The sequence below is a fragment of the Salvia hispanica genome, chromosome 1, assembly GCF_023119035.1.
Source record: "Salvia hispanica cultivar TCC Black 2014 chromosome 1, UniMelb_Shisp_WGS_1.0, whole genome shotgun sequence".
In the NCBI taxonomy this organism is placed as follows: Eukaryota; Viridiplantae; Streptophyta; class Magnoliopsida; order Lamiales; family Lamiaceae; genus Salvia; species Salvia hispanica.
Genome location: NC_062965.1, coordinates 9,707,959 through 9,852,137, shown reverse-complemented (window position 1 = coordinate 9,852,137; position 144,179 = coordinate 9,707,959). Strand labels below are relative to the sequence as shown.

At 34.9% G+C, this 144,179-nt stretch overlaps 12 protein-coding genes and 1 long non-coding RNA gene across 19 annotated transcripts in view; 5 read left to right on the top strand and 8 right to left on the bottom strand.

Moving 5' to 3' along the window:
* Window positions 1-148, bottom strand: part of LOC125218433 — a 1,398-nt gene extending 1,250 nt beyond the window's left edge. Inside the window, exon 1 of the mRNA XM_048120104.1 lies at window positions 1-148. This exon is cut by the window's left edge and continues 367 nt beyond it. Coding sequence (XP_047976061.1) covers window positions 1-98 — 98 coding nt within the window. The 5' untranslated portion in view covers window positions 99-148.
* A 6,081-nt stretch (window positions 149-6,229) lies between these two features.
* On the top strand, window positions 6,230-9,295 carry LOC125202713 (cytochrome P450 724B1). The gene is made up of 9 exons (XM_048101159.1): window positions 6,230-6,393; window positions 6,477-6,801; window positions 6,885-7,037; window positions 7,308-7,553; window positions 7,771-7,857; window positions 8,280-8,358; window positions 8,612-8,718; window positions 8,823-8,941; window positions 9,043-9,295. Exons 1-9 carry the CDS (start codon window positions 6,299-6,301, stop codon window positions 9,131-9,133), a joined length of 1,302 nt encoding a protein of 433 aa, XP_047957116.1. The 5' UTR covers window positions 6,230-6,298; the 3' UTR covers window positions 9,134-9,295.
* Window positions 9,296-10,735: 1,440 nt separating this feature from the next.
* Window positions 10,736-14,203, top strand: LOC125210592 (ras-related protein RABB1b). Its single transcript, XM_048110130.1, has 6 exons — window positions 10,736-10,904; window positions 10,989-11,128; window positions 11,387-11,469; window positions 13,047-13,251; window positions 13,354-13,422; window positions 13,871-14,203. Exons 1-6 carry the CDS (start codon window positions 10,859-10,861, stop codon window positions 13,961-13,963), a joined length of 636 nt encoding a protein of 211 aa, XP_047966087.1. The 5' UTR covers window positions 10,736-10,858; the 3' UTR covers window positions 13,964-14,203.
* A 5,077-nt stretch (window positions 14,204-19,280) lies between these two features.
* Window positions 19,281-22,778, bottom strand: LOC125207519 (SAGA-associated factor 29 homolog A-like). 2 transcript variants are annotated; one of them, XM_048106903.1, is made up of 9 exons: window positions 22,502-22,778; window positions 21,664-21,757; window positions 21,317-21,393; window positions 20,975-21,084; window positions 20,731-20,816; window positions 20,563-20,616; window positions 19,795-19,945; window positions 19,676-19,689; window positions 19,281-19,576 (listed from the first exon to the last, which is right to left on the bottom strand). In XM_048106903.1, exons 1-9 carry the CDS (start codon window positions 22,617-22,619, stop codon window positions 19,474-19,476), a joined length of 807 nt encoding a protein of 268 aa, XP_047962860.1. In that variant the 5' UTR covers window positions 22,620-22,778; the 3' UTR covers window positions 19,281-19,473. The 2 variants fall into 2 exon arrangements, with proteins under 2 accessions (XP_047962860.1, XP_047962868.1); XM_048106911.1 differs by having other exon boundaries at window positions 20,975-21,081.
* Window positions 22,779-32,828: 10,050 nt separating this feature from the next.
* Window positions 32,829-36,551, top strand: LOC125200638. 2 transcript variants are annotated; one of them, XM_048098329.1, is made up of 15 exons: window positions 32,851-32,938; window positions 33,307-33,411; window positions 33,502-33,616; window positions 33,745-33,891; window positions 34,343-34,447; window positions 34,718-34,801; window positions 34,877-34,992; window positions 35,112-35,213; window positions 35,296-35,409; window positions 35,500-35,556; window positions 35,658-35,724; window positions 35,791-35,844; window positions 35,931-36,005; window positions 36,082-36,117; window positions 36,201-36,551. In XM_048098329.1, the coding sequence occupies exons 2-15, from the start codon at window positions 33,377-33,379 to the stop codon at window positions 36,315-36,317; spliced, it is 1,224 nt and encodes a 407-aa protein (XP_047954286.1). In that variant the 5' UTR covers window positions 32,851-32,938; window positions 33,307-33,376; the 3' UTR covers window positions 36,318-36,551. The 2 variants fall into 2 exon arrangements, with proteins under 2 accessions (XP_047954285.1, XP_047954286.1); XM_048098328.1 differs by having other exon boundaries at window positions 32,829-32,938; window positions 35,658-35,844.
* A 522-nt stretch (window positions 36,552-37,073) lies between these two features.
* LOC125200637 lies at window positions 37,074-41,113 on the bottom strand. Its single transcript, XM_048098327.1, has 9 exons — window positions 40,171-41,113; window positions 39,001-39,056; window positions 38,849-38,931; window positions 38,698-38,776; window positions 38,231-38,341; window positions 37,886-37,995; window positions 37,690-37,773; window positions 37,517-37,554; window positions 37,074-37,285 (listed from the first exon to the last, which is right to left on the bottom strand). Exons 1-9 carry the CDS (start codon window positions 41,078-41,080, stop codon window positions 37,215-37,217), a joined length of 1,542 nt encoding a protein of 513 aa, XP_047954284.1. The 5' UTR covers window positions 41,081-41,113; the 3' UTR covers window positions 37,074-37,214.
* Window positions 41,114-70,598: 29,485 nt separating this feature from the next.
* Window positions 70,599-72,945, top strand: LOC125214413 (beta-1,4-mannosyl-glycoprotein 4-beta-N-acetylglucosaminyltransferase-like). Of its 3 annotated transcripts, none has more exons than XR_007175113.1 (2): window positions 70,599-71,026; window positions 71,272-71,568. XR_007175113.1 is itself a non-coding variant. In XM_048115433.1 (2 exons), exons 1-2 carry the CDS (start codon window positions 70,882-70,884, stop codon window positions 72,682-72,684), a joined length of 1,188 nt encoding a protein of 395 aa, XP_047971390.1. In that variant the 5' UTR covers window positions 70,612-70,881; the 3' UTR covers window positions 72,685-72,945. The 3 variants fall into 3 exon arrangements, 2 of the variants coding, with proteins under 2 accessions (XP_047971390.1, XP_047971398.1); XM_048115433.1 differs by lacking the exon at window positions 71,272-71,568 and adding an exon at window positions 71,593-72,945 and having other exon boundaries at window positions 70,612-70,977; XM_048115441.1 differs by lacking the exon at window positions 71,272-71,568 and adding an exon at window positions 71,593-72,945 and having other exon boundaries at window positions 70,615-71,026.
* A 9,416-nt stretch (window positions 72,946-82,361) lies between these two features.
* LOC125201817 (serine/threonine-protein kinase STY13-like) lies at window positions 82,362-86,191 on the bottom strand. Its single transcript, XM_048100074.1, has 6 exons — window positions 85,698-86,191; window positions 85,422-85,554; window positions 85,076-85,271; window positions 84,171-84,295; window positions 83,561-83,719; window positions 82,362-82,905 (listed from the first exon to the last, which is right to left on the bottom strand). The coding sequence occupies exons 1-6, from the start codon at window positions 85,826-85,828 to the stop codon at window positions 82,591-82,593; spliced, it is 1,059 nt and encodes a 352-aa protein (XP_047956031.1). The 5' UTR covers window positions 85,829-86,191; the 3' UTR covers window positions 82,362-82,590.
* Window positions 86,192-96,063: 9,872 nt separating this feature from the next.
* Window positions 96,064-98,496, bottom strand: LOC125186702 (putative glucose-6-phosphate 1-epimerase). The gene is made up of 8 exons (XM_048083132.1): window positions 98,234-98,496; window positions 97,966-98,093; window positions 97,586-97,660; window positions 97,319-97,375; window positions 97,080-97,237; window positions 96,852-96,983; window positions 96,537-96,639; window positions 96,064-96,075 (listed from the first exon to the last, which is right to left on the bottom strand). Exons 2-8 carry the CDS (start codon window positions 98,086-98,088, stop codon window positions 96,064-96,066), a joined length of 660 nt encoding a protein of 219 aa, XP_047939089.1. The 5' UTR covers window positions 98,089-98,093; window positions 98,234-98,496.
* A 12,683-nt stretch (window positions 98,497-111,179) lies between these two features.
* On the bottom strand, window positions 111,180-112,418 carry LOC125202017. Its single transcript, XM_048100328.1, has 3 exons — window positions 112,278-112,418; window positions 112,087-112,194; window positions 111,180-111,432 (listed from the first exon to the last, which is right to left on the bottom strand). The coding sequence occupies exons 1-3, from the start codon at window positions 112,320-112,322 to the stop codon at window positions 111,253-111,255; spliced, it is 333 nt and encodes a 110-aa protein (XP_047956285.1). The 5' UTR covers window positions 112,323-112,418; the 3' UTR covers window positions 111,180-111,252.
* Window positions 112,419-113,615: 1,197 nt separating this feature from the next.
* On the bottom strand, window positions 113,616-114,849 carry LOC125202328. Its single transcript, XR_007173079.1, has 3 exons — window positions 114,811-114,849; window positions 114,354-114,419; window positions 113,616-113,881 (listed from the first exon to the last, which is right to left on the bottom strand). It is a non-coding gene; the product is annotated as an uncharacterized LOC125202328 (long non-coding RNA).
* Window positions 114,850-119,792: 4,943 nt separating this feature from the next.
* On the bottom strand, window positions 119,793-125,986 carry LOC125202327 (ABC transporter B family member 26, chloroplastic-like). 3 transcript variants are annotated; one of them, XM_048100703.1, is made up of 19 exons: window positions 125,848-125,986; window positions 125,328-125,772; window positions 124,960-125,087; window positions 124,828-124,870; window positions 124,695-124,739; window positions 124,473-124,595; window positions 124,276-124,379; window positions 123,675-123,729; window positions 123,517-123,587; window positions 123,306-123,408; window positions 122,962-123,172; window positions 122,755-122,828; window positions 122,605-122,661; window positions 122,440-122,514; window positions 121,957-122,031; window positions 121,597-121,881; window positions 121,451-121,515; window positions 121,308-121,368; window positions 119,793-120,006 (listed from the first exon to the last, which is right to left on the bottom strand). In XM_048100703.1, the coding sequence occupies exons 1-19, from the start codon at window positions 125,886-125,888 to the stop codon at window positions 119,920-119,922; spliced, it is 2,148 nt and encodes a 715-aa protein (XP_047956660.1). In that variant the 5' UTR covers window positions 125,889-125,986; the 3' UTR covers window positions 119,793-119,919. The 3 variants fall into 3 exon arrangements, 2 of the variants coding, with proteins under 2 accessions (XP_047956660.1, XP_047956661.1); XM_048100704.1 differs by lacking the exon at window positions 125,848-125,986 and having other exon boundaries at window positions 119,901-120,006; window positions 125,030-125,087; window positions 125,328-125,508; XR_007173078.1 differs by lacking the exon at window positions 119,793-120,006 and having other exon boundaries at window positions 121,317-121,368; window positions 121,451-121,537.
* A 14,565-nt stretch (window positions 125,987-140,551) lies between these two features.
* LOC125217427 lies at window positions 140,552-141,281 on the top strand. The gene has a single exon (XM_048119015.1). It carries the CDS (start codon window positions 140,646-140,648, stop codon window positions 141,096-141,098), a length of 453 nt encoding a protein of 150 aa, XP_047974972.1. The 5' UTR covers window positions 140,552-140,645; the 3' UTR covers window positions 141,099-141,281.
* The last annotated feature ends 2,898 nt before the right edge of the window (window positions 141,282-144,179 follow it).

Here is a 144,179-nt window from a genome sequence, read left to right as displayed (position 1 = left end):
AGGACGACGCGCTTAATTTCGCCGGGGGGGTTGAGAACACTCGAGATTCTCGGAAGGGGGTGTGATGAAAAGTGCCATTTTTGGGGAATCGATAGCATGGTTGGACTTGTTGTTCACCAATCAATTAGATAATTTGTGTTTTATTTGTTTGAATTTGTGATTCAAATAAAACTACGATGCTTTTTTTTATATTTAGATAATCGGATTTTTGAAAATCTTATAATATAAGACGTTTATCAATGTATTTTTGTAGAGTTGCATTTGTTATACATTAACATCTCTGCGAACAAGATTTCGAGATCTAACCTTATCCAGCTCTTACTCCGGCTAAAAGTTTTGGTGGCCTACGTGTTATAAATGAGTGTAGTAAGTTTCTTAAATTGATAGTATTACACTAGTTAAATGCACTAACATCAATAAATTATTTGCGGAAAACCGGTAAAATTACAAAATTTATCCATATTATATCATTATTTTGATATTTTTCGCAATTGTCATACGCCAAATATGTTTGATGTAGCCAGTGGAAAATCTTATATTGTCTGTACGTTTGGCCATTGAAACGACATTGTATATTGAGATACAAACCTCACCTATACATACTGGTTTGTGAAACTTTCATATCATATTTTGTTGATATAATTAAAGCTTACTCCTTTGAGAATGTATCTATTTCCATTGTCGAACAGTTACTTGTTTTAGTGTTCACATTAATTCATGCCAGGGTATGCATATTCTATTTTGTGTGGTTAGATTTGTTGAGCCAATGCGAGTTGTTCTCCTAAGGAAAGTTATATACATTTGCTATGGTTGCTTGGACTAAGAGTATTGTTAAAGGAGGTGTTTCACTTCTCACACTTTCTTTCCTCTTCTTTCCCTTCCATCATCTCCTTTTATATCCAATTTTTGTGATTGGATCAACATATATGTTGTTATGAATTACAAGAGGCAAGTACTTGGAAAAATAAAACATGAGTTTAATAATGAAAAATCACATCAAATATATCCTCATGTCATGCCCTACAATACCGAACGTAACATCGAAACCGAGTATATATATAACACTTAAAACATGCATCATTTGTGATGAGAAAATTAACTAAAAAAAACTCAGTGCAATTTGATTCACACTGGGTTTCCTTCATTTTGTTAAAATCTGATTTCTTATTTCTAACTGAAAACTTAGAACAATTAATACTAGTAGAGCTTCTCTCCGACTAGGAAAACATTGTAGCAATACTTGATAAACAAATGTAATTTGGTACGTATGTGTCTTGCTCTGATTCCATTGGATGTTCATTGTTCTTCATGCATTAAACTTTGTTGCTTAAACTATTTTTTTTTTTTTTACTACAGGTGTACCGAATTCGCCTTTGGCGAAATCCGACTAATCCTAATCGACTGGCTCTCCGGATCAAAGCTGAAAGTCTCCCAGCGGGTGGCGGGGTTTGGGTCACCACGGCTCCGCACTATCATCTGTGCTACAACCCGTTTGTTGCTGCTTTAACTATTTAATTGCATGAACAATAATATATCTTGAATTTGACTTAGCACGAGAAATGCCCAAACTTTAGTATACTATGAAGACAACCCTAGCTAGTTTGCAATTTTAGAATACCAATTGAACAATTTATAAGCATCTCTAGATTTCAATTTTGGACAACAAATTGCACATTTAATAACAAAACTCAATCTCGAATTTTACATTGCACCAATATTTACCAAATCAATTATATTACGAGACGTTGGATTGACCTCTCTTCGGACATGCAAATTCGCATCAAATGGACCCAAGAAACACAACATTCAAAGATCGCCAACCAATATTTTGCCGACAAATCTAATCCACATGCCACTATTATTTACTCTACACAATTAAATATGATAAAATAGTAAGTTTAGTTTTAACTTAAAGCTAAAATATTTTAACTTAAAACTTACTTTCGCACTATATAATACACCGAGCCACTTTACTATAAATTAATGATCATGGTAAGAAATACTCTACTTTATATATTCTGGACTTTGGTAGTGTTACAGAATTCGAACTTCTAAATATTACGAGAACAAATAAAGTTAAACTCTTGAGCTATATAGATTTAGGGTAGTGATAAAATGCAAACTTATATATTGTACAAACTCAAAACTCCTCAACAAAGCTTCAACACAGTTTCAATACAATATCAACTCAGTGTAAAATTTCAAAATTTTAATGTCAACACAATATCAACACAACATCAATCATTGACTACCGTTGAAATTCTGTTGACATTTTTCTGTTGATGCTTTTTTGTGATCTGTTGACATTTTTCAATGGTCCAAATCATAGTTTTGAATTTGTACAATATTTAGAGTTTTCATTTGATTACATCCCTGTAGATTTATGATATACTATGTATCTCTATACTAGACAAATGTAATTATTAGATTTTAATATAATGAATATAATGATAATATATATTTTAATTATTAATCTCATATTCTCCTAAAAATATTGTTATCATGATATCTCACTCTCATCTACCTATTGTTATACTTGAGAATTAATGCGAGAATATTGCAGTAGTGCTGGCAAGTAAAATAATCTAACATCTTATTATATCAACACTATAATTTTAATTCCAATCTGATTTAAGTATTATGGGGAACTCTAATTTTAATTCCAATCAGATTTAAGTTGTAACAGTATAAACTTCTATCATAGTATCAAAGTGGGATGTCTAGAAATTTTAATAGACCACACTGAACCAATAATATATTTGAACTGAAACTGATAAAATGTCGACCGGCTCAATAATCTAGTATGTCTAGGCTTCAATTTGGACCAATTCAATGGAGGGTTGAGTCCAATGTGATCAGAAAAAGTTCACCCACAAGGTTCATCTTAAAAAAGTTAAGAGAGGCAGCGATATACTATGTTGTTTCAATTTGACTAGTTCAATTAATGGTTGGTAGATATACTATGTTAGCTTTCATTTGAGCTTGTTCAATAGAGGGTTGATAGCACTGAATCGGAAAAAATGTCTACTCCAAGATTCACCTCAAAAATTTTCATATACTATCCACTTGTCAAAACATTTGATTTTTGCCCTTATTAGATTCAAACATCTACATTAGATTCAAGAATCAATTCATAAATTCACCATAAATTTTACAATTGAATGGCTGAAAATAATTTTATATCCTCAAAAATAATTCTCATTTGAATCATTATACATAGATATGTGTGTGTCGTCATTATTCATCTCTCTGAAAAAAAGATGATGGTACTATTTACTAGTATAAAAATTACTCATAAACAACAAGTCAAATGAATCTAATGAATACCTAAAAACCCTTATGATGTCCAATCTTGATATTAGCACATATATTCTGATCCATATACATCTTGAATGATTGAGATTTATATGTGACCTATATATTAAATCGTGTCGGAATAAATTAAAATCTCCATGCACAAATATATTAAATTTGATTGTGGTCCAAAAAAGGGGGGGCCAAAAAAGAAAATAATGATTGTGAGAATTAAATGTGAGTGATATCCAGCTCAATGGATTTTTGTAAATAGGGAAAATTTGTAGTAATTGATTAAATTTGGGGCCCCAAAGCCAATACTCGTGCAACCGTGCACACGCTTAACGCTTTCTCTATAATACACACAATAGAAAAGTTTTTCTGCACCTTTTCTCTTTTGCTTTCTTGCCTTTCCTTGCCTCTCTTCTTGTCTAAATTCAACACTATAAGTGTGTGTATGTGTGCTTTATTTTATTTTATTTTAATAAAATTTGAATTAGATAGTCAAATTAATCAAATTTGCATATTTAGAGGAGATGAAGTTGATTGATTCCAAGATAAATATTTGATCTTTAAGTATATTATTTTATTCTTGCATAATCAATGTTTAAAAGATTTTAATGTGAACCCTTCTCACACAAAACTCTTTAAACAACAAAACTATATAATGAAATCAAGTTTGATTATTCATAAGAAACATACAAATTCACATGTTAAGCATCCGAATCATATACTATTATATATAGATCACAAGAAACTTGTTTGCTCGATAATTATCTTTCTCTATCTTCCATTTTAATCCAGTGTATATTTAATCAATCATTAACAGTTTATTAATGATGATCAATTTCACCATGATGAAAGGGACTCGAGTAGTTCATGTACAAACACCATTATTTTGGAGGTGAAAAGCCAAAATAGTTGCAAATTAAGGATTGAAACCAACCATGGCGGTCGGTTTTTCACTAAAAACATCAACATCATTCATAAAAGCATAGAAAAACTTTCAAACTTTTGCATGATCTTATGTTTTAAAAAGTTGTGGATTTAGACTCAAATTTCTTGATATTGGCTACCCTTTAGGGGACTTGGTGTCCTTATATATTAACGCACCTTAATTATTTAATAATATATGCAGAAATATGATTAATTGCTGACTATCATGACTCAGCGATCGTCGCCCACCATGGACAGATGCCGAAATTGTACCCCATGTTTTGACCAATACCCACATTGGGCGTAAATTGTATCGTCGAAGCTCAGTCGTTTAAAAATCATCGAAGAATTACATCTTTCCCCATTGCGGTTCATCGACTAAATAATCCTCCACGAGCCTTATCACATCAACTTCTCGTTTCCGGGGCACGTATCTCTGCGGTCGGGCTTTTGGAGCCTAAGGAGGCTGCATATAATATTAATTGGTTGATTGAATTGATAAAAAAAAATGTGATTCACACTCTCAATGTCCAACATGTTATCGTATGTCTCATATTTTGAATTCATAATAGCTAGATATAATTGAGAGCGAAACAACGTAGAAATAAAGAAGATTGAGAGAAAATTATAATGAAGAACGAATATATAAAAGGTGTGAAATTGAAGTGTGTGAATAAGATATTTTTAGAAGAGGTAATAAAAAGGCAAAAAATTCGGACTTAGACTATTGTCCTCAAAAAATGAAAATTAAATAAATAGAAATTTAATTTTAACAGGGTGGATGCCCTGAGGTTTATATTTCTTGAGTTATTTATGTTATCTTGTACTATCCCCTCAGCCCTGTCTGCATAAGGTACTGTTCAAATCGAAAATATGTTAATTTCACAGGAGAATGAGTATATTTTAAATGAGTTTTTTTACTGAACTTCAAAACATAATTATATATATCTATAAGGACATAAAAGAAAATATTAGATTGGGACTGACTGCCTAAAAGCATTAAATTAATTATGTTCAACGATTACTATTTACTCTCTCCACCCTATAAAAGGTGCCTCACTTTCCTTTCTAATATCAATAAAGATATCACATTTCCACTTTTTAAAAAGTTACCTCTCATAATAATATAAATATTATATTTTCTTTTTCCATCTAACACACAAAATAAAACTTTCTAAAATCTCATATCGTCCCACAAGTGTGACATCTTTTGTGGGACGGAGGGAGTAGTATTTACAGTTTGATTTTTGTTTTAGTTTTTCAACGAATTCTGATTAGATTTAATTAATCATTTATGTAGTTTTTAAAGTGAAACCTAATCTAAACAGGAATATAATCCAGTTACCTGATTTTCTATCCTAAGATTAACAATTTTTTTGTCACAAAATCTCTAAATTAATTTATTACTACTTTTGTTCTCATGTCTAAAATCTAGAATCTAGATACCATATTATTTAACATTTTAAAAAAATAGTGCATATATATGATTAGAAAAACATATTGTGGCCACATGAACGGGTGCTGCATAATTAATTATGCATTTATTAAACAGAAAATGACTATCTGTCAATTATCACATTACATTATTATTCCTTCGAATTTATTAGTGGATATTATAGGCTACATAGGGCCACATTCGAGCCCCAATAGTAACGCTATATATTTCTAACTTAATAATAGTATAGCACTTACCATTTGGTAGCATTATAGATAAGTAATACTCGTGCTACTATATAATAAATGGAATTAATAATAAAATCTAGTTAATTAATTCCACGTGGGAAATCTTGTAATTTGATGATATGTACCATAATACTGTGGTAATTAAACAAGTATAATGTGAGAGATATGTTATTTAATTGCCATGAATTGTTTTTTTTTTACTTAAAGCAGTAAAAGAAAACTGAAAAGTATATATATAGTTGATATTAGAGATTAGAGTTGCAGAATAAAAATGGTTGCATTTTTGGGTGTGATTTTGAGTGTGTTTATAGGAATCGTGTTTTTATGTAAGGTTTTTGGCTTCTCCATTTTCAAAGAGAAACCCTCTGGCTTACCAAATGGAAGCATGGGGCATTTCCCTTTCCTTGGTGAAACTCTTGCTTATCTCAAACCTCATCATTCTAACTCTCTTGGCTTCTTCTTGCAAGATCATTGCTCTAGGTAAATATTTCTCTCTCGATAATATCAAACTGATGTGCAGTCGACTGTCCTAACAGTGTTTGTGTCTGATCATTCGAGTATAGGTATGGGAATGTGTTCAAGTCGCATCTATTTGGGTGTCCAACGGTGGTGTCGTGTGACATCGAGCTAAACACGTTTATCCTGCAAAACGAAGAAACGCTATTCCGAAGCAGCTACCCGAAGCCAGTTCACGACATCCTCGGGAAGCTGTCGATGATGCTGGTCTCCGGGGACCTCCACAAGAGGCTAAGGAGCGTCGCGCTTAGCTTCATCAACGCCTCTAAGTCGAGCCCCGAGTTTCTATCCTACGTCGATACACTCTCCCTCTCCTTCATCCACTCTTGGAGAGACACCACCCGGCTTGAGTTCTTTAAAGAAGCCAAAAAGGTACTATGTATGTATTGACTTCTTTTTTTTTTTATAAATGTCTGTGATTTTATTTTTTAACAATTTTGTTCATCTCTGTTCAGCTAACTTTTTATCTCATGTTAAAAAATCTAATGAGCATTGAGCCTGATGATCCCTTAGCTGAAAATATACTTGAAGAATTCCTCACTTTCATGAAAGGCTTTGTTTCTCTTCCGGTTTACATCCCCGGGAATGCTTATTCAAAGGCTGTCAAGGTAAATCTCGTATTTTATTTCATCAGTATTGTAAGAATATATTATAAATAAAATATCTCGAGGAGGGAGGGGTTTAATTGAGCCCAAACTCGACTTTACTAGAGATCTATAAATGTCAATCTAATTTGAAACCAAAAATAACTATAAAAACATGATTTGATCTGAAAGGACCGAAACTAAAAAGATTAACCTGATTGGCATCCCTAGTTAAAAATACTATTGGCCGTAAAATATATTTATTAATTATGATTTAATTATTTTGGGGCGCAGGCGAGGAGAAGGATCTTATCGACTTTGAAAGATGCCATAAAAAATAGAGAGAAAATAATGGGAAATGGATCAAATGTGAAAGGGGATTTTCTAGATGAATTACTGCAAAAGGATTGCTTAAATGATGAAGAAAAAGTGAGCGTTTTGTTGGACCTTTTGTTTGCTGGTTATGAAACAACCTCAGGGCTTATGGCCCTCGTTGTCTACTTTCTAGCCCAGGCCCCATCTGCCCTTGAAAAGCTTCGGGTACGTTAAGTTGAGCGTGCGTGTTCGGTTATTTTTATAAATTTTATGTCGTGTCTCCATCTCGTACTTTACTTAAGCGATGTGCACTTATGGTGCAATGGAATAAGAGATCCGTGTTCCAGTCTCGTATTTTATTTGTTAGAGTAAATTATTGTATTTTAGCCTTGTGATAAAATGTACTCAAATGTTTTTTTTTTTTTTTAATATTGTAACTCAGGAAGAACACCAATCCCTAAGGGAAAGGAAGAAGGAAGGAGAGCCTTTGAATTGGGAAGACTACAAGAAAATGGAGTTTACTTCTCATGTGCGTGTGTTACAATTAAATTAATTTAATTTAATTAAACGAGTTATGTAGATAAAATTCTATGCATATATCATGTGAGTTAAGGTTTCAAGTAAATGAAATTATTTAAACTAGTATGCATGTTCCTTGTTTTCATCAGAAAAATTATTACTCCCATATATATGCAATCTCAAGCAACAACAAAAATTATTCCTATTTGTAACTTAAGATGGTAAGTTAGATTAGTTGGTTGGAAAACAATAGCATCTAATTAGGAAATGAATAATTGAAACTCAATTTCAATTCAATTATGATATAATAAAAGTATTACATGAATACTCCATCCTAATATAAGAGACCAAAGTGCTTCAATTCTTAAAAGTGAATCAGAATTGGTAGACAATTTGTTTTTTTCAGTAAAAATTTAATCTGTATAACAACAGGTGATTAGTGAAGCTCTGCGTTGTGGAAATCTAGTGAAGTTTGTGCATAGGAAAGCTCTGAAGGATGTACACTTCAAAGGTATATTCTTCTATATATATTATGAGTAAAAGATTATTACCCCTCCATCCTAAAATAATTAGATCCTTTAATTTTTTGACAAAAAAATTATTTTATTTCTTACTTTATTTTATTCTTTTGTATTATTTTATTTCCTTTTTATTTTAATATTTAAACATCAATTTTTTAAATTTAAAAATGCATCAACTAACTTAGGATGGAGGAAGTAATACGTTTTGTAGGTTACATTAATATAATGAATTTGATGTTGCAGAATACACAATTCCAGCAGGGTGGCAAGTCCTCCCCATTATTTTAGCTACACATTTGGATCCCAACCTCCACAAAAGTCCATTGGAGTTTAACCCCTGGAGATGGACTGTATGTATTCATTCCTATATTAGTTTATTTTTATAGGAGTATTATATTTTTCTTTATCTCTGAATTAATTTATTAATGAAGTATTATATTATAAAAATTGGTAGGACCCAGCCACCAACAGAAAAGTCACCCCTTTTGGTGGTGGAGTGAGAATTTGTCCAGGTGCTGAAATTGGTAAATTGGAGACTGCATTTTTCCTTCACCATTTTGTTCTTAATTTCAGGTATAGCCTTATTCTGAATTACACTTCAACTCTTCCAAATATCAAAATCAAGCCTATCACTTACATAAAATATTGACTAATTTATTCTAAATTTTTGCAAGGTGGAAAACTAAAGAAGAAGATGGTCCTATGTCATGCCCTTACTTGGATTTCAAAGGAGGCTTAGTTCTACAAATAGAGCAAATAAACTAGATGCCACAAGCAAACATAGGAATTGTGGTGATCAATACAAGTATATATATTGTCATAGATACATACATATACAACAACTAGATCGATCTACAAGCAATATTTCGACCTCCGCTAGCCATTATTTATAACTTCAACATATATTCTGTTAATATTTATCATAAAAATTTTAGAATGAGTCAATGCAATATACCGTACTAAAATTGTCATATTGTACATTGTACTGAAAATTCTATGAGTAAAATTCATATTACTTTTTTCTCACCGAAAGTTTTGGTACATTGGGGTATGACCAATTTCAATATTGCTATTATACTGTCTTCTTGGTATACCCCCAAAATTCGTTAGATGTTTTATGGCATATTAGATTTCGATATGGCATAACGCAATATTGTTATACAATTATATAATTATTATAAATTTTTATTTAATATATTGATGGGTTAACTGAAAAAGGTCCCCGTTAAGAAACATAATATAAAACGTACAACATATTTACAATTTTTTTATTTTAAACTAAATTAAATTGAGAATAAATAAAGAAATTAAGAGATGAATAAAAAATGAAGTACTACATAATAAGAAAGACGAGAAAATGGAAGAAGAGGGAAGAATGATGAGAGAAATATTAAACAGTAATGCTAAAATATCCCTAAAATTTTAAAAAGTGAAGAAGGAAAAAAACGTTACCTCTTGTGATATACTCCATCTGTCCCATTATAAATGAAACATTTTCCTTTTTAGGTCGTCCCATTAAAAATAAAACGTTTCTTAAAATAGAAATAATTTTATCTCTACTTTTTCATCTCTCTTACTTTACTCTCTCTTCTTTAACTCACAAAACAACACTATATAAAATTCTGTGCCGAAAAGCAAACGTTTCATATTTATTGGAACAGAGGGAGTATTTGTTTGCAGGTACTGGAAATGTGTAAACCTCATTTTCAATCATTTTTGTACTTTCTATACTTAAATTTATAAAAAGAATTATATTAAAAAGAATTTTTATATATTTGAATGTAGTTAATATAAATAAAAATAGACTCGTACTCTTTCCATCCTTTAAAAAATAACAACTAATTTTATCTTAGTTTGTCCTTTGAAATTAAGCACTTTTCAATTTGGGAATCATTTTAGCTAAGGTGTTACTCATTATCCACTAATAATAATTTAATACTACATTATTCTCATAAAAATAGAGACTTTTGTCATTTTAGTTTGTCATATAAAAATAGCTTCTTCCTAGTTTTGGTTTTGTGTTTCTCACTAATAAGGTGAACGGCATTCTTCATTAATCATATTAAAATTATTTTATTTCTATCTCTCATACACTATTTATTATGCATTAGATCTTGTGTTGTTCTAAATATCTAGTTTTATGTGACGAATGAAATCCTTTTTTTATTCTTTTATCTTTCTATAATTTAATTAATTATGCACTTAAATTTGTACTAGTATTATTTTAAAAGTTGTTATTTTTAAAGGATGCATCTCATTTGATATGCTAGAAAAAATAATGCTTTAATATTAAAAAATAAAATTTAATCGGGTATAACGGAGATAATCTAGTGAAAGGATATTCTATAATCTCCAAATGCATACACATACACCAAAGCACACGGCTACACAAAAAAGCATCATTGTTCACGCAATCAACAGAAACCAGAGAAGCTAAGGAAAAACAAAAAAGAACCTCCACAGTCGCTCAACGTGGTCGTTTCGAGAAGAATGTCGTACGACTACCTCTTCAAGTACATCATCATCGGCGACACAGGTAGCTCAATCCATCATCTGCTTCCGTTTCCCCCTTAAACCCCAGCTCAATTTTGATTTTAATCATCGCGCTTCGCATCTGTAGGTGTGGGCAAATCGTGTTTGCTTCTGCAGTTCACGGATAAGAGGTTCCAGCCGGTGCATGATCTCACAATCGGAGTTGAATTCGGTGCTCGGATGGTTACCATCGACGGCCGCCCAATTAAGCTTCAGATTTGGGACACTGTAACTTCTCCCTACTTTTCTGATTCAGTTTCGTTTTTATTTGTGTAATGGACATTTGATTAAATTTATATTGTATGGAATCCGAGAGGGTTAAATAACAGGTTCATGCTTGATTTTTGTGATAATTGGTAATTTTGTTGAAATGCAGTACTAATTTAGGGGTTGGATATATAGATGTCTGTGTTTATGATTTTGCGACTCTGGAAATTGCGAAATGGCGTTAGGCTTTCTTACCTGCAAATTTATGTCTTTGTTCAGGCCGGTCAAGAATCGTTCAGGTCGATCACTAGATCGTATTACAGAGGGGCAGCTGGTGCGCTTTTGGTTTACGACATCACCAGGTAGAGGAATACCATCATATTCTCCTGTACTTAGTTAATTGTATGTTATGCTTTTGTATCTTGTTTTAGCATTATAGTACAATGTCCAATCTCATTGGTGCTTTGGAGTTGAATTATATGAGTGCAGTAAGGTTAGGATTTTTTAATCTTTGACTGCACGCTCAACTGCACCAATGTTGTTAAAATACAAAGATATTGCACTGTTGGCACTCGGAATGATACCAAATTCTCTTTCGAACTCCGACAAAGCAATGGCTTTCTTTGCAGCTTAGATGTAGCAATATACTCCGTCGAATCTGCAGTTACACTTTGTTTGGAACTATTCCAACTTACTTCTCCACCATAGAGTTTGGAAGCTAGCATTAGTATTCCTAGTAATTGATAGCTTTGACTCTCCACCATAGATTCTTTACACTTTCTAAGGTACTTAAGATTAGTTTTGCCAATTTTTTAATATTCCTCACCAGGATTTTGCTGAAATTTGTCATGCTAAGCACATAAGCATTTGTCGTAGTACATGTCAGGCCATATTGCAGTTCAAATTTGCTTATCTGGATCACTCGCTAGATCATATGCATTTTGTTCTATGTTCTCAACATTTTAGTTTGTACACATGCTCAGGTCATTGCCAATACTGTTAACATTCTTTACTTGGCCTCAATGGCGGACACAGAAGGCACAACGTAGGGGCTTAAGCCCCTACCCAATTTAATTTTTTTTATTTTCCCATTTCTAAAATTAACAAAATTTTCAAAAACTGAGTTAAGCCCTTACTGAAACAATACTGATATAGAATAAATTGTTAGATGGAAGAAGACACAGGGCTGAAATTACAGAGAAAGAATTATAACAATGCTGCCCTGCCATGGTGTTACATTTAAGGAATAAGATGATGAAAACTAATTTAAATGTTATAAAGTCATTTTATGAATTGCACGCTTTTACAAGTGAAGCAACAATTGTTGCCCTGTTTCGAACTTACTCTATTTATGTTTACACTTTTGTTTCTTTAGAAATTAGGGAAACTGTTAGCACTGTTAAAAAGTAAAATAACGCTTATTACATATTTTTTTCCTCTTGGTTAAATATGTGTTGATCATTATATATGCAATTTTATAATTATGATTACATTTGTTTATTTTGTATGTATAATATATACTCCTATGTACCTTTTCCGTAAGTAAAGCGTTCTTTTGGGCATAAGATTAAGAAAAATAATGTTTAATTGTGTTGTTTTGTATTTTGCTAAAAACGAAATTACTCATAGTCAGAAGACCTAAAAGGAATACGACTCACTTATAATGGGATAGAGAAAGTATATATTTTGACAATAAAAAAATATAGTGAAGCCCCTACGAGATGAATCGGGAGTTACATTGAAATTCTTCTTTTATTGAAAGTAAATGATATGCAATGCAATAATTTCATTCATTCTTGAAATTCAATCTTCTATAGAGTTGAAGTATGAAACTGACGAATGTATATTTGAGGCTGGACTATGCTCTAGCCATATTTACCATTTCCTTTCACATATAATGCATTCAAATAGTTCAGCATGCTGATACAAACTATTTTAGGAGGGAGACTTTTAATCACCTCGCAAGCTGGCTTGAAGATGCTAAGCAGCATGCAAATCCAAATATGACAATCATACTTGTAGGAAATAAAAGTGATCTTTCTCAAAGGAGAGCAGTAAGCAAAGAGGAAGGAGAACAGTTTGCAAAAGAAAATGGACTTCTGTTCTTGGAGGCATCTGCAAGAACAGCACAAAATGTAGAGGAGGTAGTTCAAAACCCAAAAGGAACAACCCTTTTATGTTATGTTACTTCCGCATTATGATAGTAATTTTGGTTTCCATTTACTTCTATTGTAATTTCTGTATAGGCTTTCACTAACACGGCCACCAAGATACTTCAGAAGATCCAGGAAGGTGTTTTTGACGTGTCTAACGAGGTTAGTCACTGATTCAATGATTGCTCGTTGTGTGATTTTTTTTTCATATTAGATCATCTTAAATAGGAAGGTGGTATATGAATCAGTACTGTGTGTGAATTCTCATCTGATGCTCGTGGCTAAGAATTTGACATGCATACCAAGGGATATTTGTAGTCTTCTTGATTTAGTTTAATACTCCCTCCGTTCCTTGTTAATAGAGGCATTTCTTTTCGGCACGGAGTTTAAGAATAGTGTGTTAAATGGATGGTGAAAAAAGTAAGAGAGAGTAAAGTAAGAGAGATGAAGAGAGAATAAAGTAAAAAGGAGAATTACTTTTTGCCAAAAATAGAAATGACTCAATTTACTTGGAACTTTCCAAAATAGAAAAATGACTCTATTAACATGGAACGGAGGGAGTAGCTTAATAGCAAAACTAACAAAAGGATATGCATTGGCAAAATTTCAGTCGTCGGGTATCAAAATTGGGTACGGGCGCACCCAAGGTGCAACAGGTGGAAGAGATGGAGCTGTAGCGCAACGAGGTGGATGCTGCAACTGATTTTGGACATAATTGTAATTGTGGATTAGACTATTGTGCCTCTGTAATAGGCTATGCAGAATTTCTGTGTCACGAATCAAGAAATATTAGTAGAACTGTACAGTCAGCCACGTAAATGAACTCCAATGAAACCCAGCTGATGCATTCTCCAAAAGCTAACTATTAAAATCATATATATGTTGCTTCCATTAATATTGTATTTTGTAATATATCATTGTCAATATGAATGTGTTTGTTTAATTGAGGCGGCGTTTAAGGAAATATATTAACACTTTCCTCTTAGAATGTATACAATCATATGCGAAGCCAGTTTTGTGGCAATGGGGTCTGATTTTTTTATTTCAAATATTAATCTCTATTATTAGACTAATCCACACATGTACAATCATTTAACAGTTGGTCTCGTATATTCTCTCCGTCCTAAGATAGTTGAGTCTTTTCACTTGTTTTGGAAAAATGAAATAAATAGTTAAAATCGAGAGAGAGTAATGTAAGAAAGAGAATAATGTAAGAAAGAGAGTAATGTAGGTGCAAGAAAGAAACGATTCAACTATCTTGGGACGAAAGGAGTACTATTGTGTAGAGTACTTGTAATGAACTTCATTGTAGAAATGTTTCTTAAATAAGACTATTTTTTATGGTCGGAGGAAGTACTATGATTTTATAGGTGCTTTTAATAGGACATGGTACATAAAGTTATAGTGTGCACGCTAATGAACATGCTAATGGAAGGTAGCAACCAACACCCTTGCATTTCACCTCCAATGTATGTATCACTTTCTTATTTACTTAGGCCATCCACAAGGGGCAGAGGATAGCCCGGATGATGCATCCTCCGCCCCTTCATCCGCCACCATAGCCTCGCGGACGATGGCTTCTCCATCATCCGCGCCCGATGCATCCTCCGCGGTATCACCCGCCCCATTGTGGGCGACGCGGACGATGCGACGCGTTTTTGTTTTTTATCTTTTTCTATTTTCACACACTATATATACATCCCATTTTTCACTCCATTATCATTCCATCCACTCATCCACGCTCTCTAAATATTTCAAACAAAATGAATCCTAAAGATTACCCAAGTCCGAATAGTCCGATGTTCGATGGTAGTGGTGCACGGTGGCCGGGTACAGAACCCAATGAATACCAACACCCAGTACGATCCCAATTTCAGCACGGACTCGTACGGGCTGTCAGACATGGAGCCTTCTCCCACCCGCGCACCCGCCCTACCCCACGGCCGCTCCTCCGCCGCCGCCACCTCAGGCTCCGCCACCAAGAAGAAGCGGACCAAGGCAAGAGTCCAGAAGTTTTCGCTTCCGGCGGTGAATGAAGAGTTCGCCCCGCGGAGGACGAACTACCAGAAGAATCCACCGTCCTGATGAGGTGTTGGATTGATATTTCAGAGGATCCAGTGTTCGTCAACAACCAGAAGATATGTGCGTATTGGGAGCGCATCGCTGAAAAATACAACGAGGCCAAGCCGCCGACCGCCTACAAGCGCCAAAGGGAATAGCTCTGCAAGCACTGGGAACAAATAAAGAAGCAGGTCAATTTGTTCGCGGTGGAGTACGAGAAGTGCATGAGGGAGCAGGGCAGCGGCGAGAGTCTGACGGATGTGCGCAACAAAGCGGTTGCGTCGTACATGTCATTGTACGACGATTTCAAGCACTTCCAGTCCTAACTCCTCTTGAAGGAGAAGTAGAAGTTCGTTGGAGGTATGCTGCCCCAATCGGCGACGGCGAAGAAGAGGGCGAAGCACACCTTCGCCGGTGATTATAGGAGCAGCGACAGCGGCGCAACTCCAATGGACCTCAACCATCCGGTGTACAAGGATGAGAGTTCTGGCACACTGATGTCCTTCCGGCGTCCCGCTGGCATCAAGGCTTCTAAGGGCAAGGGCAAGGGCAAGGCGAAGGCGACATCCTCACAGGCCGCGCTACCTGCCCCGACCCCAACCCCGACCCTGGGCGCGACCACGGCCCCGACTTCGGCTGCTGGACATGCCTACACGAAGTTGGTGGCCTCCGCCGACTTTAGGACGTTATTGGACACGCACAACGCCCTCAGGAAGACGGACGACCCGACTCAAGTCGCATACCTTCAGGATATGATCGAGCACCTCTACCGCAAGTTGGGAATGCTTTAGACTAGCCTCTTTATCTGTAGTGCACTTGTTTAGATTTGCCTTAATTGTGGTGTTTTTATTTATTTATTCTGCTTGATATATTTGCAAACATAAATTAAATACAAAATAGAAGTAAAAACTATAGGGCGGATTATAGGGCGGGCTATAGTTCGTCCCATTGTATGTGGAATGATAGGAGGATAGAATGATGATGTGGCAGAGCATAGGGTAGGATTTAGGGCGGGCTATCCTCCGCCCCACTGTGGATGCCCTTACAAAAGTTTGAAGTTGTTAAGGCAAAACACAAACTCCATAAATAAAACTTATTTTTTCGTAGAGAGTGATAAGAAAAATAAATTTATTATAATTGAAAATTAGTACAATTTAATTATAAAATCAATTTATATAACAATGTTACGTATGATTATATACATTGTTAGAGTTAGGTAAATATTTTAATACTTTAAATAGCTAATTATTTTTTTATGAAATTATATAAATATGTGAATTAATTTTTAAGAAATTATCAAACTAGTTCAATGTTCGAATTTCTAAGGAATAGTTTGATACTCTCTCTGTCTCATAATAGATGTCACTAGAGATGTCAATTGAGTCAGCCTTAAGGGTTTCGGGCAACCCTCCTCGGGCTGAGTTAATCAGGAGGCTAATCGTATTGTGGTTTTATTAGATTATTAATATTCAACCCTAATCCAAAATGTTCGGGCTTCGGACTAGTCCAGGAGCTAAATCAGACTGCTACCAATAAAATTAACATGTGGTCAATCCAATACATAATGATGAAGATTAATCATATTTATAGGATGTAAAATATTAATTATGATAATTCTGAATACATGTTTAAACTCAAACATAATTAAATACTAATTTTAAATTGTATAGATAATATAAAATTAAAGTATTTTGAAAAATTTAAAAGCAATACAATATTTTTTATTTAATATGAAAATTTTAATTTAATTATCGGTTATTATATTGATAAAAATCTAAATATTAAGTATAAAATTGAATGTTTATTTATAGTTGTTTATATTATATATAAATAATTGGTGAAATGTTGAATGTGTATCAAATACGAAGACAAAATAGACAATATTTGTACCTAGGTCGAACCCACTTGGCCCGCCCATCAGGTTTCCGTTATGCCCCACTCGGGTTACGGGCTGATCGTGTTGAAAATTTCTGACCCTAACCCTCTAAATTATCAGGCAATTCGGGCTAGCCCACGGGTTGCGAGTTGCACTAACATCCCTAGATTGCGTGTTAAGGGCGTGTTTGAACTATATTTTTATATATTGATGTGAGAGAAAACTTAAAAAAAAGGAAATGTAACATTTATTTGAGACAAACTAAAAAGAAAGTATGACATTTACCTTGAGACAGATGAAGCACTATTAAATACCATCATTGCTAACTAATAAATGTACATTTTGTAAGAAATTATAAATTACTCATAAGTCTAGGAATAGTTTGATAATACCATCATTGTTAACTAATACTCCCTCCGTTCCCGAAGAGTATGAACTATTTCCTTTTTCGTCGGCCCTGAAAAGTATGAACTTTCCAATTTTGAAAAGTCAAACAAATTATTGCTACTACACATCATTTATTTACAACTTATACCACTACAATAATGTAGACTCCACTCTCCACTAATATTATTTACACTTTCTCTCTCTCACTTTTTCTCTTATTTATTAAAATCCGTGCCAAATCCATTGTTCATATTCTTTGGGGACAAATGGAGTATTCCTTTCTCCACATAAAATAATCTCATTGGCATAGACATGCATAGAAATATCTTGGACTCTGGGGCCTTAACCCCTAATAAACATGTTTTTTTTTTCCTTTCGAAAATTTAGAAAAATTTATATCAAATTTATGTAAATTTTTTATATAACATCTCCTATCAATGAGCTAAATTATATTACTCCCTTCGTCCCACTTAAGATGACACGTTTTCCTTTCTAGTTTGTCTCAACTAAGATGATACATTTCCTTTTTTGGAAACTTTCTTTCTCCAGTTAATACATCCAACCACTATTTTTTACTTATATTAAAATATTCATCTTTCTTTCTCTCTCTATTTTAATACTTACACCTACTTTTTCTCTCTTTAGTTAAACACTTTAACCAACAACTTCTAAAATCTCGTGCCGGTTAAAAAATATGTCATCTTAGCCGGGACAGAGGGAGTACAGAGTTGTAGTTTAAATAAACCTTTTTTAATAAAATAGCCCCATATGCTTTCTGTGTCCGCCTAGAAAAGGGAAAGATAAAAAGTGATTATAAATTGAGAGTAACTTTTCATTTTTAGTATTCCTCCGTCCTAAGATATCACAAGATTTTAGGAAGTATTTGTTTTATGTTTTAAATGGATGTAGAAAGTATATTTTATACATTAATTTTTATAATTTAAAAATTAATGTGACAAAGAACTTTTTCCAATGAATGATAATGTGACATTTTTTGTTGGACAAACTAAAAAGACAAATGTGACATTTGGGACAAAATGAGTATGAGACTAATTTTAGTGGACTAATAAAAATAGAAAGAGAAGATAACTTTTTTTTGAATAGGGAACGTAATCTTTTATTGAATGGTTGGTTCATGTACTTTTTACTCCCTCCGTCCCATTGAAGATGATCCACTTTTCCTTTTTTGGATTGTACCAATCAAGATGACTCATTACTAAAATTGGATACACTTTTTATCTTTTTTTTTTCCTCTCTCTTACTTTATTCTCTACACTTAACACAAAATAAAACTACATAAAATCTCATACCACTTAAAGAAATGTATCATCTTCCTTGGACGGAGGGAGTACAACTTTTGATTCACTTCTAGTCAATATCGTCAAAATGTGTTGTCATTATGACTGGTGTAGGTCATTCCTCCACCCTTCTCCCTCCATCTTGTCATTATGAGCAGGAGCATTTAATCACAGCTGGACCGTTCAACAGCTAAGAAGACAGTTAGAAAATTAGTTGTTACGTTCAATCGAGGCAGTTAGCTACCGAACTATCACTCCATCAAATACATATTCCGATCATCTCTACTGTACCTGTGAGTTCATCGTCGAATCGCCACCACTATTCCGGTGAACCTGATGACAACTTCGCATCATAAACGAACTTTCTAGACAAAATTCATCAATGCATTGGCACAATATAACTGCAAAATAAATTGCATTACTCTACCAATACTACAGTGTGATTATCCTGTTTTAAGTTAAGGTTAGTTTCTACTAGGATAATAGATACATTAGGCGCAACGCCTCTCTCTCTTTCTCTCACACACGTAGACACACTCACACTCACTCAACCTAAGAAAACACCACTTTACAATGATAATTAGCATATAATCACTGACGAAATCCATCTGGAAGGGCGACAACCCTGTAGAATGGCACCAACCGTTTTGGTAAATTTCCATCCTCTTCATCATCGTCAAATTCCACTACATAACTGTAAAGAGCCAAGAAACATAGTTTCGTGGTTCAGAATCTGAAGTCATCTGAAGAAGAGGGTAATGTGAGGGAAAATAAGAGGTGCAGAACTACTTACTCGTCGATTTTCCTCTATAAAATTGAGATTTTCACGAGCATTGCAGTTTGGATGAGAAAAATGGTGGTTAGTTCACTCTGTTTTATAGGTAAATGTGATCAATAAGCACCAACAAATACCTTACGGGTCTGGCATACAGTTGCTTTATATAGCGCTGTGGTCTCTGGATACACAGCTAAAACATGCCTACCAGTAGGAAAGTCAGGGATGTTCGACAGATCGCTCCGTTTTGGGAAAGGTATGATATGAGACATAGGCAGCTTGTATTTTCTGAGAGCAGAAAACAGATATTGTTAGATGCCACAGAGTTATATAGTAAATGTCCCATAACTCAATAACAAGATTCAATCAGTAATTTCATTGCTAAACAAAGACGATTTTGACTTAATCTGTGAATAAATTTCTTAGAAAGGACACAAACGCAGAGGGAAATTTAGCCTGCACAACCTAAAAACAACCTTTAAACCATAACAGCTACGAACAATTTACACTTCTCATTTTATATTAAAATGCTGTTTGTTGCTAGGTTAAACTGCTATAGTAGCATATAACGCGTACACACAATTTTAATACTATACTAGCACTAAACTGTACTCTAATTATTGTTGAGAAACTTATTAAGTGGTCAAATTACAATGTAAATTAAGTTATCTGTCTTTACAGAAATTGCCCAAAAGAAGTTGCACCTCATTTCAAGAGTATTATTTTTCATGTCAAAATGAACAGCAATCCTTGAGCCAATTTAACTCTAATACTAAGAAGAAAAATCTAAAATAAAAACAAAAAAAAGTAGTAACAGTCTTGTACAGGACTAAAATATACAAGTATTATGCAGAAACATACAAATTGTCAAGTAGAGTACACTATAAAATTAGGAAGGCATTTACCTCTGCACAGTACTCTCTTCATCTTCACCGGGGTCCTCGTCCAGCACCTCAAATCTACATAAATTAAATTAAATTAATGTACTTTCTCGAAAATGCCAAACTTCGTTTGATCCCAGTAAATAAAAAGCAGAGCTTGCTCATTAGAGTTGTGAGGAGCTGGAAACCTACTCTCTTGTTTCCTTGTCAAAATGGATTACTTTCACCACAAACCACTCATCCTTTCCGGAATTCTCTTGAGTGATCCTGGCTGCCACCTAAATCATTTGGAGGTAAGAATTCAAAAGGCATTAGCAAGTCCATGCCACAGTAAGAATCACATGCAAATAGCAAGAGGGCAATAATCCTCCAAAAAGTATGAGGGACCGGAAATTTGATAAGGAAACGGTATTGAAAATCTACGCTGGGCACATACTTGTTCACCCTTCAAACTCGCCAACGACTCCAGATGACTTCTCATTGAAGGAGATAGCCTCGGGACTTCTGAATCAGCCTTTACCCTCTTCTTTTTCTGCTCACTGCCTTCTGTGATACATGAAGTTCTTAAGTAATATTGATGGACAATAGAATACAAATATGAAATGTGACTAGAAACTTATCAAATGTTTCCCATGTTCTCTCTATTACTCATGTTTATTTCTTCTACCAATTGAAAAAAGTCTATAATATGCCTAGCTTCCGCAGTCTAAAATCTTGAATGACAAAGATGCATTAATAGTTACTCCCATTGAAGATTAATTTTTGGAAGGGTACAAACCTATCCGTCTGCGATGTTGTCCTTGGGTTCCAGAAGGCATTAATGCATCCAGTTGTCCCAACAATTGACTGGAAATACTGCAGGAACAATGATAAAGGAGAGCTGAGAAATCTAGAATTTTAAGATAAGCGGTTATTTATCAGTAGTGACATTGAAAAAGTCATTAAACATGGATTGTTTTGTCTATGAGTGTGCAGGGAAGGGGGATATTAGAGGTAGTAGCAGTGGAATATTTATACAAGATGAAGTTACTAACTTAAGAAGCATCTTTGACTTTAACACCTTATGTTCATAAGAAAACTGAAACAACAAACTCAGAAAATAAGAACATCATTGTTAAAACGTACCTCACTTCACTCTCTGACAGCTCTTTGGCTTGCATATATAACATCTTAAGCTTTGATAGTGAAGAATCACCCGGCTTTTCAACCACCTCCGGTGCTGCTTGCATAAACAAAAGGTAAGTATGATCAACAAATGCCAAGTCACTGGATGATCTAATAATCAAGTACTAGTACATATTTAAGATCATATAACTCACGACGACATAGAACATAATAATGATTTACACCAACATGTACAAGCTTTAACATAATCACTCATTCTTTCCTTAAACACGCATCACTCCCGACATGTAGAAGGGAATTTTAGTCCACAACAAGAAATATCAAATCATTCGACTAATATACCACTATTCACACAATATTAATTAAGTAATCATTTTCAGATTTTCCAAGATAAAAAACAACCCGAGCTCTCAATCCCGGTCAAACCTCGTCTGAACTCAACTCATAGCCTTGTCATATCAAGCTCCCCCTCAAATATGGAAGCTCAATTTGAGCTAACCCGATAATTAAACAAAGCACAAATAACATTCCAAGCCTGAGCTCATTATCAATCAGCTTATTCAAACCAATCCCTAAACACAAATTTTCCAACTCAGCGTAATTCTAAGCTAAAATTCACGCCTGTAACCGAAACAACAAACAATACATACTTAAAATCATCATTAACTCGCAATTTCCACGCTTAATTGTGGCAACCGTAATATCCAATTAAAGACAAGTGAGTAAAAAAGGTAACTCGCAATTCTGATCAAAATTTAACGGTCCAATCGAGAAACACAAAAAACAAATTATCAATAAATGCAAATAATAAAAAAAATCAAAGCTCCAAACGACTCACAGGAAATCAGCTTCTTATGCATCTTGTTGATCTCGAGAAGCACCTCCTCCTGCTCTTTCCTCAACCGATCGAGCTCCTTCGAGTTGTCAAGGATTCCGGCAATGTCCGGCGACGACATCGTTCTGAGCCGACTCGGAAATCGCGCAAACTCAGCAGCTTCCACGGATTTCGGAGGAAAGCAAGCAATCCGAAGAATTTCAGCTCCGCGTTTTCATCTGCTCGAGAAATTCAGGTGTTTTTTCTTTTAATTTTTTCTTTTTTGAAAATAAATTAATTAATTAATTTATGACAATTGTGAATTTTAGAGATTTTTTGGGGTGTGTTTTGGTTTTCGAAATCAAATTTAGGGGTCAAACATAGAATTTTATAACGCCCTGCCACGTGGCACCTCGCTTGACGTTGACTCCTGAGATGATCTAATTGAATCTACTATTGTTCGGACTTTTTTATAGTATTAAATTTATCCAAATAAATTGTAGTAATTCGGATAAAAGAGTTACAAAATCATTGTTACGGTACAATCTTGAAATAGGATATTTTTATTAAAAAATTTCCTGTCTAATGCCAACATTGATAGTATTTAGTTATAAATTACAATTAAAGATATTAATGATTCCGTGGAATCATTAATTTTTGGCAGTTGAATATTTAATAAACTACTATATGAGTAGTTGAACACTGCGTAATATTACCGGTGATAAAAATATATGATTGACACATCATCATTTTGGGATGCTTAATAAGAATGTTAATTATACATATATTATACACCATTGACATTTGAGTTCACAATTTCAGACAATAATTTCATTTTGTTGATACAGTACCAATTTTGAAATAATAAGAAATAGAGATATAAAGAGTAGGTTCTAATTTCTAATAATATAAATTTATTGATACGATCCAAGGGGAGGAGCACATCTCGTTGAAGATGCAAGTGGACCCATGACAAGAGCCAAGGCAAGGTGCCTCCAAGGTGGGGTCTCCAATCTCGTCCAGAGGTTGTTGCATGAAGAGTCGTCAAAGCCCGGTGTCGAGCTTGCTGCGAAGACCACACTTTCAACCGCTCAAAGGGGCGCAGTGGGTTCGCCTGATCGGGCGAATTGGAGCTCTGCCCGACCGGGTGCTGGAGCACATACAACATGTTTTCACCCGGTCGGGCAAAACAAGGCTATCAAACGCCTGATCGGACGATTGGGAGTATGTCTAGCGGATTCAAGAGAGTTCGCCCGGGGCGGGAAATTTCACGTTGTCCGAACGCGCAACCGGTCGTTTTATCCGTTCCTTAATTTTATAGGTTTTTTGGGCCATTTTCTCTTGGGAATGAAGCCCTACTATAAATACTCTTTTGCATCATTTTGATAGAATCTTGTGAGACTTGTTTCCTCTCTTGAAGAGAGTTTTTATCCAATCCCTAGTTTTCTAGGTTGCTTGATCATCAACTGATCTAATCAAGTATGATCAAGTATAGGTATGCAACTATGCATCAAGGGTTTGTGAATTTCTTTGAGTAGTAGAGTCACTAGTTGAATCTACTATGTTGAAAATTGCTTAGAGTATTTTCTCCATCAATGGATTTAGTTAATATCAAATTCACATTCTTTAATCTCTTGTTTCCCATCAAATCATTTTGGATCGAGTTTTTGAAGGCTAGATCCACACTATCTTTTTATTGCGTTTGTGTTTTCTGTTCAATTGCAAGATCAAACATCCTCAAAGGGTATAAATCTTGGGTTGATGGATCACAATCTACATGGATCCTTATCATTGTTATCAGAGCCTATTACCCACTAGGTGCTTGATCTATCGTGCCTTTGAATTTTTTGTTCTTTTTCTTTTAGCCTTTGTGTTCTCTTTGTGCTAGTCTATATTTGATTGCTGATCAGATCGGTCTATTTTTTTGGATGAAACGGTCTTGTGTGGCCTCATCCAGGTCGCTCACCCCAATCTTACTCATCAAGGAGAGAAGCTCATAATAATAGTCCATCAGGCTCATTGATCCTTGCCTTAGGTCTTGAAGTTCTTTGCTTGGATTGCTCATGTAACGACTCAACTTGTTCACGGCACAAACAATATCAGGTCGAGTGCAATTAGTAAGATACATAATGCACCCTATGACCCATGCATAGTCTTCTTGTGCAACGGGCTCGCCTTGGCTTTTGCTCAAGTGAACGTTGAGCTATATAGGTGTATTAGTTGGCCCACTATCATAACCATTGAATCTCTTTAGCACTTTCTCAACATAATGAGATTGTGTCAAGTGAATTCTTCAGATGTTCTTACGATTTTTATTCCAAGAATTATATCGGCTAGACTCATATCCATCATATCAAAGTTTCTCTTTATCATGGTTTTCGTTCGTGTCTTTAATCAATTGTGTGTTAGTACCCTTGATTAACATATCATCAATGTAAGGACACACTATAACGTGCATTATCAGTGTTCTTAATATACTTTATCCACTAACAATACTTTATTTACTTTTTCTATCTACCTCTCTCTTACTTTACTAATTTTGCGTTAAAACATGTGCCGAACTCAAAGTGCATATTCTTTGGGGACGAATGGAGTATAATTTTATAAATTAAAATAAATTGCAATTTTGCTTCGAATTTGTTATTAACAAATATGCATACGATGTATTTATTAAATAAATGAACTAAACTATAATTTATATTTTCACTCTCTCACCAATAATTAATTATTTTCTTATCATCATCATCATCATCATCATCATCATCATCATCATCATCATCATCATCATCATCATCATCATCATCATCATCATCATCATCATCATCATCATCATATCATCATCATCATCATCATCATCATCATCATCATCATCATCATCATCTTTTTTGTGACGTTGATTTATGTTAATTTATTCTCATTGAAATTTTAATTTGATAGTACGTTTAAAACAAAAGATGTAATGTGCTGGATTATTTCTCTATTTTAACTAAATTTATTGTAATTTGTTATATATCTAGGGTTTTGATCTATGAAAACTAGATTTAAATACAGAATCGCAGAACAATGTCATACGTAGAGCATTTTTAGGTCATAGTTAGTCTATTTTTGGGTCATGCTAACAAAGCATGACCTAAAATTATCTTAATATGACATTAAACACAAATCCTATAATATGACCTAAAATTGCTTAATTATGACCTTTCATGTTTTTGGTTAATTATTGACCATTAGATCATCTAATCCTAGGGCCAAGATTTGGGCTGCATTTCTTGATTTAAGTACGTACTTGTTTTGATCATCTTCTTATATGTCTATATAGAGGAGTGATCAAGGTCTAACTAATTTTAAGTGTATAACTAGCGAATAAATCTTAGCCACACATCTTGTTACTCCAATTTAATATTAAAGGTTAAACAAATTTTCAGATTTTTGTTAAAAATAATAGCCCAAGGGCATTTTTGGAATGGTATATCAACATCTCAAACTCAAGCGCCGATTTCTCCCAAATTCAAAGTGCATGTTCTATATGGCAAATATGCTCTACAATGAAGAAAATAGCTAACATAATATTAAATTTAATTGAAACGATGAGTTTATATTGAACAAAAGACACATATTATAAACCCTAGCCATACAAATGATCAGAACGTTTAAACAATCTTTTTTCCACATCTATCTCCATGTTTTTCACATTCTCGATAATGTTTTATGTTGTCCCAAGTTTATTCAATGACTCATGGTTTGTTTCCGACACTTTAAACGTAATTCTTGTTTAGCCTTTGGGAGTTTTTCCCCTTTTTCTTTTAAAAAACATTTCCAATCTTGTTCCCCTCCCATAGGTCAATCTCATATACTTACTCTAAAGGGCTATTACTTCCCGAAATAAAAACACAAAAAATTTTAAGATATAATCGATACTTCACTTTAAGTATAAACCAATCAAGCAAAAGGGAAAACACTTCACTCTTAACATTTTTGTCACTTTAAGCTCTATACACTTAACCATAGAATACTTACCTATGCATTTTTCTTCACTTGAAAAAATAGTGCACTATAAGCAAAGGGTCACAAACATTACTCTAACCATAATACTTTTTTCCTTTACGTTTACTCCCCAAAATGTAAAAATTCCCATTGAAAAGGGTCACAAAACTTCACTCTAACTGGAATAATTATGCACGTTTTACTTCATTGAGATGAAAAAATATTGCAAAAAAACAAGGATCACAAAACCATCTAACCCTGGAATACTTCTCTAAACGATTTTTCCGGGGGGTGAAAAAAAAGTGATAAAGCATGGATCACAAATACTTACTCTAACCATGGGAAAATTACTTTAAGCTCGTTTTACTTCCCCAGATGAAAATTCGAGCACTATAAGCATGCATCACAAATACATCACTTTAACCATGGAATACTTCACTTAAGATGTTTTACTTCATTGAGATGAAAAAATAGATCATATGCAGATCCAAAAAACCCTTTACTCTAACCATAAAAAATTTTTCTATGCCATTTTACTTCACCGGGAAGAAAAAAAAATTTTTGATCATAAATACTTCACTTAACCACGGAATTTTTACTTTAAGCTCGTTTTCCACTAATATAAAATACAGAAATATAAGCATGCATCACAAACACTTCCTCTAACCTGGGAAAACTTTACCTAAGCCGTTTTTCTTCACCCAGATAAAAAAAAGATACTATAAGCATGCATCACAAAATTCACTCTAACCTAGAATATTTTCCCCCCGGGCACATTATTCTTCCCAAAAATAAAAAATAGTGCCAAAAGTTGGAAAAAACACTTCACTTAAGCATTAAATATTTCAATATATGCATAATATACATCATTATATCAAAATATATTCATATATCCTTAATTTACTTCACAAGAGTTTATCATACTTCACTAAAATGACAACACAATACACCAACTATAGAAACAGATTATACTTCACTATATTTCCCCTTTATTCACTATATGAAAAAAAACTTCCCGAAATGACAAACGACGTTTTTGTGATCTGTTGACATTTTTCAATGGTCCAAATCATAGTTTTGAGTTTGTACAATATTTAGAGTTTTCATTTGATCACATCCCTATATATATATATATATATATATATATATATATATATATATATACACATATAGGGTTGCGTTAGTGTGCTAACTAATTTACAGTTGTAACTAATAACTTTCAATATTGTGCATTAAAATTGTCAACACAAAGACATAATTATATCAATACAACATGTAAATTTAAAATGTCAACACAAAGACATAAGTTTATCAGCACAAGAAGATTGATAAATTTATGTCTTTGTGTTGATGTTTTTAACATACAAAATTGATATTAGTTACTCCCTCCGTCCCAGAGAAGTTGGCACACTTTCCTTTTTAGTTTGTCCCACAAAAGATGTCACATTTCCCTTTTTGGAAAAAGTTCTCTCTCACATGAATATAAAAATTATATTTTCTCTCTCCATTTAACACACAAAACAAAACCTCCTAAAATCCGGTGCCATTTTCAAAGTATGCCAACTTCTCTGGGACGGAGGGAGTATTAGTTATTACCATAACTTAGTATTTGATCGCACACCTATATATATATATATATATATAGGGGTGCATTAAAATGTTTCTTGTGACACCACGCTAGACTGCAGGTATTATATATGCTAGACTGCAATAGTATAAATGCTAGACAACAATCTACAACAATCTATAGATTGCGGTCTAGCGTATTGGATATTGCAGGTCGCGTCACCTTGCAACCTAGAGTATTGGAAGTTGCAGTCCGCGTAAATTTACCCTTGCGAATTTTTTATGATTGCCACATGGCAGCTGATTATTCGTCCACGTGTACAAATGATTGGCTAGGAATGGTGGAATGGTGTTATTTTAAGATGAGTTGTCATTTTAACACATCCCTATATATATATATATATATATATATATATATACTTGAAGTTGTTTCTCTTTGTTTTTAGACTGCGTGCACAGAAAGGAATAACAAGTTTCCTAGGTCCAGCGAATCCACTAGATCACATGGTCTAGGAACTCACGGATCGTTGGAAGATCTCGGTCGTCGGACACACAAATATCGCTTCAAAACCCTCAACCATGCATACTCAAATTAGCACGGGGAAGTAGGGATCGATCCCACAGAGATGAATGCGCAATAAAAAGGTTCAAGGACTCGGGACTATTTTTGGGTTGGCTGCTGCCACGCAATTTGGGTTGAGGAAATTAAACTAGACTTGGTGTTGAAATCCGCTATGCTAACAACTAGATCTAGGCAGAACAGAAATCATGCATATAAACTGGAACGAGCGGTACAATCACTAGATCTAAGAAACTATTTCCTAAATTACCTAGACCTGGGAAAACATCTGACGGTGGGGACCATTTGCTGAAAAGGTAAAGTACGGATGAAAAGCCTGGAAAACAACTAACTAAAGTACTAACTAACAGCGACATCATCTTCTCCAACAATTTGCATAAAAATTTTAGTAGAAACAGAGATGGAACGTGGATCGAAAACGAAGCAGACTGAATTTAAAGCAATTAAACGAAGAACAATTAAAACTACGGCTGATCTACGGCTACTAGACGAAGTAAAATTAAAAGAGAGCAGAAAGTTCGAAATCCATGCACAACTTGATTCCCCTGTTCAGATCCAACTTCGGATGCTAAATCCACTCCGGATCCAAGCATCCGAAACAAACTCCGACCAAAAGTATATCCATAGCTACAGATTCGCCAAACAACCACCGATCAACAACAACAACACAGATCCACAACCTATTTCCCAGATCAAGCACAGAAACATCCAAACAGAGAATAACATTCAACTGCCGAAATAAAACCTCAAACAAAAACACAGAATCAACGTAAATCAACACAAGATAAACACCATCATGACATAAACTAAATGCATAGATAATCGGTAAGTAGCCAGCAACCAAATCGACTTCCCAAACGATGAAGTTCGACGAAATAAAAGTGCAAAAACTGAATGTAAACTGATTGTATCTTCGCCCTCCGTGAGGACGGTGTTACCACTAACTCTCTCCGAAGATGAAACCCCTAGAAACCCTTAACTACCCCAGAATTCCCATTTTTCCCAAGTGTGTGTGAGTGTGTGAGCTGAGAGCAAAAATCATGTATTTGGTGTGTGCTGCATGCTCCTCTATATATAGGCATAGAAGTGGGTCCAGCGAGGTATGAATAGTCTTTGTTGCCCTCAGCTTTTGACTCCCTTCGTCTAGCCATTTTTCTCTTCAACTTTGCTCACTTTCCTTCACTTTCCTTCGCTAGTCCCTTGCCTCCAGCTCTTCCCTGGATCTAGCGATTCCTTCACACACCCGGCTTAAAAATTGCGTTAGACCCAAGTAAAATAAAGTGTTTTTCACCACATAACCGATGCATGAAATTAGCCTTATCAATACTCAATATAGTTTTTGTTAAAATGACAACACCTTTTAAAGTAACACCATACCACCATTCATAGCCAATCATTTGTACATGTGGACGAGTAATCAGCTGCCATGTGGCAATCACAAAAAATGCTCAAGGGTAAATTTTCGCGGGCTGCAATATCCAATACATTAGACTGCAATTTTTCCCGTCTGCAATATCCAATACGCTAGACTGCAATCTATAGATTGCGCAGTGTAGCGTTTATACTATTGCAGTCCTAGCACTTATAATATTGCAGTCAAGCGTGGTGTCACAGTTGTCACTTTAAGAGGTGTTGTCATTCTAACGCACCTCTACTCTATATATTTATTTATTTATTTATTTTCGTAATATTTGAATTCTTATTGGAATATTAATTAATATAAAGCAAATTAAATAATATATGGTGTTAAACTGATATATAAATAATTAAATACACTCCAACACTTGCATGTGTTGGAGTTTGAGTACTCTTGCATAGTGGAAGACTTGTACCAAACAAATAAATCAGACATACAATCTATTTGACAGATTATGGGATCAATCAATTCACACGTTAACACAAAATTGCATGTTAGAACGCAAATCCTAAAACATGAATACTACGGTTTAGAGTTACCGATTTGATTCTCCATAGATTCCTCGATTGCTTGCGCCTTCACCACGATGATCTTTAATACTAGACCACAAATCTTCTAACTCGTTCCCGAACTGTATTCCGAAATTAGTGTGGGCTGATCTTATCCGAACACTAGGACTCAAATAAAGAAGACTTTAAAAATCTCATGGAGGAGAGCTGAAATTTTCGTCCCCTTCTCCAATTAGAGAGGGACGAAATTTCCTATAAAGAAAATAATGATCATTTGTTTCTCCTTTATTCTCCTATTTATATTAAGTTCATATTTGAGCCCAGTTAGGGATATATGGAGGTTTGGATGTGGCCTCACCCAATTAGTTTTACTAATTAAACTGAACCCACAATTTAATACTCCATCTGTTCCATAGTAATGGAGGCAAAACTTTTCGGCACGGAGATTAAAAAAAATTGTGTTAGGTGAATTAAGTAAAGAGATAATAAAGTGGAAAATGAAAAAGGTAGAGAGATGAAGATAGAAAAAAGTAAGAGAGAGTAAAGTAGATGTGGAAAAATGTGTTGACTTTTACTAAAAAGGGAAATGACTCTATTACTATGGAACGGACGGAAATGGAAAATCGCCCCTATTACTATGGAACGGGGGGAGTACAAACTTATATTGGAATATCATTATCAGCCAATATGGTAATAATACTGCACTGCCCATCCAAATCCGAAATTACAAGTAATCCGGGTTTCAATTTATTTAAATGTGTATTTCTCGCGCTTAAGATACAAATGTCCATTAATTAATTGAAGTCTGCTATGGACTGAACTCACTTTAAATTGAGTATCCCTTTTTCTCCCTTTCCTGCTAGGATTGGAAATCCTGTATTTTACATATCCGTTTTGTCTGGTTCAATAATACTGCTTATCCTAGCGAGTTTTACGGACCTACTGGACCACGAAATCCTATTTTTTTAGAACGAGTTGAAGGCGTAGGTATTATTGGTGGAGAAGAAGCTTAATATCTTATTAATTCCAAAAGTGACACTTATTTATTATTCATGGAATAATTAAATTCGAACTAGCCAGTTTTCAGAATAATAAAACCTTGTTCGAGCTCCTCTTGAGGACATTATCAAATGAGACTCACCCCGCGCACGATTCAATATAATAGCGATCCTTGCACCGCAAGATATTAATCACTACTACCCAATATATCATGATTATTGGGATAAGAAAAACCCGCACCATATGATAAGTCAAAGTAGTGCATAATCAATACCGTATGCTCAATGCTAACGTATGTAGATTAAGAAATAGTTATTTATCAAGACCTAGTCTTTTAGAAGATAGCATAAAGACACGTCTTGCTGTTAGATTCATTCAATGCTATACCATACCAACGTCATCTTATTTAAATAAGACTCAGAAATAATCGGACTGACATTGCAACCTTTCGCGATAGGTAGCCAAAGCCTATTTAGGTTGTGAAATTCTTCTTTTTCTTTTGCAAAGCATTGCATAGAACCGACTGTAGTTTTCTTAAAATGGACGGCGCCCACAACCAGTCTACTAAGCAAAAGACTTAGGCTTTGTTTGCTTCTTATGCATTTAAATGTTTATAAAACATCTTATAAATGCACAAGCAAACACAATGTAATAATATATTGATTCTATTCATGCGAACTGTTACTGAATCGAATTAAAAGTGAATTGTAGAGTTTTTCGTATACAAATAAGATTCTATTCACGCGAATTTGCTCGAAATATACCAAACCAGCATGTTCTTATATAAAGAAAGTTCGTCATTGTAAAAAGCCAACGTTTCACTTGAACCGCAACAATTCTAAACTTTGTGCAAAATAAATTCCAAATAAAACACAGTTCTTTATATTCTAAATATAGTAGGAGTATTTTGTTTGTTTACTTGAAAAATTAAATTCCAAATAGAACATACTACCTTCGTCTATAAAAAATAATATCAATCGTAAATAACATTTAATTTAATTTAATTTAATGAAATAATGGCATATTGTTATTACCTAAAATGAGATCCACTCATTAAAGAGCGATATTTAACATAATAAATAGAAGTTAATTTTAATCGAAAACAAAAACTATTTTTAGCAGAACAACAACAAAAAAATAAAAAATAATTACATCCCTCGCTAGTATAAATATGCGAAGAATTTAATAACGAGGGCCAACAAGCTATTCTCGTTTCTCCGAAACCACAGTTTTGATTATTCAAAATCAAAACTCATAAATCAAAATAATTGCAGTGGTTTTTTTTTTTTTTTTTTTTTTTTTTTTTTGTTTTTGCTAATTTCTTCTAATTCGTTTGCTAATAACAGTCCCATCATTGTGATTCTGCCATTTCTCTGCCTTTTTGTAGCTCAATTTACTTGAATAAGGTGACACCCGAATGCCCTGCATTTCAGTTTCACGAATTATTGAATCATAATTCTACATTTTTCCGTTTGAAGATTGCTCCTTTTGTTTTATTTTGTGCCTCATCTTTTCTAAATATTCCTGGAAGCATGCATTTTGTGCCAACGAGATATTTGTGCATCTTGCAAATGAGTCATAATCTTAAATTTCTGTATATATATTAGGATGTTTTGTGTAATGTGATTCAATTATGATGATGGGCTGTTAAGAAATTATTATGTTGGTTGTCAATGATGATTGATTCTTGGCCATTTTAATGTTGGAGAGAAACAAAAGGAGAAGAAATTTCTGTGGTGTTGCTATTCTGAAAACGGATTCTTTGATTTTGAAGGAATAGAATCCTACGCTATATAGTGCGGTATGTGAAATTTAGATCATCTTCTACAGAGATTGTGAGCAGAATGGGTAACCCTGTACGGAGAGCCATGGTTTCTAGGTAATTTTTAAGTTCAAGAATCATTCATTCGAGCAAAAAGTTGCTCGAATCGTTGGGGCAGATGTTGAAACAATTCCTTGGTTTTTGCAGTGGCTGGCATTTGAGAAGAACAAATGAAACAATGAGGCTAATCATAACCACTTTTGTGGGGATTATATTTGGCTTTGTTTTAGGTGTTTCTTTTCCCACACTTTCATTGACTAAGGTAGGAAGATTTGGATTTCACTCTTCTCAACGCCTTTACTAGTTTGCTTCCTACTCGATTTCTTGGTAGTCTGTGTTTGAATTTCGGTGAGAGACTTATGGAGATTGTTTGGGCTGTGTCCTTTGTAGGTTAACTTATCATCAAACATATTTCCTTCTGTTGATCTCACTTACATAGAGGACAAGTACTCGGGTCTCTCGACTCAAGCACTTTTAAATGTATGGTCGGCTCTTAAAGGAAGGAGAGGCTTCTCGCGCAAATACAACAACACTAAGGTAAGTAGTTTCATGAAATTTGCTGTAAACCATAGCTTGACGCTCGTTGCATATCCCGATCACAGAGGTTTAGCAAGCGTAAGGTGGTGGATGCAGTTTCTAATTATGAATTCTGCTGAAACATCTCTGATTTTTAGGATAATGCCCTCTGTTTCTGGATTAAGTTATGTGGTTGATATGAACTATTTGAATAATTCATGTTACATGAGTGCTGTTAACTCTGAGGATTCATATGAGCTCTTGTTTTCAACGCAATTAGAGATCTTCCAGGCGAGTTGACCCAATGTTGAATCAAACTCTTCATATATTTCTGATATGAGTTCTATGATCATCTCCGCCTAGTGAAAAATCAGACATAATTGCGTATTCCTCTTAATAGTTAGAGAACTTCTGGTGACTCCAACAAATTCCAATTATCTTCATTTTCTTAGTTGTGGATGATTTTACACAGATCTGGGTTCCAAACAATCCTCGAGGTGCAGAGAGACTACCACCTGGCATTCTCGTTGCTGACTCTGACTTGTACACTCGTAGATTGTGGGGTGCTCCTGGCGAGGTGTGTGTTCTTCCCCTAAACTTCATATTGCAATCATTTCTATAAATTTCAAGTCCTTGAGAGTCACGTTCCACCTTTTTACCCTCCAAAACTAAATAGCAGTTACAAAGCTTAGATGAGAGGTCTCGATACTTATAACTTGTTGAATTGGAATAAAATCTTTTTAAAGGTGCAGAGTTCTATAATATCGGTCCTTGCTTAGTATTGATGGCAAACACATGTACATCTGAATTATGTGTTGTTATCTGATAATGAGGCTTGACACTGCAGGACCTAATTGTTAAGCCAAGATATCTCATGACCTTTACTGTTGGTTACGACCAGAAAGACAACATCAATGCTGCAGTAAAGAAGGTAAACTGGAAGCCATCCCGTTTCCTCTCTGCTAAACAGGTGTTTTTTATGTTAATTCCTGACAATGCTGTGCAGTTGACAGAGAACTTCCAAGTTCTGTTGTTTCACTATGATGGCCGGCCAAGCGAATGGGATGAATTCGAGTGGTCTAAAAGGGCTATACACGTGAGTGTGAGGAAGCAAACTAAATGGTAAGTTATAAAGCAATTCCTTCATTTATTTGGTGGCATAATTTTTGGTTCATGTGCAAAACCAAAACTAAGTAGAAGTTTGTGTGTATTTCGATGCAATTACTAAACTATCTTTCTAGGTGGTACGCGAAGAGATTCTTACATCCTGACATTGTGGCCCCGTACGACTATATCTTCATCTGGGACGAAGATCTTGGAGTTGAGAACTTCAACCCCGAGGAGTGAGTAGAAAATGGGTCGCTTCGACTCTCATTTTGTGAAACTTGGACAAAGTTATATGCTAAAACTATCCCTCCATGTCAGATACATAAAGCTAGTGAGGAAGCATGGGCTAGATATTTCACAGCCTGGTTTATCCCCCGACAGTGGTATGACGTGGGAGATGACGAGAAGGCGAGAAGACACCGAAGTCCATAAGTAGGCATAAATAAAAGTTTTGCCTAATAATCTGCTGCCTAATGAGTATCGAGTTTCTTCAATCCAAAATTCGCTACTTATTTCATACAGGGAAGCGGAGGAAAGACCAGGCTGGTGCACGGACCCTCATCAGCCACCCTGTGCAGCGTATGTAGATGAGACGAGAATTTTGTTTAAAGATCCGTTTTTTACTGTATGATCTCACATAGTTCAAATGTTCTACATATCCGAGATATTTTTGTATGCAGTTTTGTCGAGATCATGGCCCCTGTTTTCTCCCGGAATGCATGGCGCTGCGTGTGGCATATGATCCAGGTATTTCTCGCGTCGCCCACATTCGTCCCTCCCAACTTATTACGATTTGAACTTACAATGCTGCAGAATGACTTGGTCCATGGATGGGGCCTTGATTTTGCTCTTAGAAAATGTGTAGAGGTCAGCTATCATCAGTTTCTATAGCATGTAACAACATATTTGCTCGATTTATCTCTCCCCTAAATCTCTCTCTGTTTGTAAAACAGCCTGCTCATGAGAAAATAGGAGTAGTGGATGCTCAGTGGATAGTGCATCAAACTGTTCCTTCACTTGGGAATCAGGTAAATATGCTAAATCTCGTCCAATGGTAGGGTCCGTCTTACTCTTCAACAACTCAAAAACACGAGTTTTCTGCAGGGTCAAGAGGAGGAAGGCAAGGCGCCATGGGAGGGGGTAAGAAACCACCTAAAATATAAAATGTTTGTGTGTATTGGAACAGAAAAGTTGAAAAACGTGTTATTGTTTTCTCGACTTAGGTGAGGGAGAGGTGTAAAAACGAGTGGACTATGTTTCAAGATCGGTGGATTGAAGCTGAGAAAGTATATTTTGAGGCCATGGGTATCGATCCTCCTAACTCCACGATTCGTTATTAGGTCGTTGTGGTTTTTTTAATTTTTAATTTTTAATTTTTTAATTTTTTTATTTTTTTATTTCGCGGTCGTTGTGGTTCATTGTAGGCTGTAGCTTAGGTATATATATTGACCTTCATCTTCTACTCTCTACTGTATTTCGCCCTTTTTTGGAGATGTAGGAGATATTGGTTCATGTACAAGAATCTCAGTTGTAACCGAGTTCATACAGTGAGCTCTAACATCGCCTCCTTATAATTTCCATGGCTTCATTTAGTAGTATTTATTCAAAATTTACTTACTACTACTAAACAATATGGAGGAACAAAATTGACATCAACTTAAATCCCAACATATTATAATTCTTGTAATCGTAAAATTGTTATGGACAAAACATTCTCATAATCCGCAATAAAATTATTAACAAGCAAAATGCTAGAAACAATTATTTTTTGGTACGCCCTCTGTCTTTCAAAATAAAATTTATTTCTCTCTTTTTCTATTTTGGCCCGTCATTTAAAATTATGAACTTTCTACTTTAGAATTTTTTTTTACTCCAAGAAAGTTAGAACCATTCTCCACAAACAATACTTCAATCACTTTCTTCCTTTCTATCTTTCTTATGAGCATTGAAACTAATGATGTTACTTCAAAAGTTTTTATTTTTAAAAAATAGAAGAGTATATTATATAATTCATTATTAGGAAGAATGCATTAAATTAAATATTTGATAATTTTTATAATTAAGATTTGTATTTATTATTATACCACATTATAAGATATACGAATTTACTTTTGCCATGAAATTAAGAAGGTTGAACAAAATTGGTACTGTTTAATAATGCACCACAAAAAATATAAAACTTGGCTTTAGAAACAATGTGGCACTAATTCGCAATGGAAATGTTGAGTAGAAAAACACTACATATATCCTTTGGTAATTTCTTCTTCCAGCTCTTGAAATTCCCAAGCATCATCTGCTGAATATTCACCTGCGATATTTTCAGCATAAATTAGCCACGAAAAATATATTTTAAATACAGACAATGATCATATATAGTTACTTGAATTTCGATTTTTATTTGTGTGTAATTTTAATTTGGTTGCATTAATTAGATAATTTATACTCTGATTTAAGACCATTGTTTAAGAATAAAATCATGGCTTAGTGAGTAGTGCTATTACAAGAACTTCATAAAAATCATGAACAGTTAGGAACTCACCTATTGAATCTCTGCGTAGAGCTGTTAAGTGAGCGCAGCTGTAAAAAAGAAACGAAACAGGATCGATAAAAACAAAATAAAAATGTGTTTAAATTGTTAAATAAAACGTCGAAAAAAGTATTATGCAAATATCATTTACATATATTTATAACAATATTATCGTTCACAAGTACCTCCCCAGAGCCTTGCCAAAATCAGCACAAAGTGAACGAATATATGTTCCTTTCGAGCAACTCACTCGAAAAACCACATTTTGCCTGCAAATAGTTATCAAAATGTATCAACAAATAGAACCATTTTACTACCTCAAAAGATAGAAACAACAGGATGAATATAAATTTAGAAAATATCAGCCGGATGAGATCAAACCTGTCTTCTAAACTTCTTTCGACGTCAAACTGGAAGATTGATATCCTTCTAGGGGAAAGCTCAATGCTTTCTCCTTTTCTAGCTTTCTCGTACATCCTCTCCCCTCCAACCTACCACACAGAAATATTAGCGGCAAATTCAAATCAAATAATCAAGAAAGGTTTATTAAGATTACCGTTGTAGGCTTGTAGCCATAAACACAGAATTCATACGACAAGAGCAATTGGCTCATTGCATTTTTTAAGGCACAGTTTTTGGCAGGGATGATGAACATGAGAGTAGTTATAAAGCCGAGTGCTTGAAAATGGGATACGAGCAACAAGCTACAGGCACTGAAATTCTTACTTTAATAGCAGAGAACATTGGTGGAACTTGCCATATCTCTCCACAAAAGGATGCAGCAGCTTTCTTTATATCGTTGTCCTTGATGTGTTCCCAAGACTCCCTTTGGATTACCTGCATAGACAAGAGAAACAATTCACTTAATTCATGCACGCGCGTAAATACAGAAGGCAAGAAAAAAGATTAATATTGCTAAACTTAGATCAGGGGAATCCCATAATTTCTCCTTAAGATCATAGGGTTTTAATACTTCTACAAAAGGTTTGATGGCGAATAGAGCATACTCATCAAAAAATATACTAACGACAACATCTTAGTGCTTCAATTCTTGTTTGTAACCTACATTATCACATATAAAAGTCCAAGTTTCAATACTGAAGCTTCCTAATCCATTTCTTCTTTTAACAGGAAGTAAACAGCTCGAAAGCAAGTGCAAGGACTAAAAATAATCGGGTGAAGTGAAAACACACAGGCGAATCGGCATCCCAGGTTGAGGTGGCTTCCCCTAAGCGGAAGGTTCCACTGTATCCCTTCAACATGCCCTGGTAACTACATGCAAGAACAAATTGTAATACGTAAAAAAAGATAAAGACAATTTTGATGAAGCACAACGTAGCTTACCTGTCGACCACCTTGGTAGCTTTACCTACGCATACAATCAACAGGCCAGTTGCCATTGGATCTAGAGTTCCAGCATGGCCTACCTGAGGATGAGAAACCCAATCAATTAAGATGAACCAAGGAGCCTCTGAGGTAAAATTATAATCAATCACCTTTTTCACATTAACCAGGCGTCGCAGTTTTCCACACACTGTAAATGAAGTCCAACCTGTTCCAAATGGCTATTAGTTTATCTCCAGTATACACCACTGCATTAGAACACTAGAAATTGAAGATTTTCATTGACACAACATAGTTCAGAAAGTCGGTTGAGATCATTCCCCTTTCTCCTACACTTATTGAACAAACAGGGCATTCCTTCATTGATCAAGAATTTCCATTTCCGAGGAGTATCATGATCATCCAATAAGAAGGTATCCATTCATCAAATCATCAAATGAATAGTTCCAATACTTATTGATTCTAACAAGTGATTGCAGAGTTGATCTTTCAGACCTTTCAGTTGAGTATTTGACAGATATACATCTCGGACCCATGAAGGGGATTTTCCAAAAATTCACAGAAAAAACGAAGTGAGTTCGACAAAAAGACAAACAACTTGGACTCAAAGAAACGAAGTATCTTGGACACATCTTTCTCATCTCATCCATAAAATATCGAACCAGATTATATAACATCAGTACATCAATCAATGCACTGTGTAAAAGGGAGATGTTCGGGTTCAATATAACAATGCAAAACTCATAGATAAAATTCTAAACATAGCTTGAAATCTGGGCAACACTGATATATAGTAGGCAAGATTCTAATTCATAATCCATTAATACAATATTAGCTGATCAAATCCATCAAACCTAGAAAACCAAGAACATGGAACAGGGAACCTCCTACTACATGAGAAGAAACTAGAATCACGCAAAAGAATCCCAAATGGAACGAAAAAATTAACAAAAAAAATCCCATATTGTTCAGTTTAGATTATTCATTGTTCAGTGTACCCAAAATTTCGTTCTCTTACAAGAATCCAATATTTTTCGAATTTCGTCCTCTTACAAGAATCCCAAATTTATCGAAAAATTAACTTATACTTAATCACGATTTACAGACTATGGTGGTTTATAGTTAAAGTAATCCCAAAAGAAATCAAGTATAACATATCTAAGAACTCAGGTTCCTACTAGATTATAGTATCATGCAAGACATAAACCAAACCTATCACAAAGGTGGGATTTTTCGAAGAGAAAACCCAAATTGAGGACATTTTTCTATAAAATACTGAAAGTTGATGACACAGAACTTGATCATTCCAAAAATAATTGTACCTTTAGGTTTGTTCACCAAAACCACAGTCCCATTTGGGCCATCCCACTTGGAAGGAAGCCCAACTCTCCTACTTGAAAGAAACGGCTCCGGAGCTCCACCACCATTTTCATTTGGGACTTTCTTCAAACACTTGAAGAAATCCTCCACTTTCTTCTCACTAACATCTGTTGCCTCTCCACTCTTCAAATCCCCACCTTCTCCCTCTCTCTCATCGAAGAAAACCAACCCTCTCTCATCTCCGCCCTTCCCTTTCACAGCTTCACACCTCAAATCCCTCTTCCCCTGCTTCGAATTCACCTTCCCCGGCTCCAAAAACGCCTTGTCGAAGCACTGGTCAGGGAAAAACTTCTTCTCCATTTGATACACCATTTTGTAGTGCTTGTTTTTCTCCCACGGGTAAGCGAATGCGTCGTAGAAATACAATTCCTCCTCCCTCTTATGTAGGGTTTTGAGCTCCACCACTTCCTGCTTCAATTCGATGAAATCGCTCTCGCCTCCGCGGCGGCCGCTGCTGCTGCTGCCTTCCTCGTCCGATTCCGATTCGCCGTACATTCGCTTTCGACGCTTGTTGTAATACTTTCGCTTCGATTTGTCCATGGGTAATTGGGGGTTTGTGTTGTCGGTTTCTTTGGCGGAGAGCTTCTTGTCGACCCACTCGTTGAAAGTGATTTCCGAGTCGGATTGGGGAGTTGAGGTTGCGGCGGGGGGAGGGGGGAGACGGCGTCGGGGAGGGGGGTGGGAGGAATTGGCGGGGCGGGAGATAATCATTTCGTATTGCAGTGGGTATGGTGTTGCTGGGGTGGAGAAGAGTCGTTTAGAGCGGAGGAGGAGAGGAGGAGCTCGGGAGGAGTAAAGAGGTTTGCAGCGGCGGAGGTGGTGGAGGAGATTTAGGTGCAGAGATGCCGCCATTGTTAATCTGCTTGAAACAAAGCTAAGCTTACATTTCTTTATTCAGTGTCCCTTCACTCAAAGTGGACCATTTATAATTAAAAATGAATTAAAAGAGAAAAAAAATATAGAGAAAGTAATAATTTTATATTTGAAAATAAAAAATGTGTTTTTTAAAATGAGAAATTCTAAAAAGGCAAATATCATTTAGAACAAGACAAAGAGAGAAATAAATAATACTTTATATGTCTCACGTTACTTGCACTTTTATTTTTAAGAGTAAATTTGGGATTGATTTTTTAGTATAATTAAATCAGTATTTAAAGTGTAATGATAGATCAGAATAAGGAACACCGAATGAGCTATGTTAATACTCCATCCGTCCCGTTTTAGAGTCTCGGTTGAGTTCGACACGGATATTAAGAAATGTCAAGGAAAGTTGGTGAAAAAAGATAGTGGAATGTGTGTCCTACCTTTTTATATTAGTTTTATAATAAAATGTGAGTGATAAAAAGGTTAGTGGAATGTAAGGCCTAATACCATTTATAAAATACTCCAACCGGAACTCCTAAAGTGGGACACCCAAAAATGGTAAACCGAGACTCCTAAAGTGGGACGGAGGAAATATTAATTAAATATCATAATTATTACTTAAAGTGTAAATAGTGTAAGTAGTTTGGAACGAGACAAAACAGAAAAGTGCGAGTAACATGGGACGGGTGAATAATAATAATAATAATAATAATAATAATAATAATAATAATAATAATAATAATAATAATCTCTCCGCCTCACATCCACTTTCATTACTAAGGGGGCGGGTGGTAGCTGATACAACAATTATCAGGCTTTATGGGAAACGGGCTTATCTTGATTTGGTGGATAGAGTTGTGGGTTATTTGGTTCAACCCAACAAACTACTGCAGCCCAATTTGTGTATGTTTGGTTGAAACGGATCATGGCTGAAAATAAAATGTCTCAGACTAAACTACCCCTAGCTAGATTTTAGAACGAATCTCCACTTCTGCAGCAGACGGCGGACCCAACTGCACACCCACCTCCGCTGTCGCAACAACCGCCGCGGTCATCCTTCAGCTGCAATCGCCAACCCATCTAGCAGTTCACCAGATTTGGCCCTTCCTGCTTCCGCGAACGCCTCAACACCCTCGATAACTCCTCCTCCAACACGACAACAACACCCCTTCCTCCGTCTCCGTCTACGCTGCCGCAATCAAATCCCTCTTCTCATCCAGTTCCACACCCTTCCTCCTCTCACCGCCTCCGTCTCCGCCGCCGCTGCCGCAATCAAATCTCTCTTCTCATCCAGTTCCACACCCAGCAACTTCTCCCCTGCCTCCCACATGAGAAAACTAAACAACCAAACAGAGAGAATAAATGAAAAATTGTTTCTCAGATTCCAAATACTCACGATGACGATGTCGATTCCGTGAAGAGCTGCTTCAAATTGGAGGGATACGAGGGCAAAATAGGGTGAACACTTTGTTTTCAGGAGGATGTCCGAAATCACCGATTCTTATACCTGCCTCCCACTGTGATTGAGTTACACTACCTACACTGATAGCAATAGCTGTGAGTGTGAAACCCGAGTTCTTTTACCGGGTCGGGAGATTATTTTCAGAGCTACCAAACTGATGATAAGGATGCTGAACAGTACATTTTCATGCCTTTTCAAGGCTACCACCCGAGCCCTAAAAATAAAACATTTTTATCTCTTTATTCCATTTCTTTTTTTATAAGGATCTTGATTGTTTAGATCCATGAAATTGCCCAAGATTATACCTAAAGTGTAGATCCAACAGCAAAACACAAAAATAAACAAAGATAGAGTGAATCAAGCCACAAAAACTAGAGCCAAAATAGAGATCCATGGAAGATAAGAAATGAGAGAATGGGTATTTGATGAGGAATTAGAGTTACAATCAAGGACCTTGACTAAAAAGATGGAAACAACTCTAGGCAACTTTCATAAACTCTAACCACCCCTTGGCTACACTATTCAATGGCTACACCCTCATTGATGCATACCTTTATTTGAATCAATCTAAGAATGAGACAAGCAACCTTCAATGAAGGAATTTGGATACAATCCTCAAAGAAGAAACTCACCATGGAAGTAATTTTAATTCAGCCAAAATCTAGAATAAAAAATGACATCAAAAGGTATTTATACAAATGGTCCAAAAACCAAGAAAAAGGCCCACAAAATCTAGTCCAGCGGATTCCTACCGGCCGGGTGGATTTTCAAGCTAGAGTCACTCGGGCGGGTGCCATTTTGAAACCCCTCTCTGTTTCGTCGTCAGAACCGGCCAGGTGAATTACAAAAGGGAAAAATCACCCAGCCGAGTGTTGTTTTTAGACACCTTGCTATTTCTTCCAGACCCAACCGGGTGAATTTCTAAAGGAAAATTCCACCCTGGTGCCATTCTCAGGCCTTGTTCCTTGTACCCCCGGCCGGTCTTCATTCTTCAACAAGATCCTCATCACCGGCTCATCTGCCTTCATACGCATGGCCTTTTTGGTTTGTCCTATCTGTTGGGTCTCGGTGGCGCACACCCGAACTCCACATTAGTATGATATTGTCCGCTTTGGGCAAAGCCCTCACGGTTTTGCTCTTGGGGTACTCCCCAAAAGGCCTCATACTAATGGAGTAGGGGTAGCTCATTTATACACTTGCAAGTCTTGTTCATTCTCCGATGTGGGAATTGTTTTGCCCTCACACTATCCAAGGAGAATTACTTAAAATGGAAACACATTTCTCTCTATTTTATTCTCCCTCTCTTACTTTACTCTCTCCACTTCACACCAAAATAAAGTTGTACTGTATAAATTCCGTGTCGTCTAAGGAATGGGTCATCTTCCTTGGGACAGATGAAGTATTACATAATAAGGAAGTATGTTGCTGCTGCGTACGGTCACATGAGGTCAATGGTGTGATCTAAACTCATATAATTGTTAGTAAATTGATTAAACCATATGAAATATGTAGTATATGAGTACAACCTTTTGTCGGATTGGCTTTGCGTCCTTGATTCACCTTTGCAGTAGGCCACATGTTCTCACCATTCAATGGTGCGATCCAAACTCATATGCTAGTTTATACTTCTCCATTGTGAAGTACTCCCTACATCCCTCTGTAGCCAAGTCGTATTCCTTTTAGGATTGTCCCTTTGTAGTTGAGTCATTTCCTTTTTGGATTGTCCATTTGTAGTTGAGTCATTTCCTTTTTTGGCAAAAAGTCCTTTACTCTCTCTTCATCTCTCTACTTTTTTCCTTTTGACTTTATTCTCCTTTTACTTTACTCATTTAAAATAATTTTTCTTAAATCTCATGCCGAAAAGAAACGCTTCTACTACAGAGGGACGGACAGGGACGGAGACACCGGCGGCCAAGCCACCGCTCCATCGGGGGCTTGGCTGGAACCGGACCTAGAACCCCCCATGCAGCCGCCCTTCGCCCGATCTCCGCCCCGGCTTTGGATGTCCTGAAATTTGATGTAGAGGAAGAGTAGAAGAATATCCCTAAATTGAAGAAGAAAAGCTATCCCTAATTGAAGAAGACGACACAGTCAGGCATTGATGTAATTGGGTTCAGCGAATTACAGCCTGTATTTGCCGGAAAATCAAAGGTTTGATTCTTTGATTGTGGTTTAATTTTTTATCTTGATTTAATGGCATGAGTTTGAAATTATTTGTTGCTGATTTTGAATCACGTCGCCTGAATAGGAAAAAAAACTTATTATCTTTTGAGAATTGAGATAATAAAAGTTTTTGAATCAATACAATTTGATATTATAGAAATATGTACTTTGGCATAAACTCGACATACATATTTTTTTTAATGTAGTTTCTTATTTCTTATAGAAGTTGTACACTGTAGTGATTTAAAATTTTATTAATTTTGAAATACATATTATCTAATAAATCTTGTTTATTCTTGATTACAGTTATGCATCGATATTTTTCTAAAGAACCAATGAATGATTCAACTTCTAGTGCTCCAAATAATAGGGGTGTTGCAACCTCGAATCCAACTGTGAAACAAGATGGAACTAATGTTGCAAGTGTTGAAGCTAATTTGGAAAACATAGCTAGTGACCCGAGTCCGATTGTGAATCAAGAAAGAATCAAATGTTGCAAGTGTTGAAGTTCATCCGGAAAACATAGTTAGTGACCCGGGGCTACGGAGTCCTATGATTGCTAGTTATGATGTTCAAGTAAGGGATCACATTTGAAGAGAATACATCTCTAAGGGACCTTGCCAACCGAAATCTTATGTCTTTCGGAAAACTTCGTATGGTAAAGAGAGAAGGAGCTTCCAATTTAAATGGTTTGAGAGACATGTATAGTTGGAATATAGTATTGAAAAAGAAGTAGCATTTTGTTTTTGGTGTTATCTTTTCAAGACTATTAATGCCCATCGATTTGGAGATGACGTATTCGTGAGTACGAGATTTAAAAATTGGAAAAAGGCGCTTGCTATTTTTAGAGAACATGAAGGTTCATCAAATAGCGCACATGATCAGATCAGGATACTTTTTAAAGGGTTTAAAAATCAAAGACAAAGTGTTAAATACAATTTAAGGAAATATGATAAGGAAGATGAAGTCAACTACCGCATTCGCTTGACTGCTTCTTTAGATGTGATTCGATTATTGTTAAGACAAGGATTGCCATTTCGGGGGAATGATGAATCATTTGAGTCCACAAACCTAGGAAACTTTATAAAGATACTTAAATGGTATCGTCAGCAAAAAGAGGAGGTAGCTGCAGTTACATTAGAGAATGCTCCTGGTAATAATCAGATGACTAGTCCTTTGATTCAAAAGGAATTAGCAAATTGTTGTGCCGTTGAGACTACGAAAGTTATTTTGGAAGATATTGAAAATCGCAAGTTCGCTCTATTGGTTGATGAAGCGCGAGATTCGTCGATAAAAGAGCAAATGGCTTTGGTTATTAGATATGTGAACAATAATGGGGAGATTGTAGAAAGATTCTTAGTTTTGGTACATGTCACTGATATTACAACAAAGTCATTGAAGGAAGGAATTGACTCAGTGTTTTCTAAGCATAGTTTATCTTTGTCACGATTAAGAGGTCAAGGCTATGACGGTGCTTCGAATATGCGAGGTGAGTATAATGGTTTGAAAACCCTTATATTGAATGAAAATAGATCTGCAAAGTACATCCATTGTTTTTCTCATCAGCTCCAACTAATAGTGGTAAATGTTACAAAACAACACGGAGCTATAAGTGATTTTTTCACCATTGTTACTATGATTGTAAACACATGTGGAACATCTTGTAAAAGGAGAGACAAACTACGATAAGTTGAGCATGAGAGAATTGTCAAATGTCTAGAAAGTGAAGAGAGTAAAAGTGGAAGAGGCTTAAATCAAGGGATGAGTTTAAGGCGGTCGGGTGACACTCGATGGGGATCACACTTCACTACTTTGCTTCGTCTAAAAGGTATGTGGTCATCGGTTATTGAAGTGCTTGAACATGTGTACGAAGATGGTACTAATCCAGATAATAGAGGCATATCAAAAACATCGAGTATGTGGCTTGGGAGCTATGACTTTGTGTTTATTTTACTCTTGATGATAGAGTTGCTTGGGTCAACAAATGATTTGTCAACAATTTTGCAACTAAGGGATCATAATATAGTTTAAGCTCTATCTTTGATTGATACAACTAAAAGGACTTTAAAAGACTTCAAGGAGAATGGATGGATTCAATTCTGGAGACAAGTTGAAGAGTTTTGTGAGACTAATTCCATTGATGTCATCAATATGGATGCTACCGTCAAGTTTGGTGTGCGAATGAAGCAAGGGTGAACGCGTTACTAATTATCATCCCTACAAGGTTTATATTTTATTTCTTAGTTATGATTATTATTAAATATTTTATTATATTCTAATTTCATAGTATAATTGTTAGGTTCTTGATTTACTTATTCAAGAGATGGAAAATCGTTTCCCAGAAACGAATAAAGAATTGCTTATTTGCATGAGCCTTAGTCCAAGAAACTCCTTTGCTAGCTTCAATATCGACAATTTGGTCCGTCTCGCAGAACTTCATCCTGATGACTTCTCGTGCACTGAATGTACGACTCTTCCCTATCAACTTAAAACTTATATAAGTGATATAGTTGATAAAGTCGAATTCTCCAATATTGAAGATTTGGAAAATCTAGCAAAGATTTTGGTTGCTACCACAAGAGATAAGACTTTTCCCTTGGTGTACCGTTTGATTGAGTTGACTCTGATCCTTCCTGTTGCGACAGCTTCTGTCGAGAGAGTATTTTCTTTAATGAAACTTATCAATTTTGACAAATAGAATGGGAGACGGTTGGATGAATGATATCTTAGTTGTATATACTGAGAGGGAAATTTTTAACAAAATTGAAAATGAGGACATTCTTGACGGTTTCAAGAAATGGCGTCACGTAAAATAATTATCATCTAGAGTCTCATAAAAATTGTAAAGACATTATATTTGAATTGAATATTTTATTGTTATCATTATTATTATTATTATTATTATTTTAAATTTCAGCACCGGCTTATTTGAAAGTCTAGTTCCGTCCCTGGGGACGGAGGGAATATTTCACATGAGATTCCACAATGGTGGGATCTCAGTAAAAGGTGAGTTTTGGGTTAAATTTGAATATTTAGGGCTCGGGTGGTAGCCCTGAAATTGCCAGAAATACCACTGTAGCAAAATCGTTTCCACCGTTTGGTATGCCTGAAACCATTCTCCCGACCCAGTAAATTGCAGTCGGGTTTCACTCCCTCATCTACTATTTTCATCCAATTCATGTCAACTCTATCAGGCTAGAGGCGAGGTATTAGTTTCTCAGTTATCATTTGTGCTCTGAAAGGGCTCTGTTAAGCCATTGATACCTTCGGGAATACTCAAACGACCGACGGCAAAGCTCCCTCCGGTCACCATCTTGGCGTGTGCGTCATTTCCCATTGACGGGCGCCGACCTAGTTTTCTCCTCAAATTCTGACCGGCGGACAAGTTGGACTTCAATTCCGCCATAGGTTTTTTCGAATTCATCGATTCAAGCTTTCGATCTACTGGTATGAGTAATTGATTTTGTTTCCTCAAATTGTTGGTGTAATTCGACAAAGGGAAGCGTGTAGATTCTTCAATTTGGGCGAAGGGTGTAAATCGGTCGGTGATAAGAATCAAAGGGGTGAAGGGTGTTTTAGTCATTTCTGCCACATTTTCAAGGATTCGGTGGGCTGAACCAAACGACACACAATGGGCTGCATAAATTTTTTTTGCTCTACCAAACAGCCTAAACAATTGTACATGCACATGGGAAAAGCCCAATGTCTATAGAGTCGTGAAAATAAGTTTTCAGCCTACCACCTGCACCCTTATGAGTTTTAATGATTAGTGGATGTCTTTTTTTTATATCAATTTGAGCAACTATTTTAAGCATTTTCTTAAATAAATTTTGAATTAATTTTTAAATAAATACTTAATGTAGCGGTTACATTATAATTTCATCCATTAATTACTATAATTTTAAATTAATTGAATGAGTGATGGAATCAATGATATGCGTGCCATAATAAGCACATTACAAATTCTTACTTTTTATTAATACATTTTCTTTAATTGATAGGAGGAGTTTCATTCTTAATTAATGGAATTTCTTCAAAATATATTCAATTACAAACCTAATTATTAATTATAACAAATAACCGCGGTTACATTATATGGGGTAATCAAATGCTAACTATTTCCCAATCCAGAACCCAGAACTTCAACATTATGTTGGAAATTTCTCAACATATAGATATAACTTTATCAACATAACATGTAAATTTAAATCTCAACACAAAGATATAATTTTATCAACACAAATCTATTGAGAAAGTTTTGTCTTTGTGTTGATAATTTTAATAGATAATATTGAGATGGTTCTAGATTAGGAGGTTTTAATACATAATATTGAGATGGTTCTGGATTAGGAGGTTGGTTTTATTTTAACGCGACCCTACATTGTATAATTATATCCATTAATATGTTGGATGGGTATACCTAATTTTGTCTATAATAGTCATTCGAACAAAATTAACTCAATCAAAAACATTGTACAAATTCCATTAGTTAAAAATAGTGAACATATTTAGGCTAAGCTTACATATGCATTGACATACACAAGTCCAGCGGCGGATCTAGGTGGGGTCGGCTGACCCCACAATATGTGCTGGAGAGTGGCCGGAAAACGCCCTCAATCAGCTGCCGACCCCACCGTCTTCACGTATCTGCCCCATCAGCGACGAAACTAGCGGGGGCTTACCTGTTGCCGTCCCCCCCTGATTTGCCGGTAGGCTGCAGATTTTTTGCTTTTACACAGAAAAAAGAAGAGGGAGGGGAGGGGAGACGAGATAGGATATAGAGGGTCAATTTAATCAGTTTGGGAAACGAAATTACTTTTTGACTATTTTTCTATTTCATTATATTTTTAAGATTCGCTCATAAATTTGAATATCTGATTCATGTGCAATTTTTCTCTTTCTTATCGAAATCACTTACTAGTAATCACTCCAATCTAAAACGTTATAATTATAGTACTCCATCAATTATTGTAAATAATGTTTACTGAAACAATTTTTAATTGTTTGCAAAATGTGTATATTTATTTTGGTAATTACAAAGGGTATCCACTAGCGGGCCCAGTAACTATTACCCGTGCTGATTTGTAGGCACCTCAATGCGTGGGACAGCTGGTCCAAAGATTTAAACCTGCTCCATACCCAAATTTTTATGGGATTGGGAGATTATAAATTTTAATATTTTTTATTCAAATAATAATTATTTAAATATTCCTATTATATTTTTTGTCTTGTCCATTTCGACCCCACGATTATCAATTCCTGGATCCGCCATTGGGACATAGTGAACAATATTTTTATTATTTTCCGACTTTTACGGCGTCCTTTTTGTTGCTTCCTCATTCGCCGTTGTTCTCATAAATTCTATGAAAGTAATCAAACAAAATATCGAATTAATCCAACGCAGCATTGACCGTAACCAGCGTCTGCTTGCTGAGAGAGCAAGCATCGACAACTTTTTCGAGACACTGACCTGCATCGAGGAAGATCACGGAAGTTGAGAGGTTGAGAAGAAAGGTCAAAATTTTTGTACCATCTTCTTCACGGCAGCTGCTATGTTCATCGTTGCCAAAGGTATCAGTAACACCTGGGCCATCGCGTGACACATGTTCCCTATCGCAGCCACCAGATGGCCCAGGTGTTACTGATACCTTTGGCAACGATGAACATAGCAGCTGCCGTGAAGAAGATGGTACAAAAATTTTGACCTTTCTTCTCAACCTCTCAACTTCCGTGATCTTCCTCGATGCAGGTTAGTGTCTCGAAAAAGTTGTTGATGCTTGCTGTAAGGAATTGATGGCTCAGCTGCATGATTAGAAGAAGCAGCTGATCACAGCTGATCTCTCAATCAGCTCTTTCAGCAACCGTCAGATTAGATTTTAAGTTTGGGGCTTTTAATCTGAACCGTTGGATGCACATATCAATTAGTTTTGTGATAGGTTTAAATACAAGTTTGTTTGGAGTTTGTTGTAATCGTTTTTTCTTCCGTTCTCAACAATCAGTAAATAGAATTACATTTTCAATCTTGCAATTCCAATCCCAGTCAATTCTCGTCGGTTTCAAGTTTGTTCTACAATCACTTATACAATTGGCGCCGTCTGTGGGAAGGTCGCCGACGAAGAGGAATCAAGCTCGGGGGAGAGGTCTGATTTGGGGGAATCGAATCCGCGAAGACGATGGCTTCAAGATTTGAGGCCGAGAAATTCACAGGCAAGAATGATTTCGCATTATGGAGGATGAAGATGCGTGCTATGCTGATACAACAAGGTCTTGCTTCCGCTCTGACGAGTGAGGGGAAAGAAGACAAGGAGAAGGAAGATCTCGATGAAAAGGGCGTGCAGAAGCGTGCGGAGATTGAGGCGAAAGCTCATAGCGCAATAGTCCTTTGCCTTGGTGATAAGGTACTTCGAGAAGTTGCGAAGGAGAAAACTGCAGCGGATATCTTGAAGAAATTGGAGGATCTCTATCTCACGAAGTCTCTTGCAAATCGCCTACTGATGAAGCAGAGGCTATACTCCTACAGGTTCTTGGAAGGGAGAGGGATCCTGGAGCAATTGGAAGATTTTAATAAGACCGTCGATGATCTTGAAAACATCGATGTGTCAATAGGAGATGAGGACAAAGCTATTCTCCTATTGAATGCGCTTCCTCCATCGTATGATCAACTTCGTGATGCGATCTTGTATGGCCGTGAAAAGACCATAACCCTGTTGGAGGTGCAATCGGCAATGAGGTCGAAGGAACTGCAGAAGGGAGATTCGAAGCTGGGAGACTCGACATCTGAGAGTTTGAATGTAAAGAAATTCAAAGGAAAAAGGCAATTCAAGAAGCCTAATGATAACCTCAAAGCCAGCTCAATTGATCAAAAGGAAACACGATCTTGCCATTGGTGCAAGAAACCGGGCCACTTGAAGAGAGATTGTTATGCTTGGAAGAGAAAACAAGAGAGTAGCGGTGGCAAGGTTGTGAACTCAGCCGAGGAAGTTGAGGAAGATGGGTCTCCTGAGGCATTGAATGTTATGGAAACGAAGGAGGGAGGATCTTGGATAATGGACTCGGGTTGTAGTTTTCACATGTGCCCGAATTTGAGCTGGTTTGATGATATTAAAGAAACATCTGGATCTGTCATTCTTGGTAACAATCAGATATGTTATGTAAAGGGAATAGGCACTGTGCGATTGAAAGTTGAGGGTGGATGCACGGTTATCTTGAATGGTGTTAGGTATATTCCTGAAGTGAAGAGGAACTTGATTTCTTTAGGCTCTCTTGAGCAAAAGGGATGCAAATTTGTGTCAGAAGGTGGAAAGATGATTGTGAGCAGGGCTGAAAAGGTGTTGATGGTAGCAGAAAGAAGGGGGAGTCTATATTATATGACAGCTACCGTTCAGAGGAGTTCTGGGGAGCTACACACTGTGGCTGGTTCTGTGAATCTATGGCATGTTAGACTTGGCCATCCGGCTGCTGGAAGTGTGAAAGAACTCATCAAGAAAGGAGTTCTGCAATGCTCTGATGAAGATGGTGCAATCCAGTGTGAGGAATGTATATTGGGGAAGGCCAAAAAGTTACCATATCCCAGAGGTACACACTCTTCAACTATGCCTCTAGACTATGCCCATAGTGATCTATGGGGGCCGGCTCAAGAAAACTCAATTGGAGGTGGTAGATACTATATGAGTATAATAGATGATTTCTCTAGGAAGATTTGGATCTACATCTTAAAGCAAAAGTCTGAAGCTTTCAACAAATTCAAAGATTGGTGTATGGAAGTTGAGGCTGAAAAGGGAATGAACTTGAAATGCTTGCGGACTGATAATGGCTTGGAGTTTTTATCAAGGGAGTTTGATGTTTTTTGTAGATCAAAAGGGATTAGAAGACATAAAACGGTCCCTATGAATCCCCAGCAAAACGGGGTGGCAGAAAGAGTAAACCGTACTATTCTTGAAAGAGTGAGGTGCATGCTCTTGGCTGCTGGAATGGAGAAGCGTTTTTGGGCTGAGGCAGCAGCCACAGCAGTGAAGTTGATCAACAAATGTCCTTCTTCCAGCATTGGAGGTGATACACCAGACTATAGGTGGTATGGAAGACACAGCAATTATGATATTCTTAGAACTTTTGGCTGTAAAGTGTTTGCACATGTAAAGCAGGGCAAATTAGAAGCAAGGGCTCTGAAGTGTGTCATGATTGGATATCAACGTGGAGTCAAGGGATATAGGTTGTGGTGTGTGGAACCTGGAAATGCAAAGGTCATTATAAGCAGGGATGTAACTTTCTGGGAAGATGATCTGCCATTTAAGAAAAAGGCTGATGTTGTGACTGAAGCTTCTAAGTTTGAGGTGGAGGCTGAGGAAATTGTTCAGAAGCAGCAGGATGAGCAAAATGGTGAGCAGCAAGGTGGAGCTACTCCTGATGCTGATAAACATGGTGACCGGCAAGGTGGAGTTGCTACTGATGCTGATATTGATGCCCCTCAGTCAGATCAACAGACACAAATTGAACCAGGAAGCTATAAATTGGCAAGAGATCGTGTAAGGAGAGTTATAAAACCACCAGCTAAGTATTCTGATGCTGAGTTTCTGTTTTTTGCACTATTAGTTGCCGAGGAAGTAGAATACTCAGACCCTAGCACTTATGAAGAAGCCATGGATTGTAAGGAATGGGAAAAGTGGATGAAGGCCATGGTTGAAGAAATTGACTCATTACTCAGAAATGGAACTTGGGTGCTGGTAGAGAGGCCTGATGGAAGAAGAGTGGTGAGCTGTAAGTGGATTTTCAAGAAAAAACTAGAGGGTGCTGATAGTGAAAATGTCAGATTCACTGCACTAAAATGGTTAATGAGATATTTGAAGGGAGCTTCTGATGTTGGGATCTTGTTTAAAGGGGATGCTGAGTTTAAAGGAGATGCTTTGACAGGATGGTGTGACTCTGATTTTGCTGGGAACATAGATACTAGAAGATCACAATCTGGTTTCTTATTCAGTTTATATGGGTCCATTATCAGTTGGAAGAGTAGCCTTCAAGGGGTGGTTGCTTTGTCGACTACAGAGGCAGAGTTTATGGCTATGACTTCTGCTGTCAAAGAGGGTAAATGGCTTAAGGGAATATTGGAGGATTTTGGTATAAAGCAGGAAGGAGTCAGCATTGGTTGTGATAACAACAGTGCATTGAGCTTAGCAAAGCACCAAGTGTACCACGAGAGAAGCAAGCACATAGACGTGCGTTTGCATTTCATCCGGGAGGAGATAGAAAAAGGTTCAGTTAGAGTATTCAAGGTTGACACAGCTGAGAACCCAGCTGATATGCTAACTAAACCAGTACCGAAAGAGAAGCTCGATGTGTGTATGAAACTTGTGAATCTTTGCAAGAGAAGCTCAGTTAGCAGCTAATCCATCAAGGTGGAGTTTGTAAGGAATTGATGGCTCAGCTGCATGATTAGAAGAAGCAGCTGATCACAGCTGATCTCTCAATCAGCTCTTTCAGCAACCGTCAGATTAGATTTTAAGTTTGGGGCTTTTAATCTGAACCGTTGGATGCACATATCAATTAGTTTTGTGATAGGTTTAAATACAAGTTTGTTTGGAGTTTGTTGTAATCGTTTTTTCTTCCGTTCTCAACAATCAGTAAATAGAATTACATTTTCAATCTTGCAATTCCAATCCCAGTCAATTCTCGTCGGTTTCAAGTTTGTTCTACAATCACTTATAAACGCAGCTTCATTTATTTTATTTAATTTTTTAAATGAATAAGGAAGATGACCTCTTCCTTGGATGATACGAGAATTTATATAGCTTTATTTTGTATTTGAAGTGGAGAGAGTAAAGTAAGAGAAAGAATAAACTAGAGAGAAAACTGTTTTTATTTTTATTTTTAATAATAGGTCATCTTAGTTGGAACAAACCAGAAAGAAAAGTGGATCATCTTCAATGGGACGGAGGGAATAATTCAACTGTTAAACTTGCATCGTACTACCACTCTGCGATTTGCAGTCGGCGACTAGACCCTCCGGTGACCGAAATCAAAAGGTGATTCTTAATGGACAAGTCACAAGGCAATCTAATTTCATATATATCTGTGATTTTGAAAATAATTCGATTTTCATGGTAAATATTTTTAATAAACGTTATACCATTGTATCATTGAAGTTACGTCCAATCAGCCTCTTTGTATCTGTGAAACAAAGTAATAATTTATACGTCAATTCGAAGAGATAATAAGTGCATAAAAGAGAAAAACAAACCAGAGACGGTGTTAGTTGGAGCACTGGCGACTTGATTCTTGGCAGCTTCTCCGATAAGAGGGCGTGGTGCGATTGCCCTGATCGTTGGCTATGATTTCGATACGGTTATGCTGCCATGCTGCCACGCATGAATACATCGTTCCTACATCGATGCCGATCGCCCGTCCTTCCCTTTCTTCGGCCATTGATGCAAAAAGAGTTTAGATGCTCTTTCAAACAGTTAAATTTTGAACAAGGAACTAGAGTAGTGTTCACGGTAGGTATTACAAGGTGAAAACCGAATATATAACGTGCTATGATACCGCAGGGTTTTGGTCAACATGATAAATCAAAATTAATATATTGCTAATAACACAAAATCTATGAAATCTATAATATTAATATAGTAACGACATACATTGTTTGTTATAATATTGTTCACTAAATAGATTTAAATTATTTTTCATAAATTTCGTAGAGTTGATATATGATACACAATATATTATATATATAATAAATATATATATATATATATATATATCGATTTAAATTATTTTTAAATTGAAAATAATTTTATGAGAATTGTGGTGAAATCACAATTTCATATGTTTATACGAAAAGAATTGAATGGAAAATATATATGTAAGTATCACTCGTAATTCGCACTACAATGAATTCAGTTGAATGGTATAATCAAACAAGTTTGATATTACAATGAAGTAAATTAACTGTTTCTATTCCTCACAGTTAGAAATTTACTTAATACCTTATGAAATGTTTTTAAAAATTTTGAGAACCTAGAATGATATTATGCTATAGTTTTTGTACCTAAAATGATATTGTGTGTTACATACTAGTATTCACACTCATGCGATGCATGATTCAGTTAATTTTCCAAAAATTGATTTAACATAATTTTATAATTACATGAATTTTAAAATGTAATAAATGTACATAATAAGATTGTGTAACAAAAATATATGTTTGTTTAATTTTTTAAAAAAACAAACATAATAAATTGACTATAACACGATTGGATATCTACTACAAGGAAAACAATATTTCTTAAAAGAATATCAACAAACTCATTAGTACATAAAAGTTTTAACAATTTAATTTTTGTAAATGAAGTAAAAAAAAGGGGGGATGCATATTGTTTAAGGCGAATTGTGATTTTGAAGCTACTTATTTCGACAACGTAATCAAGCATGCAAATGTATTTACGAAGACCATGATATTTACGATATGTTGTTTGATTACTTTCATAGGATTTATGAGAACAGCGGCGAATGAGGAAGCAACAAAAAGGACGCTGTGAAAGTCGGAAAATAATAAAAATATTGTTCACTATGTCCGACCCCACGAATTTCGGTTACAGAATCCGCCATTGTACACAACGACGGAGGAGGCCAGCGTGTCGCTCCATCAGTCTCTTATCTTCCTTGTTGACGTTGTTTCTTCTATAATTTTCATACCAAGAAAACACAAGTCAACAAAATGGCAAAAAGAATCATAGAAGACAAAGAACATAAAATATCACATTTTTTATGGGGTTGATCGGGATTGCTCGGGGGTAAATCGGGGCTGCTGAACGGACAACAGCCACGGCGGTGGCGGAGGGCTGGCGGCTCGACGCTTTCGTACAACGGCAACATTGCACGGCTGGAACTCAATGAATGTGAAGAGCATAAAGTATCACATTTTTTTTCCGCACATGCATAAATCATCAATTTGATGCCAATATAAAGCTCTTGAAATTAAAATGACCCAATGTCATCATCCAATTCAAACCTTTCTCCTTTGTCAGCCCTCATCAACTCCAAAAGGTAGCTTGTAATAGTTTACTCACACCCAACTCCAGTCACTTCCTCACCATCTACCCCAACTCCATTCTCTGCCTCATCATTCACTATGGAGCCACCATAGTGAAAAATATTACTGAAGTTACTGATTAATGAAAAATAAGTTCATTCAAGTCAAATAAGGTATTAGAGTATGGAGCAACCTACAATTATATTGCATTCACATTAAAAAAAATTCGAAACCCTAATTTCCAATTTCCAACAACAAGCTATTGAATTTGACAAACAAACCACAATTACAAAATTACACAAAAAAGCACACACCTCGACATGCCGTGGCTTACTCGACCTTGATTCTTCAATTGCCGACCAACATTAGCTTCAAGCTTAGAAATCCCGATGAATCTAACACATTGGCTGATAGAATCGGAGTTTGTGCTCGCGATTTGGGAGAACTCGTGAGTGGGAGAGCTCCGATTTGAGAGAGAGAGTTGGAGAAAAAAGAGGCAGAAGAGAAATTGCGATTTGTGATGTTCATTTTTAGGGTTCATTTTAGCCATGTCAGATGCCATGACATAGACACATACATAAAATAAACCATGTAATACATCGCCGGGTCATGTGCGACTCGTCGGGGGAAATTTACCACCATCGTCAAGGTTCATGGCGTCACGTACATATTTAAAAATTTATGGGAAATACCAGATTTCGGCCAAAGTTAATGGTTTTTAAGACTATTGTCCCCATTTTTTCCATACATCCCCATGATTTGACGCATTACGGTGAAAGTCTTCTTTTCCTCTCGCACGTGCCACTGTGGTTGGATGTCGACTGTAACATCACGAAATTTCGAACCCTAATTTTAGAGCCTTAAAATTCTTATTGATGACGTGGAAGACGTGAATTAATTGATGAATGAATTTATTGCATGAGTTCTTATGACCAAGTTATGTCTAGGGTTGAGGTTGGGTTGAGGTTGGGTTGAAAAGTCAAACTTGATAAGTATATGACGTGGCTTGTGAATAATTGAATTAAAGGTGGAATTATGTGGTGAATTATTTGTTTAAGGGTGAGTGAGATTATTAGGGAATTTCCATAAATACTGTAACCCCATTATTCGAAATTTTCGATCCTTACTATTATTGGAGAAGGAATTATTATTTTATTTTGCCCCGTGATATTTTATTCTACCCTGAAAAATATACCAAACAAAATCTTGGCTAAATAAAAGCCTAGGATTTTCGAAAATCCCTAGCTTGAAAATCCTAATTCACGCCACTTTTTATTCTTCCTCTCTACTTCACAATATTTGTTTTATTTAATTGTGTAGAATCAAATCTTCCCAAATATTCTATTTAATTACCTAAAGATTTTATTGGACCCTATAAATAAGAGCAAAACCTAACCCTAGCCCCCAAAGAAATCGCCCCCACCCCATATCACACCCCCCTCTCCCTCTCTTCTCTCTCTCTCAATTTTCTTCTATAATTCTTCATCTTTTGAGAAGAGTTAGAGTTTGAGCCTCAAGATTTTTGAAGAATCAAGTCTCTACTTCGTTTCTACCGTTCGTTTTGACAAGAAAAGGTACCTACATATTAATCTTTCTTCATCTAACCGATTAATCGGTATTCTTGAACCCCCCATGCATCTAGATTGAGTGAAAGTGGGTTAAATGGTATATGGAAAATATGTGTGCGTGTATGTATGTGTGTGCGTACGTGTGTGTGCGTGTGTGTGTGTGTGTGACACGTGAACGACCCTCATGTGTGACATAAGTTGATGATAGATCTAGGATTGTGGAGTGAATAAACATATATGATGAATATGACTTGGTTTGAATGATAAACGTAAACTGGATCGGTGGGAAAAAGGGGAAGTGTTGAGACATGCATGATTTAGGAGTTGATGTTGAAACTGATTCGTGATATGTGTCTATGTGATTAAAAGGTGAAACCTCGGTTGCGAAGCCGGATAACGAAAGAGAGAAACGTACTTGAAATCTAAGCAGTCGAGGTGGGCTTTATTCTTAAACTATTTTATGTTGCAAATTTATGAATGTGGAGAGATAAGGGTGGTTTAAACTGTTATGTCATGCCTGTGATTATTTGTGATGATGTTGTGCGTCTGATGCCCAGTTTGAGAGTTCGCTCCATTGGGTTATAGGGCTATGGATATGTATAAACGAATTCGGGTCTGAGTAGGGCCGCAAACCCTACCAGGCTAGTGTACACGGTGGGATCGAGAGCCTTCCTTGCGAGTCGGCCGGTCTCGTGGGCGAAAAGTGTGGCCACACTTTCGTCGCACTATGGAAAGGTTGTGATTGATGGATTGTTGAGAAAGTGGGGAGTTGTTTGACTGGCCAGTCTATGAAAATATTTTTGTGATACTCGATGATATTTATTTTGATAATTGTAAAAACTCGAGTTCACTATGGTAAGGGTGGCATAACTATTAAAATGTTTTGGCAACGAGTTCACTGGGTATTTCAAAATACTCAGCCCTGCATGTGTTTTCCTTATGTGCAGGTTGAATGGCGACGAGCGGTGGCGGGTGTTGAGCACATTAATAACATAATATCGATAATTTGAACTTCGAGTGTGGTTGTGTCTTCATACATAGCTTCACTTTTTCTTGGTCGTTTCCGCTGAGTTTTTGAAACACTTTAGTATTATTTGGCTATTTTGAACTTGCTCCCTTTGGTTTAGAAGATTGAGACATGTTATGGTTTTTGTTGAATTTATGTCGAACCCTTGATTTTTTATCATAATTTATGGTGTCTATTCTTCATTGATTTTCTAGGTTAAACCGTTGACTTATTGCTTTGATAGTTCATTTAATACCTTAGACAAATCTCTTTAAATGAAATCCTAGCCTATGTTTTTATTGCTTTTAAGTCCGTTTTGGTAGCAGTCGCCGTATTTATTATACCCTAGAAATCCGGGCTGTTACATCGACAGTCACGGAGCCGTCGTCAGGACTTTCCTCAGCAGCTATGTCTACCATTGCACCTCAAAGCTCTACCCCTACCCATAAGTTGTATCGCATCGAAATTTAAAAAAAAAAAAAAGAAGTGTACTATCATATCTTGAGTTTACTAAAGTTTGATTAATCTTTACTACACATATCAGGTATCAACTCTAATCATTTTGACAGAATAACAAACACTGATCATTTTTCTTTTCTATGAGAGATGTGTGTGGTGTGGTTTCTATAGTAGAAAATTTGAAAAAAACTTGTACTCCTATGTTATACCATACCATTTTATATGAACATAAAATAAAATATAATCAAAAACTTCAAAAAATGCTGGAGTTAAAATCGAAAGCTTAATAATTTATAACAAGACTAATTCTCAATTCTTTTTTCAAGTGAAACGAAGCTACCTGTATACTCAATCAAGGACCTCTTGGTCAGCCTACAGATGAAGTTATGTGTACGATAATCATACACAAGTGCGTCCCTTGCAAGCTCAATAACAAAAAAACTAATGTTCCATCGAGGTATTATCTCAATCCCACTGTTGGGCAGTTCTACACTCCTCATATACATCCAACTCAATTTTCTTCCTTCGCATCTAGACTCATAAATATGCACTACTTTATCATGCGGAGAGGAATGAAAGCGCCAAAACAAGTTCTCATCTTTTGCAAAAATCTTACTAATATATCTATACTGATTATTATCCTCCGGTAACATGATTTTCTTATACACTTCATTCTTCATATCCAAGCTTAGTATCTCATCTTCTCCATTTGACATACGCTCCACTTTCCAGTGGGCAAAGTGGCCATTCTTGCACATCGATTTTATACTACTAACATATCCCATATCATTATCAGAGGCCAACTCCCTCCAAGAATCTGTGCTTCTTGAGTACACATGGGCGTGTAGACAGCGGTGCATTGTGCAATTCGACAACTGCACTACTTTGTAATCTTCATCGATGAAACCAACTGCAACCGAGCGCAAGGGTGTTCTACACGAAGAGGTTGTAATTAGTGGGAGAAGCTTAAGTTGGCCTAGAGAAGGGTTGCATATGACTATGGGCGCCCTGGTTTCATGTCTAAATGGTTATATTTTGCAAGGTCGAAGCTTATTAGACCTTTAACTGGCCCATAAGACAAAACTCGAACATCGCTATCGCAGGAGGTTAACCCTAAGTCCTCGGAATTATACGAGATTAATGACTTCGTGTTGTGTTGGACTTGAATTCCACCATTGGATAAAATTACTTCTAAACATATCATGTCATCTGATCTGTTGTTATGAATGTGTAGTTTTCGAAAATATGAAGAATTGATGACATCGGCAAAAAATTTGCATACAGCTCTGAGTTTAAGAAGAGATTGAGCAGGCAAATGCAAGAGAATACCTGTCAATACATCGTTGTTCGTAGCGGTGTGTTTGATGGAACTATCATTAATCATTGGATTCGGCGACATACATATGTACATTGAGTTTGCGCAGACCCAATTATAGAGATAGGGCTTAATATGTAAGGGATGTGATCAATTGCTAACTAATTATTAATCCAAAATTGAGATCAATTTTTAATCATTAGATTAGAAGATCTTGTGGTTGATATAATGTCAAGTGTAATATATTTTAAATTTAAATAATTATTAATTAAATTAAAAGGGTATTAATGTCAAATCCTATATGTAGTAATTAACTAATTACTTTCTCTCTCCTCAAAATCATCCCAAATCTTTAAATTTACGTAACTCTCTCAATTTAAATTATTTTTTCGCAAAAAATATATCAAATTAAAGATAATTTAATAAGGATTCCAACGAGATCTCAATTGCATATGTTCCGACGATGTTCGGGTGATGAAATTTGATAAATTATATTTCAATTTTCGTACATGTTGATAAGCAGCTTTAATCAACAAATGCAACAAAAAATCTCAATATATTATAGGCAAAATCTCAATATTATGCATGTCCAATCTCAATAAAAATGTGTTGATATTTTCTTGTCCTTGTGTTGATATTCTAATGTCATATTGTTGATATTTGTAATACACAATGTTGATATAAAAAAACACTCACGAAAATTATCATATGATAACATAATGACGATATTACCCTTTTGTTGATATTTTGTCTACTATTTATTGAGATTTGTGAGCTTTAATCTCATCCACTTATTTTAAAATTCAAGGGTGGAGATTTAGTCTTGATTTTGGATTAGGGGTGCTATAAGTATTAGAATAGGACCCTGATATGTAAAATACTAAATATTTCGAAACTAAATCAACTTCCTTTAATTCTTATATTTCCTTTTTGTAAGTACTAAATATTTTGAAACTAAATCAACTTCCTGTAATTCTTATATTTCCTTTTGATAATTAGATTTTTTTACTAGTTTCCTGATTGTTAATAATTTCTTTATTTAATTGAATTTTAATAATTTTATTAAAACATGGGCTATAAATTTTATTTTCCCATAACACGGTCGCCGATCACGCCTCCTCGCCCGAATTTTGCACGTGTTGTTGAATACAAGTATTTTTGTCATTAAGTCATCATTAAATTACATTTAAGTTTTCACTAATATACAATTGGTTATTTTTTCTCATCTTTTATGTTCTGACTTTGACTTTTCCATTTTTTATTGAGTGAACTGCATAAATGATATCTGATTTTTCACTTTTGTATATAAATAGTATCTGATTTTTATTTTATATCATTTTTGATATCCGGTGATAAAAATAACCCTAGGTACCAAATATGTGATTTTTTTTTCATGAAGGGTACTTTTGAAAATTTCAAATAAATACTCCCTCCGTCCCGCTTTAAGATGACACGTTTTCCTTTTTTAGTTTGTCCCAACTAAGATGACACATTTCCTTTTTTGGTAACTTTCCCTCTCCAATTTCAAATAAATACTCCCTCTCCAATTAATACACTCAACCACTTTTTCTCACTCCTATTAAAATATCCATCTTTCTTTATCTCTCTACTTTAATACTTACACCCACCTTCTCTCTCTCCAATTAAACACTTTAACCAATAATTCCTAAAATCCCGTGCCGGCTAAGCAATGTGTCATCTTAGCCGAGACGGAGGGAGTAGTACCAAATATGTGATTATTTTTTCTACCTTTCTTATTTCTCTTTTTTTTCTTCTTCTTTCTTTTTTCATCATTTTCTTCTTTCTTTTTAATATTTTATCTTCCTACCTTTTTTCATTTTTCTCCTTAGTTTATGTTTCTTCTTCCTTCTTTTTTTCTTTTTTTCTTCTTTTTAAAGTAATTAAATCAATTGAATATTTTTTATTAAATTATTTTATACTCATTTTAAGGTTGAAACAACTAACTGAATACAATTCACAATGTTAAATTTTTATTAAGGCTATATTGATTAGTTACTAATTTAATGTAAAATAATAATAATAATAATAATAATAATAATAATAATAATAATAATTGTTATTATTACATAATATGACGTGATTCATAATCTATATAATTATAGTACAATTATTTATTAATTACTATCAGTTTTTAGTATTATAACAATAATAATTAAATATAATTATAACTATTATTATATTTAAGTATATTTGAATGAAGATATTAAAAATAAATTAATTATTAATTTATAACATCAAAACAAGAATATTAATATTAATTAATAATAATAGTATAAAGAATCAGGAGAACGAGAGAAGATATTATAATATCATTTTTTGTACTAATTTTATGTATGCCTATAATACCCTTTATGACATAAATGCGAAAATATATTTGTTTAAAGGGAATTTTGGAAAGAAAATTGCTATCAGGTACCAAAAATGTGATTTTTAGGTACCAAAAACGATATAAAATAACGATCAGGTACCATTTACGTGCGAAAGTGAAAGATCGGGTACCATTTATGTAGTTCACTCTTTTTGATTAAGGTTAACATCATGTACCAAACGCCAATCTGCTCGGAATATTTTCCAGCACCTGTTTTGTGAATAAACTCAGTTTAAGTTTTCCTCGAGTCCATTGGATGCTTTGGTTCTTTAACTTTTGCACATTTCTAATATAGTGTGTTACAATTTAAACTACTTCATCGGTCAAATAAAAATAGACTACTTTTCGTCATCTTGTAAAAATAGACTACTTTTCGTCATCTTGGTCAATCTCGTTGTGGAGTGCTTGGACCTTTCCTATTTTGGCCCTTATTTTATTTTGTTATATCACTAGCCCAATGACTTACCTCACCCCTTGCCCTTCTTGCTCCCGATGGCTGCTACCTTGCGCCAATGGCGAACGCAGGAATTTGACACTAGGGGTTCCAAACCAAACCACATAACACAAAAAAAAAATAGTAATACAAAAAAAAATACTCCATATTACAAGGAAAATTCTGAATTGTAGGAGTAGTTTAAGTGGCAGTGTAGTTCCGCTAAAAATCTTGATCTCTTCTTGGCCTGAGTCCGATTCCTACAAATGCAATATCTTGTACTTCCTCCATTCCACTAAAGATGATAAATTTCCTTTTTATTGTGTTCCAACTAAGATGGTTCATTACTAAAAATAGAAACATCTTTTATCTTTAATTTAGTCTATCTCTCTTACTTTTACTCTCTCCACTTAATGCATAAAATAAGGTTGTATAAAATCTCATGCCACCCAAGGAATGGGTTATCTTCTTTGGGACGGAGGGAGTACAATAATTTATATCCATATCATGTGCTTAAAACTTTCAAATCAAACATATTCATTTTGCTCCATAAACAAGTATTGAATTCAACAAACACAAAATTATGATACAAGCCTAGAAAATGTGATGTTTCTAGTCATTGTATAATGTTAAATTTAACTAGGAAGTGAGCAAATTGGGCGTAGTAGCCTCAGATTGGGGGGTTTTGTTGATAAATGGTTGATTCATATGTAGGTAAAATGAGCTATTTCATAAATATAAGTATATACTCCTATTTTGTTTAGTGGGCTAATCAACTTAAGTTCTTATTTCTATACTAGAAAGTTTTGGAAATGTAAAATGGAATTTGTGAATATAACATTCCTTTAAATTCAAAGATGATCAATTTGACAATTTCTCATAATATTGCTTGCTGCTTGGGCCATATTTTGAGATTCATTCAATCATTATTGCTTCAAAAGGCCCATTGGAGGATAAAATAATTTGTATATTATTTCTTTATACAATTTCTTGTCTTTTTCCATTAATTGTCTCCACCAAAGAATAGACTTGGTAAGTTAATTTATAATCAATAGGTGAACTCTATTGGACTGGATATGGGATTATGATTTTCGTTTTGTTGAGCAAACAGTACCTAATTTAAAGTGAAAAGACATTCAATTATTAAATTAATTATTCGATGTGTCATTTAATTCTGTCCAAGATTGCTTTAAAATTTGATTTTGTAAATAAAATACATGTTTCAGTTCGAAAATAATTTATTACGTTCGAGTTGGTTCATAACTTACTAATTGTATGTAATAAAGCACAAAGAATTCGTCCAAAAATAATGTTGGATCGGTGCAATTATATATTTAACTTTCAATTTTCTTCGGTCTTATTCTATCCTCTCACAAGTTAAGTGAGAGTATCTTAATAACATAAAATAGAGTGACGATTAGATATAAATAAATAAAATAAAGGTGCAGCCCTTTTTGTTCAAATGGTTAAGATTTAGATCCCGAACATTCGTCACAATATATGGACTTCTTTTCACCTAATTTTTAGTAACTTTTACCTTTTCAAATAATACAAATGGAATAGATCCAAAATTCTTGGGAGGTCATGCAACAACAGATGTCGCACTTTTATTGAATCTTGGTTGATTTATTCCATTTTATCCACACATAAAATTGGGATTTCGAATTCTGAGATACATGCGAGAATAGCAAGTATCATAATCTGTAGAGAATACAATAATAAAATTATATAGTATAATTAATATGTATATTAACTATTAAGTGACGAAGTTAAAGATTTCGACATTCAACATAGGTGTTAAGCATAGGTGTCAAAGGAATTATGAGATGGATCGGATAATAAAAAATAATTAATTTTGAGATTAATTACGAGAGATAAAGATGAGAAAAATGATGAGATGATTGGAGATACAAGTATTTATCGTAAAAAGTAGTATCAATATTGAAAGACTTTGTTGTGTCAACATTATAGCTGCTAATACACTCTTCTTTAACGAAATTTTTTAATAAATGATGTTGTCTTCATCGACAATGATTTGTATCAAATTAAAAATTATATTTGTATTTCATAACAATATTATATTGTCATTATAGTAATATTCTTCAGTATGAATTGTATATTCTCATCATTCAATGATAAATTAGCTACACAAAAGTTATATAAATCGGGATATTATTTGTATCCACTGTTTCCAGATTAATAGTTATGATTGTTATGGTTTATAGAGTTCCTCTGTATATGTAAAACTCTATACATATATTTTTATATATTGTTACGCTTATTGATATCGTTAAATCATATGAATATCGTCTTGAATTTGGGAAAAAAAATTAATTTATAAAATTAGAATTTTATCATTTATTAAAATATAAAAAGCTAAAGCTAATTCATTCTTCATTCATTCACTTCTATTAATTTCACACCCTCCAACTTATAGGGAGTATCATAAATCCACCACCATTGCACTACTAGTTGTTGTTTCAGATAATTACTCCCTCCATCCCACTCAGACACGAAATTTTAGGAAGTGTTGTTAGATGGAATAAAGTAGAGAAGAAAAATGTAGTTGAGTATTTTAATGAGGAGAGAGGAGAGAGGAGGTTATTTCCAAAATTAGAAAGTGATCATCTTGATTGGGACAAACAAAAAAGGAAAAATGGTCATCTTGAATGAGACGGATGGAGTAGTAAATTGGCTCACTTTGTCCTAAAAAAATAGACCAGTTTTACTACTTAGGATCGTCCTAAAATTAATGTTTTAACCAATTATATACCACTAATAATGTGGACCTCATAATCACTAACACTACTTTCACTATCTTTTTCCTTTTCTTTTTCTTACTTTTTCCATCTTCTTAATTTATCAATTACACATTAACACCATATCCATATACAAGTATGTCTATTTTTTGCAGACAGAAGGAGTAAACACCAATAATGAATCTTCCTTCCAGAACTCATAGTTAAGATTTCAATTTCTTATGATATACATACATGTGTCGGAATGTTAATTGTCTGGGTCAGCCCAACGGAATTCAGGCCAATCCATCTCGAGCTGCGGGTTAATCAGATTGTGATTTTATTGGATGATCAATATTCAACTCTAACTCTAAATGTTTAAGTTACGGACTAGCCTGATGGGATAATAAGGTTGCTTCTGATAAAATTAACATGTGGTCAATCCACTACATAATAATAAAAAAGTAGTCATAGTAAAATATTTAAGAGATATATGTATAAACCCAAATATAATTAAATACTAATTTAAAATTTATATAAATAAAATAAAAACATATTTTTGAGAAATTTTCAAGCATATTTTAGAAATTATATTTAATATGACTTTTTTTAATTTATTAATCTACTACTCTCTCCGTTCCGGCTAAGATGATACAATTCTTAATTGACACGAGATTTTAGGAGTTGTTTAGTGTAAGTATATTAAATAAAAAGAGATAGATAGTTGAATATTTAATTGATGAGAGAAAAAGTGGCTGGGTGTATTAATTGGAAATAGAAAGTTTCCAAAAAATAGAAATGTGTCATCTTATTGGAAATTGGGAGAAACTAAGAAGGAAAGTGTGTCATCTTAAATGAGATTGATCGAGTATTATTTTCAATAAAAATAATCCATTCGTCCCATAATAGATGACACACTTGGGGAATGACACGGAACTTTAGGAGATGTTGTTTTGTGTGTTAGGTGAAGAGAGTAAATAATATAATTATATTAATGTGAGAATGAACTTTCTCTAAAAGAGGGAACTTTTTTTTTGGTCCACGAACTTTGTCAAACTATCATTTTAGGTCTGTGAACTTTGAAAATTTCATTTGAGGTCCGTTAACTATGAGGTAATATCAATCGAAGTACTTTTTTACTATTTCCAAATTTTTTTGGACGAAAATACCCTCAAACCTTGAAGGGTGTATATTTTTCATAAACTTATCACATACTCATTTTTTTATAAATATCTTTACTGTATTTATTTTTGACAATTGTTTTAAATATAATTTGACCTTTAATATTATCACTTAATTTTGTGATATGCAAGAAAAGTTTATTCTTTAACTTTTTATAATTAAATAATTTTAAAATATATTTTTATTAAAGGTCAAATTAAGTGAACTTTTCTTGCATGTCTCAAAATTAAATGATAATATTAAAGGTCAAATTATATTTTGAAAATTCGTCAAAAATATATAGTAAAGTTATTTATAAAAGATATGAGTATGTGATAAGTTTTGTAAAAATATACACCCTTCAAGTTATTTTCGTCCAGAAAAATTTGGAAATGATAAAAAAGTACTTTGATTTTTATTAACCCGTAGTTGACGGACCTCAAATGATATTTTTAAAGTTCACTGACCAATAAAGATAGTTTGACAAAGTTTATGGATCATAAAAGATGCTCCCTCTTTTAAAAATGGAAATGTGACATATTATGTGGGATAAACTAAAAAGAAAAGTGTGACATCTATTATAGGATGGAGGGAGTAACATATATGTATCAATATAAAATTGAAGATTTTTTTATATATTTATATTATAAAAAAATTAATGATGTATCAAATTATGTGTCAGACATGAAGAAATAATAGACAATAAGTGTATCTAGGTCTAACTCGCTAGGCCTAGCTTATCGGGTTCCGGATTTTGCCAACATGGATTGCGGATTAATTGAGTTATAATTTTATCAGGTTGAAAATTTTCAATTCTAACCCAAAATTTAACAGACTATTCAGACCAATTGACATTTTCAACCCTAATCCTCTATATTTAATAGACTATTCGAAACAGTTCAGATATTGCGGACTATAATAACATCCTATGTAATGATATAACAAAAATACATAAGTACTAACTCGATTTAAATACACGCCTAATCACATTATCCATTGCTTTTAACTTCATAAAAATATTCAATTTTTATCTGAAAGAATTGCGCATTTAGCAGATCATCATGAGACATAATTATGCCTTTATTCATTTTTTATTTTGATCCGCATTCAAATTACTTTACAATATAATGGTGGGTTGGTATGTCGTACCGAGAGTGTTATATATTCCAACCAAAAATTACGGCTTGACAAAATATCATATTGAATTTTTGGTATATCGATTCCAGTACACAAAATATTCGGTATGATTATTTTTAGAGAACATCTTTTTTAGTTCGCGAACTTTGTCAAACTATCATTTTTGTCTGTAACATTTAAAAATATCTTTTGAGATCAGGCAACTTCGACTGAATAGCATTTGAGTTACTTTTTTTATTTTTCGGACAAAAATACCCTTATGGCCATGAAGGGTAATTAAGTCTAATTACTCTCTCTTCTTCATTAAAATATTTAATTTCACTCTCATTTTTCTTTCCCTTCATCCTTCTCTTTCTTCTTCTTCCTCATCTCAATCGTCCCAGCCCAAGTCGATTCCTAATCCCGTGCCGCTCAAGGAAGGAGTCATCTTTCTTGGGTCGGAGGGAGTATCAAATTTAATCCAAATTTTGAAAATATATAAACAAAACCGATATTTTCTATTTGCATATAAATATACTATAATTGTCAAAAAAAATTTAGCCCTTTCTAAATTAATTTTAATTAAAATATGCGTGTTAATTAAATTTATGAAATTAAAAAAATACCAAAAGTGCATTTATTTAGGCAGAATTAACTACTACCTCCGTCTCCCAAAATTTTCCCACTTTGACCCGGCACGAGTTTTAAAAAATGTAATGAAAGTGAGTTGAAAAAGTTAGTGAATTATGAGTCCTACTTTTAGGGGAGTGATCAATTGCTAACTCATCACTTAATTGCTAACTACAACTAATTTAAGGCCATAGGATTTTAGAAAACATGTGGTCTACAATTTGCCACGTGTAATTTTCGTTTTTATTAATTAAATCTAAAAAGATAAAAAAAAAACTTCAAATTAGGGCCCTGGATGAAGATGTCAATCTAGTGTTCCGAAAATATCAACTCAATATTTTGAGAATGTCAACACAATGCTTTAAGAATGTTAACTCATTGCTTATATTGACATTCTACATGTATTATATCGACATATTTTATATAGTAAGTTGACATTTCTCCTTGTACGAAAAAAACTAAAAAAAATTTGAATTTTTTTTTCAAATTTTGACGCCTGAACACATGCATGTATGATATCGTTGGAATCCTTATAAAATTATCTTTAATTTGATATATGTTATATGAGTTTAAAGTTTTGGGATTGCTTTTGAAAGTTAGTTATAACTAAACATGTAGTTAATTGACATTAATACCCCTATTGATATTTTTTGGAATTAATCTTATGGCCTTATTGACGTTTTTCGTTGATCGTATTGACATTTAGGGATTAATGATCTAAGCCCCCTTAATTTGAATATCTAATGATTATTATTTAGTTGTAGTTAGCAATTAATTTATGAGTTAGCAATATAATACTCCCTCTACTTTTATATATTAATTTTATAATAAAATGTGAGTACGAATAAATTAGTGGAATATGAGGTTCATTACTAAAAAATGTAAAAGTGAAATAGAGACAAATCTTTGGAGACCGATGAAAATGGGAAAATGAGATGAATTTTCAGGGATTGACTTTTCTTACCTTTTTCCGATTTCAACCCATCCACTACAATTTTCCACTGCGATTTGTCCATTTCTGATTTCTTTTCCACAAACGCCATTTTCTCCCAATTTAATTGCACATAGTCTTCGATCCTAAGAAAAATTGCAAAAAGATTACAGAAGTACTACTTTTTTTTCTTTTGAAAGAGAGAGAGAGAAAAAGGAAACTGGTGAGATAAAAACCAAACCATTCTCGAGGAGGATTGCCCGTTTTTAGGAACATCAAATTTCCCCTGTTTTTCTCTCCCAATTCTGTCTTTTTCTTTTTGGAGGAGTCTTAAAAAATTCATAATCTTTTTCTTTCTCTCCTCTTTCCTCCGCTTATTTATGATCACGACTTTTGATGTGTATGCAATCGCGGAGGAGGAATGAAGAGCCATTTCTAGAGAGAGAGAGTGAGAGAGAGTTGATCATTGTTATTGTTATACTTGCTCAAAGGGTTAGATGCTTTTTTGGTCCTCTCTCTCCGCTTTTGCTGTTTTTTCCAGGTTACTCACATTTTTTTTTCTTGATTTATTAGTTCATGTTTGATCAGGAACTGCTTCTTTCATTCTTATAAATATATTGGGGTGGAATTGTTCTTGAATGAGCTCTAACTGCATTGCTGATTTGCTAAAGATTACATTTTTAGCAAAATAGGAGTAGCTCATATTGCAAACAAATAATCAAAATTTGCTGTGTAATAATCTTCAAGTTTTGCCTTTTTATAAAAAGAAATGCTTTTGTTGAATAGGATGGCATTTTGCTGCTAAGGAGAATCCAAAATCACTTCATATTGTATAAGCAAATGTGAGTCAATATCAAGATTGAGTCTTTTTATAAACAGAAACGCTTTGTTTTTTTTTTGTTGGGATTGAGAAGAATCCAACACTAGCTAGTTCATATTGTTAACAATTAACTATAAATAGAAATGCTTTGTTTGATTGTTGATTATATGAGGCCATTTTTAACGTTGAGAAGAATCTAACATTGTTCATATTGATAAGAGAAAAAGCACAATTGTTGTGTCCATTGTGAATTGATCTGAAATATAATTCTTGGTTCCAATATGCAGCAAGCATCGTTAAACATGTTGAGAGTCCGATGGTTGTTCCTAGGGCTCGATTTGAGGGCGTTGCTCTTCCTATGTTTAGTCATTCCCTCCGGCATAGTAGGCATATACCTCCACGGCCAGAAGATAACCTATTTCCTCCGGCCATTGTGGGAGTCCCCTCCGAAGCCCTTCATAACGCTAACTCATTACTACCATGAGAATGTTTCCATGGAGACTCTCTGCAGGCTTCACGGGTGGGGGGTCCGGGACTTCCCTAGGCGTGTCTATGATGCTGTCCTCTTCAGCAACGAGGTCGACATGCTCAAGATCCGGTGGAACGAGATGTATCCTTACATCTCGCAGTTTGTGCTGCTTGAGGCCAACTCCACCTTCACTGCCCTCCCAAAGCCCCTCAACTTTGCCTTAAACAGAGACAAGTTCAAATTCGTTGAGCCTAGGCTGACCTATGGAATGATTGGTGGGCGGTTCAGGAAAGGCGAGAACCCCTTCGTTGAGGAGGCGTACCAGAGGCTGGCCCTCGACCAGCTGCTGAGAATCGCAGGGATAGAAGACGATGACCTCCTTGTCATGTCGGATGTTGATGAGATCCCTAGCCGGCACACCATTGATCTACTGAGATGGTGTGATGACATCCCTCCGGTTCTTCACCTCCAGTTGAAGAACTACCTCTACTCGTTTGAGTTCTTGTATGATCTCCGAAGCTGGAGGGCCTCGGTCCATAGGTACCAAAGGGGGAAGACGAGGTATGCTCATTACCGCCAGACGGATTACCTCTTGGCGGACTCTGGCTGGCATTGTAGCTTCTGCTTTCGTTACATAAGTGATTTCATCTTCAAGATGAAGGCGTATAGCCACACGGATCGAGTGAGATTCTCTCACTACTTGAGCCCGAAGAGGATTCAAGAAGTGATCTGCAAAGGGGCTGATTTGTATGATATGATACCGGAGGAGTACACGTTTAGAGACATCATTGGGAAGATGGGCCCGATTCCTCACTCTCACTCAGCTGTCCATCTGCCCTCGTTCCTGCTGGAGAATGCGGATGAATACAAGTACCTTCTACCCGGGAACTGCATCAGGGAGAGTGGCTGAGGGTGGTGAGCTTCGATTCTTGCTATGATTAGGCAACGGGGCAAGGGAGACTAGTGTACGTAGGTGATCTTTATACGAGAGCTAGATACATTCGGTTTTTGGTTCGATTTGAAAGATGCGCTCTCTCTGTCTCGCTTTGCTCGCTTTGGATTGTGTTTTGGTTGGTTTCTGGCTGTGGAACAATGTGTATGTTCATTTGATTTTTTGCAGTTTTTGATGCTTATTTTGTAGAGTATTTATCAATGTATGCTCTTTGTTGCAGCAAGTTGTTGAAGTACCTATACTTCTATCATGGCTTAGGATTTGCGATGATGATGATATCTAAAATTCACAGTGGCGTATAAGTACTTAAAATTCTTTTATAGAGTCTTCTACAATGGAATAAAGTTTTTATAGCTACATTTTGCAAAAAAGTTGGGTTTCTTTTTAAACATATTGGATAAAACTTTCACACAAACTCTTCGTCTAAAGAATCTCACTAAACTAATATCTTCATCACACATACACATTATATATAACGTCCCCTAAAATGTCATGGTCCAAAAGAGGATCAACTACATTGAAGCAAAAGGAATCTATTACTCACCCCGTCCGGCATTAGGAATCTCGGTTGACCATTTTCATTCATCCGGCATTAGGAGTCCCAGTCAGACATTTTCACAAAAAGTGAAATAAAAATATTACAGTATAAAATAAAACGCTAAAAAGCACAAGTAAAAACACATCCAAAGAATAAAGCAAATAATAATTCAAATGAGTCTCACATTCCATTATCAAACATTCCAATTATTATACACTCAAACATTTCTTAAAATCTGCATCCAACTCAACCATGACTCCTAATGCCAAACGGATGGAGTACAGACAGTATGGGACGCAGTCCTATATGATTTGGATCCCGGCAAAATATATTGCTGGAGATGATATGCACATCACAATCCTCCATTGAAATTTAATAAGTTAAATTATTTGTATTTATTCACAAATGGGTGATTGTAATGTGCACAACATCCCTACTGTGCATTTTGCCACGTGTCATAGCAAAGGACCCAAACCAGTATACTACTTTTTTTAAGCCTTTATTTATAAATGTATACTTTTGCTACTCTATCTTTTTTTACTCTAAATAATATCTACGACGTTAACAAATCATTCAGATATTGTGTGTTTTGATATCTTACTTCATTAAAACTAGTACTCCACAACCACAATTATACTAACCACAATCATGGGTTAAGTGACCAGGGTTGAGAAAAATAACCTATAATCAAATATACTTTTGGCTAATTTTGGTTTTTGGTTTAGTTCGGTTGAAAAAGAAAAGTCAAAAAATTGAATTTATTTTAATATTTATATATAATATATTATTATACCTAAACTCTATTTATGTTAATTTATGTTAAGAAATGTAATAAGTAATTTTTAGATTTTATAATGATTTAAATTGTTTGGATATGTTTATTGATTGATACTATATACATTTTTTTATGTTAGTTATAAGAAGTACTTTTTGAATTTTCGAGTTTTTTCGGACTTTTTGGACATATGTATAAAATTTTATTTTATTTCAATTCAGTTCAGTTTTTATAATTCGGATTTCAGTTGATCAACTAATTCGTTTCGGTTTTTATTTTCACAAAATACAGGTGTTTTTATTCAATTCGATTTAATCAAAAAACCAAACCAAAATTAGAATGCTCTACTTTCTTGGCCCTCCTAATAACTAAATCTATAAGTCAGCATTACATTCTATCTTGATTAGCTTCAATTGTTGATAATATATCTATGTAGTCATATTTTTTTTCATTTTAATCGATTCATTAAACCAATCTCCATTGATTCATATAAATCTCGTGGTGTATTGTATCATTCATTAATATTAATAATTTATTAGTTTAACATTAAAACTCGTGCCATGTATCATATGTATACATCCACTTCTCCGCTTTACTCCTCATACTCTTCGACGGCACATTTTTGCCGCCGAAGGCAAAATCCAGGCATAAAATTTGGCGAAAATCTGCTCCCTTTGATTAATGCAAAGTTCAATTGATCACATATATGCACACTTGTTCGAAAAATAAGAAAGTTTACGATAGCATAAACAATTTACCAATGATTGAGGAGGAGAGAAGAGAGGATTCTGAGAGATAGATTTCGAGTATAAACAGACAACATCCTGATGCGGTGATTGAATTGAAATTTGGAGTTTTTTTATGGGGTTTAATTTAGGGGGGACAAATCAATCTAACAATTTATTAGCATGTAAACTGTAGACATTTTCTAATTTTTGCTAAACTTGCTTTTTTCAAATTTAAATACAATTACTAAATTTTTTTCCAACAAATAATTTCAATCAATATAAAATTGTTTTTAAATTGCTCTTTTCTAAATTGCAATTTTTATTTTTATTTTTAAATTGTACATTTATATGTCTAAAATCTTGAACGATTAATAAACTTTAGAGTGAACTACAAAAATGGTCCATGGACTATGGGTTTATCTCGCCCATAGTCCCTGGACTTTAAAAATATCGCCAGTAGTCCCTGGACTAAGGGTTTATCTCGAAATTGGTCCTTTTGGCTTTTTTTGGTACGAAAATACCCTTTGATATTATTTTGGAGGGTTTGGGCAATTTGGTCTTTTTACACTTTTAACATTTTAAATCTGATATTATTTTAGTTATGTACTAACTTTGATATTATTTCAAAATTATCATTCTTCTTTCATTTTGTTATCCTTCACTGAATTTTTTTTTATTTCAATATTAGATTTAATTTTATAAAATTAAATTTAATATTTAGATTTTTAAATATCAATAAATTTTTTAATGAAAACTATTAATTCATGGACACTATAAATATTGATTAAAACTATTAATTTTTGTTATTTAATATAATATTCAATTGAATTGAAGAAGTACAGAAAAATAATATTAATCATGATGGAAAAATAAGAGTTATTCTATTTAGCCTCCGTTCGGTTGTTATAATTGCTTGTGATTAAATATTATGAAGTTGACTAAAAATTTGATCCTACTTAAAATTTTATATAGGAGTATTTTTATTGAAATTTTCTAGTAAATTTTGATTGTTTTCAAATTAATAAACAAAAATTATATTAGTCTTACATTAGATGCATATTTATTTCAGAATAAATTGTGTTATATAATCTATTTATGATTAAAGCTATTTAAATATTGATTAAAACTAAGGTGTTGTCATACCTTATTGATTACATAGTACTATACACTATCAAATATTGATTATAACTATTAATTTTTGCTATTTAATAATTTTTATAATTAAAAAAATTTATTGATATTTAAAAAATAAAATTTAAAATTTTGTAAAATTAAATCTAATATTGAAATTAAAAAAAAAATTCAGTGAAGGATAACAAAATGGAAGAAGAATGATAATTTTGAAATAATATCAAAGTTAGTACATAACTAAAATAATATCAGATTTAAAATGTTAAAAGTGTAAAAAGACCAAATTGCCCAAACCCCCCAAAATAATATCAAAGGGTATTTTCGTACCAAAAAAAGCCAAAAGGACCAATTTCGAGATAAACCCTTAGTCCAGGGACTACTGGCGATATTTTTAAAGTCCAGGGACTATAGGCGAGATAAACCCATAGTCCAGGGACCATTTGTGTAGTTCACTCTAAACTTTAATAGATTGAGAATTGAGATATTTTGTAATTTTTGTTTTTCGAATTTCATTTGGTTAAGATGATACTTTCTCTATCCCTCATTTATTGTCAACTTTCACTTTTTACTATATAAATGGTGAGTACACCTCACATTCTAGTAACGCATTTCACTCACATTTAATTATACAACTTATACATAAAAATGGGACTCACGATCTCACTAACTTTTTTAACTCACTTTTCGTTATTTTTCTTAAAACCTATGCCCAACACAAATTGGACAAAAATAGGGATGGATAGAGTAATTGTTTTTCACTTTTAGATATCACACGGCCATAATATTTATGATTGAGAATTTTTAAAATAAATTTTATTTTAATTATAAATTTATCTACTTTTAAAGTATGTGATTTTTTAAGAAATGATAAATTATGTAATTGCAATTTATATGCTAAAATAAAAAGAAATTAAAAGTAACATATTAATTTAGTAAGGGAAAAATAAAGGCTCCACACCTGCTGAGGGTAATAAATTTTTTAAAGAAATTGTATGAAATCCATAACAAGTGTAAGGGAAAAATAAGAACTCAACCTGCATTATATACTTCGCAATGAATATACATAATCCACACGCCGACTTGAACCAAAGACTTTTGAGAAAATTCGTTTGAAATCTTTGTTTACATAAAGTGCATGTTCAGTTGGAGGGATGAAATCTCAAGATTAAATTAATCACGTTTAATTCACAAAATTGGATTCCCCAACTTAATCCTAGATAGATAGTCATGGGATAATTAGTCATGGTCATCCCCCTCCTACTAATTAATCTCACAACTTAATCCTAGATTGTATCTTACTACTATTTTATCTTGCCAACCGAACACTCTCAAATTTGACTCATACATCACACTCTAAAATTACAGGATATTAACATCTTAATATTTGAAACAATTACAAACAATTTGATATTTTTAAAACAACAATTACGAAGATAAAACTGAGTTTTAGGATATGTAAATTGATTAGGTGGACAACTCAACTCGATAATTAGTCTGATAGATCATAATAATATATAACTGCATATAAAAAGATTTAATTAGTTTCTGTATTCAAATATCGATATTATAAGATTTAATCAAAAATTTCATCACACTCTTTTACAATGGTTTCAAATCTATCCAACATTTCGTAAAATAATCATTTTATACATAATCTTTCGAGCTTTTATCAAACCTATAAGCATATTCTATTTTCGGTCTCTCATTAATGTCGTGACGTGTCGGAGGCTTTATATTAAATTATTTTATAACCTTAAATCAATGTTTGAAAGTATCTTAGTCCTGATACTGTGCTTTATGCTATGCTCATTGGGTAAGCCGTCCATCAACAAAGTCACGGGCACCAACACCACGTCAGATGTCGTCATATCTAACTAAAGCAAGCCAAGCCTGCCAACGAATCAAGATCGGAACCATCGACCTGAAATACATAGGCAAAAAGACAGCGCTGACTACTACCAAATATGAGAATATTAAACCAATATTCTCTCCATATTTGGAGTAGTCAACGCTAGCTTTTCCGCCTACGTATTTGAGATCAATGGTTACGATGCCGACTTGTTCGCAAGACTTGGCTTGGCTTGAATTGGATGTGACGACTTCCGGCGTGGCGCTAGTGCACGTGACGTTGATCTCGACGTCGCTGATTTGTACGACGGACGGACAAGCTGAAAGGAGGAGAACCCTTAGCTCAAGATCGGAAGTAGAGCTCCCAACATAAACCACAAGTTGCCAAAGAGAGTGGAAGATAGTTCAACCAGGGTAATAACATCGCGTTTAGCTCCAAGAACATACAACTTATCACAAGGAATCAATAATATAGGAAATCAAATACTAATATGCTAAACAAAACATATGGTAAATCACTAAACTATGAAAAATATTTGATAATTCAATATTAAATAAATAATAGGATATTCTCGTATCAAAAACGTATATACCTTGGGTGAGTGAACAAATGGAGAGCTTGGTAAGTATTGGGTTTCTGAGAAAAGATGAGTTGATTAAAAAAAACTTGGAAATTAGACAAGGGCAGACGATTACCTTGGTTCAATGGAGTGTGTAGAGTCGGAAAAGATTACTACGACAGCTTTCTCTCTCCATGGAGAGCGGCTGATTAGGGTAGTGAATGAATAAATTGTGTGGTAATTGCAGAATTTATATTGGAAATTAAGTTTTGATTATGGTAATTGATTAACTTATTTTTGGAACAAGATTGCATATTGGAGATCCATTTCTTTGGGCTCAAGACAAACAATTCCATTTCTTTGGGCTCAACTTGAGTAGAAAGTTAATTTATTTTATTTTATTTTATTTAGCCCAAACCTATAAACACATAATTGGACATTCGTTTATCTTTTATTTAAATCATTTATTTTGGGTTGTTATCTAAATTCGTACTACAGAATTGAGTTGATTAAAAATCTTGATATAAAGTAAAAGTCATCTAAAAAGTGATTGAAATATTGTTAATAGAAAATAAATTCTCCCTCAATTCTAATGGGGACGAACTGAGAATAAAATAGTGTATATTTAAGGGACAAAGAGAGTAATTAATACTTCCACTTATTATACGAAAAAATAGTTATAGATGCTTATAATTTTTCATTAGGGTATAATTTATTAATTTGTTGGTATTTGTAATTCAAATTTATTTTTATATGAATTTACCTTTTTCATATTTATCGATATTTTCATGTGTACAGTCAAATTATCACTCATCTTTATTAGTTTATATCAATCAAATTTATGGTGGTTCAGAGCATCCAGAGCGGTGTCTCTTATCCGTCTCTTAACCGTCTCATTTCTTCACTATTCATGGGTCCCACTGTACTTTTCACTCCATCTCTTAACTAAGAGATAGCACCCACATCAATCCATCTCTTAACCATCTCATCTTTTAACTATTCATTCAATTTCATTTTTCATTTTTATTTTCAACAAATCCAATTAATAAAAAACACACTTCATTAAACAAAATAAAATTACAATTTAAAATCCTAAAAAAAAAAATACATAATTAAAATCCTAAAAAAAAAAAACACACATAATTAAAATCCTAAAAAATAAAAATACACACCATTAAAAAAAATGGAGGCAAAGAGTTGTCTAATGAAGATCATTTGCGTCTACTCGTTGCCAAATTTTGCCCAAATGTGGTCCATTAGATCCTCCTGGAGTTGGCCGTGGGCGGTAGAATCACGTGTCCTAGCTCGAGTACACATCCGCTCTTCCAAAGACGGATGCAATCCACTGCGAGGCGGACTACTTGAGGTAGAGCTTCCCGCGGTCTCAGGGTCGAACGATGGTTCCCGCCTGAGGTCCTTCGTCGGCAACAATCATGTTGTGCAAGATTATGCACGTATACATGATGTCGACCATATTATCTATAAACCACGTACGAGCCGGGGCTTTGATAATGTTCCATCGAGCTTGGAGAACCCCGAACGCTCTCTCCACATCCTTGCGAGCAGCCTCTTGCTTTTGCGCAAAAAGAGCACTGTTTTTCGTTCGCAGGCCTGTTGAACGTCTTCACGAAGGTTGGCCACTTCGGATAGATGCCGTCGGCAAGATAGTACCCCATTTTATACTGGCGGTTGTTAGCGACGAAGTTGATGGCCAGCTTTTACCATTCAGAACTTCGGTGAAGAGGTCGGAGTGGTTGAGCACGTTGATGTCGTTGTTCGAGCCGGGGACCCCGAAATACGCATGCCAAATCTATAGCCGGTAGTCGGCGACGGCCTCGAGTATAACGGTGGGGTGGGTGCCTTTGTGGCCGCTCGTGTATGACCCTCTCAACGCCGTTGGGCAATTCTTCCATTGCCAATGCATGCAATCGACGCTCCCGAGCATCCCGGGAAACCCGTGTGCTTGTTCGTGAAGTTGGAGCAGAAACTGACAATCCGCGGTGTTTGGCTTCTTCAGAAATTCGTCGGTGAAGGCTGCCCGGACGCCTTTGCAGAAGTTCATCAAACAAAGTCTCTCAGTGGTTTCTCCGACGTGTAGGTATTCGTCGAACAAATCCGCCGTTTGTCCAGTAGCAAGCTGACGGATTGCTGCAGTACATTTCTGGAGCGTCGTGTGACTGGGACGGCCAGTAGCGTCGAAACCTTCTTGGAAGTACTCTTCCCGGGCCGCCAATGTATTTGCGATATGCAAAAATAGCGGGCGTGACATACGGAAACGACGACGGAAGTAGGTATCATCCCATCTCGGGTTGTTAGAGAAGTAATCGCGTACCAACCTTGCGGCGGCTTGCTCCCTGTCACGATGGATGTATTTCCGGGTTCGCTTTTGACGCGCCGCGGCTTCCTCCTCCCTACGTCGATCTTCTTCTAGCGATTGTTCCATTAGTTGACGCATTAGCTCAAATGGATCCATGAATTGATTAAATTTGGGAGAAGAAAAATGTTTTGAAATGAAGAATGTAGTGTGTTTGAGTGAGAATAGAGAGTTTTTTATGGTGGATAATTTGTGGGAATGATTTGATATTTATAGAAGTGATTTGGGGCTTAAAAAAATTTTAAAAAAAATAAAAATTTGTAAAAAACGGCTATAAACGGCTATAAACAGCTAGTATAATTTTTGAATTTTTTTTTATATATATTTTTTATTTTTTTGAATTTTTTCTGATTTTAAAAAAAAAAATAAAAAAAAAAAATCAATTTTAACGGATATAAACGACGCCCACTCGCGGGACGGCGAGTGGGCGTCACGCACGAACCGGAGCTCGCCACGTCGCCCAAGCGCGTGGCGTCTCGTCTCGCCGGGAGCCCCTTCACTAAGAGACGTGGGACGAGATAGAGACGGGATGGGGACGGGATGCATCCCACAGCGGCGTCTCTTATCCGTCTCGTCTCTCCGAGACGAGATAGAGACGGTTTTGTGAACCGCTGTGGATGCCCTCAGTGTTGAAATATTTAGTCGTTGAAGTGTTATTGTTATGTTTGTATTATACTTCTATATTTTAAAGTGTTCTAATAGGCATTTGTTTTTTATTTTAAATTTATATTTAATTAATCAAAATATGTTTTTATTTATCTACTTAAATGTTATTTTATAATTTTTCCTTTGAAAATTTACATAAAACTATTGGTTGTTATTTCCATTAATTTTTTTTATGGATGTTCAATCATTACTTGAAATTATATGGGTCGATATTAATTTATAGAAAAAAGGAGTACTGGGTGAGCAAATCACATAAAACAACACAGAGAAATAAACCCTGATTCGTCTGGCCGCCAAATCAAAACATTTTATTTTCAGCACAAATCAATACATTATAGTTCTTTTTTACATATCTAACAATAACGAGAAAACAATGAAAATAGTACTAGTATATATTTATAGAGAAAACCTTAAGTTACAAATTCCAAAAAATTTCAAATTCCATCACACATCACAGAAACGAAAAGACCATATTTATCTAGGTAATTTCTAATCAATAACTACTAAAATTAATATCCAAGTGAATGTAGCTATAGCAGCCGTTTTTCCAAAAAATAATTACTCCTAGAGGAACAACAAATTTGATGCAAAATTTAAATGTTTAAGAATCGTATTTAAGCTACTTATTCGCACACAATAACGTTAGTTATTAAAAATATGGCGACTCAAGTACTAATTATGTGTCAGTGTAACATCAAATCCGATATATGCTTAACAACATACGTTAATAGATATTTTAAACGAGAATTCAATTTATATTTAAAAAACTTTTTCACTTCTAGACCAGTTCTTTCATTATTACAATATTAAAACCCTTTTTTCATTTATTACGAAATTAAAATGAATAGAATATAAATAAATAAAAAGCACAAAATCAAGAATGACCAAATAACAAAAAAAAAATCACTAATAAAAGGAATTAGAAAATACAAATTATTATTAAAATTTTAATAATAATTAATGCTCATTCATCGCAATCAGAAACAGTATTTTGAACTAGAAATTGCTAGTATTCTTATCTGCTCAACATTTTAATATATCAACTCAACAATTTATGTATATTTTAGAGCTGCATTGTTAAGAATTGTAGCATACCTAATATAGTAAGTATGATCTAAACTGCAAATCAATGCAAAGACCATTTGGATGGACTGCACAATTTCACTACAACCCCTAAATCTCCATAATCTACAACCTCTCAAATCGAATATGCAGACGCAGGTAGAGCTCGGAAATCGATGCCACTATCTACAGCAGGAGAAAAGTCCTCTTGGCTCGTCTTCCATCGCTGTCGTCGGCGTGCCAGCCACATCACCCCTCTTCGCCATCAACGAGCTCGTCCCAGGGGACTCTGGCGGGAAGACCGCATTTGTTGCTGAAGTGCTTCTGAAGACGTGGTGCGGTATGGCCGGCTCGGGTGGAGAGATGGCGGTGAGATATTGCAAAAGCATCTGTATTATCTGAGTGAAATTCGGGCGAGCGTTGGCGTCTTCCTTCCAACATAAGGTCACTATTCTAGCCAATTCCTCCGGAAGCTCGTCCGCACTTGGTCGTACATTCTACAAAAGAGGGAATGACTGAGTTGAGACGACGGTCGTCCAGATATAGAATTAGAGGCTAGCGAGGGTTGAGGGGGGCTTAAACCCCCCAAAATTTGATCTTTTTTACTTATAAAATCGTCAAATTTTCTACTCCTTCCGTCCCACTTTAGCAGTCATAGTTGACTTGTGCACACGGTTTTTAAAAATTTAAAGAAAAATTGGTGAGGTGAAAAAAGACAGTGCAACATGGTTATATAGTTTTATAATAAAATGTGAGCGGAATGAAGTTAGAGGAATGTGAGGCCTATTACCGTGTTTGGAAGTTTCTAACTAGGACCTCTAATGTGAGACGAACTAAAATGGAAAACCGGGACTACTAAAGTGGGACGGAGGGAATAGTATTTTGTGAGAATCGGTGTGCAAAGCCCCCATCATCAATAGGAAAACTAGCTTACCAAAATCTCAAACTTAGAAATTTATGAAATCCATCATTCAAACTGAATCACAGGGAAACTAGCTAATTGAAGTATTAAGCTCAGAATCTATAAAATCGAGCCCCCCATCAATAATTTTCTTGCTAACTAACTACACATCTAACAAGTACTGAGAGGGTGCGTCTACTCTGAGTGATAGATTACATGAAACACCCAAAAGAAGAGTCGAGGGAACTTACTTTAAAAGCTGCGGCATAGGCTGCCTGCAGATTCGACATGCCTTCAAAGGGCAACTTGTTGTGTATGAGCTCCCATAGCACGATAGCGAAACTATAAGCATCGACTTTGTGGTTATAATGCTTTTTCTCTCCATGCCTTAGTGTGACGGTACTATACAGCTGCAAGTGCAACATATATTTTTTCTCCATTCATTTTTGTCAGAGTATAATTAGAGATATAGATATGTACGGGTAGTGATCAATGCAAACCACATCTTAATGCATAACTAGAGAGACCAAATCTCAACCATTAGATAAAAAATGAAGGATGAGTTTGGTTGGATTTAGAAAACACTGAGGTCATTTTAAGGGCGTTTTGGTTCACTCCAAGTGTGTTTTAGTTCATTTTAAATAAATCGTACGTGTTATGAACTAAAACGCCCTTATAGAACTCCGTGTTATCAAATCCGAAAATTTTAAAACTCAATCTCAAACTTCCATTTTTTGATATTGTGGTTGAGATTCAAGTCTCTAGTTATCACTAAAGAGGTAGTGACTCTATAACACTACTTTGTATATATATATATCAAACAGATTAGACAAGGAGAGAGAAAGATTTTGCGGAAACTACCTCCGGGGCCATCCAGCGATAGGTTCCCGTCTCAGCGGTCATCATTTCAGTCAATGACTCTTCTCTGGCGAGACCAAAATCGGCAAGTTTGACTGTTCTCCGATCTTCTGTCAAGAGCAAATTTTCTGCAAGACAGAAAGTCATGTGCTTGTCAGTCTTGGTGCCAGATTTGATGACAGAAACGGAAGCTGTGTCAGCTCTCCATGTTATCAAATATTTAATCAGACAATGATTGTTGGGCAACTGACTATTTCCTAGACTAGTAGCACGAGTTATACGAGTTTGACAGAGGAAACGTGTTATCACAAATTCTTGATATTGGTTTTGCAAAGAGAATGGTTTCTTGGTCCGATAGTATAAGAGCTGTACCAATTATCGATATCGGTTGGTAACTACTTACTACTGTAGTACAGTCTAATATCAAGAGTTGTAACAATTTCAGCAGCGTTATGAACTGCTCCTAACAATTCATCAAATTGTTAACATTGGTCAACCAACTAATTCCTCCGTCCCATTATAAGTGCTCGTTACTTTGGGCACGTAAACTCAGAAAGTTGTGTTTTGTATTTAAAGTAGCATTGCCCCACTAGCTTTGAGCCACTTTGAGCTTAAAAAGGTTCTTATTTGGAATGAACCACTAATAGGACAGCCCAAAAAATGCAGGCCACATATTGATCGAGGGAGTATTTCCTAGTCCAATAGCAAGATTCGTGCGAATTTGAATGGGAGCAAACAAGTTTCAGCAGCATTATAAACTGCTCCTAACAAGTTAAACAAATTCTTAACCTTGGTTAGACAGCTATTTCCATAGCAAGAGTCATACAAAGTTCAACGGGAGCAAATGAGTTTCAGCAGCATTATAAGGTGATTTTTCGTATGTAAACAATAAGGCTAAACATCCGTACCAGGTTTAAGGTCACGGTGGATGATACCATGGGAGTGCAAACACTCCATTGCACGAGCTATATCAAGTGCAAATCCAATAGCTACCCGTATATCAAGGCATCTAGGGCGCAGGTTGATCAAGTGTTTTCGCAACGTCCCACCAAGCAAAAGCTCAGTCACTATAACCATCACAGGTTCCTTGCAAGCTCCAATAAACTGTAACAAGGGAAGGAAGAGCCACTAAGACAATACTCACAACTTATTTCCTAAACATCCACCTCCATCCATCAATCTCATAACAAATATCACACACACACACACTCACACACATCACTCATATTTGTATGTAATTAATGAGTATACAACCTTAACTAAATTCTTATGTTGGACTCTGGAAAGCATTGCAACTTCTCTTGCAAATCTTGACTCCTTCTTTGCAATCTCTTCAGCTGTATCCCCTCTCTCAACAATTTTGATAGCAACATTCTGGTTCTTGTATCTTAACAAGAAAAAAAAAACCCAACAAAAATCAAATTAAGAAGACAATCACAAACTAGTTTCTACAACATGAAAAAAATCAAAACTTTGACAAAAGTGATGATGATTGAAGTTAGGAAATGAAGATTGAGAAGGTCAACTTACTTTCCCTCATAGACTTTGGCATGAGCTCCTTCTCCAATCTTAGGCCCTACAAAGAGGAGCTTCGGATCCACCAACCATTTCGGGTCCAAATCAAACTCTGCTACCGAGTAAAACCCGTTTCCAGATCCCATTTCTCTCTCTAAACTATCACCAATTTCAAGGCTTCACCACTTGCTAAACACCTCCAAGATCAATTTTTTATCCTTTTGCCACACATTTCAAGCAAAACAAGTGTCGAAAATGAATTTTGATTGCCCAACTTCGTTTATCACAGACCCATCTCCAAACAATACACATGCACTCAGATGAGTGGATGCTTCTTTAATCTTGAAACTGCCGTTTTTCCTATTTGAATAAGAAAAGTGAACAAAAATTTTAGGAATAAGCGTTGCAGATATTTTCTCACCGCGTAGTATTTTCCTGCTGAGGTTTAGGCGTTTGGGCACTATTTGATCTGCTGAGAGAGAGAGAGAGAGAAAGAGGAATTCTGTGCGTGTCAGAAATCAGTGGGGTCATTTTATCTTGTCTTTTATACGTTTATATATATTTATCCTTTTTATATAAGTTGAATATATTCAACAAATTATTCGCGGCTCCATTAATTGATTTTTATTCTTCTAATATTTTTTATTTATTTTGTAATGTCTACTGCTCCCTATGTTCCACTATATGTTATTGTGAATGATTTATTTCAGTAATGAATTTAAGAAAATATTTTTTATTGAATTAAGTAACGAGAATAAAGTAGGAAAAAAAGATAAAAATAAGTAAGATAACCAGAATAAGTAAGATAACAAGAGAGCAAAACAAATGAGATTAAATATTTTATTTTTAATTAAAAATGAAAATTAATCACTTTTTTGTGAAAAAGATGGAGGATTATATTTTGCATTGTATCAATAGTACCATCACTCATGTGGAGGAATGTCAAAATGTATATGGGATATCTTTCATTTAGATATAAAAAGATATTATGAACATTATACGATTATTATTAAGGTCCTCAAGTACTCTTATGTAAACTAATGGATTTAAATATATAAGATTATATAAGTCTTATATATTTAGAGAATATACAAAGTGAATAGAGAGTTAGAGACGAATGATATTTTTAAAGTGAAAGTTGACAATGAGTTGTTGTGTTTAACTAATTATGATTTCACAAATGTAATTAGTTATATTCTTCTTGTTCTATCAGAATATGCACTATTTATTTTAGTCCGTCTCATAAAAATATATATTTTTAAATTTTAGAAAAAAAATTTCTCTAATAATGTACGACTCATTTTCTACTAACAATACATTAATTATTTTTTTCTCTACCTCTCTCTAACTTTACCAATTTTTATTAAAACTCATGCCGAGTACAAAGTCTATATTCTTTTGGGACCGAGAGAGTTTATAATATAGAAATTAAATATACCTAAAATAGGAAAACTTTCTTTCATTTTACTTGGCAATAATTTAAATTGTATTAGCATATTAATTATATTTTTTAACATTTTTAAAAATAAATTAAAGAAAATTTTGAAGCAATAAAATAAAATATTTGAGATGGAGGAATACTTCCATTTTATATGCTACTCACTCCATCCCATTATATGTGAGACATTTTTTTAGGCACGTGTTTTTAGGAGTGAAAAAACAAAATAGAAGAATAAAATAAGAGAAATATAGAATGTTGTTTTTTGCCATAAAAGGAATGCCCCAATTATAGTGGGACGGTAATGGGAAAGAGAGAATAATATTTTATGCGGTTCAAAAATTTCAATAACTTAAACTCCCTCCGTCCCAAAAAATATGCATTTTGGGTTCGGTACGAGTTTTAATGCAAAATTGGTAAAGTAAGAGAAAAGTAGAGAGAAAAAGTAAATAAGATATTGTTAGTGGAGAAATGGTGCCACCTCATTAGAGAAAAAAGAGTTTCCAAAACTAGAAAGTGCATATTCTTGTAGAACGGACTAAAAAAAAACATTGTCGGACGGAGGGAGTATAATATTAAAGGAGTGTTTACTTTGATTTTCCAAAAAATCTATACAAAACTATGATCATAATTAAACTTTTGTTAGCATAATAAATAAATAGTTTCAATTTTTAATAATATTGATAGCATATAAAAAAATAAAGAAAAATAAGAAAATAAAATATGAAATGGAACAAAACTTTGATTTTATATGAATTATAAATAAATATTTTTATGTATAAAAATTTTTAATAAACAATTGGGGAAAGTTTCCAGAATTTTGATGCATTTAGTTTTTATATTATACTCCCCGTCCCAAGATAGTTGGATTGTTGATTTTCTGCCCTCGTTTTGTAAATATGATACTAATAAATAGTTAAACTAGTGAGAGAGTAAAGTAAGAGAGAATAATATAGAGCAGACTTTTCTCTACAATATTCTATTTCTTACATTGCATTCTCTTCACTTTAACTATTTATCATCATTTTTGTAAAACGAATGCAAAAATTAAACGACCTTGGGACGGTGGGAGTATATAATTACACTTGTCAAAAAAAATAGTAATAGTAAGACACACCAATCTATATTACTAACTTGGTAGGTCTAGTCTAAAAGCATCCACAACAGTCATCCTTTATCTATCTCATTCTTCAATTATTCATGTTCCCTACACCATTTTTTTCACCTCATTCCTTATAGCACCCACATCACGGGGAAAAAAATGGGGTTGGACCAACCTGGGGTTCGGCCTTGGCCTGGTAGCATTGGAGGTGGCGGTGGAGAGGTCTGGGCCGCGACTGGGGATGCCGGAGACGCTTGGGGTGTGCCCAGTTGCAGCCTGTCCCAGCGTTGCGTACGCTCAGCCTGACCCCAACTCAATTTTGTTTCAAAACCTATAAATACTACTTATACCATTCCACGATATTATCATTTCTATTGCATTTCATTCCTATCCCTCTCAAACCAAATCACCTAATTGAAGAAATTTGGACATGCACCAACGTTTTCCAGCATTGGTGTTATGTTTTTAAAATATTTTTTTAAGGATTGTAATATTTAAATTTTTAGGACTTTTAGTTTTCAATTTCTAGGTATGTAATTTTCAATTTCCAAATGAACAATGAATTTTCTGTGCTATAATTGTTCAACATTTTCATTTGTGGCTTGAATGGGGCCTGGATGGGACCTACAAGGTTGTGGGAGTTATGGTCTGGCGCAGAAAATGAGGGGAAAGATAACGTGGAGTGGACTTGTGGCCTGAGGTTGTGGATTACCCTTATTTACGAGATAACATATGCAACCATTTATTCTTTAACTATCTATTCCCTTCACTGTTCATGGGTCCTACTCATTTCTACAATTAATCATAAATATTTCAGTAATAAAATTTCATTAAAACCCCAAAATTATAGTATTACAAATTCCTAAAAATTAATTTATAAGATTCATTGAAAATAAAATATTTACATGCAAATTAATTTTAATTAAGTCATAAATATAAACATGTTGTTAGAAAAGAAAAAAAATAATATAAACATATTATTAGAACAGAAAAATATAAAAGAAAAAAATAAACAGGGTATTGATAAAGAAAAATATAAAAAATATACAAACATGCTAATAAAAAGAAAAAAGAAAAAAGAAAAAGAATATAAACATGCTATATGAAAAGAAGGGGAGTGTTATATTGCTAACTCAATACCTAATTGCTAACTACAACTAAATAATAGCCATTAGATATTCAAATTAAGGGCCTAGATCATCAACTAAGAAATATCAATACGATAAAAAAAAACGTCAATAAAGCCATATGATTAATTCCATAAAATATCAATAGGGGTATTAATGTCAATTAACTACATGTTTAGTTATAACTAACTTTTAAAAGAAATCCCAAAACTTTAAATTCATATAACATATATCAAATTAAAGATAATTTTATAAGGATTCCAACGATATCATATATGCATATGTTCCGACGTCAAAATTTGAAAAAAAAATCGAAAATATTTCAATTTTTTCATGAAGCAGAAATGTCAACATACTATATAAAATATGTCAATATAATACATGTAGAATGTCAATATAAGCAATGAGTTAACATTCTTAAAGCATCGTGTTGACATTCTCAAAGCATTGTGTTGATATTTCCGAAACACTATATTGACATTTTCATCTAAAACCCTAATTTGGCGTTTTTTTTAATCTTTGTAGACCACACATTTAATAAAATCCTATGGCCTTAAATTAGTTGTAGTTAGCAATTAAATGATAAGTTAACAATTGATCACTCCCCATGAAAAGAAATACATAAGAGATAAAAGAATGCAATGATATGAGGAAAATACAATAAAACTTGAAATTCAAACAAAATTGTTGGATTTGGGGTTTGAACCCACAACTTCTAGGATTCATCAAAGCATATTTAACACTAAACTAAACATTGATTTTATATTGGAATCAAATTAATTATACTATATCTAAATTAATGCAAATTCCCTTTAAGTGTAAAATCAATTGTCTCACATCGAAATCACAAAGAAGGTTGGAGTTGAAAACCTATATATAAATGTTCATTCAAGCAATACAAAACTTACTCCTGGAATTTGAACGATTATATACAACAAAATATAATCCTTCACTAATTAATGGATCCAACTTTGAGTATGGATTATTGTAAAATTATTATTTTATAACAATATTTTATTTTCAAAATATATTTTCTAAATAAAAATTAATTTTTTATAATTAGAATTATTTATATACATTATATTTTTAATTGGGGCCGCGTAGCCCAACGCATCGGCGGGCTCCGCCCCTTAGATCAGGTGGGCAGTGGGACGAGTCACCCATAATGGGGACCCGTCACTATCCCCTCCCAGCTGGACAAGTCAGCCGTTGTGGATTCTCCAAAGAATAATTTTTCTCATTGACGAAGCTCAAATGAAATGAAAATACTCCTATATATACTAAACATTGGAAAACAATATTCAAACGAGTAATTTTGTACGAGGTCCTATGATAAATTAACGTCCATAAACTAAAGACAACGTTCGATATCACTCTTAAAGATTACATTAAGAAAATTGAAATCTATACTTCTAATATTTAAATTTAGACTTATAAATATTGACTTCTAGCTTTCTAGCTCTTGACGCGTCTCAATTGCATTGCTGCCAAAACAGGCATGTCCTCAGTGCTGGGTCGCGAAATCTTCCATGATAGGCCAACCAACTCTGGGTTAACGCGCAAGAGCCTCAATAGTTCTCCTTTGAGCATAATCATGGTGTGTGTTGAATACTTTTCTAAAATGGAAATAACATTATCGCTATTTTTTTCTTAATCTTACTTTGCTCTCTCTTCATTAACTCATAAAACAACACTGCATAAAATCTCGTGTCAAAAAGCAAATATTTCATTTCTATGAAGCGGAGGGAGTATCGAATATCCCCTTCCTGTAAATCTCAAAGGTTGATATCCGAAAATACTTGAATTAGTTCCACGATATAAATTTGGAACTAGGATTTAAATTGACGAAGAATTGATAAGTAAGATGATCATAGCATGTTCTTACAGATGACATAATACCTTTTACAATTGATATTTAATTTAGATGATGCCTTGCTATTCCTGTCACTCTACTTAATTGGATTTAACCTTAAATCTTTTAGTCAATTACACTCACTCATTGAGTTTAAATATTGAGTTGACAATAAATTATAACACCCTAAAACTAGGAGAGAAAACATATCACAGCCTGGGAAATTCAGAGAGCTACAAGGAGTGCTCATAATTTTACTCATTTCCCATGTTTAAGATATTCTATGATTATTAATTAATTGGATGTGTTGCTAGTACAATTCTATTAATTTCATTTTTGCAAAATGTGCCAAGAGTCCTTATATATTGTATTGTAATAAATTTCAACCGGCTATTTTTGTACAATGTAAACTTGACCAAAACATTTCTAGGGGACAACATTAACTCTGGTAGAGCTGATACATGCGTCTATAAAGTAACAATACCAGTTATCCTCATATTGATCACAACTATCCAAGATGACGTAGTATTGAGTTGCAAAAAACTACACATATTGACAAGTAAAAGTATTGTATGACCAACTCTGTAGACTAAATGTTACTTGTATAGATTAAGAAATAGAAGTCATTGAGGTATCGTACATGGTTTAATAAAGCAAAATGTATTTATCTCATTGTGATGCATTCAGTGTTATACCACACTCGAATATCATTAGTGATCCAAAAGAAGAAGTGACTTAGGATCAACACAAATTACCATTCACGATAGATTGTCCATATCTATCTAGGAGTATATTAATTACTTACTTCTACAAGCTACCGACTAAAATATCTTATGTAATCATGAGTCTATCACCTGTGTACACTATAAAAGAAATACTATTTGTTCCATTATATGTTATTTTCATGAATTTAATCATAAAAATAATGATAAATGATAAACTATGTGATAAATATTTCTACTCATAAATTGAGAAAATTAGGAATTTAGAATACAACGAAACATTATGGTAATCGCAATCAGGGGCGGTGGTAGGGATGATTGGCTGGATAGAATTACAATTGCTAGAGGAGTGGAAACAGTTTGTGGTTGTATGGAGACATATCACCTAATAAGGCTATGTGGTAAATTAAGGTCTTTAAATTAAACTCAAGATTCAACATTGCTACAAACCTAAAGAGACTTATTTATAGATTTCTCAACATACTCAGAACAGAGTACAGATAACCTTTAATAATAGATTTCTAGATTTCTAATAAATAAATAAACTTTTAAACTTACGCTTCATCCGTCCCATAAAATTAACACTTGAAACAACACAAGTTTTAATGTGCAATTTATAATATAACAGGGGAAAAGAAAAAGAAAAAGTATTAGAAGTAACGGTAGTGGAAGGAGGTTCCACGTTAATATTAGTTTTAGTTGTTTAAAAGTTTTTATTTAGACTAGTCTAATTTTAAAGTACGAAACAAAAAAAGTAAAATTAGTCTAATTAAAAATAATTTTTTACTATCTTATACTACAAGGCCCGTTCAAAAAGCCTCCCATGGATAAATAGATTCATAGTTGATATATATTCGAAACATAAAATTCATAAACGTGACATATTTATATTCATAGATTCATAGTTGATATTTGAAAAATAAAATTCGTAAGTGTGTATGTGTTTTAATTAATGTGAATTTCCAAACGAATAAATTTAGGTTATTAGTGTGTGATGTACTGGTTTATGTGTTTCTATGCGTGATATTCTACTTAAAATCAACCGAAATAAAGCTTTAAAGTATAGAATTTTTTGGTCGTTATATCAAATGATCCCATGATTAAATAAGATCGACGATGAAATTATATGAGGAAAAAGGATCGTAAATTCAGTGATGATATTACAATATTTGTGGTGGAAATATAAATAAAGGTGTAAAAAGATTACACTTTAGATCCATATAGTTAAACCTCATAAATTTTAATTATGTGTCAACAAAGAAACAAACTTAATATAAAATTCATAATTCAAATACACAAAACACATTCATTGCACCTATTTCACATGAAAATGAATGCTCATGAAGTGGATAGAAAACATGTTATGATGATCCCACCCATTTCAGTTTCTAGAGTTTTATTTCATTTAATGCTTAATATTTGTCTTTTTCTGCTGTTGTAAATTTGTTTTGGAGGTAACGGTTGTATTTTGATTAGTTTTTCTTATGATTTAGAGTTTTATACTGACCCATCATCTTTTAAGAGTCATTAATACGTTCTTCAAAATAAAAAGTAAATGTATAACTCAAAAACATAAAGAAATGCAAAATCGAATAAATAAATATAAAGAAGATTGACTTATCATTTACGGACCTCAGATTTTATTTTGCTGAGTTCATGTCAGTATTATTTTTTATTTTATGCATTATATTAAATTCTAGTATTTTAAAATTTATTTTTACCAATATTCATTCTACGAATAACACAAAAGTAAAGCTTAGTTTGTAATTTTATTTATTTATTATAGTTATACAGAAAATGAACTATTTGAGCTTTGATTTTATACTATTGTTTATAAAATTAAGGACATATATTTCATAATAATTTTAAAATATTATTTTAACTTAAATATATCAAACAAAAAAAAAAGTAGATTAAAAATAAGGATACTCATGAATAGTGCCTTCAAAACGTTTTCTATACAATAATTTAATATTTTAATGTATCATTGGATATAATTAGGTTCTTGTCTGATTATGATATTCTTGCTCTTTGCATTATGTTGAATAAAGTTCCCAAATTTCTATTTTCTTTCTTGAAAGTGGGAAACTCAAACCTTCATTTAGTTTCATAGATTTTTAAATTTTGTATTAATACTATTATTTTATCTTTGTTAATACCCCACTACTCACGACTATACTATGCAAAGTTTCATAGATTTTTACATTTGTATTAATATTATTTTATCTATAAAATTAATACTACTCACGACTATACTATGCAATCGTGTATACAATATAGTAAAATTTAGAGCAAAGGTCACTTTTGATCCTAAACATATAACTAAAATATAAATTTAGCTCAAAACATTCATTTTTTGAAAAACAAGCACATAATAAATGAAAATAAAGTGAAAAACAAGCACATAATAAATGTATTATGAAAATGTCGATGAAGTAGTCATTTTTTTACGATTCCGTAAAAAAATTAGCGGTCAATGTTAGTTGCACAATGGAATGACCGTTAATTTTTTGATGAAACTGTAAAAAAGGACCACACAGATAAGATTTCATTTGTTGAATCTATTTTCCAAAAAAGTTAATGTTTTTTACCAAATTCGTATTTTAGTCATATATTTAAAACTAAAATGGACCTTTAGTCAAATTTGTTAACTCGATCAAACAACCAAATAATTTTATTAAGATGAAAAGGAAAGGCACAAGCAACTACAAAGTTTTTATGCGTCGGTGGTAGATTTGGCTGACCTCTTTTTTTGAATTATTGCATTTATTTATATTTATCTGGTCAAATTGATGAAAAGCAAGAACAAGACATATCTCAATCGATATAATGAACTCACTTTTATGTGATGAATCTTGTGAGGTGCAGTCGGTGAATTATATAGGTTTGACCATTAATTGCATTCCTTCAACAAACATAAACTAATAATATTTCCAACTAATTTAATATCGAATTGGCCACGCACGAAACATAAAATAATAATTATTAATACAAGAAGATGATAAGTTGTCAATGATGTGAACTTTCTGCTCGGAATTGGTCTAAAAAACTTAACTTGGTGTTGGGTATCTTATGACTATTTTTGATTTTGAATGAAGTGTAAAAGAATACCAAAAGTTTTTAATCAGCGTGGGTAAAAAACCTCGTGACTATTTTGATAATTGGAATTTAAAATTTGATTAACATATGCACGCCGACACCTCAATGAGCAAATTGAATGCACTATATTGTTTTTCTTTTTTCTAATAAAAGGGAATAGAAAAATGTTTGGAATCTCTCCTAATACAATCAACCCGGACCAAACAAGTAAAGAATACCAGATAATGCAACAAAATAATAGTAATACCATAATTTATTTGGAAAATCTCAATGCGAGGAAAATCTACGAGACCAAGCTCCAAACAAACTTCCACTATAACAAATATAATGGCATACTATTTCTTAACTATCAGCCAAAACTAGGAGCTGCAACTATCCTCAACAAAACATCAAGAATGAGAGTTCTAGGTATACAGAAGAACTAAAGGAATTGGACAAACCTCAACCAAAACAATGGTTGGAACTCTAAAGTATATATGTGACAGTTTGACGGTCCAATCCTTAATCCAACTGTCTGGAACTCAGATAAATGTGCCGGGAAACTCTCTGAAAATTTTAGCCTGACCGAAAAGATTTGACCATGCGTTCATGACCTGATCGCAGACAATAAAAAGCGTTGGTGACAAATTTTATTTTTCACTCAAGGCTACGTCTTCTCATCCTCAATTCTCTCTTAAACAAAGTTTGCACTCTTTGGATTATACTCTCTTCACTCTTGTTATATGCTCTTGACATTCAATCCTAAAGTATTTATAGATGGATTGGACATTGTATAAAATAACAAATCTCACCCACAAGACTATAAGGAGGAATCCATCATACCGACAATACTAACAAACGTTTCATGCTTTCCCTTTGGCTGACTCTTAGTCAGAATCAGAGAACCATACATCAGGTAAAACTCCTAACACAACATACCGAAATTTGTGTTTATTATAGCTGATTTATCTTTCCAAAACTCAGATATTAGACCCATAGCATATTTTCCACTCAATAATCGAGCTATAGAAGAGAATAAGCTAAGAAGATTCTTTGATTGGGTTATTGTGCAATCTACAACAATATTTAGATCAAAGATTGAACATAAAAAGATAAATAATTCAAACTGTACAAACATGGTATGACTTGTTTAATTCGATACCTGCTTTGTTTCCGTATGTATTCTAGGCAGATAGATAGTTAGATAAGAATTGCACGAATAATTCAAATAGAATTCTAGCCCTCGTAGCAAATAACAATCAAAATCGACTCTATAACTCGTAGCAAACTTGATGAATATCCATGATGCTTTCATATAAGCATTAGTAATGTGATGTTTTAATCTATGTAAATGCATCAAATACATCTTTCTAAGGTAGTTTACATATGATATGAGCAAATGGCATTGTTCTAAATCAAGGTAAAACGTTGAATCTCATATAACAGAAGTAGTTAAGCTCATTAAACAACATGCAGCTGGATTAGTGCTTCCACAAACAAAAGAAGCAGCTCATGTGCCAACATACATATTTTACCTCACCTTCAAAAGTAATTGCATCAGCCTGCTCAGTATACCTTTCCCTTTGTAACAAGTTATCAAAGTAGTCCAGTGTCTCCAAGCCCTCAACACGCACTTCACTGCAAATTGAACAGCAGTTACGGCATCAAGCAATCTATTTGTAAAGACTAAAATGCACAGTTAAGTAGGTCAGGATACATAGCACAGTTCCTCATCCACGCAAATCAAACTATTATGTAAAATGCGTTGAACATAGAATTTAACAATACTAAAGCATGTGACCCATGCAAATGTGAAGAATATCTGAAAGTGATGCTAAGATGCTAAGAACCTGATATCAGAGAGGGATAGGTAACTGCATAGAGCAAATGTGAAGGAGAATGGCTTGCTATCAACGTTCCGCACTCGCGGGATCACGGTGAGCTTGCCAGCAGTCACAGAGATCCGTAGACGTAACTCAAATCTAAACGCAGCATCAGAACCAAAATCACATAAGAATTAATCAAATTACTACAGTTATTGCCTTATTGGGGTGATGGTCATTCCAATTACTACTAACCTGTGCGGCCAAGTCTTCAGATCTTCATCTGTGGATTTAAGCAGAAGATCCACCGTTGAGCGGTTATTGGCAGGAGGCAAAGGCGAAGGAGAGCTATCTACTGACCACAGTCTATTCCTCCCAATTCCAACTTGCTCCAGGGACCCAAAATTGGTAGACTGGCACACAAAAAGGAAAGGTAAGAATTCAACCAGAATCATGAGAAACTTAGTTATTTTGAAGCTAAATTAGTGAGTCACCTGTGGAAAGCAAATGGATATCCCACCCCTGATGACTTTACTAGCCTTCCAAAGAGCCTGTCAAAAAAAAACCTCATCAACTGCCATTCTACTTCACAAGAATAACATGTATATAATCAAAATTCCTGATCCCCATTTTTTCACAAACAATATGATAGTCCACTACACTATCATCCATCCAAAGATATTATACAATTCATACCATCCACCTTATCTATGATAAATGAGATCACACAAGGTAACATGTAAATAATCTGAAAACTTTACCTTATTGGTCATAAATAGCAACTCTTCTCTTCTTTCATTCTTCCATGAAACGATCTGCCCACCGTGCAAAAGCACCTGTGCAGCAACGAGTAAAATTTGACAATCATTCGTTAACACTTCTTCCAATCCACAATAATTCTTTACTCTAAGTAAGCTAAACTTAACTTAATCTATCCACAAACACGCATACAAAGAACAGCAACATACAAAAATGAAGAAAAAAAATCACACAGCATATGCACGCATAGAGATTCTAATTAACAACTTGCATTTCTAAATCCCTCAAATGCAAACCGAGAAAAAACAAATCAAAGAAAGATAAAAAAATCTCCATAACATTCGATACAACAATTTCATCAAAGCATCAAAAGCACACAAACCTCAGCCGTACAACCGGTGGGCTCCGACAATATAACCCTAGACGATCCATCGCCATCCCGAATTACATTAGCTTGCATTGCATTTGCCCCTAATTTCTCCGCTGAATTACTCGCGTCATCCATTCTAGCTGCAAAACGAAAATTAAAAAAAAAAAAATTGACAAAAAAATAAACCCAGATTCCAAAAGTTATAAATCTAATTATAAAAAAAAATCGCGATCAGCTATTCCAAATGTGGAAAGTGATAATGCGTAGCTCAAAATCGCACCTGCAAATAATCAAATTATTGTGCAGAATCACAATCTAGAAACGCCAAATTCTGATGAATGATCAACCGAATGAATTGAAAAGGAAAAGAAAATGAGAGTGAATCGGAATCACACATTTGGCAATTGGCATAAATAGAATCTGAATTAACGATCACAATAATAATAATTAAAAAATAAAAATAAAAAATATAATAAAAATCGATTTCCAGTTTGCAGAAAATGGCGACCAACTTTCATTCCGCGTCGAATAAATCATGCGATAATCTTATCATAAATGATGAGTTTGCTTTAAATATTGGGAATAATTGCTCCCAGTATTTTAAAGAATTTTCATTTAATCAGCGAATGGGCCTACGACTTTTCCACTCATTTTGGGCCTCTACGCCACGTCACCATATTTTCACACTTGGGCCTATGAGATTGCGACGCAAATATGGTTGTCAATTTTTGGGGATGCAAAAAATTTAGTAATCCATAATAACTATATAAAATACGAATTTGAGCCTCTAATATAATTATTTTTTAATATAATTTTGAATTATTAATACAATTTTTAATTTTAATGGTAGTTACAAATCTTGATTTCAGTCTCATATGTATAAATGTAATCCACAGTGTAGAAAAATTAATTATCCCAATCACGCATTTAGAAAAAAATTTCAGTATTGTGTAGAAGTATTAATTTTCCCAATCATGCATGTAGAACATTCAACGGTAAAAAAATTATTTTCATCAGTATAATGCAGTAAATGCACGTATAGTCATCAGCCGTTTAGAAATGTTTATAGTAATTAAAAAGTCTCAATCATATGATTTTTATGCAAACACTCATCCAGGCAGTTTGTGAATATATAATTGAATTTTAATTATAAAATAAATTTTTATCATTATGGTGCATTTGCACACATACAGGCACTACAAGACAAAATCTATTAATAAAAATTATTTTGTATTAATGATCATGATTTGAAATGTCAATAATTTAAAACTCATTTATTTTTAGTTTAATTTTATAGTAAATGACATTGGATTCAGATAATCATTAAGAAGGTAAAAACTTCTACCAATTTACTAAATATAAATTTTGCCACAAGAATGATTTATCGACATGAAACACGAAATTAGATTCGACTATGTTCCACAAGAGAATTGAGTTTCGTGAAAAGGCTCAAAGATTAAAATGGCTCCAACCATTCTGCAAAAGACATCTAATTTCTTCTTTTGATAGCGATTTAGCACAAATTTATGATTTATAGTGTTTAACTGTCGCGATCCCAAATATGTATTTTTCAATTCTTGAAAAATTTGATTTACATTAACATTTCTTTGTCTATTATCAAATTGAGGAAGTGAAAGATGTACCTGATCGAACTGGCGGGCGAGCAGAGCGGTAGGAATATGGTGGTCGTCTATAACGAAGATGGTACTGGTACGTAAACATTTGGAGAAGAAGATGAGACCTAGCAGTTTTTCTAGGTTAGCATGTAGTAGTAATTAATTGTGTGTAATTGTGTAATTCATGGGCTGATTATAGGGATATTTTCCTTTTTATAAATAAAATTTTATATATGTGTAATCTTGGAGGCGATTTTTAAGGCTAGATTATAGATATATTTTCTTTGTTTGAAAATAAAAACTTATATATTTGTGATATTGAAAGTGGTTTCTTATAGCTATATTTTAGATTATAGGGATATTTTCCTTTTTAGAAATAAAATTTTGTATACGTGTAATCTTGGAGGCGATTTTTAAAGCCAGATTATAAAGTTATTTTCTTATTTTGGAAATATAATTTTATACACGTGTAAAACTTATATATTTGTGATATTGGAAGCGGCTTTTTAGAACTAGATTTTAGGGATATATTTTTATATATGTATATATAGCGTCTTGTTAGGTTGAGAATTTTGGGCCTAATTGATAACTAAGATGCATTTTTAGCCACTCATTCACAATTTTCGAACGATGTCAACTACTCAGACATTATGTCAACTAGGGGGCATAATTGTCATTTCACGCGATGTCAACTACGGAGACATTATGTCAACTACGATGTTAACAGCAAACGTTATTTATGTCAACTACGATGTCAACAACGTTATTTATGTCAACTATTATGTCAATAGCAACATTCTATAAATAATTAATCTCAACAACAAATATTTTCATGTCAACAACCTATATTATTTATGTCAACAAAAATATTTTACGTATAATTCATGTCAACAACAATGTTTTACATATAATTTATGTCAACAACATTTTTCATAAAATTTATATCAACGACCTATATAATTCATGTCAACAACAAACGTTATTATGTCAACGAGCTATATAAGAAATGTCAAGAATAAACATTTTCATGGCAACAACCTATATAATTATGTCAACAGCAACGTTTTACATATAATTAATGTCAACAGCAACATTAAAAAAGGGAGATGGCAAAACCCCAACTGGTGAATATCACCAAATACCTAGAGTGCATTATGATTAAACTTATTCCCCAATCCACCTCACATCCAACACAACTGATAATCTCATCCGCCTACTAAAATTCACTGCAATTGCAAAAAAAATCAGCCAAATTTAAACATTAAAAATGAAAGCAAATCACTGTTACTAAAATTTTCTCATTACATACCACACTTACATACCACACTGCAACAAACCAAGAAATGATTTCAACAACATGTCAACCATTTTTCTTCAATTTATACTACCATCCACCTAAACAAACCAAATCAAAATTTCACCCCAATCCAAACGAAGAAATTCATGAAGGAACTGGCAGCGGAAGCGTGCGGTTTCGAATATTTAAATTTAATTATTAATCGAACAAATAAATCACATAATAATCAAATCTATTTAGCATATTATTTAGAAAAAATCTATTCGCGTAATTTTCACATGTATCATGCTCATAACTTGAATTAATCATGCTTTAAGTATAATTGAAACCTAAAACATGCTTTTCTACGGAGCAGAAATAATACCTAATTAATTCTCCAAAAAATTGACGATGGCTAGCGACTTCTCCACGTGACGCTTTGAATACTAGACCACGAATCTTCTCTCTGGTTTCCGAACTGTACTCCAATATCAGTGTGAGATGATCTCACCGGAATACTAGGACTTAAATAAAGAAGACAAAAATTCTACTCCAAGGATGAGAGGAAAAATCGTCCAACTCCTATAGGGGGGGGGGGGGACGAAATTTTTGAGAAATAAAATTGTGTTATTTCTGTCTCCTTTATTCTCCTATTTATATTAAGTTCCTTTTGGGCCCAGACATGGATCTATGGAAGGTTTTAGATATGGGCTCATCCAATTTACTTTTTACTAATTAAATTGAACCCACAATTTAATATAAGCTTTAATTGGAATATTACGAGCAGCCACTACAGAAGTAATATTGAACTCTCCCCATCCAAATCCGAAATTATAAGTAATCCGGGTTTCCGTTTTAACTTTCATTTCCCGTGCTTAAGATAAAAATGTCCATTAATTAATTAATGTCTGCTATGGACTTAATTAATTAATTTCTTATTAATTCCAAGAGTGGATTTAGCATGAAACACTTATTTATTATTCATAGAGTGATCAAACTCCAACTAGCTAGGTTCCTCATAATAATACCTTGTTTCGCGCTCCTCTTGAGGACATTATCAAACGAGACTCACCTCGCGCACGATTCAACATAATAGTGATCCTAGCACCGCTAGATATTAATCACCACTACCTAATATATCAGGATTATTGGGTTACGAAAAACTCGCACCATTTGATAAGTCAAAGTAATGCATAATCAATACCGTATGCTCAATGCTAACCTACATTGATTAAGAAACAAATATTTATCAAGACCCCGCCTTTCAGTAGATAGCACAAAGACAAGTCTTATTGTTAGATCCGTTCAGTGCTTTACCACACCAATGTCATCTTATTTCAGTAAGACTTAGAAATATACGACTGACATTGCAACCTTTCACGATGGATAGTCTAATTCCATCTAGGTCGTGAAATTCTTCTTTTTCTTTGTTTATGACTGACCGTGTTACCTTAAAGTGGACGCCGCCCACAACCGGTCTACTAAAACAAAGACTTAGACTTTGTTAAGTTAACTTATACATTTAAACATGCAATAAACATCCATTAAATGTAAAACATAACAACATTATGACAAAAAATAATCTATTTTATTCCTTGGAAAATAAAATAAGAGTTTTACAGTATTCAATCACTCGAAACGTGATTTCTAGTATACAAACTCTAACAATTCAAACCCCTACGGCAATTCCCCTCCGCATCGATCGGGCCAACACTTCCCCCTGCTCATCACGGGAGCGAGGAATCGGTCGATTCGCGCACCAGAGGCGGCGATCCTCTGGCGAAAATCGATTCGTGGCTGCAGGATTCGGTGCCTGACATTGTTAGGAAACTGAAGTAGGCGCCGCTGCTGGTGCAAATCTATTCCGGATTGAGACGGAGAAGACCGTGCCGGAGGAATGGCCGGCGGCAAGAGAGGGGTGGCGGAGCGGGGAATCGAAGTCGCCGGATGGATTGATCTTTCGTGGAGGAGTTAGAGAGAGAGTTAATTGGGGGAGGAACCGGAATTGGGGGTGACGAAGGCTTAAGGGATTGTGGTGCAGGGGAAGGGGGCGGAGTGTGACCCGCGTGCTATTTGCTGAACCCTAGTTAAAACATAAAATTACCATTGTACCCTTTCATAATTAATTAATTTAAAAATATTTTTCATGTGGTAAATTTTGGACCACTCATTTAATAAAAATGAGTGGCTGAAAATGGATCTCAATTCTCAATTAGGTTAAAAGTTCTCAATTGATCACAACCCTATATATATATATATGTAGGGATGTATTCATATCGTAATGCTAAATAGTACTAAAACACAAAACTAATATAGGCTTCACGATTTTGTGCATCTAATGTCCTGTATTTTGCCACGTGGAATTGATGAAAATTATTAAAAAAATCATAAAGGGCATATATGAGAGTACAAATGGGACGGTTATATGCATATTCCTTAAATCTCTCATTCTTTAATCCATGACGTGATTTTGTTTTTATTTAATTTCAAAATTATTTACCTTAATTAACTTATTCACGTAATTTTAACATTTGAAATGCATATTCCAACATAGAATTTCTTTTGTTTAGCAGTTCTTATCGTATAAAAATGAATTATACACACTTATAAAAATCTACATTACTCACTAAGAGACATACATTAAACCACTATATTCATACTTTAAAAAAATAAATTCAACTATATTAAGTCACACACGAACTTTGATGTCTGGGTTGGTACTATGCCCTAGCCCCCAGGGGATTGGAACTAATTTCGGGCAATTGGGGTCCTCTACGGAGAGTTGTGAGTACTATATAATGTATATCTTGCGTTTGAATAATGTAGATAATACGTTGTTATATTTTGCATGGGTAGCTCGAAAATTCATACTGATTCTAATGTATTAATATAGTCGTTTAATGTATATGTATCTTATTGAGTAATGTAGATTTTTATTTGTTCCCTAAGGGTCGGAAGTTAAATCCATTCCCCAAGGGTTTAACGCAATGTTTCACTAAGGACAGGGTGTTAGAACCATTCCTCTATGGTCAAATTATCCATTGGGGCTAGGAGATAGTACTCATAACTCTCCGTAGGGGACCCCAATTGCCCGAAATTAGTTCCAATCCCCTAGGGTTAAGCTATCCATGGGGCTATAGGGCATAGTACCAACCCAGACATCAAAGTTCGTGTTTGACTTAATGTAGTTGAATTAACTTTTTTCAATGTACAATTATAATGGCTTAATGTATATGTCTCTTACTGAGTAATGTAGATTTTTATTTGTTCTCTAAGGACCGAAAGTTAAATCCATTTTCCAAGGATTTAGCAGTCCATAGGGCTAGGGTGTAGTACCGACTCAGTAACAGAACGCTCTAAGGGCAGGGAGTTACCCTACAAAAAATTGTTAGTTTACTGACGGAATTAGCGACGAAAAATTTTCGCTACGAATTAGCGACAGAATCACCAACGGAGTTTTCCGTCGCTAATTTTTTTCCTTTTTAATTATTGTATTTTTCGTCGGTAAAAAAAAATTACCAACGAGGTTTTTACCGACGGATTGTAGGGACATTTCCATCGGTAAAACCCTCGTCGGTAAACTTTTTACCAACTGAATTACCGACGGAAAATACATTAATTAAAAAGGAAAAAAATGAGCGATGGAAAATTCTGTCGGTAATACCGTCGCTAATTCGTAGCGAAAATTTTTCATCGCTAATTCCATCGGTAAACTGACATTTTTTTGTAGTGTTAGAGTCATTTCTCTAGTGTTAACTTATCCATTGGGCTAAGGTATAGTACTGACAACTTCTTGTAGGTAAGCTCAGTGGCCCGAACTTAGTTCCCATCCCCTAGGGTTATGCTATCCCTGGGGCTAGGGCAGAGTACCAACCCAAACTTCAAAGCTCTTGTTTTACTTAGTGTTTGTTGAATTCATACTGATCGTAATGTACAAATATATTCGTTTAATGTCTATGTCTCTTACATTATTTCATGCAAAAAAAATCCGAACTTTCAACTTTAGTCCAAATTTGGTATTTTCCACGAACTTTAAAATTAGTCTAAAATATCACAAACTTTGCTCTTTGTTTGGTATTTCCCACGGTATGTCTATCACCATATTTGACTAACTTACGAGAAATTTTTAACATACTAGACACAATTAAATCAAAATGGTTTTCTATGTGACTTTTTATTCTACTTGTTATGATCTTAAAAAGTCGTTTAAAATATCATAAAACGTATCACATTGTCCACAAAATAAAATTTTGATGAAATCTCTTATTTGGGTTAGTTAGGAAAAAATACCAAACAAAGTGTAAAGTTTGTGATATTTTAAAGTTCATGAGAAATACCAAATTTTAGCCAAAATTCATGGTTTTAGACTTTTAGGAACCAATATCCCAATAAAAAAATATATTTCAATTTTAAAAAGAAATGTAATTATCTAACTCACATGAACTAGTTTTTCACTCTTTCTATCATCTACTAATTTTAAAATAGAGCCAAAGGAACTTTAAGTTATCATCGAATTCTACGGGTTTTGATCTATGCAAATATTAATCTTAATACAAAAATGCAAAAACAATCATACGGAAATCATATTTAGGTAATTGCTAGTGTATTTATAGGTCATTATAGAAAGGATGACCTAAAATAATCTTAACATGACCTCAAACCCAAAATTTATAATATAAACTTACAACTGCTTAATAATGACCCTCCATGTTTTTGATTAATTATTGACCATTAGATTGCCCAATCTCATGGTCATGATTTGGTATGGATTTTGTATTGAGGGTTATAATCAATGCCGAACTAATTTTAAAGACCAAATTGTTGAACCCCCATGGTTAGCTTGTTTTAGGTCATTGTAAGACATTGTTAGTTTGTTTTAGGTCATGCTTAGTTTGTTTTATGTCATTTTGTAAAATTCGGATATGAAAAATACGGATGCCATTTTTAGATAATTTTAGGTTATGCTTACTATGGAATGTGATCAAATGAAAACTCTAAATATTGTACAAACTCAAAACTATGATCTGGACCATTGAAAAATGTCAACAGATCACAAAAAGGCATCAACAGAAAAATACAACAGAAGTTCAACAGAAAAATAATTTAAATTGAAATAGTTAAATGATTTAAAGTTCACAGAGCTGGCTGATTTAATTTTAATTCAAAAAGAGAGAAAAGAAGAGACGAGTCACAATGGGCCGCTTATTTTAAGTCCACTAAAAATTGGACTCTGCATCCATTAAATAGATCTCATCCGATTACTTGATTATCAAGTTACCTGCCCTAAATCAGAACGTGAAGAAAGCTGTGAGCGCCAAAAATATCTGATTGAAGGTACTAACTATCATGTGAATTTTTGTGTCACTTCTTTGCTAAAGATATACCACCATCCATGAATTTTGGGGATTCATAATTTTGATGCTGGTTTTCAGAAGTTGGTATGACATGTCGAAACAAACACTTTTTGCCTTGAAAATTAAAGCTCCTTTCCGGCGGCGGTGGCATCCGATCTGTGACAACACTAATAGCTGGCAGTGCTGCCATGCCGCGTGTAACCGATTTGTTGGATAAATGGTGTGACGAGCACGGAACATATGCTTCCGAGCATGAAAAGCAAGAACTCATGCCCTATCCGATAGATCGCAGTTATGCGTTTGTGGTTGGTCTTAATCGGTATGATGACGACAATCCCAATTATTATGAGGATAAAAATACTCATTCTCTTTTCTTTGGAGTTTCCACATTTCGATTCGACCCAAAGATATTGGCTTCGCAACAAGTCATTTGCTGTGACTCACTCTCTGAATGGAACACACTTTTCCACAACTTTATCCAAACCAACACACTGGTAAATAATGTGAATCTTTATGTTTATGCTTTATTGCTGCTTAACTATGTTGTGATTAGGTGGTTGTGGAGTTTGGTGTTTCATGGCTGAGGCCTATTTTGGGCGAGATAGCCGAGAAGACACCCGATGCTATATTCATCAAGGTGGATGTGGATGAGGATGACTATAATGTATGTAGTTGTGCTTTCCATTCATGTTGTTTGATCGATCAGGATTGTATCTCTAACTTTGTACAATGGGTGCAGAATCCACTCAAGGAGTACAAAGTCGACACATTACCCTTCTTGGTGTTCTTCAAACAAGGGAAGGTGATTGACAAGGTTGGGAATAACAAGGAAGAACTTGCGGCTAAAGTCACCATGCATCGCACTACTTCTGCTTGATTATCATCACTATGTAGTTGTATGTTTTGGAGTAATATTTAACTCTTTCATCCAACTATGTTTGGTTAGTATACTACAAAAAACTGTCGGTTTACTAGCGAAAAATTTTGTTACTAATTCTCATAATTCCGCTAGTAAAATGGGTTAGCGGCGGATTAGCAACATATCTACACTGCTTGTAAATTCCTTGTTGCTAAAATTTAGCAACTACCAACATTGTGCTACTATTGGTTTAGTAACGAATTAGTAGCAGAAGGTGTCTGTTGATAATTGTTGGCATCAAAAGGGGATCGAAAAATTTAGCAACAAACTTAGTGTGTTGCAAATTGTTAGCAACGAATTAGCAATGCACCAGATCCGTTCCTAATTGTTGGCATCAAAAAGGGATCGAAAACGTTAGCAACAAACTTAGTGTGTTGCAAATTGTTAGCAACGAATTAGCAATGTACCAAATTCGTTCCTAAATTGTTGGCATCAAAAAGAGATCGAAAACGTTAGCAACAAACTTAGTCTGTTACAAATTGTTAGTAACGAATTAGCAGTGTACCAAATTTGCTTGTAACTTGTTGGAATCAAAAAAGGATCGAAAATATTAGCAACAAACTTAATCTGTTACAAATTATTAGCAACGTATATTCCAATCATTTATGATATGTATCATACTTATCTAATCTTAGTTACCATCTATGTCTTTTCATTACTATGTTTTACTACTATTTCTCTCTTCTCATTTATGTGCCGATTTGTTGTAAATCTTGGAAATAGTGTTGTTTGTGAAGTGAGGATATCTCTAATCTCTAAATACTTGCGCCACATTTTTGGCATGGTTATTTAGGAGATTTTAAAAGTGATAACAAAAACAGAGCAACATAATGAGAAAACAAAGAAATAAATCAAACAGCTAAACAAAAACAAAGTGATATGTATCATGTTTATCTAATGTTAGTTACCATCTATCACTTGTCATTAGTATTTTTAATTTTGAATATCCATGTGAAACCTATGAGATTTTTGCCAAAGATAGTGTGGTCAGAATCCATGTTTTGTTCCTTAGGAGGGCAAGGAACTCCTCATGCATAGCATATCAGCTTTCCACATTGGTATTAAAATCTTGGTAGGAGATGAGGGGTGATGAAGAGGAACTCTCAGGATTAGAATTTGTGTTACTGCCACTTTCAGGAATGGACAAGAGAGCACACATCTTGAACGGTCCACAGCTCTATCCTGGAGGAGATTGACACCATTATGGAGTATATGGAGTATCTGATCCAAGCTGATCACAACATGTTTTCATTTTGGAATAGGAAATCTTTCCTGAGAGTCTAGATTTGTACTTATATTGCATCCTTTTTACTAAACTTTTTTGAATGAAAATATGAAATCCCTAAGGGTGTGTTTGGGAACATGGTTCCAAAATTTTCAATTTCATGATTTGAATTCTATATCAAAATAGAAAATTGAAATTCCAAATAGTTATAGAGAGCTTCATATTATTATTATTTTACCAAATATCGAATACAACAAATGATTAATAGTTTATTTTTAACGATAAATTAACGATGAAGATCATTGTGACAATTGCAGTGCAACAACGACATACGATAAAAAAATGTTGTACACTACATGATAAGAGTTTCATCATTAAAAAAATAAGCTTAGTATATTCCCAAGTGAGGTCATAATTAATTTCACTTTCACCAAATAATAAATTTAACATTAAATTTATAAATCTAGGATAACCAAATAAGATCTTTGCCCATGCTATGCAAAGAGAACCATTGACTACGTTTATGAGAGATTATGGCTTTTATCATCGTTCTATTCAAATTTATTTAAAATAATATTATATAATAAGAATACATACACTAACTCGGGATTAATTATTCATATTAATTGATTAATAATTGAAAATGCTAAATAAATTAAAAATTCAAGTGAAACCCTACACACAAGAAATTAAAATTGAAGGAAAACAACAAACAACTAAAATTAGTCGTAGTTAGCAATTAAATAATGAGTTAGCAATTGATCATTCTCACGTAGTTTAATTTATAAATATTATATATGAGTTAAATGTACACATGCAAATGTCAATGTGATATCGATTACAAGGAATGGAAAGGATGGTGATTGGATCCAACTAATTGTTGATTTCTTGGCCTACTGCATTATCTTTGATTTAGTTTTTAAATTAAGAAAGTTAGGATTTCATAGGAATTAAATAAATTAGGGATTGATTGAATAATTGAATTAATTAGAGCAAATTGGGTGGAATTATTGTCTACTTCACTCTTATATATTCCATAGGGGAGTTTGAAGAATGTATCCAGAGAGATCAAAGCTATTAGGCGGTGAAAACCGAGCCTTGGTGAGAGGATTATTATCTATTTTATTTTCAATTTCTGTTGATTCTTGTTTATAAAAACTTGAGATTTATTTTATGTTCTTTTATTTTTGAGTTATTTATCCATTGATTCTTACTGCCTTATCACTCCATAACACAATGCTAGTGAAACATGATACTAAAATGATGATAGAAAAGACGAGGCTTCAGATTAGTTCACTAAAAATACGTTTTAGTTCATAACATGAATTTGAAAATACGGAATAATATGATGATTTTTATTTGAAACTCTGACATTAATTTTAGTTTGCGGCCTCTTTTTATAAATGGCAAATTGTATATTTATTCAAATAAAATGCCTAAATAACTTTTTCAAAACTCGCCTGATAGATTATTAGTTAACTTGTTTTCATATGATATATTCAAATTCCAACATTTTAGTCTTCAATTTTGAGGGTTAAAATTTCATGGTTGAAGATTATACCTCTTCTTACCTACCGATAATAAGGAGTTTCATCTATGGTCCTCCTTAGGAGTAAGCATTCTGTTTTCGATTTGATTTTTTTTTTCAAACGGAAGCATGAAAACCTTTTTTTTTTTGAATTTGAAAATGTACTGGTCGAATTCACTGAAAATATAACTACAAAATCTGAAAACACAACTACAAAAAACAAAACTAAACAGAAATTGTATGAAATTTCAAAAATCCAAAAAGCCTAAAAACTGAAAAATAAATACACACAAATATTCAATCCACTAACATCAAATGTCATCCAAAATAAAGTTTCATGATATCTAATAAATCCACTCCAAGCCTTCAATATTTCCAGCTTCCAAGTAGTTTGAAGACGTGTATTTACTAGTTTGTAAATTTAAAATAAGTACATAGTAATCAACAATGAGCATGAAATAAACATTTATCTTACCAAACGAATAAGCACCAAATATACTTAGTATTCCAGAATCCTAAACATTGGAATACAGTGGGGAGTTGGTGAGTTGGAATCTTGGAGACAATTCAGATTTCAGAAGTAGAGAATGGAGAAGCTGAAACCTTTTCTTCTACTCTTAGGGTTTGAGCCTTTCACTGCATTTGTCAGCATCAACAGAGATCATGCTCCCTTTAAACACAGTTACCGTCGTATTTGATGGAACAAAATTGTATCTTTCACAAGATCATCCTGCTCACCGAATGCTGCAACATTCTCAACAAACTCGACATGCTTGCCCAATCTATCTGGTCCACCAGATACAGATAATCCAAATAACCACCAAACTGGTGTGTTATATAATTTTCATGTGCTCCAAGAAGACCTTAACAAGAATTATATATAGACGGGCCAGCCACTACATACCAACGAGACACAGAGGGAATGGAATGGGCTCTATATCAACAATATGATCGATCACCAGAAGAAGAGAGAAGTGATATAAACAACAACAGACACTTGAAGACATGAAATTTGCACATATCCTCGAATCTTCAGCAGCAACTGCTGTAACCTCCAAATTCAAGAGATCATATTCTTTAGCAGAACAAACTTATCTCCTACGAATTTTGATCTCAGTGTTGCTCGATCGTAGATATCCTATCAGACAAATATAATATGTATGTTCAATCGGAGATTTCCTAATTTCACTGATTGTATTGTCTTCTGGGAATTGTTCCTGATGCATCGGATTAATAGTACATGTTCAATCAAATACGGGAAACAAACTACACAACAAGCAAGTTCTCTAACAGTTTGTGTTCATATGCTCAGAGTGGAATATTTATTGCGAATCTAGAATGTGTCCTGTTTGTACATTCCATTGCATGGTGAGAAAAGTAATCAAGATTGTTGAAGCAAAGTTTCCAAATACAAATTCACTAAGTATCTTCCAGTTGATAACACATCAAGCCGTTTCTCACTAGGTTCGTATTTCCCTTTCCTGAGCTGATAACGATGAGTTACAGCTGATATGGTATATGTCTGACCTTCTATTGTCACACTCTCACCACACTGCAGATTCTGCCACACTCAAATATACAAAGTCAATTTGTATGAGCAAGATCTCAGAGTTCCATTTCCAAATATTAAAAGCATAACAAATAGTAATGGTTCAAACAGTAACAAATTCGAATTCAGAGTAGATAATGTATTTTTAAATTGATTTAAAATATCAGAAACTTCACATTCCGTGTGTTATAACCCAACCCGACCCAAAGAGATTTTTCAACGAAAACTTATTCTACATGGGCAATCATGAAACGTTTATGATATTTTAGACTAGTTGTGCCAGGTACAGAAATAACACAGAATGTAAAGTTTGTACTCCATCCGTCCCAACTAAGTTGAGTCGTATTCCACTTTGGGATGTCTCGACTAAGTTGAGCCATTTCTTTTTTTAACAAAAGATAAAACATTCAATCACTCTTACTTTATTCCACTATCTATTTTACTCTCTCTTTATTTTTCCTACTTTATTCCTCTTTCCTACTTTTCAACACAATTTCTTAATCCATGTGCCCAAAAGTCATGTCTCAACTTAGTAATTTTTAAAATTTTAAACCAATTTGAAAGTTCAGGAAATACCATAATTAGGTCAAAAGTTATGGCTTTTAAGAGACCAATATTCAAGTAGAAATTGAATTGAATGCAACATTAAGAAAATGAATAACTCACAGGAGGAAAACAGCGAACGCCAAGGCTTTTTGGCGGAGGAGTGATAACAATAACTTTGTAAGGAGAATTGTTCTCTTTCTCTCTCTTCCTGCACAGAACTCGTGGTGTCTGCCATTTACAAGTTACAACCACAAACAATTCATCAACACAAACACCCTTAATTAATAACCAAATTGATTTGAATTTATTACCGATTGTAGCTTTTGCATTGCAGGAGAGCTGGACACAGTCACCATTGTTCTTCACTGCCTTTCTTTGTGCAATTTTGGTGTGTAAGTGTGAGATAGTCAGATAACGATATTTGTTGTTTCAATTTGCAAGTGGTTACAAAATTCTAACGTGTCAAAAAACTGTCAAAACTTGCAACATGATTTCTGTGGTCGAAGAGAAAATCACTTTTTCTAAAAAACATTTATTTAAAATAGAATTAATAATGGTCTCTTATTTTTTATTTTGAACCTGACTTTTTACACGGACACTAACCCTTTGGCAAACGAAAATTGACCATTCTATTTCAACGATAAAATGAAAAGTAATGTAGTTTAATTGTTGAAAAATTAAAACTTACACAGACCATCTTTTATAAAGTAATAATCGTGACACTACACAATGAAATTACTGAAGAAATATTTCATTCATCCATTTTAGAAAACGTTTCATTTTTAATGGAACAACTCAAAAAGAAAATATTTACTTTTAATAGAACAGTATTATTTAAGACAATTTAATAAATATCAAACATTTTCAATTTCGTCCTATCATTTTTATGTTAAACTTAAGACAATCAAATAATATCATTCATTTAATAAATATTCTTAACATTTTAACAACAAATGTCCCAACTTAAAGAAATGGCAGAGAAATATCTAGCAAATGTCCCAACTTAAAGAAATTGGCAGATGAATTCTTCTTTCCACTCTATGGGGTATTTACATCGTGCATACAAAAAGTTTCACTAATGCTTCAAATTAGTATAAAAAAGTTTTAAATTTGCATATATTATACATAAAATTTAATTAGTCTCCCAAATTTATACATTCCGTCTAAATTGTCTAACACCGTTACTTTTCATATGCCTTGCATTAATGCAAAACATCCATTACATTTCTTAGTTGACGTCGAAAACTAAAGTTTGCTTAATGAAAAATGATCGAGTCGAGTGCTTCCAAATTGTGCTCTTCTGATTTGGTATACATTGGTCATCTATAAGTTTTCATAGTTTCCTTCTTAATTTGTCGTTTTAATTTATTAAAATTTGACTACAGGTGGATGAAATCTTGAATCAAAGTGACCTTGTATTTGGGGCTAAACAATCGAGCATGAGGAAAGTCAGAAGTCAGATACAAGACATTACCAGTGTAACGACCCACCCATCTAGGGTATAATAAATGCGGCGATCGTTATCTAAACAGACTTAAATGCATCAAAGATCATAGGCTAGGGTTCCATTTGAAAAGAGATTTTCACCAAAGCATTTAATGAACAATTTAATAGGAAAAGAATTTATGCTTTAGCAAAGAAATCCAAAAAAAAAAAAAAAGGCTATCACCATAAATGCTCCAAAGCAGCAAAGGTTCCAAAATATTTCCAAGTGTTCTATACCCAAAATATACCCACGAAATAACAGTATTTATCCCAACAAAAGATCATAAGTTTTCATAAAAATAGCATAGCATAGCGGAAGCGACCAAGAAAGAAGTGAGGCTATGTATGAAGACACAACGACACCTTAAGTACCAACAGATCATTCTATTATTCTCTACTCAACACCGCCGCCCGCTCGTCACCACTCAACCTGCACATAAGGAAAACACATGCAGGGCTGAGTACGATAAACATACTCAATGGGCTCATTGCCGAAAACAGTTTTTTATCACAATTATAGTTATCATGCCATTTTCAAGTGTCCATCGAGGTTTTAACTTTAGAAAGACCCGAGGCACCAAAATATCTTCTTTCTCAATATCACGGTCGCGCAACCATTTTTCTCATAGACGTTTACCATATCCTCATTCTACATGACAAGGAATGCGGCCGCAATCCAGGTCACTAGACCGGCCGACCCGTACGCCAGCACTCGGTCTAACATTGGTGTACACTAACCCAAGTAGAGTTTGCGGCTCTACGAGGATCCGAATTCGATTAAATCAATAGTGGCATAGCCACGAGGGATAGGCACGACAAAACAAATCAAGGCATGATAGCACATCTTTCATTCTCATCAATATCATTTTAGGACAATGTCCTTATTTTAAAAGAAAACCCACCTCGTAGGTTTAGCTCGATAGAATTCTCTTCTCCTCGTTTATCACGCTGAGAGCGCGAAATATCACCTTTAAATTAGGCGTATCACAAATCAGTTTCAATCATGGATTTCAATATTATGCATGATCTCACGTTTTCCCTTTTCCCCTTGATTATTTTCAAATTCATCAATATCAAAATCAAAGTATGATTAACATACCATTTATATTCAAATAATCATTCCAAGATCACCAACAATTCGTATCACACATGAGTGTTCCACACACACAACACATGCACACGATCACCACACATGTGCACGCCGATCGAGGCGTGCACACACACACACGTGATCACGCACACACACACGTGTATCCCCAAAATTCACCGATTAAAACCCCTTTCGCTCGTTCTAGATGCATGTGGATTCAAGAATACCGTTTAATCGGTAGAAGAAGAGAAGATCAATAATTAAAGTACCTTTTCCAAAAGAACGAACGGTAGAAACAAGGAATTAGTTTTGATTCTTCAATAATCTCTTGAATTTCACTTGAATTCTTCTCAATTGATGAAGAAATCTTGAAGAAAACTTGAAGAAAACTTGGAGAGAGTGGGGAAGAGAAGTTTCGAAACTTATGGGGGAGTGGGCGCCGGTTTTGTGTTCTCTAGGGTTTAGGTTTCTTCTCCTATTTATAGAGTCACCAATAATAATATCCAAATAATTAAATAAATAAAGATTTGGATGATTTGGTAGAGAATATGGGGGAGTGGCGTTAAGTTTGTTGAGAAGTGGGAGGATTTTCGAAAATTAGGCATAAATAAATAGCCTATGATTTAATTTGAATATTTCACGGAGCAGAATAATATATCACGGAGCAAGAATAATTATTTAAACTCCCCAAATAAAAGGAAAAGTGGCGTGTATTTTTGACTTCTCCAAAGGGATTTAAAATCAAATCCTAATTTAATTAGGATATGGTAAGATCTTCTTAGATATGGCAAGATATGCTAGAATATTTTAGCACATTTATATTTATTCATGGAATAGAATAAATAAGAGATCGAATAAATAAATAATTCCCTCTTCTCCAAAAATATGAGATTTTCGAAAATCTCATGGAATAAATCATAGTGGAGTTCGAAAATTCCATGTAGGAATTATAGAGTATTTGGACTTTGGATTTAATTTGGATAACTATCCCAAACAAATAATTAAATCCAAGAATAATATTATTTCTTCTCCAATAAGGATAGTGGCCGAAAATTCCACATGATTTAAATAAATGCTCCTATTATTTTTCTCACTCCTCCCTTAGCAAAGTAAATAATAATTTCCCCACAATTATATTTCTCCGCATCAAAATATTCGCATATTCCAAATCAATCATCTCTTCACTTTCACTTCATTTTCTCATCGTATTGACCTTTCAACGGCCACATCATTTTTCCACATCTTTGACTATTCAATAGCCACGTCAACATTTCAACAAGTTGACTATTCAACTCAATCTCCATTCTCATACGCAATTAGGTCACAAAGACACTATGCAATTAATCACTCATCAAATAATTCACATATCATAGCATTTAAGGCATTTAATGCAAAAATTTTATAACCCGAAAATTAGGATTTGAAAAAGTGGGGCGTTACAACCAGGCTAGAAAATCCCCTTGTTTTCCGGCTTCTTCGTCAATCCACTTTGTTGATGAGTTGTCTTCAGATCTCCGCCAAGTTTTAAAGGTACCGCGGTTAAAATTGACAAAGACTAAGAAAATAAAATCCCTGTTCGAGAAAATTTGAGATCAGAAGTTAAAAGCAGGAAGATTATCATCCTTTGAACTTCTTTGTGACAGCCTATTATTTTTTGTCTGCATATGAAAAGTAACGGTGTTAAAGAATTTAGACGGAATGTATCAAATTGGAACAGTAATTAATTTTTTTTATGATATATACAAACTTAAAAACTTTTTTTACTAATTTAAAACATTAAACATTAGTGAAACTTTTAGTACACTTATTTTGTGGAATAAATTATCATGGAATGGTATCTTCTAATCCATAATTTCTCTTATCTTGCTCTTTCTTATTTCTTGACTCACCAATTGTATTAGAATATCATATAAACGAGTATAAGAGATGGGAGGACTTTTTTGTACCAAATGTATTTATGTCTAAACTCATTGTTAGTCCTTCTATTTTGATCTAAAGCCTATCTTTTTATTTGATTCAAAAAAATAAGTTCTCTTATTTAGCGTTATTGCTTAACTTTATGTTTAAAGCTTTATTGTTAAATGTAGTAATAGTGGTTGTTCAGTTAGATAAAATAATAGCCTAGAATAGATTAAGATGGACTTTGTCTAAGATTAAATTAATATTGCATTTTATGTAGTAATTGTTTAGTTTGTTAGATTATGTTTAAAATAATTTTGGTAGTGTTTGGTACATAAGACTAAAATAAGATTAATTACATTTATCTCATTTCAGTAGGAAAAAAATATTAAATTTGATTAATCATTATTTAAACTTATTTATTTGAATAAAATAAAATATTATTATTTATCTTTTTATGACTTAAGAGTGACCACAACGGGTGAGCCGCGGCGTCTATTGCAAGTGGCGGATGAGCCGCGGCAGGGTCGGAGCGGAGGCAGGGTCCGCCGTTCCCATTTTTTATTTTTTATTTTTATTAATTAATATTGTGATAAATAATGGACACTCCACTCTAACTATATACGACTGTTAATTTAATTTTGTTGCTTGCAGTTTCAGCAAAGCAAAAAAATTGAAAGAATTCCAAAAACTGCTTCACAAAATATCGACGAACAAAATGAAAAATATCAAGCTCCTATTGAGGCAAAATAAAAAAACAAAATCAAGCAGTCAGAATTTCAATTCCAAAAGCATATCCTATAAATTCGATTTTATTTAATGGGCACCTTAATTTCTACAAATTCAAAGCATAGATGAGCAAAACCCATTTTTGAAGAAATAAAATCAATAAAAAAACGAGTAAAGGAGACGTTGTGTTAGAATGAGAAGGGGGAGCAAGAGAAAGAAGAACAGAGGGCGGCGTCGGCAGTAAAAGGCGGCAGACAAAAATAATCAGAGGCTATGGGACAGACCCCTATTTCACTAACTTTTTTCCACCGACTTCACTTAACATTTCTTAAAACTCATGTCACCAAGAAATGAGACTCCTAACGGCGGACGAAAGAAGTATATTACTCTTTCTATCTTAATAAATACCACACTTTCTTTTTAACTTGTCCCACAAAAAATATAACATTTCCTTATTTGGAAAAAAAATTCTCTCACACTAATATAAATATATTATTTTCTCTTTCTACTTAACACTAAACAATATATCCTAAAATCTCATGTCATTCCTCAAGTGTACCATCTATTATGGGACTGAGTAAAATTTAAATTATTAAATGTGAAGGTGATCTATGCTTTTTTAATCATTTGTGTATATACATTGACCACTCATTTTATTTTTAAATCGGTGTTTACGCATAAATGTGATAAGAAAAAGTCATTGATACACTATTTGTATAGGCATAGCAAGGAAGTGAGGGTTAAATAGCTCATCACTCGTTAAAAAAAAGGGAAATGCTATGTGGCCATAATGTGGCTGGCCATAAAATGGCATTTTAGTAAATATAAAGACTATGAATTGAAATTATTTAATTACTTTATTTAATGCTCAAACAATATTTCCACTATTACCCTTTTATTTAACTGCAGTAGTAAATTTCAATTTCTACAATCTGTTATTTATATTTCTTTTGTTTTCAACTCAGTTTTTATATATATATATATATATGATGTATTATTTATTTAAATATAACGTGTATAATCAAGTTATTAATTATATGATTGAGAAACTGAAAATTTGATTAATATAGTTTTATATTGATTGAATTTATTTATAACAATAAATATTTGTTATTAATCATTGAAATATATATTAAAATAGCTTCGAAATCAATATATTTATTTGTATACTAGTGATATGTATATACTAACTACTAGTATTACATACGCATATATTAGTACTATTTAATATTTTGTGAATTGTTTAAACACTCCATTATTTGAATAAATCTGTGATTAATTAAAATTCTCCATAAAAGATAAGATCAACTAAAATTTCTTATTACATAATGTACATGATAATTAGTGTATTAGATGTAATAATAGTAGTATTATTACTGTTGATTAAACTATTTGAATAAAACTATCATTGATTTAAAGTACTCCCTCAGTCCCCCCAAAAAAAAACATTCCTTTTTAATTCGTCGTCCCTTAAAAATAAAAACTCTCTCTTTGAGGAAATTTCATATCATGATATTATATAACTTAATAAAAATATTACAATTCAAAGAGAAATTTAACCCTCTTTTCAATTGAGAGAGTTTCCTCATGATATGTAATATTTTTATTAAGTTATATAATATCATGATATGAAATTTCCTCAAAGAGAGAGTTTTTATTTTTAAGGGACGACGAATTAAAAAGGAATGTTTTTTTTTGGGGGGACTGAGGGAGTACTTTAAATCAATGATAGTTTTATTCAAATAGTTTAATCAACAGTAATAATACTACTATTATTACATCTAATACACTAATTATCATGTACATTATGTAATAAGAAATTTTAGTTGATCTTATCTTTTATGGAGAATTTTAATTAATCACAGATTTATTCAAATAATGGAGTGTTTAAACAATTCACAAAATATTAAATAGTACTAATATATGCGTATGTAATACTAGTAGTTAGTATATACATATCACTAGTATACAAATAAATATATTGATTTCGAAGCTATTTTAATATATATTTCAATGATTAATAACAAATATTTATTGTTATAAATAAATTCAATCAATATAAAACTATATTAATCAAATTTTCAGTTTCTCAATCATATAATTAATAACTTGATTATACACGTTATATTTAAATAAATAATACATCATATATATATATAAAAAAAAAAACTGAGTTGAAAACAAAAGAAATATAAATAACAGATTGTAGAAATTGAAATTTACTACTGCAGTTAAATAAAAGGGTAATAGTGGAAATATTGTTTGAGCATTAAATAAAGTAATTAAATGATTTCAATTCATAGTCTTTATATTTACTAAAATGCCATTTTATGGCCAGCCACATTATGGCCACATAGCATTTCCCTAAAAAAAATAGCTCATCACTCGAGCACCGGAGCAGCTTTCAAAAAAATATACAATTAAATCTCATATTATACTCCTCTTTCCCATTAAAAATAAAACATTTTCCTTTTAGGATTGTCCCATTAAAAATGAAAAGTTTCCTAAAATGAAAACATTTCTATCTTTACTTTTTTTATCTCTTTTACTTTACTCTCTTTATTAACTCACAAAACATCACTACATAAAAACTCGTGCAGATTCCTAAATGTTGCATATTTAATGGGATGGAGGGAGTATTTTTTTAACAGTCTAGACTGGAGAAAATATCAGTTCAATTTTAATTGAAGAACATAGATTATATAGTAAACTGAATTCAGTTTAAGCGTACCAATTGGTCTCGTCTCAGGCTAGTCGAAATGGGTGGCGTTTGTCTTCAATTTAAATAAACGAGAAAACACTCCATTCTTGTTATGAAGCTCTGTGTATGTACCCGTCTGCATCAATATAAGCTCTGCTTCAGCATTTTTGTAATTCAAAAGGAAAGTGCCACAAATATAATTTATGCCTAAATATAGTCATTTTATTTAGGGGTGGTAAATACTGCAAGTTAGTCGTTATCAGATCAAAATGATAACAACTCAACCCAATAAGGTCTGCATCAATAAGCTCTCCAACATGTTAAGAAAATTCTCAAACCTGAACCCGACCAGCTGCTACCATCATATCCAAACACGGTCCACATCCGAAAATAATAAAAGTGAATTGTGGCTTTTAATATTATACATCCCAAAATTGCAATATGAGATATTTAATGACGAACATTTCTGACCAAAAAAATAGAGTTAGTCAGGACCTAAAATTTTTGTTAAGATCTTTTACAAGTAATTAATTTAAAATGTTAACATAATATGGGGCTTCATAGGACAAATTATAGTGTTAACATATAGAATTAAACTATGAAGACTGTTAGCCACTAACTTAGAAACACCAGTATATAGCGGTACTTCAGATTTTCAAACATGAACTATTTTTTGAACAAATGTAATTTACCTTAGAGAGGAAAAAATCATTTTTGATTGGTATGAATTTGTTGAATATCACAAGATTACCAAACTTGTGCGTGCAGCGTGCGGGCTTGGGTAAACCTTGTGTGAGATAGTTAAATTCTTACCAAACCTGTGCACATTCACTAGGCGAGCCGCGTGAGGTTTCGGTAATTCTGATGTAAATTTGACAAATTCATGCCAGAGCCAGACTAGTCAAATTTGTGTGCACAGTGCCAAGTTGGCCGCATGCAGGTCTAGTAAGTATGATAAGAGTTGTTTGATTCATACCAAAAATATGAGACTTACATGATATGAATTCAAACTATGCAAGTGTGTTATGCATGGTATGAAGCTAATTCCTATCCTGCAGAACAAACTTGCAGCACGCAGATTGATAAGCTTGGTATAAATTGGTGTGTTATACTTGGTAAGGTGGTACGAATTGACTGACCTAATACCAATTACTATAAAGTAAGCCAAAGGGCATTTCTATCCAAAAATTAGCAATATTTTTAATTTTTTCAAGTTCACAGCTTAGTACCCGTCTCTATTTATTCTCTCTCTTAGTTTACTCTCTATCTACTTTAATATCATTTTCCTAAAACTCGTGCTTAAAAGAAGTGCCTCACCATTTGGTGGAGGGAGTATTAGTTTTTAGTATCCTGATGAGTAGTCACATATATGGATTAGTTAATCACAATTTATTCGAAGCACCTACTTTCTCATGAATATTGGACACAATGGCTTACCTCAACTACTTGGCCATCCTCCAGTACCACGATTTTGTCCGCTTCTTTTATCGTAGACAACCTACCAAGGTCAAGTCAGTTTTTCTGCCAAAGTTCAAGTCCCTTTTTTGCAATAATAATGTTACAACTGCATAAATGCCAACCTTTGTGCAACTATGATCATTGTCATTCGTCTATCTGCATCCTTCTTCAATACTTGAAGGATCTCCTGCAGTCAGACATTACACAAACTACTTGGTTCATTTTGGTACAGTACAAGATGAGAGAGGTAAGAGAGAGTCTCTCTCACTTTGATATAGCCTTCACTGTCTGCATCGAGAGCACTGGTAGCCTCGTCGAAAATCAAGATGATGGGGTCTCTGAGTAGGGCCCTTGCAATAGCTATGCGTTGCTTCTGTCCCCCACTTAGAAGATTATCGTCAATGACGGTGTGATAGCCCTGAGGGAGGGCGGATACGAATTCGTGGGCATGGGCATTCTTTGTAGCAGATTCGATCTCTTCCACTCCAATGATGCTTCTTGAGCAGCCATATGTAAGATTGGACATGATATCCATGTGGAAAAGATGGGGTTCCTGCTCATTGTTTGTTCATATAAATACAACTTTCTCAGGTTTCTTGCAGAACGCTTCAAAGTGTTTGAGTCTGACCTGGTCAACGTAGCCGATGTTCTCTCTCAACCACCCCATATCCATCTCTCTCAGAGGAACGCCATTCATAAGTATCTGGGAATGACAAAGTATTGGTATAATTTGGAGAAATTATGTGATACCTTAAAATATGATCTAATTTTAGTTTTGGACTTCAACTAAAAAATCTTCATTTAAATACACAAATTTTAAACTGTTCTGAATCTTCTGATATTTCACATGGCAATCAATTGTTCTCAAACTAATGTCAAAGTGGACACATAAAATGTCTACATTGTTTAAGGAAGGTGTACAAAATGACTAATTCCGATGTCTACGTAGCTTTAGCTAGCTATGATAATACATTTAAACTTCATCTTGGCATGATGGCAGGAATTTTTTGAAAAATCAACTATAGTGCAAAAAATCAGAAATCAACAGTAGTGCAAAAAATTAGAATAGTTGAAAGTTCAAGTATTTGGAGGCATAAATTTTAAAGCTCACCTCTCCTTCAGTAGGCTCGTAAAGGCGCAGCAAAAGACTGATTAAACTGCTTTTTCCGCTACCACTGGCGCCCACCTTTTGCAGAGTAAAGCTTGTTAATGGTTCTTTAAACATTACAAAAAATATGATGAGAACGATGATAAATGTAATGTCAGTATTGCTTACTATTGCAACCATTTCATTAGCTTTTATGGAGAAGTTCACATTTTTCAGAACAGGAACCTGCTCATATATTAAATACAGAGGCAACTAAGTTGAAAGTGAGACAAACTATTAGAGGCAAAAACAACTACATTTTGCAGTCATTAAAGATACCATCTTCCTCGACGAATAGTGAAATGATACATTCACAAAGTCAACACATCCTATCAGCCCCTGCAATTTTACTCCTGCATTCATTATAATCCAAGTTAATAGCAAGAGAGACTAAGATAAAATTTGCAACCACTCCAAATAAAAAGCTCAAACATCGTTCATGGATGCACCAAAGTAGAAAGAATATGGTCAAGAAAAGGTTCCTGCCTTTAGACATGAATTCACTACTTGGTGGAAGATGCATCAATTGAAAAACCTTAGCACAGGCTCCAACAGACTGAAGTAATGATGACATGCTGTCTTGCAATCTCCAGGCAGCATAGATCAACCACTCACAGTACAAAATATACTTAGTCAGTTGCTCAGTAGACACATGACCACTCAAAATAGACATTCCCCCAAAAATAACCGCTAACACCTGCAAAACATAACTTGGAATCCAGACAAGATCTCTTGGTGAGAGAGAGAGAGAGATAGAGCATGTTAATTTTCGTATTTGCAGTCTTAGAAACTTCAAAATATAGGATTGAGTGCAAAAGATAGAGCAGTACTTGTGTTGATCGATAAAGAATACTGAAACTAAGGGTCCATAATCCATATGCTACACTTTCTCGCATGCCCACAGAAGCTAATCTTTCGATCCATCGTGTGAACCTTCAAATGTAATATGCGCAAGTCTGATGATGACAAATGTACAAAGTATGCCAATATATTATGCTCTTCTTATATTGAGCAATAAAACTTGAAATAAACTTTAACTACCTCTGAAGTTCTTCTTTTTCTGTCCCATATGCTCTGATAGTTCTAATAAAAGATAATGTCTCTTGTGCGACCTTAGTTTATTTTCAAAAAGAAAACCCCAGTTTAACAACATTAGCAGATGAAGAGGCATATTGAAATATTGCAGTTTTTTGAATTACTTCATTGGAAGAGGCAACGAAATTTTGGGCAAGCAGTGCTGCTTTCTTCTGGTACCTGTCAAAACAACAATCATGGTTTCTCAAGATTGCAACATAGTACAGTAGAAGCACTGAAAAATGAAACAAATGTTTTTTATATACATGTAATCTGCTAATTGTAGATCTGCATAAATTAATAAATGATAGGTATCTATTTATTCGGAGTCGTTTGTCTTGTCATAAATGTGTAACAAATGTCTTCTATGTGCTCTATAAGTTCAAAAATATTTTTAAATGTCATGTAAAACTAGAGAATTTTAGACAAACATTAACCATCTATTGCACTTTCATGACCTACTACCACAAAAACAACACTGTGAGCATGCAAAGGTCAAATCATACATCCTAGTAGGAACGATTTCCAATTTGATCTGTAATGAACTAAACTCCTCTCTCTCTCTCTCTCTCCCCCTCTCCCCGACTTCTTCAGCTGGTGACTACATTACAGCATTCTAATTTCATAAATGGAACTCCATGATATTGTGGAGTATTGAACAAATTCAGGGGTATAAATGTGACTCAAAGATATAGCTATGGACTTCAAAGATGCATCAACACTTACTGCCCATAGATTAGGAAAATCAGTGATAAAATACAACATATTACTAGTGATGACAGTGCTAGAGGCCATGACAAAGTCATCAAGCAGATAAATGCGCCTATTCCCTGCAAAATTATCAGTCAATCAGAGACCAAAAAGCAACAACAAGATTAGGAATCTATATAAAAGTATATGGAGTACTAAATAGTAACAGAAACCTGGAAAATATTACGAAGGATCATGTGTATATCATTTCCAACAGTCTGAGATAACCTCTGGCAATCTGTACTAACCCTGCTAGTCAAGTCACCAACTGCTTCCGTGTCAAAAAATGATACATCCTACAAAATCAAAGCTTAATGTCACAAAAACAATGTACTCCATAATTTATGAGGAGCACCAGCTAACTCCAGTAAGCATAAGCTCGAAAAAATTCAAACCTGAAGAAGAAGAGATCTATACACAGCTTTCCTAAGACGCTTAACCTGCAAAATTCAATCAAATGTATAACTGTTGGATATCTACCAAAGACGTAAATGGTAGGTCAATGAAACCATAACTTGAAAAACGTACCAAAATCGCATTTGCAACAGCAAAACATCCACTTCGCAACCCACTGCATTTGAAGAAAAGATGAACATGTGGAATGAGAATAAGTGGTTGGGGAGGGAGGAGGGGAATTAATATAATCTTATGTAAATTAACCTGCATATTCCTGATGTGATACACAATAAAATCAGAAGCCATGAGTTTTGATAGAACACCAACATCTCACCATTTTGAGCTGAAAAAACTGATGCTGCCAGTATTCCTGGCATTGTTATCTCTGAGACCTGCAGAAGATATGCATCTAAAATCATTACTATAACTCATGTGAGGGTTCGTGGATGCCCACTCAAACTCAACATTCGTGAAGCACAAAGTCCAAATATTACTCCAAATAACAAAGTATAGATTCTAATTAAAGCAATTATAAATTTGAATCCATGCTCCATCAACAATAGAAGCAACTAATACAACCCTAACGAATCGAAACCGAAAAGGAAACATTATAATGAGTAGCCAATTCTCACCGCCGCGACAGCCAACGCGCCCAACGCTGTGTACAAAATCCATTTCTCCTCAGCTAACAGCGCCCACATTTCTCGCAGAGCTTGTAAAACAGTTATCGGCTCCGCTGCAATTGGCGAGCCATCAACATTTTGCTCAAAATCTCTCAAATTCCACCAACGACCGCCGGGGAAGACATCTCGAATCAGCTCAAACCATTTCACAATTATGCGTAATGCATTTTCATTTACTTCCTCCAAACAATTTTCTCGATGATTGTTGATTGCGTGAGAAACGCACATTCGCCGAATTGCGTAGGATAAATTTGAACTTGGAGGTAGGTTTTCAGCAGAGGATGAATTAGAACAGTGTAGGCTGGTTCTGGATATGGAAATTGAGTTAGTATTCCGATCGTTAAAGTAGGTAGGTAGGTGGAATGCCGTCCGAAGCGCAGCCATGTCGAAGTAGCTGCGACAGGAATCACAGCAGCAATTAGCACAATACATAAACTACATCCAAGAAAACTGAGAACTGTCGTCAGACCTCAGCTTTAGAGCCTCCGCAGTAGGATGCAGACTAGCCATATACTACCAAGGCTAGCAAAAAACTCCGCCTGCCCCATCATCAAACGCTTCCCACATCCGGCCACATATTAAGGAATTCCCACATCCTAGTTATAGGCTGGAATATGCTAACAAACCCCTAGCCAAACAAATAAATTCACAAATATAGAATGAAAATCATAGACGAATACGGAGAAAGTACAATAATTATTTCATAAAATAAATAAAAAATACATAGTGAAATTTTTATTAAAAAATGTCTAGTGCAATAAAAAAAACATCTAAAAGTAGGAATACATAATGAAAACTGAAATGAAATTACAATAACAAAGTTGAAAATGTTGTTCCTAATGGTAGTCATCAGAATGTTGTTAATGTTTCACAATGGATATTATCTATTGAGATGGGAATATTCCTAAGTGACCTTTTATTGAAGGTTTTGAGGTCATAATGAATATTGCATTGATGGTCATGCCAATAGAAATATTTGGAGTGACCTTTTATTGAAGGTTAATGGTGATCATTTAAAAATAATTGTGCCGGGACTTATCTAAAGTACGTGAACTATGGTGAGTTAAGTTCTTATATGCATGATCGAAATATTTTGGCTCCTACACTAGACATAGTGAACTTGGTCAACGACTATAAGATTCCTGTGAATCAATCCGAAGCACGTGTTTATTTTAGTTAAAATAGTATATCAAAATCTGACTCAAACTTCAGTTTTTTGTCTCAATTGCATGGTGTCTCAATCCGAAGCACATGAGTAAAAATATTCATGTACTCCCAGTCAGGAACTATTATTGAAGATTAGTATCTCTGCAATGTTATTGAGAAATATAGATCTTTCTAATAGACTGTGTAATGGTATTGGTACCCGTTTAATTATTTCACGATTAGGTGATCATATTTTTGTAGAATAAGTTTTGAATAGGCATAATGTGGGTCATAAAGTATTGATGTCTAGGATGTTGTTCAAGTTTCAACGTCGACAATTTCCTTTGATTGTATCATATGCAATAACTATTAACAAAGTCAACGACAATCTCTTACTCAAGTTGCATTATTTTTTAGATACAAGTCATGCAAGTTTAAAGATTTTTTTTTTATAATGATGATGGTTGTGATTGTACAGTTAATATTGTGTACAAAGAAGTATTTCAAAATTTGTAAAATAATAAAGTGGAGAGTAAAATAGTAATGAACAATGCTGCACGATCACTGGTTAGATTCTACAAAATAGACATTTTTTTTTAAATCACGAGAATTTTAAATTTTCACTTATTCTGTTCAGACACCTCAAGATGGATGTGGAAGAATAAATATTCAGGTTTCTACACTTCTACAATTTTCATATATTGAGCCTTTCACTTAGTGTGTGATCATGAAGATGTTGGTTGATGACGATGAGGTTGGTTGTATTCTATAGTTAATATTGTGTTGTTTTAACATAATATCCGTATTATAAAAAAAAAACTTAAATGTAAATGAGTCGTGCATTGGACGGGTGTAAAACTAGTTACACTGAAAGCCCAAACTAAAGTATTAGGTATACATTAAAAGTATTTGCTCCAACCCTAATGAAATAGCGCCTCAATATCCATTCTCTCATCCTCTTCTAGCCATGGTGCTATGTCATGAATTTTCCTTCTAAGAATAAGTCTTCTCAAGTTGCAGCATTTGAATCCACTTCTTCATGGTTGTCTGGTTTAAATGAGTCAGTAACTCCTCACTCTGTCACGTCTCCTTCTTTGGATGAATCAGAAACTTCTCCCACTCACCTCACTCGCACCACTAATCCCATTCGCATCCCAATAAACCTGTATAGGTGAAGGACTATGTATGAAGAATATAGTCTACTAGGATTTCCTATTTTTATGCAGTTTATTTAATATTATGCTTTTGTTTAGAGCATAGGATTAGTTGGTTTTCTTTCATTATAAATATGGGATGAAGAAGTGTAACAATATATCAGAATTATCTGTCAAATATTCTTTTTTCCTTACTACTGCGTATCTGTTCCTTGGAGTAACATCTTACTATTACTATGATATGACTTACTTCCATATACTTCTTTCGTAAGTTTTCCATAAGAGACAGAGTACTACAAATAACAATGATTTTGGTTCTACCATCTCTAGTGATGTTGATGCAAATTATATCCACATGTAACTCCTAAGATTGAAGGACAATGTGGTGAGAAAACTCTGTTGGACATGTACTCTGGATGTGGTGGAATGTCGGTTGGGCTATGTTTTGGTGCTAACAGTTGTACGGTTAAATTGTCACTATATGGGCTGTTGATCTCAACCAATATGCTTGTGAAAGCCAGAAGCTAAACCATCCCGAAATAGATTATTACTGTAATCTGCTTGTGGATTGGGAGAAGCTTTGTGTTTCCTATTTATCCACAAGAAATAAGATGCATTCATTGAGCATGTCAAAGAAGAAGTGTAAGATGATGGTGAGGAAGAGGAAGATGAAGATGACTCTGAAGTGTTTGAAGTTGAAGAGATTCTGGAAATTTGTTATGGCAACCCTAATAACAAAAAATCTTCTGAACTACATTTCAAGATACGGTGGAAGGGTTATGGCTCTGAGTATGATACACAGGAGCCCTTAGGTAATCTGAGTTCTAGCACTGAAAAGCTAAAGGAATATGTGTTAAGAGGTTACAGTCTAGAATATTTCCACTACCTCGAACTGTTGATGTCGTATGTGATGGCCCACCTTGTCAAGGCATAAGTGGCTTTAATAGGTTTAGGAACTAGGATGCACCACTTGAAGATCCAAAAAATAAACAACTTGTTGTGTTCATAGATATTGTATCCCATCTCAGACCGAAGTTTGTGTTGATGGAGAACGTTGTTGACCTTGTGAAATTTGCAGGAGATTTTCTAAGTAGATATGCAATGGGTTGCCTTGTGGGCATGGGTTATCAAGCTAGAATGGGAACGATGGTAGCTGGTGCATATGGTCTGCCTCGATTTCACATGTGTGTTTTCTTGTGGGGAATTGGGGTGATCTTCCTACAAATAAATCACATGCATACTCGTTACATACCCATAATCTCGTTGTTAGAGGAGTTACTCTACTTCAATTTGAGGCCAATATGGTGGCATATGAAGAAGGGCGTAAATTGGATCTAAAGAACTCATTAGTTCTTGGCAATGCTATCTCTGACCTCCCTCATGTTGAGAATGATGAAGGGAATGATGAAATACCTTATAACTCGGAGCCTCAAACTGAATTCCGCTTCATAAGGCTACGAAGGGATGAAATGCATGTTACTTGAATGTCAAGTTTAAGGTGATTGAACATCTATTGTGTGATCATCGCCCTCTTCTTCTAAATCAAGATGATTATGAGCGTTTTGTCAAATCCCTAAAAGAACAAAGCAAACTTTGAGAATTTGTCACGTGTGTGAGAGTTCGTCTTGACAACAAAGCCGAATGGGATCCTAATGTGGAGAGGAACAAAGTTTCTTCCGTGAAACCATTGGTCCCATATTTTGTTATGTCTTTTAGTAATAGAAGCTCAAGCAAGCCGTTTGGAAGTACATTGAATTCTAAGCCATGGTCACACCTGATCGTCTTCGTTTGGTGGGCCATTTCATGTAAGGAGTAGTGTCTGAGTGGTTCCGATGTGGTTTGCAACAATATTATCCTTAACTCGTGGGATGAATTTGTATCGCAAGTTCGCTTGAGGTTCGATCCACACTATTTTGAAGACTACTTTGGTGTACTCTCAAACCTAGAACAAACATCATTGGTCGCGACATATCAAACTGATTTTGTACATTTTCTCAACAACGTTACTGTGTTCCAGAGACCATCATGCTCTCTCCGTGTTCATTGTCGGGCTTCAGCCGTATCTTCGCTGCGAGCTGCATCTCCGAAGCCCATCTTCCTTATTTGCGGCATTCGCTATAGCCCGTGAAGTCTCTGTCGTACATGTGGACACATTTTCTGCTCTTGCACCTCCGACTCGCATATCCTGGTCTTCTATGCATGTCCCCACCGATACTCCAATCAATGTCGTTTCTGCTCCGACGTCTTCCACCCATCCGGTCAATTCACGATCAGCTTTTTCCTTGAGTGCACGAACAATGTCGGCCTCCCTATTCGTTGTCTATCGTTCACCGAAAAACAAGTCAAAGATGCTCAAGGACTTTACTACAATTGCGACCAGAAGTGGTCTCACTCTCATCGCTGCCAATCTCGGTTATTGTTGTTGATCGGAGATGATGAAATTGACGCCACTGCAACTGATGTTCAGCCTTCGCAGGAAGACAATGATGAATTGATGTTGAGTGCGGATGTTTTCATCCATCACAGTCTCTCTGGTGTAGCGCATCCCCATTCTCTTTGTTCAAAGGGCTCCATCAACGACATTGTTGTGCATGTTCTTATAGATGGGGAGAGCATCAATAATTTTATATATCCGCATAATGTTGAATGTCTCCAATTGTCATTAACTTATATCACCCCATTTCGGGTCTATGTTGGCAATGAACAACTGACTGTCGTCCCTCTCGTCATGCAGGACAACACATTTCCTGTCGATCTGTACTTCTTGGCAATCCACAGGCCTGATGTTTTCCCCAACGTCCAATGGATACAATTGTTGGGCACAGTGGCTCACAACTATGCCCAATTGACAATGTCCTTTTTATAGAATGGTGGCAATGTTTTTCTACATGGTGATAGCAATGCTGCAAAACCTATCTCTCTTCACACACTTCATTGTCATCATTCCAACAATTCCATCTCTAAAGTCTATGAATTACTCTTCCTCCAAACCAAGCCTCCATCATCTCAGAACAACCAAGAACACTTGGAAATTTTGTTTGATTTGCCTCTTTCAGTAAGGTCGATTCTTCCACAGTATGCTGCCGTGTTTGAGCCACCTCAAGGGTTGCCACGCGCTGAATATTCAATCATCGGATTTTTCTTCAACCTGCCACCAAGCCTATCAATGTGTGCCCTTATCGATATCTCCACTTCAAAAGGCCGAGGTTCAAAAAATGGTTCAAGATATGTTATCACATGGTGTTATTCCCCCAAGAACATGTCGATTCTCTTCTCCAATCCTCTTGGTCAAGAAAATGATGGTTCGTTTCGCTTTTGCTTCGACTATCGAGCCTTGAATGCAGCCACCATTCTAGACCATTTCTCAATTCCCACAGCCAATGAGTTATTTGACGAGTTGGGTGTTGCTCGTATTTTCACAAAACTTGACCTCCATTCCGGATACCACCAAATCAGGATGCATGATCGTGATCCATACAATGACGGACCCAGGTGGGGTCGGATGGGGTCGATCGACCCCACCGTCATCCGACGAGAGCGCCGCCAGAAAGTTCATTCGTAGACCTCCGACCCTCTGCAACTTTACCTTCCGACCCCACGCAGCTTTGTCTTGACCTCACGCAGTAGAGTTTGCTGGAAAATAAAAGAAATGAGGGAGAATCATTGGGAAAATCATAGGAGAGGATGAAGAGGGGAAGCCGGGAAGAAGAACCCAATTCAGATTCTCACTGAGGAAGAAGAAGAATAAATGTTTCTATTTCTTTGCTTATTAATGATTTGAATAGATTATAGTTAATTAATAGTTATGTTTATAATTTTATTTTATAAACAATAGTTCCATTCTATTTTATTTTATTCTAATTTGTGATAAATCATCAAATGATTATTTAACATATTTTAAATGTCGTACAAATACATATTTAAATTAAAAGATAAACAACTGAAATTCTATAATCTCCATCCGAAAATAAAAAATTATTTTATTATTTATATATGCCCGCTAATAGGAGTCTCATTTTACTATTATTAAAAGTTGAAAATAATAAGTAGACCTTATATTCTACAATCTTATAAAACTCATATTTTATAGTTAATTAATACTCTATTATTTTTAAATGGAAATTAGATTCTATTATTATTTTCAACTCATGTATCATAAATTGGAGCTGAAAAAAAAATTCAAATAAAAAATGAAGAGTCATATTTTTTAAATAATAAATTAAATAATATATATTATTAATTATTCATTATATTCGACCCCACGAGTTTCAACTTCTGCGTCCGTCATTGGATCCATACAAGACCGTATTTTGGATCCACAGGGACACTACGAACTTCTGGTCATGCATTTCGGTCCCACGAACGCCCTTTCCACTTCTCAAGCATGCATAAACCTTCTGTTCTGATCGTATCTTCTGAGGTTCATTATCGGCTTCTTTGACGATATTGTCGTGTATAGTTCATCAATTGATAACCAAGTGAATCACTTGTCAGTCACTCTCGATTTGCTTCTTACTAACCGATTATTTGTCAAAGCATCGAAATGCACTTTTTGCTAGGGTATTGTAGAATAGTTAGGGCACTTATATCAGGCGGCTCTCTGTTGGCAAACCCTGAAAAATTGATGCAATGTTGACATGGTCTACCCAAAAATATGAGGCAATTGTGGGGTTTTCTAGGTCTCGACAGATATCACTGTCACTTTGTTCAACACTATTCCCATATCGCAGCCCCCCTCATCGATCTCTTGAGAGATAGCGCATTTTATTGGTTTGAAGCTGCCACAACTACCTTCAATGACCCCAGGAAGGCAATGACGTCTGAAGGGGTTGGCAGCAGAAGCGTGCATCAATCGATTACATAATAATTCTGATCTATTTAGCAGATTATTTAGATAAATTCTATTCGCGCAATTATCACATGTATCATGCTCATAAATTGAATTCATACACGTTTTAGCATAATTGAAATCCTAAAACATGTTCCTACCGAGTTAGCCAATTTACCTTTCTGACTCTCCAAAGAATCGAAGATGGCTCGCGCCTTCTCCACGTAAAGATCTTAATTACTAGACCACTGATCTTCTGACTAGTTCCCGGACAATACGTTGATATCAGTGTGGGTTGATCTCACCAAAGTACAAGGACTCGAATAATGGAGGACGAACTGCTCACGGAGGAGCCGAAGGATGAAAATTTCGTCCTCTTCTACTGCTAGAAGGGGACGAATTTTTAGTCTGTAAAATTGTGTGTTTTCTGTCTCTTTAATTCTCCTATTTATATTAAGTCACATATTGGGCCCAGTCAGGGATCTATGGAAGGCTTTGGATATGGGTTCCCCCAATTAGCTTTTCTCTAATTAAATTGAACCCACAATTTAATACAAGCTTATATTGGATTACAAGTAATTCGGGTTTCCAAAATTTATTGTTATTTATTTCCCGCGCTAAGATAGAAACGTTCATTAATTAATTAGCGTCTGCTATGAACTTAATCAATTAACATATTTACTCCAAGAGTGGACTCAACAAGAAACACTTATTTATTATTCATAGCGTAATCAAACTCCAACTAGCTAGGTTCCGAATAATAAAATCCTCGTTTCGAGCTCCTCTTGTGAACGTTATCAAACGAGACTCAGCTCGCGCACGATTCAATATAATAGCAATCCTAGCACCTCTAGATATTAATCTACACTACCCAATATGCCAGGATTCTTGGGTTACAAAAAAACCCGCACCTATTGGCAAGTCAAAGTAGTGTTCAATCAATACCGTAAGCTCAATGCTAACGTACATTGATTAAGAAACAAATTATCAAGACATCGTCTTTCAGTAGATAGCATAAAGACTCGTCTTGCTGTTAGATCCAATTCAATACTATACCACACCAACGTCATCTTATTTCATTAAGGCTTAGAAATAATCGGACTCACATTGCAACCTTTCACGATAGGTAGTCTAGGCCCATCTAGGTTGTGAAATTCTTATTTTCTTTGTTTAGAACTGACCGTGTTACCTTACAGTGAACGACGCCCACAACCAGTCTACTAAAACAAAGACTTAGACTTTGTTACGTTTATTATACATTTAAATATGCAATAAACATCCATTAAATGTAAAACATAATAACATTACGACAAAAATAATTTGTTGCATTAATTGGAAAATAAACTATAGAGTTTTGCAGTATCCAATCACTCGAAATGTGATTTCTAGTATACAAACTCTAACAACGTCTACATCGGTGCTCCGCTTACCTGATTTTGCAAAACAATTCGTCGTTGAGACATATTCTTTAGGAATGCGTATTGCTGCAGTCCTTCTCCAAGAAGAGTAGCCTATAGCCTTCTTCAGTAAGAAACTCGACCTTGTCAACTTGCCTCCTCCACATATCATCACGAGCTATATGTTTTTCTTGGAGTCGCGATTTTCCATCGTCTCCGACGCTAGATCCCATCTTTTCCGACGAATTTCAAACATATTTCGGTATTTGTTCTTCAATTTGGCTACATTCATCATTATTCATGTTTATTTTGCTCTACTTTGTTAGTTTTATCCAATTTATTAAAAATTAGCGCTTATAGAAAAAATGTCCCTCATTGTTGTTTTTGGAAAATGTTTGTGATGCAGAAATCATGCAAGTATTTGTGAGTTTGTATTGGGGTGGTAGAGTAGTTCAACTACCACATATGGGTATTGGTTATGATCCACCTCGTGCGAGGAGCTCCATCGTATTAAATTCGTGTGTTTCCTATTCTGAATTGGTAGCAATGATATGTGATGCGATGAGAATAGATGTGAACCAACACACTATAGAATTATTGTGGAGACAATGTATAGTGTTTGCTTCCGTGATGAGTTATACATGTTCTGTGATTTGCAATGATGAAAGTGTAATGTTTATGTTCAACAATGCTCAAAATTCAAGTGGGTGTATTGAATTATTTGTTGAGTATTCACCTGTTAGAAGTTCAGAAATCCCACCAGTTGTTGATTTTGGTAGTGGATCATATGCGAGGGTAGTCACGGCCAGTGAAAACACGACCGTCTGCTCTCAAGCCCCACAAGCTTTGCACATCCTGTAAGGTTACAGTAACCTCTCCAACTGGTAGGTGGAAACAGTGTGTCTCAGGCCTCCAGCGCTCGATCAAGGCAGTGATAAGCTCGTTGTCTATCCTCATCGGCCTTCCACATTCCAACAAGCCTTTGAAACCCCATACATCAAGCCAATGTTTCACAGTTGGATGTATTTGCACTGTCCAGACCTTACTTTCCGTCCGACGAACTCTAAACACATTTGATGTACCATTCGCCAACAAGGAGGCTGAAATGTGTTCGTTTTGATGAAAGAGTAATGATGGATCCTCAGGTCCATAACATAACTGTTCTTCAGAACTTGAAGATGCCATCTGCTTCAAAATAATAACCCAAATTGAATCAACATTCCAACATAATCATAAACTCTAAACCCAAATTGAATCAACATTCCAACATTCTTAAGTTCAAAATAATCACCCAACTTAATCAACATTCAATTTTAATCATAAAAACTCAACAATCCAACTTAAATTGCAACTACAACTGAAAAACACACTTCAATTCAACTTAATCAAAAAATTCAACTTCAACAATCCAACTTCATCAAAAATTGAATCACTTCCTAATTATATACATGTGAAACACACAAATAGGCAACAAAACAACAAAAATCGTCCGAAATTTCATCAATTTCATCCGGAGAAGATGGAAAATCGCGACTTTGCTCGCTGCCTCTGTTCTGCCGATTCTGTGTTTAAATCGCGACTGGAAGACGCATAACCCTTATGCGTCACTAACATTAGACGCATAATGCTTATGCGTCACTAAATAAAGACGCATAATTGTTGTGCGTCACTCCAAAACGCTAATTTTTTGTGGTTTTTACTCGACGATGTATAACCCTTATGCGTCATTAAATAAAGACGCATAACAGATATGCGTTTTACTTATAAAGACGCATAACCTTTATGCGTCACTCCCTAACTGGGAACAAATCTATTGTTCTTCATTAAAATGGAATGCTATTACCAAGCTAGAACAAAAGAAGAATTATCCCGCTGCGCCATCCTCCATTATCTAGAGTATTATCCAAGAATGTGTTAAAGTTTGTATACTAGAAATCACGTTTCGAGTGATTGGATACTGTAAAACTCTTATTTTATTTTTCAATGAATAAAACAGATTATTTTTGTCATAGTGTTGTTATGTTTTACATTTAATGGATGTTAATTGCATGTTTAAATGTATAAGTTAACTTAACAAAGTGTAAGTCTTTGTTTTAGTACCCCGGTTGTGGGCGGCGTCCACTTTAAGGTAACATGGCCAGTCCTAAACAAAGAAAAAGAAGAATTTCATGACCTAGATTGAATTAGACTATCCATCGTGAAAGGTTGCAATGTCAGTCCGCATATTTCTAAGCCTTACTGAAATAAGATGACATTGGTGTGGTAAAGCACTGAACGGATCTAACAACAAGACTTGTCTTTATGCTATCTACTGAAAGGCGAGGTCTTGATAAATATTTGTTTCTTAATCAATGTAGGTTAGCATTGAGCATACGGTATTGATTATGCATTACTTTGACTTATCAAATGGTGCGGGTTTTTCGTAACCCAATAATCCTAATATATTGGGTAGTGGTGATTAATATCTAGCGGTGCTAGGATTGTTATTATATTGAATCGTGCACGAGGTGAGTCTCGTTTGATGATGTCCTCAAGAGGAGCGCGAAACAAGGTTTTATTATTCGGAACCTAGCTAGTTGGAGTTTGATCACTCTATGAATAATAAATAATCGTTTCATGCTAAGTCCACTCTTGGAATTAATAAGAAATTAATTAATTAAGTCCATAGCAGACATTAATTAATTAATGGACATTTTTATCTTAAGCGCGGGAAATGAAAGTTAAAACGGAAACCCGGATTACTTATAATTTCGGATTTGGATGGGGAGAGTTCAATATTACTTCGTGTAGTAGCTGCTCGTAATATTCCAATTAAAGCTTATATTAAATTGTGGGTTCAATTTAATTAGTAAAAAAGTAAATTGGATGAGCTCATATCCAAAACCTTCCATAGATCCTTGTCTGAGCCCAAAAGGAACTTAATATAAATAGGAAAATAAATGAGACAGAAATAATACAACAATAATTTTATTTCACTAAAATTTCGTCCCCCCTCCTCCCCCCTATTGGAGTTGGACGATCAGAGAGAAGATCCGTGGTCTAGTATTCAAAGCGTCACGTGGAGAAATCCATCGTCAATTCTTTGGGTAATTAATAAGGTAATATTTCTGCTCCGTAGAAAAGCATGTTTTAGGTTTCATTATACTTAAAGCATGATTAGGGTTTAGGGTTTAGGGTTTAGGGGCAAGGAGCCTTTGTCTTAGCGACAAGGAGCTTAGACATCAATGTATGAGGTGCAGAGTTCAAGCCCTCTTGACGTCAGTTATAATTTCCTCCATTGTTAGGAGTTTATTTGTAATTTTCTCCTTCATATAGGAGTTAACTTTTTTTTATAAAAAAAAGCATGATTAATTTAAGTTATCAGCATGATACATGTGAGAATTACGCGAATAGATTTTGTCTAAATAATCTGCTAAATAGATCTGATTATTATGTGATTTATTTGTTCGATTAATTATTAAATTATGAAAACCGAACGCGCTTCCTCTGCCAATTCCTTTAGAATGACACCCTGATGTTGATCGCACTTTTTCCCGGATCGTATCATCATTCTTTTGGCCACGAATGAGAGAAAATGATTGTCGTTTTGTTTAGTATGTCAAACCACTAAAGCTTCTCATCTAGCTCCTGCGGGCCTTTTTCAACCCCTTCTTATTCCTTCACATGTTTGGGATAACGTGACGATGGACTTTATAACAGGCCTTCTGCGGTTGCTTCTTCTCGAGGCTCGTCCGTGATTATGGTGGTCGTGGATCGTCTAAGCAAGTATGTACACTTCGGTTCCTTCCCAACGCTTTTGACGCCACCATGTAGCCAATTTGTATGTGGATATTGATACGATCCTATATCTTATTATTTAGTTATATCTTTTGATTCACCAAATCCTTCCATATAATTGTTATCTTAGTCAATAAGTTAGAGTATAGTATTTGAGTATTATAAATAGGGATACATGGTTATTATTTGCATTCATTCAGTAAATCAATAAAATCATTATTTGTCCGACATATTGTGGAATTCTCTACAAACCCTAGTTATCGCGTTGCCCGACGGGAAGAACCCGCGCACAACTCGAAACTATTATCTCCGCCGACCCTACGATTGGGTGCCGGAATCGTTAAGGAGGAGGACCTTAACAAGTGCTTTCATCCTGAGCTCACCAACGGAATCACTCCGCAACACCACCATCACCACCGCATCTCACCCTCCATATTCTGTCATTAAAAAAAAGAAAAAGAGGACCATTCAATCTGTCATCATGGCACACAATCACCATTGCCATTTCGTTCACAAGCATACACAGCCGCTGCCCGATCCGGAGTCCCGCTATCGCAAAGCGTTGCCACACAGGTTTAACAGCTTTCAGCCGCCACACAAACGTGTTCCAGCAGCCTGGGAAGCCGAGGGAGGAGAGCCCTCGCAATTCGACCACCCACCACAGCCGCTCTACCAGCCGGATAGGTACAATCGCCAGACGATTCCTAGAGAGACCGCATGCGAGAAAGAGATTCATGCCAAGCTGGATTATCTCCTTGTTGTGTTTGATAAGTGGGATGCCACGGATCGTCGTATCGGAAGATTATATGCTCCGCCACGATCTGAGCCAGCTCCCAACAGGGGAGAGCATCGAAGTGCATGGCAACCATGGCGGGACCCATCGCCGCTCCCGTGCGCAGATAGACCAACTCCTCCACGTCGTCCTAACGCGAGGTATAGGGGGAGTTTTCACGACCAACCTCATCCACGAACCATTGCTAACAATTGGGATAAACTGGGGTGGGATGATCACAGAGACCACCGTCAGCGACAGGGTTTTGAGGAGTATCCGAGGCGACACCAGCATCTTCATAATAGCCGCGCCGAGCAGCCTACGTACCGGTCCGACCGATTGCCGAGTCACGGCACAGCTCCGTTGCCTGCCGGTGCCCCGCCACCGTCCAACTTCACGCACCGACCACGTCAGTCTAGCAAGTTTATTAATTCGGGGAAGCAACGTGGTCTGCCCAATACACCCAATCTCATGGTTCGTTCGCCTTGCCCAGCCCAATTAGCCCCCGTAAGTGATTACAACGATAATCTGCGTATTTATAGATTGGAGCAAGACGCCCTTCTCGCCCGCGTGAATGCATTGTTTGAGGAGAGTATTGATGACAAAAATCTAGCTGAGGATGTTCCCGACAACGTTGCTCACGATGGGGGCGTTGATCTTGAGGGTCCAAACGTTGAGTCCCTGCAAGAGGTTCCAAGCGACGAGCCCCTGGAAGAGATCGTCAAGCCGAACGATGAGTCCCTGGAAGCGGTCGTCAAGATAGACAATATGCCGCCGCAAGTGCTCGTCGGGGTATATGATGAGAACATCGGTGATCTGATTGTTCCAACACATCGGGAATTGAAGATGAAAGATGATGTAGAGACTTGGCTTGAGGAGAATGTTATTGGCTATGAGAATATCACGATTCTAACTAGAGGCCTGTCAAGTAGAAATAATGGAGCATCGAAGATTAACTCTAAGAGTTCAAGATCCCATGTGATGTTTATAGATAAAATTGAATCATGGTGCCAGTCAAGTGTACAAGGTTTGATCTATATCTATTATCACCAACGACTGTTCACGTTTGATCCCGGAGGGGAAGCTTTTGCTATTGGCTATCTTCATTGCATAGTTCTCACCTTGAGGACAAGGTGGATTTTAACCGTGGGGGAGTTGATACGATCCTATATCTTATTATTTAGTTATATCTTTTGATTCACCAAATCCTTCCATATAATTGTTATCTTGGTCAATAAGTTAGGGTATAGTATTTGAGTATTATAAATAGGGATATATGGTTATTATTTGCATTCATTCAGTAAATCAATAAAATCGTTATTTGTCCAACATATTGTGGAATTCTCTACAAACCCTAGTTATCGCGTTGTCCGACGGGAAGAACCCGCGCACAACTCGAAACTATTATCTCCGCCGACCCTACGGTTGGGCGCCGGAATCGTTACTCAGATCGTCGGGAAACTTCCGTCGATCACCGTTAAGGAGGAGGACCTTAACAGATATCGTGGTTAAACACCATAGATTTCCTATGTCAGTCGTTTCAGATCGTGACTTTATTTTTATTAGAAGATTTTGGTTTGAGCTCTTTCGACTCAGCGGCACTACACTCAAACATAGCATGGCAATGGGAAAATACTTTACCATTCATTTTTAAGAAGCAAAAACTTGTTAATTTTTAAGAAGCTAAATTTAATTACTTTACCATTTTTACTTAAGTGGCGGTGGGAAAAAGAGGATAAAAAACTTATCACGATTATTGAGTCAAATATGGAGATACATTTTTTTAATATACATGACAGATGTTGCTTCCTAGAAAAAATAACGGTGTAATATTCATTTTGTTCCTCCAATGAAAAAAAAATAATTAATTATAATTTTTATATATGTAGAAGCTCAAATTGCACACACACAATCTGAGTTGTTAATTGATCTTCTTTCCAACTAAGTCATTCCATCTTCAGATTTTTGAACTAAATTCAATTTTTCAATTTTGGTTCGAGTTGAGAAAAAAATCGAACCGAAACCCGAATGTTTACCCCTAAAACTAAAACTAGTACTCCATGTTTTCACTATACAAAAAGGCGAGCAATAAAGTCTTGATATGATACTCCATATCCATACTCATCTTTTCTCCCCACCATTAATCCACAACAGCTGTACCACTCACTCTCTACAGTTCCAAAAAGAAAAATAATGGAAGCCCTCTTGTCCGAATTCACACTCCTCTCCGACCAAGCCCTCTGCGACAAAAGCTTCGATCCGTCGACAATCGAAGGGCTGATGAAGCTCTTCGAGGTGGAGGCCTACAAGGAGTGGGCCCAGCTTGAGCTGGAGTGCCGCAACGAAGCTCAGAGCGCCGAAGACTGCATTGAGGAAGCCGAGGATCACCTCGAATCCGTAATGGAGAGCGCCATGGCGGAGTTTCGGCTCTTCGAGGAGGAGATGAATCAGACCCTTAAGGCCGAGCACGACAGCCTCGTCAGCGTCGCCGATGCCGCCCGCAGAATGGGTAACACTTTGGAGAAGGCTGCCAATTTCGCCTCCAAAAAGTATGTCGATGCCGCCGTCAATTCCGCCGCGGCTTCCATGAGATCTGCCATCAGAGCTGTCGCTGCCGCCGCCTCTAAAAAGGTTCATCCTTCCTAGATTTGGTTCTGTTATTGATATAGATTATATGTATACATATGTCATTTGTTCTCGGATTACACTTTTATGCCTGTGAAATCTTGTTTCATCCAGAACTCAGATCTTCTATTTCATAATCTTCGTTGTATTGTCCATGATTAATTGTGGACTGATTTAATAATAAAATGTGAGTGAAATTAGTCAGTGGAGGGTAGTCCACTTATCAAATATAGTAAAAGTGAAATGAAAAATTATTGGAGGACAAATGGAAAATAAAAAATAGTTGGACATTTAACTATTTATCAGTGTATTCCTCTTGTAACATCTCTAACGAGGAAAGATAAATAAAAGAGGTACTCCCTCTATCCCAAGGAATATGACCCTTCCTTGGATGACACGAAATTTTATACAACTTTATTTTATGTGTTAAGTGGGGAGAGTTAAATAAGAGAAAAAATAAAGTAGAGATAAAAGGTGTTTACATTTTTAGCAATGGGTAATATTAATTGGGACAAACCAAAAAGAAAAGTAAGTCATCTTTAATGGAACGGAGGGAGTATATCATCTATTTACCTTTTCAAAATGTGAAATATACCCTTCCAAAGTAACACATTTGAAAGGAAAAATGTATATAAAAAAGTACTCTCTTCGTTCCATAGTAGCGGAATTATTTTGTCATTTTGATACGTTCCATAGTATTAGAATTATTTACTTTTTTAGTAAGAGTCAATACATTTCTTCTTACTTAGTTTACCCTCTCTTTTATTCTCTCTTATTTTATTTTCTCTTCATCTCTCTATGTTTTTCATATCTTACTTTATTCTTCTTTTACTTAACACAATTTTTTGTTAATCTCCGTGAATGAATGGAGTAAATGATTTTTAAAAATTAAAATAATAGTACAAAACACATTAAAAAACTTAAAGTGTAATACCTTCTCAAATACCTTCTTCCTTGGAGAATGGTTTTTCATAAAAAGAAGGCAAATATGGTAGTTATAAGAGCATCCACAATAGAAATAGGTCAGCCACTCTCTCTCCCTGCCACGTCATCAGCACTAAAAATCCACCTGCCACATCAGCAGAGGCCAGTCATAGGCCAGCCATAGGCCAGCCATAGGCCAGCCGCAATAAAATAAATTCAAAAACAACTACATATTACGGAATAAAATTTACGATTAAATTACGGAAATAAATTTACGAGACATATACGGGAAAATCCATTCATTTCATAAAAAAAAGTACATAGATAAAAAAAATACATGATTTTTTTTAAAAAAAAACGGGCTTCCACACACGAGCCCCGCCGCTCTCTACTCCTCGTCGTCGCCGTCGCCACCCGAGGTATCTGAGCTCGCGTCTGAACCCCCTACCAGTGCCCTCGAGGCATCCAAATCTACCTGCATGTTCTCGAGCAACGAGTAGAGAAACCTCTTCTCCGTGGGGTCAGTGGCGGCCTTCCACTCTTGGAAGACCGTGTACATACGTTCCTCCGTCTTTGCACGCAAGAATAAAGTGTGCGCGCGTGGGGGTGGGGGGGCGAGATGACCTCCTGGGGCGATAGGGGGATCCTCCACTCGTTGCCCGTTGCACCCGCTTTTGGCCAACCGGGCGAGGGCGACGAGTAGCGGATGGAGGGACGGAAACTCCTCAGCATCCGGTGGGAGGTCGTGGGATCCGCGGCTAGCTGCCGCCGTAGCCGCCGTAATAGTCCAGCCTCTGCTTCTTCGGCCACCCAGGCGTCGCACCCCGCCCGGAACTTCTCGAGTCCTTCAAAGCAACACATAGCATTCCCAGAAGTTGAACTCCTTATACTTCCCCGGCAAGGGGAACTGACTCTCCGCTATCCTCCGGGCGTCCTCCTCATTCTGCCCACTTGTCACCGGGCGGAGGGCGTTGGCGTACAACCCCGAAAATCGGCCGACCGCGGCCCCGATCTCGTTCCCACCCCTTCCGACACTCCTCCCCGATGTAGTCCTTCCCATGCGGGCAGTTCCTCCTGTAGGCTGCTCTAATCTTCGCCCACATATTGACGACCCGCTGCTTGTTCGCAACCAGCGGATCGTCGCAAACCGACCACCACCCCTTGGCCACGCCGGCGTACTCATCCTCCGTCCACTTCCTCCGCGTGGGGTGTCGTCAACACCGGGCTGCGAGGACTCGCCGACCACCTTGCCTTTCTCCTTGGCCTTCTTCTTCTTCGGCGCGGCCCGACCCGCTGGAACGGGGAATGTCCGGATCCCCGAGATCGATCCCCATCTCATGCAATGACAAAAGGTCATCGCCAGGTGAACTGCGTCTCCACTTGGGTCGACGTGTGAGACGAAACCGTCAAAAAATCAAGAGAGGGACGATAGACCGTGTCCCCCCCTCCTCCCCGGTGACCCCTGCATCCCGGGATGCATACCGTGCGCCATCCCTCCATGCCACATCATCCCCATCATCTGCTACTGCATCTGGGGCATACCTCCCCACCCCGGCGCCGCCGTGCCCGCCGCTCGCCTGCACCCCGCCCCGACATCCCCCCCGCGTCCCCCCGGCGCTCCAGCCATCATCCCCATCAACTGTTGTCAAGGGACGTTAAACCCTTGGCCCATCTCGCCCGCCCATCTGGCCCCATCCAGATCCCACGAGTACCGTGGGAGTCTGAGAGCCGCTCGTCGCCGGACCGGACTCGTTGTTGTTGTCCATGCTCGATATTGCTCTTGTACGGACATTTAGAGAGAGAGAAAACTCGTTAAAACAAGTGGTGCAAATGAAAATGAAACTAAAATCACGTATATATAGGTTTTAAAAAAAATTATAAAAAAAATGAAAATTGGCGCTGGCCGATCGGCACGCCACAATGGCGGCTAGCGCCCCCGAATCGGCTAGCCCACTCTGATTTTCTCGCCGAATCTCGGCTGGCCGGTAGCAATGGTTCGGCTAGCCGATCGGCTAGCGACGCGAATTGGCTAGCCGGTCGGCTAGCCGCTATTGTGGATGCTCTAAGATTACCTTTCCATTATTTTCATAAAAATAAAACAAAACAAATTCCTAAACATACGAAAAGTCAATAGGGTCTCACTTTCCACTACCTCACTTCAATTATTACACACTCCAG

Bases quoted from the DNA above. Each gene is read 5' to 3' on its own strand.
- LOC125202713 (XM_048101159.1), top strand. From the start codon at position 6,299: ATGGGGCATTTCCCTTTCCTTGGTGAAACTCTTGCTTATCTCAAACCT. The intron at 7,038-7,307 runs GTAAATCTCGTA...TTTGGGGCGCAG, and splicing joins CTTATTCAAAGGCTGTCAAG to GCGAGGAGAAGGATCTTATC. The intron at 8,719-8,822 runs GTATGTATTCAT...AAAAATTGGTAG, and splicing joins TTAACCCCTGGAGATGGACT to GACCCAGCCACCAACAGAAA.
- LOC125210592 (XM_048110130.1), top strand. From the start codon at position 10,859: ATGTCGTACGACTACCTCTTCAAGTACATCATCATCGGCGACACAG. The intron at 10,905-10,988 runs GTAGCTCAATCC...TCGCATCTGTAG, and splicing joins CATCATCATCGGCGACACAG to GTGTGGGCAAATCGTGTTTG. The intron at 11,129-11,386 runs GTAACTTCTCCC...GTCTTTGTTCAG, and splicing joins AGCTTCAGATTTGGGACACT to GCCGGTCAAGAATCGTTCAG.
- LOC125207519 (XM_048106903.1), bottom strand. From the start codon at position 22,619: ATGTCGTCGCCGGACATTGCCGGAATCCTTGACAACTCGAAGGAGCTC. The intron at 21,085-21,316 runs GTTTGTACCCTT...CATGTATCACAG, and splicing joins ACAACATCGCAGACGGATAG to AAGGCAGTGAGCAGAAAAAG. The intron at 20,617-20,730 runs GTAGGTTTCCAG...TAATTTATGTAG, and splicing joins TTTGACAAGGAAACAAGAGA to ATTTGAGGTGCTGGACGAGG.
- LOC125200638 (XM_048098328.1), top strand. From the start codon at position 33,377: ATGGGTAACCCTGTACGGAGAGCCATGGTTTCTAG. The intron at 33,412-33,501 runs GTAATTTTTAAG...TGGTTTTTGCAG, and splicing joins CGGAGAGCCATGGTTTCTAG to TGGCTGGCATTTGAGAAGAA. The intron at 35,214-35,295 runs GTGAGTAGAAAA...CCTCCATGTCAG, and splicing joins GAGAACTTCAACCCCGAGGA to ATACATAAAGCTAGTGAGGA.
- LOC125200637 (XM_048098327.1), bottom strand. From the start codon at position 41,080: ATGGCGGCATCTCTGCACCTAAATCTCCTCCACCACCTCCGCCGCTGC. The intron at 38,932-39,000 runs GTGATTGATTAT...TCTCATCCTCAG, and splicing joins GCCTGGTTAATGTGAAAAAG to GTAGGCCATGCTGGAACTCT. The intron at 38,777-38,848 runs GTAAGCTACGTT...TCTTGCATGTAG, and splicing joins GCTACCAAGGTGGTCGACAG to TTACCAGGGCATGTTGAAGG.
- LOC125214413 (XM_048115433.1), top strand. From the start codon at position 70,882: ATGTGTATGCAATCGCGGAGGAGGAATGAAGAGCCATTTCTAGAGAGA. The intron at 70,978-71,592 runs GTTAGATGCTTT...TCCAATATGCAG, and splicing joins TTGTTATACTTGCTCAAAGG to CAAGCATCGTTAAACATGTT.
- LOC125201817 (XM_048100074.1), bottom strand. From the start codon at position 85,828: ATGGGATCTGGAAACGGGTTTTACTCGGTAGCAGAGTTTGATTTGGAC. The intron at 85,272-85,421 runs GTTGTATACTCA...CCCTTGTTACAG, and splicing joins AACATAAGAATTTAGTTAAG to TTTATTGGAGCTTGCAAGGA. The intron at 82,906-83,560 runs GTAAGTTCCCTC...CCTCTTTTGTAG, and splicing joins CCTATGCCGCAGCTTTTAAA to AATGTACGACCAAGTGCGGA.
- LOC125186702 (XM_048083132.1), bottom strand. From the start codon at position 98,088: ATGGATGACGCGAGTAATTCAGCGGAGAAATTAGGGGCAAATGCAATG. The intron at 97,661-97,965 runs GTTTGTGTGCTT...GTTGCTGCACAG, and splicing joins CCACCGGTTGTACGGCTGAG to GTGCTTTTGCACGGTGGGCA. The intron at 97,238-97,318 runs GTGACTCACTAA...TTTGTGTGCCAG, and splicing joins TATCCATTTGCTTTCCACAG to TCTACCAATTTTGGGTCCCT.
- LOC125202017 (XM_048100328.1), bottom strand. From the start codon at position 112,322: ATGGTGACTGTGTCCAGCTCTCCTGCAATGCAAAAGCTACAATCG. The intron at 112,195-112,277 runs GTAATAAATTCA...TGTAAATGGCAG, and splicing joins CAATGCAAAAGCTACAATCG to ACACCACGAGTTCTGTGCAG. The intron at 111,433-112,086 runs GTGAGTTATTCA...TGAGTGTGGCAG, and splicing joins GCGTTCGCTGTTTTCCTCCT to AATCTGCAGTGTGGTGAGAG.
- LOC125202327 (XM_048100703.1), bottom strand. From the start codon at position 125,888: ATGGCTAGTCTGCATCCTACTGCGGAGGCTCTAAAGCTGAG. The intron at 123,588-123,674 runs GTAATTCAAAAA...AAATAAACTAAG, and splicing joins TCGTTGCCTCTTCCAATGAA to GTCGCACAAGAGACATTATC. The intron at 123,409-123,516 runs GTAGTTAAAGTT...TTACATTTGAAG, and splicing joins GAAAAAGAAGAACTTCAGAG to GTTCACACGATGGATCGAAA.
- LOC125217427 (XM_048119015.1), top strand. From the start codon at position 140,646: ATGGAAGCCCTCTTGTCCGAATTCACACTCCTCTCCGACCAAGCCCTC.